Source organism: Grampus griseus, assembly GCF_964374135.1.
Source record: "Grampus griseus genome assembly, chromosome: 3".
Lineage (NCBI taxonomy): Eukaryota > Metazoa > Chordata > Mammalia > Artiodactyla > Delphinidae > Grampus > Grampus griseus.
Window position 1 is genome coordinate 14449311 of NC_139019.1, and position 144179 is coordinate 14593489.

At 41.1% G+C, this 144179-nt stretch overlaps 1 protein-coding gene across 1 annotated transcript; it reads left to right on the forward strand.

The window, feature by feature from the left end:
* Positions 1–47198: 47198 nt before the first annotated feature.
* Positions 47199–101795, forward strand: BASP1 (brain abundant membrane attached signal protein 1). Its single transcript, XM_082651391.1, has 2 exons — positions 47199–47361; positions 100236–101795. Exon 2 carries the CDS (start codon positions 100245–100247, stop codon positions 100929–100931), a length of 687 nt encoding a protein of 228 aa, XP_082507517.1. The 5' UTR covers positions 47199–47361; positions 100236–100244; the 3' UTR covers positions 100932–101795.
* The last annotated feature ends 42384 nt before the right edge of the window (positions 101796–144179 follow it).

Here is a 144179-nt window from a genome sequence, read left to right on the forward strand (position 1 = left end):
CTCAATAGATGGAGAGCTTCACTAAGCCAGACATTGAATCTTTTGATTTTAAATCACCAGTATCTTAGGTGGTGCTTGGCCCATGATGGGCCCTGCCACACCGGTCTCAGCCAGAGGAAAAAAAGAGAGAGGTTTATGGACTTTGACAATAACAATCAACACTCATATAATCTTTATTATGTGCCCTGCACTTTTCTAAGTGCTTATCTATAGTAACTCACTTTATCCTCATATGTAGGTATCATAATTCCCATTTTACAGATGAGGAAACTGATGCTAAGAGATGTTAAGTAACCTGCCCAAGGTCACACAGCTAACAAGGAATGGAGCCTCCTTGGTGCCCCACCTCTTGGGATGGCAATTTTAATCTGAAGAGAGGTTGAGGAGTTTAAACGAGACTTCTGTGCCACCTCCTGCTCTGTATCCCTACAATCTCATTGCTTTTTGTCTTATTTTCTCTTTTGTCTTTCATCCTTGGAAACCCCTAATTGCTAATAGAACCAATTATGGGCTTTCATGCACATTCTTTTTTCTCTTTATAGTCCTGGTGGCTGAGTCAGTGGGCAGAGAGGTTGAAACTCCTATTCCAGGGAGACATTCCACTCCATTCTGCTGGGCTGCCTACCTGTTCCCTTAGGCTGCCTTCCTTTAAATTGGGGAGAAATTAGGGAGATTTTCTCCCAACATTTCACCCACTCATCTTTTTGTTTTGATACTGTTTCTGGCTATAGAAGGCTAAAAGTTTCCTTCCCATCTTTGTAAACACACAGGTTTTTCTGGGTAACACTTTTCAAGGATTTAACATGGGTTTTCCCTCCTTATCTGTTTAAGGACAGTTGATAACATTTCCTTTTTCTCTAGCTTATGCTTTTCCTTATGCTTTCCTATTTTCTTCAATGGCTTTTGTGAATTGAGCAATTTTATAACTTGGTTCCACTTTGTCATCTGACCCCGGAAGTGAAATAATTATATCTCTTTTGGAAACATTTATAATTTAATTTTCTTTGTTACTTAACTGTATTTCCCTAACCTGTGGAGAGCTTGGAGACACAGTGTTATAACACGAGGTCTGTGAGTCTGAAGTTTCCTGGTGAAAGGCAAAAAACGAAAAAAACACACCTGGCTTGCATTTGCGGAGGATCTCACATGTTCCATTATTTTCTTTGGATCCCCAATGGGCTTTGAAACATGTACATGTTAGTATTTTTGTGTCACATATATTAATAAATAAGAGCTTTGATTTTTAAATTCTAGTTCTGTGGGAGAAAAGAGACACTGTGTTTAATATGCACGGTATCAACAACAATGGACAGATTCCAATTCATTCCTTGATTTGGGTCTTGAAAAATATTTAGTTGAAAATAATCCCTTTCCACCCCCGTCCCCTGGTGTTTTCTAATTATGTAGTTGGTTGGCCTAAGAGTCTGAAAATGCTGGCCTATGCCATTTCTCTCATAGGATTTGTCTTCTTGAAGCATGTAGGCTTCTTAGATTTCCTCTTGCCTAAAAATAGAACAGTATGTGCTCACAATCACTTAGCCTACACTTACATGTTAAGGACAAAAAGTCCATGGATTTCTATCCTTAATTCTCTCTAAATTACATCTGGTTTCTAAATGGTGTCAAAATGATGCATGGCAGTAAATCTTCAGTTTCAGAATTGGGATGTGGTACATTTCCAGTGGTGGTAATAGAGCTCCCTTTTGTAAAGAACTGAGTAAAAGTTATTTTTCTAGGATTAAGTCATGTCCTATTTGGAAGTGAGACTACAGATTAGGTATGGCTGGGTTTCAAATATAGCGTATTCCAGTCAATTGATTCTATAAATCACTTGTGCTTGTCAGGCCACGTGTCCTAATTTTCCACTAGGAAAATACGGTCCCTGTATTCATTTTCTAGGGACGCCATAAGCTAGGGGGTCTTAAATAACAGTAATTGCTTTTCTCACAGATCTGGAGGGTAGAAGTCCAAGATCAAGGTGTTGGCAGGGTTGGTTTCTGCTGGGGTCTCTCTCCTTAGCTTATAGATGGCCATCTTTTTGCTATGTCTTCATGTGGTCTTTGCTCTGTGTTCACATGTTGGTGTCTTAATTTCCTCTTCTTGTAAGAACACCAGTTAGATTGGATTAGGGCCCACTCGTTTTACCTATGACCTCATTTTACCTTAATTACCTCTTTAATGACCTAATCTCCAAAACTGTCTTATTCTGCAGTACTGGGAGTTAGGACTGCAACATATGAATTTGGGGAGTGGGATGTTGGGGACACAATGTACTCCATGACAGTCCCTGCAGGGCTGGTCATCTTCTGGCCCTTGGTAGGTAACCGGGACCTGAACTTCTTTAGGATGTTTATTACTATACTGAAGAATGATAGTGGTCTCAAGGGGTTGACACAGTCCTTGATACCACCAAAGAATAAGGAATGTTTTAATTCCAGAAAAAATGTTTAATAGTATAAATACAATAGATTATTATTATATAATAAATATAAGAACCTGCAGTGCCTTTAGATAATAAATCGCTTTGTCTAGCAATGGCAGAATCTTAGTCTACCAACTATGATAAATGACATCTCGGTACTTATTAATTAGTTAAAATTTGCAGAGTAATGCATTAATATTCTTTCCTCACCTATTATGAAGTAGGCACTTTGCCCTGCTAGGAGAAAACAAACACTATATCCTCTTATCCTTGAGTTCCTAGTTTAGGATCTCAAAGATTGCAGATACAATGGGGTCACATATATGTGTAAACCAGGTATCAGGCTACCCACCCTGTCCTTAGATCTGGATCAGATCTGTTCAAACTCCTTGTCTACCAAGAAGTTCAATGCAGTTGCCAAAAACTTCTATCCATTCCTGGTGTCCCACTCCCAGTCACCTCTGCTTTCAGCTTCCAGCTTCTGCTGAATTTCTGTTCTCTACTCTATGTTTTGCAGCTGTTCCTTTATCTTTTCCTTGGAATCAGCCCAAACATGGGACACAACCCTTGATTATTTGCTCCTTCCATTAAAATACAATATCTGATGTAACTGTGTGCAGTAGATTTCTGTTGGCGATTTGATGACAAGGAAAGTTACGCTGCAAGGCCATAGAGCAATTAATTTAAAATTCAGTAACTGACTTCCCTATTCTTCAAAATACTTCTTGGGCAATTCCATTAACTCGAATTCCATTCCTCCACTATTTTGCTGAGATCTCTGTCTGTTCTCTGCCTTCCTTCTCATTTCCTTCTCTCCCTCTCCGCCTGCCTTCCCTGCTCTCCCTTACCTCACTCACTCCATCCATCTAATTCTGTTTCACTAAGGAAGCAGAGCTGTTGGACTATCTTCCTGTAGTTGGCTTCCAAATTATACACTCAGGGCCTCAGCTTCTACCCCTATAGGTTTTTTCTTATACAAATACAGTTCTTTCCCAGAGTAAACCACTACAGCTAATTGGGCATAATGAGATTTCTTAACTTGATATTCAAGCAAACAGATTGACTGTTAGCATCTTGGCAGTAGAGGTTAGTACACATTCTTTGAAAATTTAGGAAAAGAGGTCATTAGTCACGCCTACAAGTGTTTGAACTTTGTAATAGGAGGAGGTGACTTTTTAACAGGGTCTTGAGGGATGAAAGGGAGGGAGGGAATTTTCCCCTCCTCCACCCCCATTCTACTTAGAGGGAGTAGCCCAGGGGATGAAGCAAAGCACTCCATGGCTGAGCAAGGGGTCCTCAAAGCAGAAGGCTGGGACATACAGGGGAGAGAGAGAGGCTGGGCCCACATTTCTGATAGCCTGTGGTAGGTTGGAAGGTCCAAGCTTCAATTAGGGCTTTTATTTGTTTCATTTTAACAGAGAGTTTTCTGCAAAGGCTACTACAGATCTGAGATCAAAAGTCAGAGCCAGTCGACTTCTTCGAAAGTTTAAGCCCCTCTAGTCCGCAACTGCAGCACCTCTATTTACTCAGAGAACAGAAAGATGATAGGAGGGAAATTTCTTTTGCTTGCTTATCAAGGCGATACACTTTCCCATGTGACAGGTCTCAGAAGCTTTCCTGGGTTCTTGGTGTTAAAGGGTAAGTTTTTTTAAAAAGGCAAAATCATGATTGTTATGAAAATGAACACATGACAGAGATATTCTTGGACTTCCCTGGTGGTGCAGTGGTTAAGAATCCGCCTACAAATGCAGGGGACATGGGTTCGAGCCCTGGTCCGGGAAGATCCCACATGCTGCAGAGCAACTAAGCCTGTGCGCCACAACTACTGAGCCTGTGCTCTAGAGCCCACGTGCCACAACTACTGAGTCCACGTGCCACAACTACTGAGCCCACGTCCCACAACTACTGAGCCCACGTGCCTCGTGCCCGTGCTCTGCAACAAGAGAAGCCACCGCAATGAGAAGCCCACGCACCACAACGAAGACCCAATGCAGCCAAAAATAAATAAATAATTTTTTTTTTAAAAAGAAAAGGCAATTTCTTTTAATTAATTAATTAATTGATTAATTTTAGGCTGTGTTGGGTCTTCGTTGCGGTGCGTGGGCCTTCTCTAGGTGCAGGTTGAGTCCTAATGAGTCCAGGCTGGTTCCATTAAACTGAAGAGAAACTGATTGAAATCATGTGAATGATGTGCAGTGGTGAAGGTCTTGGGGTCCGTGCTGGGATTACCTTTTGGATTTGTAGTTTATAGTTATAGCCAGTTGGAGCCAGTTAGGAGACGCATGGGTCCATTTCCTCCAAAAAAGGAAATCCAGGACTGACCTCACACTCCAGGATTTAAAAATGCCTTAAAAAGGACAGTACCTCTTCTTCATATATATATATATATATATATATATATATATACACACACACATATATATATATATATACACACACACACATACATATATATATATTTAAACTTTTTATTTTATATTGGAGTATAGTTGATTAACAATATTGTGTTAGTTTCAAGTGTACAGCAAAGTGATTCAGTTATACATATACATGTCTCTATTCTTTTTCAAATTCTTTTCCCATTTAGGTTGTTACATAATAGTCAGCAGAGTTCCCTGTGCTATACAGTAGGTCCTTGTTGGTTATCCATTTTAAATGTAGCACTGTGTACATGTCAATCTCAAACTCCCTAACTATCCCTCCCCTCACCCTTCCTCCCTTATCTATACATAGTTTTAATTGAGATATAATTGACATACAAGATTGTATTAGTTTAACAATGATTTAGATATACGTATATATTGCAAAATAATTACCAAGATTAGTTTAGTTAGCATACATCACCACACTTAGTTACAAAAAATTTTTTTTTCCTGTGTGGCGAACTTTTAAGATCTACTTTCTTAGCAACTTTCAAATGTACAATACCGTGTCATTAACTATAGTCACCATGTTATACGTTACATCCTCAGGACTTATTTATCTCATACTGGATGTTTGTACCTTTTGGCCACCTTCACTAAAAGGGACACATTTATTTATTTATTTTTTTGCGGTACGCGGGCCTCTCACCGCTGTGGCCTCTCCCGCTGCGGAGCACAGACTCCGGACGCGCAGGCTCAGCGGCCATGGCTCATGGGCCCAGCCGCTCCGCGGCATGTGGGATCCTCCCGGACCGGGGCACGAACCCACGTCCCCTGCATCGGCAGGCCGACTCTCAACCACTGCGCCACCAGGGAAGCCCGAAGGGACACTTTTAATCTCCTGAAAAGTTGTAGTTCAGACTTCTGGCCAGTTATACCTCAGGGGTGTTCTCAACTGGAAAGCAACTTGGCTTCTGGCTGTCAGGAATCTCTGCCTTTTTTCTGTCTTAACTCCTTCGCTGCCAAAAGTTCAGCAGGACTGGAGCAAAGGGCCGGATGGAGGGGCATGAAAATGAGGGTGAAGATGGGGACGCGGGGGGTCTGCTCATCTGAGCAGATACCTGTTTATCTTTAGAGCCGGATCTGAGGCTACAATGAGCAAAAAAGGAAATCCAGAAGGGCCTTGGGTTTACTTTAAAAGCTAAAGACCATAAATCGCATGCAGGACTTCAGAAAGGGACTTAATTATGATCTGATATCTTTTCAGAAAGTTCGCTCTGGTGGCTGTTTTGAGCAGTGGTCTCACAAGTTGCAGGGGAGACTTGTACTCTGAAAAGTATGCAAGAAAAAATGAGAAGAAAATTGGTTGCAGATGTACTCTTTTATTTGAAAAAAGAAGACACTAAACTTGACTGATATTTAAACACTACTTCAGAGTATTACATATGTATAACTTATAAATAAATGTACCCAGATTGGGAATGCCTGCTCAGAAATATTTTACTGATGGAGACGTAATTATGGTCTTTTGCTCTTACTTTAAAATAAACCCAAGGCCCTTCCGGATTTCCTTTTTTGTCCTTTATGGGATACAAAAGAGGAGGAGATGAAGCAGTTGGGATAAAGAGAAAGAAGCAGATGGGAATGGTATTTAGGATTTGGTGATTGATGGTTTGTGAGTGAATCTCTGATAAAACCCTGGCCCCTCAATGAAGAATGTATTGCCTTTCTAGCACTTCTACAGAACTACCATCAATTCTGTGATGACATTGTAATCTATCTAGTTATTTACCAGTCATTTTCCTCTCTGTCTTTCAGAGGTGTATTCCTTAGCAATTTAGTGGATGCTAAAATAATATTGCAACGTGACCATTACTTTAAATGTTTTAATAGCTCAGAAATGGAAGAGATCCATAGTTTTGAATGAGAGTATTTCATATAATGGTTGGCACTCAGCCTTTTGCTTCAAGAATGAAATAAGAAGGTATTAGGCTATGCTGTGGAATTAGGGTCGTTAAGACTGGCCTTATGATTCTGCACTACGGGTTGGAAATTGAGTCAGTCATTTGTTGGTGCCGTTATTTGAAATTTACATTTCAAATGATTCAGGACACTATTAAATATTCACGTTTTACAAACTGCAAACATCAGAGTCCACATTAATCATAAAAGTTATTTTTTTCCTTACGAAAATTTAAGAGTCAAAATTAGCCATAAAAGTTATTTTCAAAGCATTTCCTCTTGGAGACGTAAGGAATGCTGACTACTCAACAAACAGTAGTTGCATAAAGGCGATTTCTGGTCTCATGATCTGGCTGACGCTTTGCAGAAACAGCTGCTTATCTCATGAATGGAATTTCCTGTTAATATTCTTGTGGGCTAATTGTTCATCAAAAGTATAACAAATGTCAACAAATATCACAAATGTGTTACATCTTAATATTTAAGGGACAGCAGAAATACTTCAGATGTTTAACTTGGTTGCGCTTAAAAGGCAAGGGCACAATCTTTAGCTTTTGTCACAAACTACTCTTGAAAGGATTAATGCTATTCAGAGAAACCATTTGGTTTAAATGCCCTTTTCTTTTAATTTACAGCAACATATGGCTTAAGATAAGACAGGCTAAGGGAAGAAACAAAATTGTAACTTCAAACATCGGTATTATAAAACACCTTCGTTTTAAATGGATTGCATATAGTTTTCGTCCCAACTACCTATGGAAATAAATTTTCTTAGACTGAAAACACTTCAAATGGACTCAGATTCCTCGGCAGCAACCACAAAGACATCTACTTTTTAATGTGAGATGCGAGGTGCTTAGATGGAGGTCCCAACCATGGGAAGTAACATCACCCATCCCAGGGCTGAGGTCAGAAGTGGAAATTTAGTGTCAGTAGAAACTTCCCGGAACAGAAGACAACAGTTTTGTTTGTTTGTTTGTTTGTTTGTTTTGCGGTATGCGGGCCTCTCACTGTTGTGGCCTCTCCCGTTGCAGAGCACAGGCTCCGGATACACAGGCCCAGCGGCCATGGCTCATGGGCCCAGCCGCTCCGCGGCATGTGGGATCCTCCCGGACCGGGGCACGAACCCGTGTCCCCTGCATCGGCAGGCAGACTCTCAACCACCGCGCCACCAGGGAAGCCCAAGGCAACAGGTTTTTAAAAAGCATTTCCACTTTTGTTTTTTTGTTTTCCTCCTAGTAAAATTAGCATTTTCCAGTAAGGAGCTGTTTCAGGAATTTTAGCATAACACTCTGCCCTTGTTCAGACTGTTAATCCTGCCCTATTTTCTCTTCCTTCACCCTAACACACTCAGAGAGCCCAAGAGCTAGAAACAAGCTACAGGTCTTTTTCCATTCTCTTCCAGATGGAGTCAGGCTTCTGAAAACCAGAGTTGCCTCTCACCTGGTTGGCATCTTACCTGGGGAGGGAAGGTCACACCGTCACAGGCACTGGAAGCCACTTTTGGGGTTACAAGGAGGGAAGTTTAATTACTCCCACCTCTGCTTTCTTGTCTGTTCCTGTACATCCGTAGCTGTTAACTCTCTTCTGGCTACCTGTGTTTAGTCCCAAGAACCTCCACGTCAATGATGATCAAACCTACGCACGGCCACCAATCTCTCACCCTTGGAAGAAGGCTTGGCCAGTGTCTGAACACACAGGGTGGTACTGCTCTGTGTTTATACGTAGTGTTTTTCATAGTTCTGTATAGCTCAATTTTCTGTATTAATAACAAATTCTTATAAATATGCCATGTAATAATTTTATATATTCATGAGTTTCACAAACATTGAGTGAGCATCCCTTCCTACGTGCCCTGCCATAGGTGGGGCATACAGGGATGAGTGAGACTTTTCCTGCCCCCAAGGTACATGAAATAAGAAAATGACATAAGGAAGGTGTTGGCAACTACCCAAGAGCCAAAGCTCAGGGCGTCGCCTGTTTTTGTCCACCCTGCTAACTGAGAATATGAAGAATTACAGACGAGAAGGGTATGTGAAAGAGATGCATGTGACTTGCACAGCCTACAGTAGCTACTATCTGGCCCTTCACAGTCAAAGTTCGTTGACCCTGGACACAAGGACTGTAATGCAAGGTAGAGCTTTGAATGTTTTGCCTCCATTGAAGTCCTACCAGGAACGGTCCAAATGCTATAGGGTTCCAGAGGGGGCAGCTGCTACTTTTGAATTCCATCCTTCGTCCAACTGACACTTTTTGACTCTCCTGGACAAAAATGAAATAACACAAGAACAAAAACAAGCACATTCTACAGAGTTTTTTAACTTCACTGAAACCTTTGGAAATTACAAATATGGCAATAGTTAAAGCCGTTTTATTCTTTGGGGATAGAAATCTCTTTACCTCTGAGAGCTGACACAGAAACCGTCAAAAAACAGAGAATTTCCTTTTGTTCTCTTGGAGTTTCCTAAAGCATCTCACATTTAATTAGTGGCATCGTTTGGTTGAGTTATCCATTTCTTCTAGCACATGCTGGGTGATCAGTTGTCTTCCTACGCTATCCAGAGCTGTCATGGGAAGCGTCCAGAGGAATAGCACAGTATTATTAATATTTTTCTCTACAATTCTTTGAACTGAATAGTAAATCCTCATAATTTTAAGTGCAAAAGACTGAAAAATGTGGAACGCTTCATGAATTTGCAGGTCATCCTTGCGCTGGGGCCAGTTTTAATAGTTCCCATTTTAGTATATGTGCTGTTACTCTTGACTAATGGTATCAAAGGAAGGATTTAGAATGGAGGAAGTGAACCTTCAAGAAAAGGTGGAATTTCAATGAAAGCAAATGGGAGAGAAGCGGTTTCAGGAGGAGGGAAAGGGAAGAGAGAGCAAACAACGCAGTCCGTGCCTCTCAAACCGTAACTGCACCCTGGAATACCTGGGGAGCTTTTAAAACATATTGAGCCCAGACCATAAAATGGAAAACAAATGGGAACAAATACACCTAACTGTATCAAGCTGGAACATAAGCACCCAGAGAAAGAATTATTCCAAGTGACTTTTGAACTCAGTACTCTAACTAGATATCTCTAGCAGGAAATATTGTAAGGATGAAAAGAATTGCAAAGAAATCTTAAACTTCCCTCAGCAGTTTTATTAGCAGTCATATGGCACTGTGATCTTGATACTATTTTATTTGTATGTTGAGATAAGGCAGATTAGTAAATATGTTAATTTTATTAATGTTTGGTGAAAGAGATACAAATTAAAAAGTCAAAAATGTTGAGAAGGCTAAATTTTAACAGGAAATACTGATATGAATTCTAGTTTTTGATTTAAAGTGTGTGTGTGTATTTCTACTGAAAGAACCTAAACATGATGACATCCCAGTAGCCACGAGAAGGCTATGGCCACTTAGTTTCTCAATATCATTTAAAGAAATCGGTGCTTTTGGAGAACTGGCTGGTTCTAGGCCTGGGTCAAGGGAAGTTCAAGGCGAGAATAGGAACCTTATTGTGCCAGAAAGGAAAATAGTGTCAAAGGCTGATGAAATCATCAAAAGGTCAAATGCTACCAACTTGATAGCATTTCCATTAGGCAAATTTGGGACACTTTGAGAATGAAAAAGAATGACAAGTGTTATTGATTGTAAAATATGGAATAAATTCAGAAGAGCATAGTTACAGAAAAGAAAGAGAGACAGAGAGAGAAAAAAGAAAACCTTGCTCGCTACCACTGGAGGTGATTCCTATAAAAACTCTCTATTCTAAAAACGGGTAATTAAGCAGAAAGAATTAGCATTTACTCTGCCTTTATGATAAGAGATAGAGCTCATATCAAGTTAATGAGAAAATGTGTGGGGTTTTTGCCCCCTATGGGAGATTACCAGTTAAGAAATATAAAGGATGACAGAATTTTAAAAATGACCATTTAACTCTCATGCATCATGGGTGAGAATGTAAGATGGTACAGCCACTGTGGAAAATAATTTAGCATTTTCTTATAAAGTTAAACATACACTTACTAAACAATCCCGAAATACAACATATGCCACCTGGTGTGGTGTAAATACACACCTCCTATGAATTATACTTGCCTCAAAGCTTGATCTGAATCTAGTCTCTTTAGACTTAAATTTCAGTTTAGAACCAACTGGGAATAGATGTATAAGTTAAATAATGCCACAAAGAGACAATCAGACCAATACAGATTCTAGGCTATGCTATAAGACAGCCGGCCTGGTTGCTTTAAAATGTCAACATAACTTAAAAAATAAATAAATAAAAGGGAGAACAATAGACTAAAGAGTCTTAATAAGCAAGTGCAGTGCATGAAAATTGATTGGGTTCTGTTTTGAAAAAAGAGCAAAAAATGAGATTTTTGAGACAATTGGGGAGATTTGAACATGGACTGGATATTGGGGAGTTGCTCTTATTTTCTTAGACCTGATAATGTTATTGTGTTTATGTAGGACAATGCCATTATTTTTGGATAGTTCCATGCTTAAATACTTACAGGTAAAATGTTATGTCTGTAAATTTTGTTCAAGTAGTTCAGCTATATATATCTATCTGTGTATCTATGTTATCTTTCTATGTAGCTATCTGTGTTTATATATATCTATCATCTATTTCTCTATCAATCCATCTAAGACATTGCAAAATATTCACGATTGTGATGGGTTCACAGATTTCCATATGTTATTCTCTCCACTCTTTCTTTTTTAAATTAATTAATTAATTAATTTTTGGCTGCATTGGGTCTTTGTTGCTGCACGCGGGCTTTCTCTAGTTGCGGTGAGCAGGGGCTACTCTTCGTTGCGGTGCGCGGGCTTCTCATTGCGGTGGCTTCTCTTGCTGTGGAGCACCGGCTCTAAGCGCGTGGGCTTCAGTAGTTGTGGCACATGCGCTCAGTAGTTGTGGCTCGTGGGCTCTAGAGTGCAGCCTCAGTAGTTGTGGCGCACGGGCTTAGTTGCTCCGCGGCATGTGGTATCTTCCCAGACCAGGGCTCGAACCCGTGTCCCCTGCATTGGTAGACGGATTCTTAACCACTGGGCCACCAGGGAAGTCCCTCTCCACTCTTCTTGATGTTAAAAAATTTTTATAACAAAAAGTAGAGGAAAAATTAATACCAAATCCTACTCTAGACAAAATAAGTCAGGATGTCTTGGGGACAGGAGTTAAGCTACAGCATTTTTTAGAAGCTCCCCAGATGATTTTTTCAAAAAACATAAAACAACCAATTTATTAGGCTCCTGGATTCTGTTGGTCAGGAATTCAGACAGGGCAAAGAGGGGATAACTTGTCTCTGTTCCACGATGTCCAGGGCCTTGGCTGGGATATACTGGAACCTGGAGGCTGGGGGCATCTTCATGCGTGTCTGGCAGTTGAGCCTAGCTGTTGGCTGGAGTCTTAACTGGGCTGTCAGCCAGCACTCCTCTAGGTGGCCTCTCTACGTGGTGTCTCTGTATGGCCTCCAGGTGATTTTAATCTGAAGTCAGCATTTCCCCAAACTTGGACAGTCATAAGAATGATCTTAAGCATTTATTAAAATTCAGATTCTCTGGCCCTTTTCCTGGGTGTGGGATAGGGACTATTAATATTTACGGTTAAAAGCCACCCAAGTGATTCTAACAGAAAGGTGAGTTTGGAAAGCACTGACCTAGTGCATCAGCCGTATTTTTCTCTTAAGGTCCCAGATCTGTCCAGACACCAAGTACCTGACACCACAGAAGAGGGTTCGTGTCATTTTCTATTGCTTTATTTCTGAAATGTTGTCCCACATTCTCCCTCTGATTTCTAGATTATCTTGCTGCCTTTGACTCTGTCTTTCACTTGGCTGTGATTATGGTTCTTCCATGGCTATGTGGCTTTTGTTGCTTTAGTTGAAACACTTGTCTCATTTGACTAAGCCCTTGGAACTTCTTACTCAAGGCGTGATTATGTGGATATAGAAATTGGATGAGTTTAAGATAAACTGGGAGAGAGAAAAATGAGGCCAGGTCAGACCAGGTCTTGAATGCTGGGTTGAGGAGTTTGGCCTTAAGTCAAACTTAATATGCAATGGTAATTCAGAGAGAGTTTCTTGATTAGGAGGGCAAAAGGATCAAGGATGTGCATTAAGAAAGGGAATCAGGGGCAGGGAGGACCTGGGGGCATGGAGAACAGGTTAGGGCCTAGGAGAAAAGTTATGGGGGGCATTTACCAAGAAGGCAGCAATCTCAGTGTTAAGGAGAAGGTGGATCTGGGATCCATCATTTTCAAATTCCTTACAGACCTCCATCATATTCTTTGGCATCACTGTTGGTGTATAAAATGGAATAAATATTTTACCTTTGAAGTAAAAAGATGACGCTGCTGACTTATAAGCTACCCTCTGAGTTGGTTCTAGGCTAGTCATGATGTATTTGAGGTGATCAAATGAGGTCATGACTCTGGTTCCCCTCTTGACCAAGGGAACTGAAACCGAGCCAAACTTTGGATGTGTGGACCTTCACCTCAGTAGCATGATTTTCCAGCCAACTGAGCCTACTATCGTAATCTAAAACTAAGGAAGAACTTCTCTAACCAACTTAGAACCAGGGACAAGGATGGTCTTCTGAGGAGATTCCCAATGGAATCTGTTGAGTGATTACTCAGATATACTGGTGTGTTTTTTGTTTTTGTTTCTTTTGCTAAAATTCTGCCTAAATTTAATGAAGGTGTGGTTCCTGCTAGTTAGTTAGGAATAAGGAATAACTTGTAGATGAATCTAGGATAGGTCATCAAATTATAGGCCACAGCGGGATACGGTCCAATGCCCGTTCTTGTAAACAAAGTGTTACTGGGGTGCAACCGTACTCATTCTGATATGCCCTCTATGGCTGCTTCCGGCGACAGTGGCAGAGTGGAGTAGCTGCCACAGAGCCTTGGGTATTTACTGTCTTTTCCTTCATAGAAAATGTTTATTGACCCCTGATCTAGGAGAATGACTTTCTCATCAACTGATGGCGTGATTCCACATATTCAGGATATTGGAGGAAGGGCAATGAGAGGAATGCAAGCATCTTTATCTATTTTTTCCTTTAAAGCCAGGAAAGTCTACTTGGCAGAAACAAAATTTGAGTCCCCTTTTGTGTGTATGTTCTTTGAAGTTTCCCTTCTTTTTCTCCCCTGGGTCCCCCCCCCCGCCCCCCACCCTTCTTCGTAGTGATTTGTGGTACCAATGAAACCTGTGGGGTCTAGAACCAGACTGCCCATGCCCACAGCTCAGTGGCTCCACTGATTCCCTGTACACCTTGGGCAAGTCATCTGATTGCTTTGTGCTTCAGGTTCACCTATGATAATAGAAGCTGCCGTCCAGGGGTGTTGGGAGGGTTACGTGAGATAATGCAAGGCATGGCTAGGACAGTAGCTGCCTACAAGCAATACTCTGTAAACATTAGCTCTTACTAGTGTCAATTTGACTTAGGGTCATCTACAGCCAACATTCCTTGCTGAGACTTCCAAGATTCTTCACGTCAGTGATGACTTATTTCAGGATAAGAACTTGCCATCCATTTCAGGGCTGTCTGAAATGTTTTTCCAAGCAGTTCTCAGAGTGTGGTCCCTGGACCAGCAGAATCAGCTTCACCTGGGAACTTACTAGAAACGTAAATTCTCAGGCCCCATCCAAGATTTACTGAATCAGAGACTCTGGGTGATGTGGTGACAAAGGTTTAACAACTGGTTTACCAGGGGAAGATATGTCCTAGAGTTTGCTGATTCCTGTGGTTTAAATTCTCCCATTGTGACTGCTGTCAAGCTACCAAAGTGAAGTTATCGAATGCATTGTTATTGAGTTGGAAAGAGATACACACAATCATCTCTCCTGAGCTGATAGGGGAACCTGCTCTAGCATGCTACTGGCCCAGAGGGCTGTGTTTCAACAAGCTTTCTGCATGATTTGGATGCACGCTGGAATTTGACCACCATCGCCCTAAAGAGCTTAGTCTTCCAGAGATCCGGGGAGAAAGTGTGGCAGAGCTCCTGGGCTTTGACAGCAGAACATCTGCGTGCACATCCCACTCGGCCACTTCCTGACCTTAGGCAAATGCCTGGCGTATACTTAAGCATAGCTGCATATCGGTTGTTATTATTATTACTCCAACTTCATTCCTACTGCAGTCAACCAACACCTTCTCAAACACTTAGAGGAGCTCTGAGGACCTTTCCTGCTGCCCAAGACCCCTTGGGTAAGCCAAGGATGATCCCATGTCTGCGTTTTGCAGGTAGAAGGGGAGAACTTTCCTGAGGACTTTGTCATATTGTCCGTTGTGTCTCACGGTGATTATGCAAAGTGGAAAATGGTTGTTACCCCCATTTTACATGATCATAAAAATAGCCGACATCGGTGTGGTGATTTGCAGAGCATTGTTGTGACACCACTAGGTTGAGGTCCAGGCTGTAGCTGGGCTGGAGGTTCATTTTGGTCCTATAATATCTGTATCTGAAATGACTCAGAAGGAGGTCTGGCAAATCTTTCTTTTTTGGCCGTGCCCCACGCAGCTTGTGGGACCTTAGTTCCCTGACCAGGGGTTGAACTCACCCTTCCTGCATTGGAAGCGCAGAGTCTTAACCCCCGGACCACTGGGGAAGTCCAAATCCTTCTTGATAGTCCCAATTTCCACCACGGTCAAATAGCTGGGCTCCTGCGTGTAAGGGAGCCTAGAGGCCAGCGTGGTAAAGCTGAACTCTCATGAAACTTCCTTAACTTTGCTGAGTGTGCCCAGCCGCACCCCAGTGTTCACACCAGCATCTATGCTGGTCCCCCTCTGGGCTTCCTTTTTTGTTGATTGCCGGCCCAATGCCCACTTCCACTTCTTCCTTGTGAACAGAGCCCTGAATTTGTTCAGACACCAGGCAAAGACGTGCTTAGGGCAGGTGGGTCCCTCATGCATGAACTTTGACTCCAGAGCTGTCCAATAGAGCTTTCTGTGAGGATGGAAACAGTCTATATCTGCACTGTCCCTTCTGGAGACCTCTGGCTGCCTGTGACTGTTGAGCCCTTGAAATGTGGCTTGTGTGACTGAGCAACTGAATTTCTCATGCAGCATGTGGGATCTTACTTCCCCGACCAGGGACTGAACCCGCGCCCCCAAGTGGAAGCGTGGAGTCTTAACCACTGGACTGCCAGGGAAGTCCCTGAATTTCTAATTTTAACTGATTGTCATTTAACTCTCAATTGCTTAATGTGGCTGATGGCTACCGTGTCAGGTCGTACAAAGACTCCAAATCATGATAGTTTCGGTCCTCTTTGCCAGGTGTTGCCAGACAGGGTCACCTGGCCCAATCCTGACGTCCAGACTCCGGTGAAAAGGGATGTGGGTGTCTGGGAAAGACTTTTGTCCCCACTAAAGGAGAGGGATGCACTGGGAAGCACCTGCCACTCTCATGTCCTGCCCTGTCCCCCTCACACAATTTCCTCCCTGCCCTGTAGGTTGTCATGTGCAGTGTGAAGCTTGGTGTCTTGGGAACCCTCTTGTGACAATGAGAGGATGATATTAACAAATAAAGATGATACAAACTAACGTTTATGGGGACTTCCCTGGAGGTCCAGTGGTTAAGACTCAGTGTTTTCACTGCCAAGGGTCCAGGTTCAATCCCTGGTTGGGGAACTAAGTCCCACAAACCACGCGACCAGAAAAAACACAAAAAAGCAAAAACAACCCCCACCCAACATTTGTGTAGTGCTTATTACACATCAGGCCCTAGCCAAGCAGTTTACACGTACTAATGTAATGCTAGCAAGACCCCTGGGAGGGAGGTACTGTGTCACCTCCAGTTCCACAGCGGAGAGAACTGAAGCTCAGAGAAGTTAACTTGCCAGAAGTCCCACATCAAAGCTGGGATTTGAACCCAGGGACACTGACGGTAGAGGCTGTGCCCCTCACTGTGGCACCATCCTGCATTTCCAGAACCGAGAGAACGGCATAACCCTGAAACCACCAATTCCCTAGACTTCTTGGTATGTGAGACGAATACACGTCCTTATGTTTAAGCCACTTTAAGTTGGTTTCCTGTGACTTGCAGCCTCAGACATCCTAACTGATACTGTATCTTTGAGTGGGTCTCCTTCATCTGGAGTTCCCGACCACGCTGGTCCACTTTATCACACCTCCACCAGGGCTGATTCACAGCTGACACGGATTAGGAAACCATCACAGTGTCAGGGAAGAACAATCCTTCTAAGGCCTGGGAGCACCGATGTCAAAATATCTAGATAGAGATGCTCACGGGGGGATTCCATCCGTGCTTACCCTGGAGCTTATATTACAGCAAAACTCTGTCTTTCAGCTCCTGCCCTAATCTCTGATTCTGATAAATGAAGCTTGTCCAGAGGTAATGTGCAAAAGATAAACTCAGAGAGATAGGGAGACTTGAAAAACATGCATATAAGTCTGCAGCACAAATTCTTCAAGTCTGTTCATTATGTTCTCATCATGGAGTCAACGTCTGGGTTCCCCCGTCTCCCAAGTCCTCTTCTGTGACTAAGAATTCAGGCCAACTTGAAGCTGTATTTCACTGATCATAAGTAGGGTGTTTGTCTCTCCAGGCTGACGAAAATGTGGAAAGCTATGAATGTTCAATTCATTCAGTTAGAAGTAAACATGGGCTTAAGGGAATAATGCTGAGACTCTCTTCTCCAAGACAGCGTGTGACACATTGAGCAGACGCCCATTCACAGGTGGAGCAGGAAATCCCCTTCCATCCCCAGAGCCATCCTCCTTCCTTCCCTGCTGCTGGGTGGCTCCACCTTCTCCATTGCCTTTCTCCACACTGCCCCAACCCTTGTAATAAAAAAGAATTTTACTACATCCCAGGACTAAGTAGAGCTAGGGCTGCAATGGCGGGACGCACGGGATGGTCTGACAGGAGGAAAGAGCAAACCTAAGTGGCAGACAGTACTGGGTCCATTCTTCACCACTCTCTTTATTTGTCCCTTTACTTATTCAGCAAAGAATTCATGAGCACCTACTCTTAAAGCACCAGAGATAACAATGGTGGAAAAACTCTTCCTGGGAGAAAAAAGAAACCGCTGTAGGATCCCTCTGGGGTTTTATTTCTTAATCTTATTTCAGTCTTTGGTGTATCCAAAGACCCAACATTATATCAAGTCTGCAAGATAAATAGGTTAGGTTTTATTGTCTCATTTCACAGGAAGGTTGAGGTCAAGTAACTTTCTCACGGGATGTGAGTAATTGGCAGACGCAAGCTGCCCGAACCCACATCTTCCAACTCATTTCTTTTCTCCCAAGACACCTCACCCTGGGTGAGGGCCAGTCCCTGCCGGGTTCACTGCTCTGAAGCAGACCCTCAGAAGTTCTTCTTTAACCATGAGCCCCTCATTGTAGGGATGGGAGGGCCCCCGGCAGACTGTGCAATCCTGCCGGCTAGGCTTTGAAGTAAAAAAAATCTCGAGATCAAAGGAAATATTTGGTTGAACCCAGTCATTTGGACTTGATCTTCTAGAAACCTTAATTTAATTAGCAACATAAACTTTGTAAAGACTTCACTTTCTCATCTTGGTTTAACATATATCATTTTTTTAAATTTCTGAGTGACTTGGAACACATAAGGGGAAAAAATGTAAAATATCTCATGTAAGACACAAACTTTGAAATACTTCGACCTCATGAGTATTTTTCAGTAGAACTGACCCAGATTTGTATAATTTTCGTGCTACTGCGAGTAAGAAGTTAGAGTGGGAAATATTTTGGACTGAATTATCTAGTTGTGTTACAGAAAGGCAACCTTTCCAGATTCTTTGATGTTTGAAATCATAGCATTTTAGGAAGGAGGGTACTAGCAATGTGGCATATTCTATAGGTCAGGTGCTTTATATATGATGAAAGAATTCAGTCCTTATAAGAACCTGTGACATAGGTATTCCTCTCTCTAGATGACAGAAGAAATCAAGTGACGTTCCCGTGGACACACAGCTTGGATGCGTGGAGCTAAGGTTTGATGCCGGCAAACTCCGAGCCCTGGTTTGTGTTCATAGTTTACTATGTATTTAGAGCTGCCTTTAGACCTTCAGAAATCATCTGGTTCACTTCCTCCTTTTACATCAGAGCTGAAGAAATTAGGTCCTGAAACTCAAATCCCTGATGGACCGCAGACAAAACCCAGCCACTAACTCTCTAGAGGGTGGTCTTCTCTTTCGCACCTCTGCAGATGGTAAAGAATTGCGAAAAGTTGTCCTGAGTGGATGCAACCACCACTGGGGTCCTTGAGGAAATTCTTCCATTTCAGGATGTTTGACTGACAGGGTATTCATGGCCCAAGAGAACGGTCTCCTTATTTCTATTCATGTACGGTGTGTGTGTGTAAGCTATGCATCCACCCTCCTCTGTGGGAAGGCATTCATTTTAGAGACGTGTCTGCCTTAAGCATTTTTTTCCAGGGGGGAATACACGTGGAAGTGGAGATGCCTCTGGTCAAGATTTCTGCCCGGATCCATTTCATGCTAAACCTATTGTTTGCTGTTACGTAGACATGGTCAGGATTTGGAGGCCGTCATTTGAGTTCATCAAATCCCACAATTGGAGGTTTCCAGTGACTCTGGAAATAAATTACATGGCTAGATCTTGAGCAAGAATTGGTACCTACTGCTCATACTTTTTTCTTTTCAATTTCACCTGCTAACAGAAAACAGGAGAGTGATTGTGTGACTGCTAGTACTGATGATGTGAATTCTTTTTTTTCTTAATAAGGCCAGGCTCTTTAGAAAGACAGAAAGAAAGAGGGAAGGAAGGAAGGAGGAAGGAAGGAAGGAAGTGACGAGCTACATTTGAGAAACTCTCAACAGACGGACCAATCTCTGCCCCTTACTCAAGAATAGTCAGACTCCCTCTAGAATAGTCTCCATTGACTTACCCTAAAGTGACCTCCATGGACTCTTTTTCAACAGTCTGAAACATAAACTTGCATGACTTGGCTGGAGGTTACAGCAATCCAATATTATTTGTACCCCCGCCCCCCCCCCTTCTTATTCCTGCCCCGATCCTGCCACCACCAGCATTTCTTTAGCTGGGAAAAATTTAAAGCTTCTTACCGGAATTTGCTGCATGTGGTTAAAATCCCCAGGTAACATGTGAGCCTGGCATAAAGAATCAGTTTTGTTTTAGAGCCACGTTCAGAATAATAAGGGACAATGAGATAAGATTCCTTCATAAGGAGGCTCCTAATTCCTGTCACCTAATGATTTCCCTGAAATCGATTTGAAATTCAGAATCTAGGAACAGTTTGCAAAAACAGATTGTATGTCATTTGTGCTGAGAACTATTTCAAATCTGGGTTCCTGTGTAAGAGGAAATATGGAAGGAATGGGGGATCGTACTCCAAACTGTGTGCAACATTTTAATGCATTTTTAAAGGAATCCTGAAGATAGTGGCTAAAATGAGCTGATGATTGTTGGAGCTGAGTGATGGATACATAGGGCATTATTATTCTTTCCTCCATGCTGTTGTGCATGTTTGGAACTTTCCTTACAAAAAAACCCCCAAAAACAAAGTAACAAAAAAGGAAAAAAGAGAAAGAAAACAGTGGCCAAGAGAAATGATCATGGCCCTCGTATTGGACTGCTGTCAGCTTGCAAGAGTCTTCAAGGGGACCTTAACAGAAGCACGGATTCCATTTAGTTCCAACTCATCTTTTAAAGAGACTTTAAAAAGAATGTTTTCCTGGAACTTTAAAAGCACACTCAAAAACTATTTCAACACAATCCAGCCTGGGAGGGGTCAGAGATGGCAGGAGTACAAGATGGTTGAGAAAGTCTATGACATATCGTTAGCGGCTGGTTGAGATAGTTTCCAAGCAGAAACAGAAAGGGAAGATTAGAAAAATAGACTAAAAACAGTGATCCCGCGATTAGTCACGTGGCTGCTACATACTCGACTTTACCTAGGGCCGGAAGAGAGTACTTCCGTTCTAGGGTCTTAATTATCATAATTACTACAGGTCTGGCTCTTTTGTGTGACTCCGTGTCCCACCCCTTCCAGACAAGCAGAAGGTACAGTCATGCTTTAAGGCAAATTGTTCTCTGGTTCAGATTTTCCAATGGAAAAAGGAATGTATATTAGGCAGATTATTTTACCTTTGCTGTCATGCCAGGGTACGCTTCCTAGACTAGTTAATTCCCCTCCTGCAGGACTGGCAGCTCCCAGCCGTCAGCTGGCGAAGCAGGATCCCGGTATCTGCGGCCCCGAAGATTCCCCTTCCACCTGGGGTGGCGCCCAGCTGACCGAGCGCTCCGGTGCCCTGGGGGCTCAGAGGACTGGAACCGACTGGACGCTTGTGGGGCTCCCGGAGGCTGGCGAGTCCCATCGTGTCTGCTATCCTGTTGTCTCCAGGGATCACCCAAGGACTGGCCCCTCCGGTCATCTGTCTCTCGTGCTCCCCGCTGCTCTGTGGGTCTCTCCCAAGGACTTCTGACTCCGCTTGTGTTCCAGCTCTTCCCACAGCGCTGTCTGCATCCCGGTTACGAGCCGGATAATCTCTTCTGCATTCTCAGAGCCTTCAAAGGATGCTAACCCTACCTGAAATCTGGCTTTCTGTTCACTTTTCCACCTTCCACCGGCCAGGGTGGGGATTCAAGGTTATGTCAGTCTCCCCTCCTCCCCCCGCCCCTCCCCCAATCACTTGCAATCCATCACTCTTCTTTTTTGGAAAATATCCTCTGTCTGTTTGGTGCCTGACATTGTGTGATTCCTCTCCCTTTCCTCCTGACTGTCCCTATGGGGTGGCCTGGTGACTGCTCCCTCACACCTCCCCAGTTCAATTAAGATGTGAGTGTGTGTGTGTGTGTGTGTGTGTGTGTGTGTGTGTGTGTGTGTGTCTATATAGTGTCAAGACCCCGGCTGCAATATCTGATGACTTGGATTCTAATTTCCGCCTTGTGCTCGCTAGTTTGTGTGACTTTTGGCCAAGTGACTGAGTGTTTTTAGGGTTACAAACTCCTCTCTAAAATGCAGATAACAGTAATTCCTGGAGCATCTGGTTGTCGAAAGGATGGAATGAGAAGATCCAAGTAAAGTGATTGGCACGTTTCAGGCATAACTCAAGAATTATTAACTATTATATCTGGCTGCTTCTCTTCCTTCCCAAGTCCACCAGCATCTGGGGAAACTTCAGTGTTCCTTGGAACAACCTAAGCTCTTTCCCACCAGAGATTCCCTGCCTTCTGCCGCATGCCCATCCCACATCCTAATGACAACATCCTGGTCTACGTGTCCCCCCTTCACTGCCCGTGTCACTGCCTTCTTATCCATCACATCCTCGTCTTTCTGTGTCACTAGCTGGAACCTTCAGCCTTGGTCAGATGGCTTACGTTCCCTGCAACCTACACGGGCTGTGATGTGTATGTAATTCACCTTGTATGAAGGTCCTGTTTATTCTAAGGTTGTACTTTCATAGTTCTTCCATTAAAAGGATGAATACGGGGCTAAACCACTCCCTATGTGAAGAATCTTATCCTCTACCTCTTAGCTGGAGATTGGGCCTTAGGCCAGTAATGGCCTTGATCCCAGGGGGTGATCCGTCCAGGACACTGGCTTGGCAGGGAGGCAGGATGGTACCCTTCACCTGATAATCACTCAGTAACTGGGACACCAGGAGGTGGTCTTCATCATCTGAATTCATTGTCGGAGCTCCATTGAGGAATGGGACAGGACCTCTGAGCCCTGGGACAAACCCAGCTATGCTTCTCTGCTTCCTTGACTTTCTTTGATTTCCCTTAAATTTTTCTTTGGTAATTTCAGAAATTCCAGTCTGACTCAACCCTGCTGAGTCACAGCAAGCATAAGAGATTCTGTCCTAGCGTGAGCCAGACCTGGAAGGTGACACTGCTCTTTGGGAGGCAACATAGGGATGGTAGAGGGAATAGGACCAAGGGCTTCCTAAGGCATTCTGAGCGATCTTGGAGCACAGAACCAGCAAGCAAATGATCTCCCTGTGCCAGGGTTGTGGGGAGCCAGGAAAGTTGGGGAGAAGGTTTAGCTGGGCTTGATCTTTCCCATATCCTGAGAGGCGGCTGGCCCTTTTTCAGCGATGCAATGGGGAGGAAGGGAGAAGAAACTCTCATGGATACTGAGAAATTAGAACATGACAATGTACTTGTACCACATGGCTTGAGGTTTTATGAAGTCCCACAGCATCAGACACATTTCTATCCAAAATACAGAAAAGACACCCAAAAGGCAACTTCTGATTGACCCTGACTTTGGAGGATGTCTGCACTCTACTCCTTTTGGTAGATAATTAAGAATAAAATAGAACTGTACAATATTTAAAAGAGACCACAGTAGCCCCCCCCCTTATCCATGGGAATACGTTCCAAGACCCCCAGTAGATGCCTGAAATCACAGATAATAACAAATCTGATATATTATGTTTTTTCTTATACCAACGGACGGGTATGCTGGGCAAAGGGATGATTCATGTTCTTGGTGGGACAGGGTGGGACAGTGTGAGATTTCATCATGCTACTCAGAACACTGCGCAATTTAAAATTTATGAATTGTTTACTTCTGGAATTTTCCTTGTAATAATTTTGGACCGCGGTTGACCTCAGGTAATTAAATCCATGGAAAGTGAAACCTCAGATAAGGGGAAACTACTGTATACAAGGAGCTGGGAGAGCTGTCTCCCAAACCGTGTTCATCCACTGAAAGGCTATGTGATTTAGGACAAGATGCTTAACTTAGCTCTATATTTCCTGATGTTTAAAATAACTGTTCGTTAAAAAAAATCTCTTTCTTTAAGATGTCATGAAGAATAAGGGAACCTTTATGTCATACTTTGAGCAACTCAAGGGAGCAAGATGCTTTAAAAATGCCATCTGCTCTGTGAAGTTTTTAGGTAGTTGAGGAGGAGTATAAAATGGACCAGGAATGAAAAAAGGACATATCTCTAGAAAGCATTAAGAGCTGTGCATGTAAAGAGAAATAAAAATAGTGTTTTATATTTGATAAAAAGTTGGAATAGCGGGGTTGGTTAGACAGCAAAAAAGGAAGTAAAAGGGAGAAAACAGAGGAAAAATTCTTTAAAACCTTACACAGTAAGTTAAGTCTCTCTTCACTGCCATTCCCAGAATTCCATCCTACTGTTGCTGAGTTTGGTCATAAGTAATTACCTTCCTCGGGATGCAGTAGCAAAGTACCATAAACTAGGTGGCTTAACAACAGAATTATGGGCGCTGGAAGTCTGGGATCAGGGTTTGAGGGGGACTAGTTTCTTCTGTGGGCTCTGCGGGACGATGTGGGCCATCCTTCTCTCCTAGCCACTGTCCGCAATCCTTGGTGTTCCTAGCTTGTAGATCGATGACCCCAATCTCTGCCTCTTTCGTCACATGCCTCTTCTCTCCATGTGTCTCAGCGGTGAAACCTCCTCTTTTTTTTTTTTTTGAATAAATATATTTATTTATTTATTTTTGGCTGCATTGGGTCTTCGTTGCTGCACACGGGCCTTCTCTAGTTGCGGCGAGCGGAGCCTACTCTTGGTTGTGGTGCGCAGGCTTCTCATTGTGGTGGCTTCTCTTGTTGCGGAGCACGGGCTCTAGGCACGCGGGCTCAGTAGTTGTGGCTCACGGGCTCTAGAGCGCAGGCTCAGTAGTCGTGGTGCACGGGCTTAGTTGCTCTGTGGCATGTGGGATCTTCCCGGACCAGGGCTCGAACCCGTGTCCCCTGCATTGGCAGGGGGATTCTTAACCACTATGCCACCAGGGAAGCCCCCCTCCTCTTCTTTTAAGGACAACAGTCCTACTGGATTAGGGTCCACCCTAATGACCTCATCTTAATTTGATCACATCTTCAAAGAACTACTTTCCCAAAAAAGTCACATTCAAGTGTGTTGGGGAGTTAGGAATTCAACATATTATTTTGGGACAGGGGGACACAGTTTGACGTACAACGCTGACCAAGTTAAAACGAAATCTTCCCTTTGCCTGGGTGATTGAGGCACTGGTAACTTCTCTGTGTGGGTGAGGTGCCTGAGGGCGTTTTAGAGGGCAGGCAGGAAGCCCAGGGACTGAGCTGTAGGGACTTGAATTGTGCTGTAGGTACTTTGATGGTGCCTTTGCTGTAGCTTTTTCCCAGGGTTCCATCATGCCCTCCACTAGCCCCGAGCCTCAGTTGTTCTTCTGCTCTCCGTCCACTAAATTTAGTTTTAGTTTAACAAATAAATCAAATACTTAAAAAAATGGAGTTAGTTAAATGAAAAAGTCAACTGTTTTTAAGAAATGGGTCAGAATACGTGCTTCTGGCCTCTTGCACTCCACTTCATTTTCCTTGGTTCCATTTCCTGCAGCCACAAAGGAGCCCCTCTTGACCTTCTGAGGCAAAGGGACCATATCCCCCTGGAGATCAGGCCCTCACTCAGCTGGAGGCAGCTGGTGATGTCAGCTGCATTATGAAATTAAATGCCTTCTACTCTTAAATCTTATTTTAAAGCTTCTCTGAGTGCCCTAAATTTTCTTGTCTCTGTTTATCAGCAGGGGTGACGTGGGGGTGGGGAGAGGACAAAGGAGGGGGGAGGACGTTTTCAGCAGAGCCAGTGCAGTGCGACAATTACAAGACCCGCTGTTACCTCTGACCTGACCGTCTTGGTTCACATTCTCATGAAGCTTCATGTATATTAACCTTAGTACAGAGTCAATTCTGGATGCCCAGAGTGAGCGACTTTTTAGCTTCTGCTGCCAGAAAATGGATTTTTTCCCCTTCAACAAAATGTGAAAAAGGTGGCCTCTCATTTTGTGAAAACAATATGCTTTTGACAATATTAGTGAAATGACTTGGGTTTATCCAAGTTGATGAAAGGTTTAGCGTTCATTCTGGTCTGCTTTGACTGCAGTGCTCCCTAGTGGACACTTTTATAATAAGGTTCTCATGGTTGACCACTTGACAGAAATAGAAGAACGCATTTTAACAAACTCATTGTTTTCTAAAGTGGGTCCGTATTTGATGGTGCCTTTGCTGTAGCAAAAAGTTTCTTCTTTTTTTTCCAACGAAAGTTCACTTCAATACATGACCAGATTGTGTATACGTATAATCCTCTGACTGTTCACATGAAATTCTCTACGCGTCCCCTCTTCCTTGTTGCAAGAGAGAAGGGAGAAGGAAGGGAGATGCAATGAAATGGGCACAGAAGGAAATGACCATAAGGACATTTTGAACTGTGGTTGGTAACGTGATACAGGTGCCTCAAAAGCTAAAATGCTGAAAATATGGCTATAGTGAAGCTTTAAAACTGAGATTATCGTGACTAAACAATTTTAACAGAAGGATAAGGATGTGAATTCACACAGCCAGAGTCTGACCTCTATTTTCTGCCAGAGGGCTTATAACAAGTGTGTGGGGAGGAAACGGCAGGTCCCCAGATAAAGGCCACTTTCTTGCTGCTTTGCATAAAGATATTCTGCCTGTGACTGTACCCCCATTTTATTCGACTAAGACCCGGATCTCCAGCTGTCCTGCCGGCTCCCTCTCTTTCTGGTCCATAACTGGGGAGGAGGTGAAGGCCCTGGCCTCCCTTCCTGGCTCTGTAGCTTCCAGGAGACTGCATGGCTGCAAAGCCAAGGGATTCAAGCAAGGACTGTCTTGTACAGGAAACAGATCTGGGGGTGGGCTTTCTCAAGTCTTCTCTAAAGCTATTGCAGAGATTCCCAGACTTTGAGATTTTACACACAAGCCAAAAATAAAAGAAAGTTTTAAATGGGGAATTGAAAAAAAGACTGCTAATTTAAAAAGTTTTCCCCAATGAATGGCATTAAAAGTAATAATTAAACAACTACTATCCACATTAGTTAATAAAAAAGAGAACAATTATATACGAAAGGTAAGACATACTTATAGAAGGACATTTCTTCCGGTGGAAATTGTGTTTTCTATATATGTTATACATGTGTGTATGTGTATGCATAGACACACACACACACACACACACACACACACACACTTGCCCTTCCTTGCCTTTCATTTCACCATGGAACAGGGAAAAGTTTGTCCTGAACTGGCAGCTGTCTGTGAACTGGCTTTGGGGGACGGTATGGGAACTTTGCTCCTGAACTTTGACCCTCCCTGGCATGATTTGGAGAGCACCTCCACTACCTGATTTCTTTGAAATTGGACTCAGGACCCACTGCTGTGTAAGGAGAGATGAACTGTGAGAGACAGAGTTTGCAGTCTAGGGCTACAGAACTTGTTCCCTGCTGGACTCTGCTTGCTGTGAAGAGCTTGCTTTGGGGCACACGTCCCCCAAAGTCAGTTCAGACTTCTGAGAACCTTGGGGGCCACAGGACCCAAAGACACTGCCTGGTTAATCCTAAAACGTGTGAAGCATCCCAGACAGATAGGCTGTGCTCACGCTCAGGGCCAAATCATCCTCATACACGGAAATCCTACCCTCAGGAATGCTCGCTCTCAAAAAGGAAATCCACGGACCCTTAGAATCAGCAATTTAGAGCCAGAGCGGGCCTAAAATCACGTAGTTGAATTTCCCCATATTATGAAGTCACTAATTCACCTGGAAGAGGCAAAGGACAAGCATAGATTCACTAAAATGCTCTTGGAGTGGCTGGCACTCCGTATGCACCACTGCCCAACATTGGAGCCTTGAACACGGAACACCTCAAGGTGGTGGGTGCCTGGGCTGAGGTCTCCTGACACCTAGCCTCACTCCTAACCCCAACCCCCTGAGGTACAGCCTTTACCTGCTAGTACCCCCTGTAAGCCGAAGAAAAGGCAACAGCAGAGGACTTTCCTGAGAGCCTTCTCCCCCGGGCTTGTATCAGTTATTTTATAGTCTAAGCTTTCTCCTGTTGATGCCCAATCTTTTCATCCTGTCTTTAAAGCCATTATTTTACAAATATTTAATTGTTAGTTAAATTTTTTTCAAATTTTTTTTTTCAAATTTAGTTCCCTTTTCACAAGTATTTTTTCAAATTTAGTTCCCTTTTCACAAGTATTTTTTTCAAATTTAGTTCCCTTTTCACAAGTATTGTTCCAAATGGGCCACAGTGTCCTAATGTTCAATTGACATTGAACATTTACACAATTCAGGCACTTTCCTATTCTGTCCATTTTGAGTGTCTGTGCATTGCATATTCCTCATATTTTCATTGGTTGTGTATCCTTCCATTTGCCTTGTCTTATGCTGCCAACCTTTGAATGAGTTGTATATTTCAACTGTTTAACTCAGTTTGTTGATTTTGTTGGTGTCTCTGTCGTGAACCTAATGATGCCCCTTTCCCCACCCCCCAAAAAAGAGAAATGTTCACGTCCTATAGTCCCTGGAACATGTGACTGTTACCTTGTTTGGGAAAAGGAACTTTGCAGATCTAATTAAGGTAAGGATCTTCAGATGGACGACCATCTTGGATTATCTCAGTGGGTTCTATATCCAGTGACAAGTGTCCTCATCAAAGACACACGTGGGAGAGACACACGGAAAAGGTGATACGTAGATGGGAGCAGAGACTGGGATGCGGCCACGGGCCAGGGAATGCTGGCAGCTCCCAGAAGCTGGAAGAGGCAAGGAAAGGATTCTCCTCCAGAGCCTGCCGAGGGCGTGCGGCCCTGCCAGCACCTTAATTTTGGACTCTGGCCTCTAGAACTGGGAGAGAATACCTTTCTGTTGTTTTAAGCCACCAACTTTGTGGTCACTTGTTAAGGTAGCCACAGAAAACTAATATAGTCTGCTCTATTCTAAGACTATGTTCAACACGTTTCCTATATAGTGCTACTCATTCACTATTCCCATATTTAATGCTATTTTCCAACTGTCGACATTTTACTGCACCTTGTAAGTCACTGATTTCAGTCCTTTGTGTATTCTAATCATTACTTTTTATGTGTCAACTTATGAGCTGTGTCTAGGGTTGGAGGAGGCTTCAGTTTCTCTCTATCAGTCAACAGAAAATAAATTGGTTTGTTTTCTGATCCGCAAATTTTGGAGCAGAAGTCTGGGAAACTTACAGAGTTGAATGGTTTGACAACTCAAAAGGAAATACATGTCCTGTGAAGGTATTTGTGAGCAATTACACTGATTACATTCTTGTAGCAGTTTAGTGTGGTTTGGAGCTAGACTTGCTGGGCTGGGATGCAGCTTTACCAGTTGATGGTGGGCAAGTTATCTGTCTTCTCTGGGTCTCGATTTCCTCATCTGGGAAATGGGTATGATGATGGGTAAGAATTGGGTACCAATTTACAGGGATTTTGGTGAGGATTAAGTTACACATTTAATCCTGTGTAAAGTTATTAGAATACCAGCAGAGGCATGCTGAGTGTCACAGAAATCTTAACTATTCATGTCTTTATACCTCAAACATCCAATTAGTGTGAAAGCACCTTAAAAATGGGAAAGGACTGAGTGTTCATAACCTTAAATTATTCCTTTAGACTAAGAGCATCAAGAAAGATCTCTTACAGACATACAGAACAGAATTGTAGTTGCCAAGGGGGAGGGGATGGGAGAGGGATGGATTGGGAGTTTGGAATTAGCAGGATTATATTATATATAGCATGGATAAACAACAAGGTCCTATTGTAGAGCACAGGGAACTATATTCAATATCCTGTGATAAACCATAAATGGAAAAGAATGTACGTATATGTATAACTGAATCACTTTGCTGTATGGCAGAAATTAACACAACATTGTAAATCAACTATACGTCAATAAAATAAATTAAAAAAATAAAAGAGAGTGCCCCTAGGTACATAACCCTGTATACAACTGAAAATAAAGTTTTAAGCAGAATACACTTGCATAGGCACAAACAAGGCATGATAGTCATAAAGTTAGTAGTAGTATTGCGCTTTGTGCTGTTGATGGTTGTTTTTACCAGGCAGCGTCATGACAAATGCCCTCCCTTATTAAACCAGCCAGGACTCTTTTCTTGGTCCTTTGCAATATTCCTCCAATTTATTCCATCATTGCAATTCAAGGGCTAATAGATTAATCTCATTTAGCTCATTATGGTTACATGACTGTACTATTGTAAATATTCATGGAACCCATCCCCACAGGACTCAGTCTTTTCCCTCCAGCAGAATTCTGAGCACAGCCTTCTGCAGTCCCCAGACTTATGAAATTCACATCATCTACAGTAGTGGGCTCAAAGCTCTTTTGATCCTGCGTACAGTCCGTGGAGAAAAAAAATTCCCAAGTCATATAAATAATACGCAAATACAATTATACTAAGCATAGGTACGTGATAAAGCACACAACAACAGGAAGCTTTAAAAGATAAATCTGTGCAGAAATAGAAAGTATTTCTAGATGTCTCGCTCATCATGTTGCTCAATCCCGCCATTAGCTGTCACCTCCAGGCACGGTTTACTCTTAGGGCGAGGTTCCTCTTTAATAATAGTGGGTGCAGATCCTCATGACAGTGCATCTTCCCGGTGCCTTAAGGCTTTTTGTCCATAGTATTATAAGAGGTGAATTGATTACCGTTGCTTTTACCTAACGCTGAAGTAGAGATATATCTGCCCTGACATTTTCCTGTTCCTTGTCTGTGTTGGCTTTTTGTTCAGTATGCCATTTCTTTCTGGGAATCTAGTTAAGCCACTTGTCCGTTTTTTTGAGGGTTAATTAAGCTAAACCACGAACTGTCTGCACTATAAAATGTGACAATAAATAGGAAGTGAAGAAACAAAGAGGAGGCCCCTTGGTTACCCACTCCACTTTGGGATAAACTTGTGCACTCATTGGCCGTCTGACACACAGGCTGAGTGAGGACATGAGTGTCCATTGCTCTATTTAATGCTGACAAAAGAGAAGACCCCATATGCTCTTGTTGCCTCCCACTTTGTGTACTTACAGGGTGAACGTGCATCTCTTTGGGGACCACTGTCTACAGATAAAGTCCAAACTGTTTAGCCCCACTTCCAAGGCCCTCCAAAACCTGGTCTCCACTGGTTTTTCCTGCTCAGATGGTCAGACAGCTGGGGCCATACTGTATGTACACAGTTAGACTTGTCTAAGTGGATTGCTCTCTGTCCCCTTCAAGTATCCCTCATTTTTGCCTCTAAAGTCCTTGAATCACCCTCCCCCTGTTCAAGTAGACAATTCTACCTTTCTAAGAAAACTTGGGCCGGATCTCACCTCTCCACGAAGTCTTTCCTTACAACCTCAAGGCTGCAGTGAGGACTCCTCTCTCTGACTCTGGAAATAATCTTTTGGGAATTAGTCAAATTGCCTGCTGAATTATCTTCTATTATTGTCTTTAACTGTTATTGAGACTTTTATTATTATTATTCTAGTTCTACGTGCTTCTGTCTTATCTCCCCAACTGGACTGGTAATTCCTTGATGATGAGCCTGTGTTTTATCTTTTTTTTAAAAAAAAAATCATCAAGGTAATATGTGCACATAATTTACGATGTCACAAGTAGGAAAAAGTTTATAATGAAAAATACCATTTTTCTACTCACTCATCTTTCTTTTCATGTTCCTTACAGGAATTTCCTTTCAAGTCTTATTTGGTTCTCCTGGCAAATTCCTCCCTGTATCATTGCCCTTTCTCTAGGTCTCGGATTGTCACTTATAGGCTATCTATTGAATTTCTTCTAAGGAATATAAACATAGGGTATTCTTCTCCCCATCTATTCCTCCCCCTTTTCAACCTTGCATTTTCCTAATAAATCACAATTTGTTGTGAAATTATTTTCACATACATACATAGTTATGACTATATGACTGAGCCAAGTAGAGTATATGAGCTCATTTTTTCCCCAAACTTTTGTTGTCTCTGAAACTGTCATTACATTTTATTTCCAAATGCTCTCATAGAACTAAAAAGTGTCTGTCAGTATTATTTTCTAAATTCTCAAATGCATCATATAATCTTTCGGTTCAGGTTTTGCTGGGAGAACTTCCTCCTCTAGATTTTAATTCAATTGATCTAATCTAGACCAGTTGTGGACTGAATTGGCGGCACTGTTGTTCTACTGGGACTTCCCTTGGATGCTCTCCTATGTTGAACATCCTCCTTTTTTGATTCCATGTCTCACTTCTCCTTGGTGTTGGTCCTCATTCTGACGGGGTCCTTAAAAGTCTGCAAATGTCTATTCCACTCTTACTTTTGGTGCATAGATTGGCTGGGTATAAAATCCTAGACTGAGAACAATTTTCCTTTAGAATTTAAAAAGTTTTATCTCTCACTTCTGGTGTTTCCATTCTTATTCCTGATTCCATTTGTTTCTTTCCTCTCTGAAAGGCTCTGGCATCTTCTCTTTATCTTGGGGAATTTCAAGATAATCGGCTCTGTTGTGATATTTTCATACATTGTGCTTGGCACTCAGTGTGCCTTTTTTATTTGGAGACTTGTGATCCTCAGTTCTGGGGAAAATTTTTCTATAAACTCTTCGACAATTTCTTCCTTTCTGTTCTTTTTCTGCAATTTCAGAAATGTTGGACCTCTTGTTCCATACCTATCTTCCTTTTCTTTCCTAGTTTCTATTGCTTAATATTTTTGTTTTACTTTCTAGAATTTGCTCCATATTATATTTTAATCTTCTATTAAAATTTATATCTTGGGGGCTTCCCTGGTGGCGCAGTGGTTGAGAGTCCGCCTGCCGACGCAGGAGACGCGGGTTCCTGCCCCGGTCCAGGAAGATCCCACATGCCGCGGAGTGGCTGGGCCCGTGAGCCATGGCCGCTGAGCCTGCATGCCCGGAGCCTGTGCTCCGCAACGGGAGAGGCCACAACAGTGAGAGGCCCGCGTACCACAAAAGAAAATAAATATTATATCTTGGCTATAATTTTTTTTTAATTCTCAGGAAATCTTTCTTGCTCTTTGATGCTTGTTTCATATCTTCCTGTTCTTATTTTATGAACAAACTCTGTTCTCTAATAGCTCTGATGGGGGAATTCCCTGGCAGTCCAGTGATTAGGTCACTTTCACTGCAGGGTGCCTGGGTTCAATCCCTGGTCTGGGAACTAAGATCCTGCAAGTCATGCAGCGTGGCCAAGAACAAACAAACAAACAAACAAAAACAGCTCTGATGGTATACACACGCACATGCACACGCACACACACGCACATGCACACACACACACACACGTACACGTGCATGTGCACACACACACCTGTTTCGTGCATCATCTCTATTTCCCTTGGAGTCCTTCCTATCACTCTCCTCTAAGTTGTGTTACAAATTTTCTTAAATACCCGGTAATCCTTGGTTGTCCTTTTGTAATTTAGACTAAGAGACTTGAAAGCAATTTACAGCTCTCTGTGTGGGCAGAGCTGTGGGCAAGCGGCCTCACAATGGTGTCAAACTAAAATTTTGGCTAGAGAGCCAACTGGCCTTTTCATTAGGGAGCCATTTCTCCAGAGAAGACTCCTATCTCCTACTGAAGGGTATTTTATGGTTGCAGGAAAAGACAGGTAACACGTTCTGGAAAACGTTTCTGGCATCAGGTTGTGGGAAATGGGCTGGGTATTCTACTATCATTGGGCCGACTCTCAGCTAATTCCCCCACTTTCAGGTCTGTTGCCTCATCCTCCTTCTGTGCTCATCAGTAACCACTAGGCTGGTGCTTCTTGGAGTCAGTTTCCTTGAGCAAGTTTCCAGTCCAGACTCGGGGCAGGGAGCTTGGAGGTAGTTGCCTCTGTTGAATGGTTGGGAGGGAAGCTGGGGCTGCATTTGTTCTACGCAGAGACTGTCAACCACCCCCCTGCACTTCCCGTCTGCCTTTGGGTATCTCCCACCTCGAAGTTGTGGCTCTTTGAAGGTTCTATAAGGTAAGCTGGCTTTCCAATACTTCTGGAAAAGAATTACAGTGTAAACCACTTTCTTTTTCATTCAAGGAACCAGATGAAGAATTATTGGTATGAATTGTGTGACGGGGTGGAATTGGTGATGCTTGATCTGGGCTGAAAGAATCAGCAGGAGCTGCAGGTCAGAATCTACATGACTCAGCAAGCTGGCTGTTAACAGGCACGCATTAAAAGCTGTATTAAGAACACTAAGTTGTCACCAGGTGGAAAGTACCTTTGTATTCTTTGGGACATTAGAATGCATTCTTGCAGAAACATCAAGGGGATGTAAAAATAATTTTAATTTGGCACCAGACAGACATTGCTTTATTACTGTGCCCTAGGACCAGTAGGGGAGAATGTACTTTCCCTTCCTTGATGCCGAGAGCATAAGTGAAGAGCACAAAATTATTTAACGGAATGGCATTTTAAAATCAGAGTATCTCAGGTTAAGTAATTTGGTTTCATTGAAGGCACTTAGCAGTCAAAGGAATGTGCGCCTTCTGACTGACAGGCTGTAAAGGCAGAGTAGCAGCATCAAGGAGATTAACACTAGCTGTTCGAGAAATGACTCTCGAGCATTTGCATCCCATGGATGGCACTTAACCATACTTTCCATCGCTCTCCATGTAAAAGATGCCTTATTCTCTTTATTAGACTCTAAATCTCATTTTAAACCTCTCTATGACGCTAACACTTTCTAATGCAAATTAGATAAAGCCTAAGTATGTTTTTATCATGAATACAGTAGGTAAAGTGGATGAATGGGAACGATCAATGATACTAATAACTTAACATTTATTCGTTGCTTAATATACACCACACTTGAGGCTAAGCGTTTTATAGGTATTTGTTCACTTATTCTTACAACCACCGTATAAGATATTGTGTCAGTCAATTTAGATTAAGTTATGCTGCAGTAGAAAAGAGCCCTCAGATCTCAGAGGATTATGACAACACTCGCTTATTTTTTATTCACATGACATGTCCATTGTGACATGTGCATCACTAGGGACCCAGAGATTAGAGCAGCATCTGGGTGGGTGTTGGTAGTCTCAGGTGATGAGAGAGGAGAGATGGTAAACCATGAGCTGGTTCTTAAAACTTCTATTCAGAAGCGATACATGTCACTTCTCCCCTCCATTCAATGGCCAAAGCGAGTCACGTGGTCACTCCTGACCTCTGTGTCAGGGAGGTTTTATTCTATTTCATGGAGACACAACTCAAATCACGTGGCCATGCCTGCTATCAGTGGGTAGGGAAGTCCAATCCCCCATCAGGAAGAGCAGCCCATATTTTGAGGAATACACCCTACCATAGACAAAACAAAACCAGCAAAACAAAACAAGAACACAATATCGAGGGCTTAATAATGCAGAAATGTTAGAATCAAACCCTGTATGCTACTTTTTTAAAAAGAGAAAGATTAAATTTCCCCCGTATGTTATTATTCTAGGAGGTAGTTGGGAAAGAAAAAGAAAATATTAAGATATTATCTATGAGGAATAACACCAAGAGCGTTCTTTACAAAAGGGCCAATCTAATGTTATTTCTACAAATTAAATTCAGGTTCTAAAATCTCCATTTCAGACAGCTTAGGTGGTCTCAAAGAGGATCCTGTTTCACCCTGGAGATTCTGTAGTGTTTTGCATTCATCACGTGACTCTGAAACTTGCCAAATTTGAGAAATAGCTGAGGCAGTTAAGTGTTATTGTTTTAAAGGGAAATAATTTTATTTTATTTATTTATTTTTGTTTTAAAGGGAAAATGATTTTCAAAGGAAATAATTTCACATTGTCAGAAGCATATCTTAAACTCTTGGGTACCTAGCCAACCTTTGCCTTTTATTTCCTTTCTTGTGGTTACATAAAGTCTTATCTGTCACGTGAGTGCTTTACAAGACCAATAAGTTCATACACATCCCAATACTAGAAATTGTTTTCTAGTTTATTTGAATGTTCATTAAAAAGTCACCATTTCTCTGCGTTTAGCATTTATCACACCATAGCAATTAGCTAACCAGGTGACAGTGTTTTCTTGGTACGAGCCTGCCACCTTGTGGTCATTTGGAAAACCAGAGTTGGCAAAACAAGTGCTCTGCAGTACTTTTCCTTCAATAAGTATTTTTTAACCTCCTAATGTGTACCAAGTGATGTCCTAGATACTCAGCTTGTGACAGGGAATGAAATGGACAAGAATCTCCACCCTCCTGGAGATTATGTTTTGAAGCACAAAGACTTGCGTATATAAGTTAAAATTTGTAAATGTGACCCTCTTTCATAACCTGCTAACCTGATATCCTACCGGCATGTGTGCCCATCTTCTCTACGATTCTTCCTGCTGTATGTGAGCAAAATATCCCTATTGCTGTAAAGGTCAGCTCATCCCCTTTTTATTCTCTGGATCCAAATACTTCTTGCCCTCCCAAGGACTCAAGGACTTTACATCTGTAATCAACCCCTTGTTCTCCTACTTTCTCAGTTTTCCTCCTTTCTACATTTCCCTCAACATACACATGCCCCAAAAACTGCCGTTAAAAAAAAACCTTTCCCGAACTGCAAATTCTCTCTAGCTAATGCTGCATTTCTCTGCTTCCTATCTTAATAAAACTTCTCAAAATTTTGTTTCTATCTCTTGTGCCTGCAAGAACCTCACCCGCCTTGTTTATTGCTGAATTCTCAGCACTCTGGCAGAGTTCCTGGCATTTAGTAGTTGCTTGATAAGTGTTCAGTTTGCATATGAATTCATATTTCAAGAATGGCGACTCCCACCCGACCCTGGTCTCTGGGTAATCTGGTATATGGAAAATAGAAGTAGAAAAGGCATTGAATTGACGAAGATCTTGCTTAGCACTTGGGAAGATGCTTTAACCTTATGGCTTCCCAATTTGTAAAATGAGGGACTGTAATACATTGCCGATGACAATTACATATCAGCCTTGGGTATGATCTAATTGGCAGTGGAATCTTGGGTATAGTATTGCGATGGATTTTTTGTCCAGGAAAAGAATGCTGTGATTCACTGATATTGATTGATTAGCGATGCCCACCTGGACGCGGAAGGCGGTGTTGGCTGTGCATTCCTGGGGCACATGGTTTCCTTCAGCTCTAAAGGAAACCACGTGATTTTCAAAGACAGATTGTCAAAACATTGTTGTTTTAATTGCATTTTAGATCTGAACTAGACTTAAACCTTTGAGCAGTTCTCAACTTTTAATGATAGGGTAAGAATTCAATTCAGACGCAAAATGATAAACTACAATCTCCAGGAATAAATCTAAGATGAATGGAAAGGGATCTGCATCTATTTATTTAACCAGTGTTCATCTGATAGCCTATATCTCGAAAGAAAAGCACTTTATTGTATATTAAAAATGTTCCTTTCAGAAAAATGTCCCACACTGTCTGGTGTTTATTATGCCTATTATTTTATTTCCCCAGATGAGTTATCTTTTCTTCTATTTGGCTGGCTTCATTTGCTTTCTTTTCTTCCATTTTGCTTCTTTACAAGGAGATAATTCTAGATTAGACTGACAAATATTTCAAGCTATATTTCAATTATGGGAACAATAAATGTGAAATTAATGAGATTAAGATAAAATAAACCTTAGAAGGGAGTGTAACCCCCCTTTTAATGAAAATCAGGATTAAACGCAAATTTTCATCACTTTATAGGTCACTCAGGCAGTCATAAATGTTTTGAGTGGATGAAAAAAACACCTTAATGGACATGGAGACTTAAAAGAATCTGTAGAGTTTATCTCAGTGAAAAGAAAATACAGTGACTGATGATTTTAGCAGGAGGAAATTACTAATGATCTAGAGCAGGGGTGGGCAAACTGCAGCCCTTGTGTCAAAGCTGAGCTGCCAATGTGTTTTTTATTTTATTTTATTTTTTCAATAAATGGCTTACACGTCTTTTTTTTTATTTAATAAATTTACTTATTTAATTTTTTTGCTGCATTGGGTCTTTGTTGCTGTGCACGGGCTTTCTTTAGTTGCGGCGAGTGGCGGCTACTCTTCCTTGCGGTGCGCGGGCTTCTCATTGCGGTGGTTTCTCTTGTTGCGGAGCATGGGCTCTAGGCGCACAGGCTCAGTAGTTGTGGCTCGCGGGCTCTAGAGCGCAGGCTCAGTAGTTGTGCCGCAGGGGCTTAGTTGCTCCCTGGCATGTGGGGTCTTCCTGGCCCAGGGCTCGAACCCGTGTCCCCTGCATTGTCAATGTGATTTTGTAAATAAAGTTTTATTGAGACACAGCCATGTCCATTTGTCGTTATGGTCTATGTGGCTGCTTTGCTGTGAAATGGTAGAGTCCCAGTGGCAGACAGAAATCTCATGGCTTGCAAAACCTAAAGTATTTACTACCTGGCCCTTTCTAGATTATAAGCTTCTCCATTAGATTGTATATTTTTGAAGGCAGGGATTCTAGGTTTAACTTCAGTTTGTAATTTCTCTTTAAAAAAGTATCAATCCCTTTGAGATTATCAGTTAATACCAACTTTAAGAAACAGAGTATAAAATACAAATTTATGCAGTGGGTGGTATTTTGTATCAGTAATTACGCTTGTCCTTTAGGCCAATCCTGATTTTTTTCAGCCATCAGAGAAAGGCTTGTGCCCTCTGCTTCTCTGCCCTCAGCTGGGGTTTGTAGCAAGCCCCACCCGGAAGGGCGTTCTGCACAGCAGGATATCAGGGCCGTCACCCTCCAGCCTGGATCTGCTCCCAACATTCCCCAGGAGCCACTTACGGCATCTTTGAGGCCATCCAGCTGGTTGGCAGGAAACAACTGCCCTAAAAATTCTTCCCGGCCCAGGCTGTCTCTTCCATCCTCAGGCTTTCAGCCTCTGGAGCAATTTTCAGGCCCTTGAGCAGATTTTAAGCAGCTGGCAGCAAGATGTGGGGTGTCCATTGCCAGACTCCCACAGCACCCCTTCCGGCAGACATCGGGGAACTCTCTACCTGTGCCAAAATACCAGCTAGGGGCTTAAGTTGAAAAGAAGAAAAAGAAAACCTTAAAATACAGATATTTTCTTATTATTTTTCTGCCAAAACAATACTTGAGAAGTCAATTTTTGCACTGCAGTGTTTGCTTAAACTTCACATGAAAATATCTAGTAAGCATTTAGTAAGAAGAAGCTAAGGGAGAGGGGTGAAGAGTTTCCTGATGGCCACCCCTAAGTCCCTGGGGAGTCTGGAGTCCCAGGTTGAAAACTTCTGCCTGAGACTCAAGGGGAGAGGTGGCATCAGAGCCTGTGGGTGAGAGTGGACACATATCTTGAGTAGACCTTGCTCCCGCAATGGACATTCTGCCCAGTCCAACGAGAGGCTCCCTGTTTCCTCCCTGTACCCTCCATCCACATGGAGAATCTGTCTATGTGCTCCAACACAGAGTTACTGGTCTGGACCACATAATTTTTACTCTTTTCATAAAAATGCTTTAGCAGAGTTATACTGAGATAGTTTCTGCAGTTTGCAGGTGGATATAATAAATGACCTTATGAGAAAATTGCCGCATCTGCAGTAAAAGTCATTATCGAAAAGTTGTCCTTTGTGAAATTCAGCATCTTTTTTTTTTTTTTTTTTTTTTTGGTACGCGGGCCTCTCACTGCTGTGACCTCTCCCATGGCGGAGCACAGGCCCCGGACGCGCAGGCTCAGCGGCCATGGCTCACGGGCCCAGCCCCTCCGCGGCATGTGGGATCTTCCCGGACCGGGGCACGAACCCGTGTCCCCTGCATCGGCAGATGGACTCTCAACCACTGCGCCACCAGGGAAGCCCAAATTCAGCATCTTTTACAGAAAGGGATAGAGGGATACATTCTTCTTAAAGTTGTTTGCTAGGAAGAGTTGTCCCTTCTGACACACTTGAAATGTTTTCCCGTTTTAGAAAAATTAATAGCTTATAACATTTTGATTTTTTTCTCTTGGCTTCCAGGAAGCTTAGAGCTAAATTCTTTATGGAAACATAACGACATACTTCAGGTTTTCCATTATAGCTATCTGAGCCTTCCCATCTTCCCTGATTCAGTACTTAACTCTTGTTATTTTATCCCTTCCTTGATGGTCCTGTTGGTGGTGCTGTAAAATTAGCTTCTTTAGGACACATTTTGTGAGTGTGTTTTATGAGTTGGCTAAGGGCTTTAAATCCATTTTCTTATATGATTTTCAGAACAACCCAATGAAGCTGGTAATTTTCCCATTTTTCAGATGAAAAGACTAAGGCTAAAAGACAGGAAGGAATGTGTTCAAACTCATAAAGTTAGAAAGTGAAGGCAAAGTTAGGATTTGACACCATTATCATCTAAAAGCCAACCCTGTCAACCACTGAGATGGACAATCTCCCCTAGTCATACGCCAGTGGATTTCAACAGATGTCAAAGAGAATGGCTCTATAAAAATGAAATCAATTTTCCCATTGAACAATGATTAAAAGGATGAACAGTTAGAAGACTTTTATCCATAGAATTGATAGTAACATTTTCATAGGAGACTGTTACACTGAACGAAATGCAAGCAGTGTATCAACATTGGAAAAACAGAGTCTAATCTTGTCAGTAATTAAATATTGATATGTGCAGCTTAAAGCCATTTTGCACCTATGAAAAGTTGTAAAAAGTTTTGGCATTGAATCTCTGGCGGGGACGGGTTCTCTTAGGTTCTTTTGGTTGCACCAAATTTGTTTAATCTTATTGGAGAGCAAAAGTCAGAAAAATCAGCATAGCGTTGATTTATGGGTCCCATTTCCAGAAGCTGAAACTGAGGAAATATTTTATAAGATGAGGACTATGTGTTCAAAGCTGTCACAGCAGCATTATTAGGAGTAAAAAGAAAGAAAGGAGATAATTGATCTTCAATAGAAGGTAAAATGCTTAAGTGATGTTCGATTCAGCAACAATGCTGAGTACTAGAAATTCGCTGATATACCGAGGAAAACGTGAAAAGCAATGCTACGTAGAAAACAGAACTTTGTGTTGATTACGAGTCCATCAATGCAAAAATTAAGTCAATACAAGGATGGAGTAGCAGGGCTGACTGTAGACTAAAACCTTCTTGTTCCTGCAATCACCTGAGAAGCTGGGGATGGGAGGCAGTCTTCTGCATTAGAAGTGGACTGGATTAGGGTACCCCAGAGACCCAGGCCCACAGCCAAAAGGGGAGTGACAGGGCTGTGGCCACATTCTTCATCCAAACTGAGCTACTCGTTCAGAGGTGAAGAAGCAGAGAGATGCAAGAAGCAGAAGTACGGTGTTAAAAGACAGAGTGTCAGGAAAGCTGATGAGAAGGCAGTTTCCAAGTAGTGATTTCTCAGCCTAGGTCTCCTGAGCAACGTACAAAATTATATATTCTGATTCCCAAAGTAATGAGCGTTCATTGCAGAAACATTCGTTCAACATAGAACACAGTACTAGAAAGCTGAGCAACCCTCTGTCCCACCTCTGAAATGACACCAATTCCCAGCGAGAGCTACGATGAACAGTTTGGGCTAAAATCCTGCAGATGCTTCCCATATATTGATATTTATTTATAGCATAATATAGGGACAATGATACTCTCTATATTGTGCAGAAACTTCCTTTAGGCACCTAAGAAGTTGTTTTTGACATCTTTCCTTGTGTTTGATTTTGATCAGATGAATATTTTAATTACTACAATGAGATTGATTTTCTTTTTTGTCCCATGTCCTCCAGAAATGCTGATGCTTTAAGACGGGAACCATAATTTTCTTGTTGTGTCCAATACCCTGGTCCATCATTCATTTTCACAGATGGCTTTTGGGTGCCCTTAAAACTACTGACACAATAACTCTTTTCGTGGTTGGTTGGTTTGTTTCTGGATATCCTCAACTATTTATGCCAGCTCTTTCCTTACTACATTTTAAGTCTGGCTGTCTCATTTCTCACTATTTCATTTTTTTTTTGTTTGTTTGGAGAGAAATCATTCTTTCTGACATTGAGTTGAACTTAGCTGAGTAGGAGATTCCTGGGCTTGAGAAGCAAGAGGGTTAGGGCATCTGTTCAGGAGTCTTAGGGAGTGTATCCAAAGAGCAGAGTTAGGGAGATGTTGGAATTTGACAATATTTGCACTTGGAGAAGTAGGCAAAGCAGCATCGTTTTATTAATTTACAGCAAAAAGTGCATCCTCTGCATTCTGTTTGGCAATGTGCTTTTGCAATTACCAATTGATTTTGGGTACCATTTCTTGCATTGGAGTTAAAGTAAAAATATTTTCATTACCAGTAGGGGCTGATCTGAGAGAGAAGCAGGTGGTAACGAGAAATGGGGCTAGACCTAAGGTTCACACTATTTAACGCTGGAACCTCTGCAGTCTCATTTACTCAAAAAGGAAGCCATGTGAAAAAGTGTTCTACAACATTCTATATGCCATTGGAAAGTCACTTGTTACTTGAAGGGTTTAACGGGTGATTATGGGGGAAGGGAAGCCAAAGAATTAAGGACTACTCTCCCAAGATGAAGGTCTCCCTGTTCTAACCCCCTGCCCTGTGTCTGTAGAAACAGGTAAGCACTGCCTGAAAAAAAAGCCCTCCCTGCTTAGTGAGGCAAACACCCTTTGATCACTGGTTTTTTGTATTTTCTTTTCTTTATTTGTTTATTTATACTGAAGTATAGTTGATATACAATACTGTGTTAGTTTCAAGTATACAGCACAGTGATTCAGTCACACACACACACACATGCACACACATATGTATATATACATATATATATATATTCTTTTTCAGTCTTTTCCTGTATAGGTTATTACAAAATATTGAGTATAGTTCCCTGTGCTCTACAGTAGGTCCTTGCTGTTTATCTGTTGTTTATAGTAGTGTGTATCTGTTAACCCCAACCTCCTAATTTATCCCTTCCCCCTTTTCCCCTTTGGTAACCATAAGTTTGTTTTCCATGTCTAGTTGTATGTATTTCCTTAACAGAAAATGCTGGTGAGTAGAAACAGTGCTTTGGGATTGAAAGGATAGGTGGGGAAATTCTGGTCTATGAAAGGGAGGAGTTGGGAATGAGAACTATTCAGGTGGAGGATAAGATTATTTTTTATCCACCTTTTATCTTGGGCAAAAATGTTCCCAATGTGGTACCAAGGCCAGGTTGCTCCTGGCATTTCAAGTCCAATGCTTCGTGGTAAGCACACGTTGGCTCCGGTTTCCAACTATCCTCTTACAGGACATAAAGAGGAGTGTGAAAAAGGGGACCAGGTAAGCTGTTTTCTTCCAGTTACTCAGCATATAGTAACAGAGTGGAATTCATAATCCCGGATGGTAACCTTTGTCATTGTTCTGGAAGCCACCTCCTAGATCTACGTTCTACCCAAAGAAGGGGGCAATGAAGGGCTCGGGGCACAATGCAGCCCCTGCTAAAAGGAAAATCTGTTACATCTTTGCATCTCCAGACCTGCTGCCTGCTACTGATACCCTGAAACCACAGCAAGAGGCGGTTCCCCAGGCAGCATGTGCTCTTCAGAAAAATCAAGTTTTAAACCAAGGTTTCTCAACTCACCGTTATTGACATTTTGGGATGGATAATTGCCTGTTATGGGGCTGCTCTGTGTGCATTGTAGGATGTTTAGCAGCAACACTGATCTTTATTCATTAGATGCCAGTAGCATGTCTCCCCTTACAGTCTTTTCCCCCAAAGCCTGGAGATATTGTCACATGTCCTCTGGGATGCAGAAGAGCCTCTGCTTGAGAACCACTGATGGAAACAAAGTCCTTTCACTTGGCTATGGGAAGGGTGAGGTTGTAACACCAGGGGGAGGGTAGAAAAGGAGAAAGATGAGGTAAATATACAGATTTAAACATTTTCCTTTGATTAAAAATTATTAACATATTTAAGAAAGAAAACCTATCTGCTTCCATATGTAATATTGGCTGTCTGGCCTTTAGCTTGCAATCTGCAGAAGAGATCTTGTGAACGAATGATAGCAGTTCAGTCCTTCACCCAATACTTAGCTGTCGAGCTGAATTGATCAAATTCTCTACATGGGTCTCTGCGGGTCTGCGTTAATGCAGTGGCCTTGAAAGGTGCTAGTCAAAAAGATGTCAAGCAAAGGTAGCTAGGGCAATACTGGGGTGACACTACTGTCACCATGCCTTTGCTTCACCCATGTTGGTCTACATGTTTTATGTGGGATCGTAATTCTCTTTTTACTGTTTAGGAGGAAAGGATGGGGAACTGGGAAGATGCTTAGCCTTGGTGGGTGATATGAGAGGTACCGAGAGCAGAGATGTGGGTGAGGTTTGGAGGTGAGATGAGGTCTATATAATTGTTATATATGTCTCAACTGACAATAGATACAATTTTAAAAGCTGAACACATATTGATGTTTTTGTAAACCTACTAATTTAGGTGGCAATGAGTCCATTACATTGCAAGCAATTCTACAGCAAATCATTTAGCAAAAATCAGTAGTCACTGAATCATTTATCTTTTTTATTTATCTTTTTGATTAATATTTCCATAAGGCAGATTATGCCTCACTGAAGCAAAATATGTAGGCAATTGAAAATGACAGTGGAATTCATTTTACAACCCAGGAGGTCTAGCTTTATTTATTAAAAAATTATTCATTCCTTTAGGAGTATAAAGCAATCTTTATTTTCAGGAGTATAATGTTGAAAGGTAATTACATTTGTCATAAATTGCACCTTTAACATCTACTCCCAAGTTCATTCGTCTATAATCTAAACAGCTAGTGACAGCCACAATAGTTAATGTTAAAATTTTTCTCAACTCCAGAGCTTTAAATGCTTATTCATTAATTTCCTAAGTGTGTGTTAAAAAAAAAAAAAAAACTTTCAAAAGAATGCACCTTAAAAATGTAAGATGTTAGATGAACAACTAAAAAGGAGACTAAAAACATAATCAAATTGGATTTTATGTAGTAATGTATTTGGATATAACATTTTGGGTACCATTTGATGTATGTCTATAAATTCTGGAAAAGCTTCCATTCTTAAGGTTAATAGCACTATCAGCCAGTTACATTATTTTATTAAAGAAGAATTCCTTTAAAAATCTTTTAAGTAAACAAATAAATCTGATGGAAGACAAAATTGATGAGACCCACAGTCTCACTGGTGTAAGCTTTTGCCTCCTGTTTCTATGATAACCTATGATCTATATTCTAATCACACCTTTAAAAGGCTTGTTTTCTCCATCATGAAAATTTAGCCAGTAGCACCGAAGACATTAAATTTTATGTCTCTTTTTGAAAAACTGAAAAAAGAGAAGATAGAAAGAAGATAACATCCAGAGGCTTATCATGCAAACACAATAGGAACATATATTTACTAATTTTGAGGTGAGTTTACATGTCTGGAAGATCACAGGGATAAAAACTGAATGCTAAATGAAATAACTACACAGATACACTAACAAGTACACTCAGTACAGGTTTTGAGCATAAAATTGTAAGTGCTCATTTAATTTAATAGGGGAAAAACTTAGAGACTTACTCACGACAGTTAAAAAAAATTATAGCCCAGTAGTTTTCAACCTGGAGTGATTTTTACCTCCCAGGGGACATTTGACAATGTCTGGAGACATTTTTGTCGTCACAACTGGTGTTGTTGTTGTTGGTGGTGATATGTGTGTGTGTTACTGGTAACTAGTGGATGGATAGAGGCCAACAGTGATGCTGAACAGCCTATAGTACACTGGACAGGTTCACCCCCATCCCCATTGGAAAATTATCTGCCCAAAACAGGAGGTTGAGAAACCCTACATCTAGCTTCATAGATAATGTGATGGAAAGAGGGACGTATATGTAACATATTAAATTATTGAACATTTACGTTCAAATAAATAAAATGCTTTGGAGGAAACCCTAGTTGTAATTTGCTTCCCTGTTTTTGTACCATATTTACTTCTTTGTTATTTCATTTAAATGGCAAACAGAAAAAAGAAAAAATGAAAAAGACAGCAAAATTCCCCTGCCACTTTGGCTTTAATGTGTGAACTTCCAGCTTGCATGTCTTTGTCTAATTTGGTGTGGCCTGTATAAACTGTAAATACCTGCACAGCCGGGGAGCCTTGTTCCACTGCAAAACTTCTAGCCTAGTATGAGATTGACACTGCCACCCTGCTGAATTTAAATATAGTAATTAGATTCCAGTAAGTTTTCTCCCTGTTCATCGAAAATGGACTTACCCCAGTTGAAAGCGGATGCACTTGCCTTTGGCGTCTGCCTCCCTAAATACGGTTACATTTTGTCACCCCGATTTTGGAAAACATTTCTATCCTCGAATCCAGGCCCAGGTCTAGAGGGCAGAACCATCCTGGAGAGGAAACAGCAGCTCAATCATTTTTTTCTTTTCTTAGATGCGACGTAGGCGAGCATGAAAGCAATTCAGACACGGCCAGAGGGCGCCCAAATGCCGCAAATGAAAGTTCCAACGTTCAGATGGGTTTTGCAGGAAGGAAAAATTGGCTTTTGTCTAGTGAAAGAGCTACCATTCTAAACGATGTCGTATTTGCTTCTTGCCAACAGATAAGCAAGGTGAGCATATCTCCCCACCCTGGTGGTTACTCTGTATTCCTGTGTTAAACAAAGTGGCAGCCCCCCGGGCCACGCCGACACACGGCAGTTGGCTACGGTTTTGACCTGTGCGTTTCTGAGCGGCACTGTGCAGGTTGCCTCGGCTATAACTCAGTCTTCCTGAGAACCGGTGCCTCCATTAAAGCACAGGCATCAAAAAAAAACCCGACGGCTCCTTGCCTAGGGCTCTTGTCTTCCCTCCTTCCTCTCCCAAGTCCTGAGAGCATCCTCGCAGGGGCTACGCCGCCCGCCCGGCCAGCTGAACCTTAGCGCCGCGCTTGCCCAAAGCCGCAGCCTTCCCGGCTCAGCCCAGCGTGTACGCCCGCCGCCCGCCGAGCGCACTCAGTCGGCCGGGGCGCCGCCCAGACGCGCCTGCAGTTGGAGGTCACTGTCAACCGCGCGGGCATCTGTCCCGATGGGCTGAGGGCAGCCACTAGGTCACCCCCGACCTCACTGCCTGCCCGGGGATCAGAATCTCAGCCGGACGTCGCGAGCGGCCGGGTTGGGATGCTGAGAAGGGTAGCAGGTGGCAGGGGGCGTCATTCACCACCTCGAGGCAGCCCCTGGAGTCTGAACGAGAGCCCGAGCACTTCTTATCCAACCGTTCCAAATAGAGGGAGAGAAAGAAAGTGAGAGAGAGAGAGAGAGATTGAGAAAAACAGAGAGTAGTGCCCACGGACATCTCCGGCGCCGCGGGGAAGGGGAGGCGGCAGAGGTGGGGAGCAGGGGGACGGGAGAAGAGGGGAGGGGAGGTGAGGAGGGAGTGGGAAACCGGCGTTCAGATATGATGTAGAGAGGCAGGAGGGGCACAGGGATGGAGGGAAGGGGAGGAAAGGAGGGGATCAGCCGTTTAGAGGAGAAGGGAGGTGGGGGCAACCGGGATGGAGGGGATTTGAAGGGAGACGGGCGGGGCCCCAGAGCGGCGGGGAACTCAGGGGAGGCGGGAGGGGCACCGGGATGGAGGCAAAGGGAGGGAGCGAGGTGGGCGGGGTGAGCGGGAGGAGGGAGGCTGGGCGGGCGGACGCGCCGGGGGAGGGCGCTGGGCAGGAAGGGGAGGGGGAGCGCGAGCGCGAGAAATGCAGAGGCTGCAGCGGCAGCGGCGGCAGCAGTAGCGGCAGCGGCGACGGCGGCGGCGGCAGCGCTCCAACTCGCTCCTCGCTCCGGGCTCCGCCGTCGAGCCGGGGAGAGAGCCACCGCCAGCGGCCAGGCACCCGGCCGGACGACGCCAGCGACCCGGGCCCCTCCGCGGCACCGCGCTCACCCAGGGGCGGCACAGGCACCCAGATCCGGTAAGGAGGCGCGCCCCGGTGGCCCAGCTGCCGCCGCGGACCCGGGTTGCAGGCCACCGGGGGCCTCCGTTCCCGACTCTGCCCCCGCCCCACCCCCGAGGCCCTTTGTTCTCTCTCGGCGCCGCAGCCCGGGGCGGGGAGGGAGTGGTGCGGTCCCCACTAGACGGCGCGGGTCGTGCGGTCCCCCTCCGTGAGGCCTCCGTCGCGCTTCGGGCATCTGGGGTGATGGGGGGCCCCGAGGTGGGTGGTTTCGACCGCTCGCAGGGCGGGGAGGATGGGGGGTTGGTGAGCCTGATAAACGGAGTTGGGGGTGGGCGGTGGGAGGGAAGCTGCTAGTTAAGGAGGAAATTGCCAAATGTGAAACCCTTTAAATGAATTGCGTCCCGAAGAGACGGTTTTGGGAGGCCGAGGGGAGAGTATCTGCCACTGGCCCTGTCCAGAGCCGGGAAGAAAGCGCTTGGTGCGAGGGGCGCAGCAGCAGAAGATGGAGGGTGGGGTGCGGTGGGGCGGGGGGGAGGGAGGGGAGAAGGAATACGGGGAATCTGGTGTGATCCGAAGGGAGGAGGCGGCTTTTTGGTTCAGCAGATGGGTTTCCTTGACCTGTGGGACTCCTGAATCTTTGGCTTCGGGTGGCCAAGGAAACGCGAGGTTCACACGACAACGTGCCTCCAGAAGCACAGCTGAGCAGATCAGAGCCCCAGCCTCGGTCGTGGCTGAACTGCCTTCCCATGAACCCGTGGGCTACATCTGAGTATTTTATGTTTTCGAGTATTCGGTTCGGAGAATGCGCTGAGTGCCTCCTGTCGCGGGCCCGGCCGGGAGGGTGTGAGCTTGAACCTGACAGCGCGCGGCCCCTGACCGCCCAGCCCGGCTGTGAGCGAAGGTTTGGGGTTTAGCAGGTTTTGCTGAAAGCGCTAACACTGAAAGCCGACTCTCGGCCCTTGTTCGCCCTCCTCGCCCAATCGCCCCCGCCTACCCGCCCCCCACCCCAAGAATAAAAATTGCAGAATCCCTGGGTCCGCGCGCACACACACAAAGCGTGGCTACAAACCGCATTCTTTCATGAATATTCATCGAACGCTTGGCTGGCCTCCTGATCTGCTTCCTCGGAGACATGTCCGCCTTGAAACGGACTCAGTGAACAGTCTTTGCCTGTGTAATTTTCACTCTGCTTAAATTAGCACAGCGCACACGGGTGCATTTTTAGTACCTTGACCAGGATTGACACCACACCTCGGTCTGCCGCGAGGCCACTAGCACATCTGTGGCGGGTTAAAAATCAAACACTAGTCTAGAGGTGGTCTTCCTGCAATAGAGGTGTGGATCAACCTCCCAGGGATTACAGCCGGGGCCAGCAGATCCTCAGTACTGCGGGCAAAATGAATGAATCGGGACTGTAATTACCTATTCCTTTGTCTTGGCCTGGCGCATGCGCCGGAGAACAGGGAGTGGAGGGCCCAGGCAGCCCTATCTGATCTTTCCATCACCCACCCCCCCACTCCCTTCCCAAGCCCAGGAACAAAGGCGTTTGCCCTAAACGTTGCGTGAAACCGCTGGATACAGATGACAGTTTTTTCTTTCCCCCCTTGTGTGTGTATTTCTTCTTTTCCAGGCTATCTCATCTCTTGCTTTCTTAGCGATTTCAATTGATGAAAAATAAGATTAGCCTTGACGATGAGGGCAAACTGGGGATTAAATATTTTTGTAACCGAACACTGCTGTTTTCCTTTCTCGTGCTGTTCATTATTCTCTTTCCTGTAACGTATTGCGCTGCAGTGATGGTGGCTGTCTTCATGTGCATCAATTAACCGTTTGTCTGACAGATTTTTGCTGCTGGCCATTTGATTAAGGGACCTTGGTCTCAGAAATGACAGTGGGCATTGCCCCTAGTGTCACTCCTTGGGAAAAATTAAGACATTTTGGCGTTTATACGAACAAGATGGCCTACAAAACCCAGAGCTGAGAAAAAGGGTTACCTTGTCAGGATCCTAACGCTGTCTGTTTTCTCTTGATTCCTAGTACCTCATTGTTTCATTAGGAATCCCAAAGAGGAACCCCATGGAGATGGAAATCCACTGATAGGAGAGGAAGAAGCAGCTGGGGCTGCTGGGGTGAAGATGGTTGATTAAATTCTTCATTTTTGTGTGTCTAACAGAAGCCATGAGCCATTCTTTCTCCCTCTCTCTCTCTCTCTCTCTCTCTCTCTCTCTCTCTCTCTCTCTCTCTCTCTCTCTCTCTCTCTCACACACACACACACACACACACACACACACACACTTGATGGTTGATGACTGATTTTTTTTCCAGTGATGCAGTAACCAGATTATGGCCTCTTTTTGGGCTAGTTTGTTCTACCAACTAAAAGGAGACTTACTGTGTGTATAAAAAGGAGCTAAATATTAATAATATTTTCACAATGGTATGTCATGCTTGAGAGAATTTTATACCTAAGTATTCTCGGTACACCCTGGCAAGACAACACGTGGCAGGAAAATGTAAATCGTCTCTTTTGTTCCTTTTTAATAAAACTTGATATTGATCAAGTTTACTGTATCAGGACCTTTATTTGGTAGGGTGACTGCCTGCTACCCTCTCTACTCCTTAGTATTGAGTGTTTTTTTTTTTTTTTTATGGTTTAGAGGGCTAGATGTAGGGTTTTTTTGTTGTTTTTTTTCTTTTCCTTTAGGTTATGTTTTTGAGATGAGTCAATATAGACCACATGCAATAGCATATATATGCCAATATGTCCTCAATTCAATGAATCTTAGGTTTTTGAGGAAGATAATTCTTAAAGTGAATTATAAATGATCAGTTACCTTTTTCTTTTATCCAGCTAGCTTTCTGGCAAGCTTTAACAGGTAGAGAAAGGGAGTTGGGCCTTTTGACAAAATGCGCCAACAATGACTACACAGTATTATCAGTGGCGCCAGTGGCGCATCTCTCCTTAACTGGTGCTCACGCTGTGATTATGTGGGCACAGGAGGACCTTTCCTCCCCCACAGACCACCCTAATTTGAACATCTAATTTGAACCGAAGAGCCCTATGGGCTTTGGCTCCCTCTCTTTGGAGGCATCGTTACATCTTCCTGGATTTACTAGACCAAACCATATTATAATCTAAGATGTGACATATTCTGTCTCTTTAATTTTTGTCTTTTTTAAAAAAAATTCACATTAACAACAATTTTAAACCATTTTCATTCCGTGGTCAAGATAAGTGGAGTATGAAAAACTTAGGTTTGGAGGAGATTCGGTCACTGAACAATGGATGTCTGCAATAGTCACTGTAGTTTTGTAAAAAAATGGCAAAATCCGAAACCATTTTTAAAGCAAGTAAGGTGCCGTGTATATACTCATACACAATTTATACGTATTTACTCATGTTACGAAATAAAATTTTATTAATGATATGAAACTAGTCGGTGTAGGATATCATTTTACAGTGCTTCATAATGGTCTTCGGAAAGTAATCAATTTTCTGTTTTTCTCAGTATGTATATAGACGGGAGAACCTAGCTAGTCTACTGAGATGCTCATTTCCAATTTTTCCCCATGTACCCCTGAAACAAATGGGTTGCATTGAGCATCTGAAATTAACATGTTCATTTATGGGCTTAAACATTCACATAAAGCCCTTTAAAAGCTGTAATAAACAATGCTTCCTAAATAAAAGATTTATAATAAAGTTGCTTTGCCTTATTTTTGTTATCATTTGTAAAATTTTGTTCTGAAAAATATTCAGAAAAGGCGTGCTAACTATTTGTCCAAAGCAATTGCCTTTGGTGTCTGCTTCTGTTGCGAGCGATGCTCTGGTTTGCTTAGGTCTTTATCTTTCTAATAGGTAGTTTTTACCTACTCATTTTACACCCTGTTTATCAAAAGATTAACATCTTCTTAATGATTGTTTTAGCTGGTAAACTGGAAACCAGGTAACTGCTAAGGGAAAACCGAGCATGTGTATGGGTTGAAGTTCTGGGGATGGGGGGAATGGGTGCGGAATCTGTCGTTTTATCAAGTTTTCTCAGCTCACTGAATCCTTTGCATTTATTCTGCCTCTTAAGACTTTGGATAATACAATGCAGTGTGAACTTTACAGCTTAATTCTGGTGGATTAGTATCAGGAAATAACTGAGCTTGTGCACAGCCAGAATGTTTATTAAAGAGCAAATACTGTTGATGGAGAGGTTTCCTAGGATGTAGTTAGTGGAAAAGAGAGTCAGTTTGAAAAATCTCTAGGCACTGGCTCGGCCACTTTGGCCAAATTACTTCAAACCTCTTTGAATTTCACTTTATTCAATTGTATAATTGGAGTAATAATTCCTAATTTTAGGCTATAATGAGGACCACACATAATGTCTGAAAAGTGCATAAGTACAGTGGCTGGCTCTTAGGGGCCGGCCTAACCTCTCAGTCTGCATTTTCAGCACAGTCATCAGTGTGATTGACATCGGTAACTAATTTCTGTATATTGAGCTGTATTTTTGTTTCCACGCTGATTAAGACCTGAGGGTTTCGGTGTATTCAGTCAGAAATAGGATATTTCAAACCTCATGTAGATATTTGAAATTCTGTGAGATGCTGCATGGGAATTTGCCTCAAAGTGGATTGAATGAAGCTAGGATGGCCACCCTCACTGAATTTACCATGGCTGCTTATGTAACTCAAGAGATGGCATTTAAGTTCTTTTGAGAAAATACAGGGGTAGTCTTAAAACCAGTGGAGAGGTTCCCAGCCTGCCAAAGGAAGGTTTTTGTTAAATGCCATTCCCTCCGCTGCTATTAAGACAGACATCTAGGTAAGTGCCGTGTGAGAAGAAATGTCCAGGAAACCTTATCAAAAGTAAAAGGTAATCATTTAGGGAATCAAATTCTTACCAGGATATAGTGAAATTGTAATTTTGAAAAGACACAAGCCTAAGAAGCAATGAGGTTAGACCACAGCCTTTTTTTCTCTCTGGAACTCAGAAATGGGATGAGATGGATGCAGAGTCTCAGAGTGTGTTTTCCCTCTTCTGCACCCTGAGGGTTTAAGTAACTTTAAAAATCAGGCTTTCCAAAGGCAGTAGAAGTTTTGAACAAAAACAGGGAAAGCAGAGATTTTTTTGACTAGCGAAGGCAGTCAGTGAGGGAAGGTTGTGCTCGAGCATGCTTCGAAGTCTAGGAATAAATTCCTGAAAGCTTTAGAGACTTAGAAATGGAAGTCATCTGCAAGCACAACAGGGAACCAGGTCATAAGGAAACGTTTCAAGATAATATAAGAAAATGGTGTTCAGTGAGGAAGGCAAAATATTTACACAACATTTCCTTCTTATCTCTTAAACACTTTCTGAACCGGTTTTTGACTTGATTTTTTATTTTCTTGTTCATTTTGGATGAGGGAGGAAGGACTGGACTTCGTGGGTTTGTTCCTTGAACTTCACCTTGAAATATAGGGCTCAGCCACTGTACATTGTGTAGGAAGTATGATATTTAGAAAGCGTGACTTGGCGGGCTGGGTGTGGAGCCAGATTCACTGGGTTAAGAATCTCGTCTCAACCATTTACTAGCTGTGTGACCTTTGGCAAATTGCTTAGCTTCTCTGTGCTTCAATTCTCATCTATAAAATGGGGGTTATAATATAGAGTTATTGTAAGGATTAAGTGAAATAGTCAGAGACCTAGGACAATGCCTCACACTTTATAATGCACATACACTGTAAAGTTGTGAGAGGACCAGCTTTCTGTACTTCATCCTCTACATTTATAGCTGTTTATATGCTTATTTCAAAGATTATTATTGCAAGACAAGCTGGTGGTGGTACCCTGGACAGTTGGTAGAACATAGAAGTCTGTGGTTTGGAAAAATCCTCCAAGTATAGCTATGATACCTTGAATATGTTGCCAGGACACTTGTACTAGTTTTGAAAGTCCAAAATGGGTAGTCATAGAACCCCAGCCTCTGTATTGATTGGTATTACAGTATAAAACAATAATATGAAAGTCCTTGGAAATTGAGAGACCTTCAGAGAAAGGCTCACTGGTTTGTTCTGTTGAGATGGATAACCTTGGATGTAGACATAATTCATTCATATTCCTGAAGAGACTTGGCTTTGTTGTGCCCTGAATCTAGTGCATCATCAGCATATGAAAGGAGTGTTTTAGTCATTAGTGCAAAGATTGATATAAACCAGTTTAGATAAGTTTTCACTTTGCCACATCCCTACCACCCACACCAGGAGTAAAAACTAAAGCTTGTCTTACTCAGGAATGTTGAAGGTGTTGTCACCTGTTGACAAAATCTTTAGAAATAATTATCTCTCTGGCAGCCTTAGTCATCGTGGCCTCTTTGAAAAGAAAAAAAAAAAAAGGGAAGTTCTTGGGAATTTCAGATATTTGAGGTGGTTCATCCTGGAATCCGTTTGACCTTTCAGGCATTTAATTCAGGGACCTGCCTGAGTGATTTGTGTTCGTCCTTCAGGACACTGGGCTTGGCTGCTGAGTGAAGATAAAATCATTCTCATTTTGGCTAAATTTTTTTTTTAATAGTTTCTTTAAACAGGAGTTTGAATCTTAAGGACTCAGGAAGGAAATTATATTTTACTTTATCTGTCAGGTATTCAGTATAGGAAGGAGGTTTTGGATATAGTGATTTTATCATTTAAGACATTTCCTCCATCAAAGGTTTTTTTTTTTTTTTCTTTTAAATCTGGAGAAGTTAAGGGACGAAATTGGACACTTGTTGACTATTGATTGTATGTCATATGCTCTAATTGCAATTTATGCCCTCGAATAAATTGTAAGATGCATTTTACCTGTGAATAAAGGAAAAAATAGAGGGTTAAATAATGTACATAAGATCCTAGAGCTAATAGAAATTGATAGAATTTGAATCCATGTCTGATAGCCCTATTCCGCTGGCCAATGCTGCTGTCTTTCCCATAAGCCATGGCCATTTTATTTCACGTAATTACGGACACTTGATAAAATGGATAACATATTGTAACACATTAACTTCTTCAATATTCATTTAGAGAGAGTTGTACTAAGTTCTTCAATGAAAAATTATTTGTCTTAGAAGAGATACAGTGTCTAATAAATATTTAATCTGTAAATACATTAAGTGATCTCTAGATTAGAAATGCTTCCCGTCATAGTGAACGTGGGCTGACATCCTTAAATTATTTCTGGGATGATGACGGTGAGAATGAGGGCTGCTTTTCAGGGCTGTAGAGAAATGTGGGTTTGGTTGCCGCCTTCACTTTCCTCGTGACACTTCCCAAGTGGAAGGAATCCTTCAAATGCCTTACCTATGATTCTACCTTTGAAATACTAATCAGGGATACTGGTCAGCCCTCTTCCAGCTATGCAGTTAGGGTTGCCTGATTAGAAATAAACCAAGTCCTAAATCTGTGACCCCATTTTCCTTCTGCCCCCACACAAGATTCATTTACAGAAGGTTGGTGGCTGCTTGTAATACCATCCTAACTCAACCGCAGTCCTTTGTAAGTACTTGCCTCATTCTAACAGAAGGTTTGAAAGCTCATGACTAAAGCACTTCTTTTGGAACTCAAAAGGACCTTAGAAAAGTTAGCGGCTTATTGAAGGTCCCCTGAGCTGGTTAGTGGCTGAGTGGAAACCCAGGTTATTTCTCAATAAAGCCTCACTCCTATGGGCCCTCCCTTCTGTCTGATTGAGTCAAGCTCTTACTCACTGTCTATAACTTAAAAAAAAAAAAAAAAAAAAACTTACCATTTTTTGATTCTGATTCCAGTTTTTGAAAACCCAATGCTGACCCTGTTTCTCTCCCTGATGCCCTGTCTCCCCTCTCCAGCAGAGAAGCCATTCTGCCTTTTGATAACACCACTCGTGCTTACTGCCCGCTACTGCTTTATCTACGCGCCATCTTTCCCCCTCAACTTCTCTCTTTTTTTTTTCTTACATTATAGGCATGTGGTTTCCTTTAGATGCCGAAGAATTTATGGCATGCATTAAAACAACTTCGCCCAGAAAACTCAATTTTCATGTCATATCTTTGTTTTCCTCCTAGAATAAACAGCGTGGCAGTGTTTGGAGCCTGCACGTGGAGGGTAGGAGTTTGAAAAGAAAGCCAGTTGGTTTTAGACTAATTTGGGGCTGTAGAGTGAGCGGAGCAGTCGAGCATGGTACTCTCGAAATGCTCCGGAATCTCCTGGAAAAGCCAGCCTGCACAGTGCTGTGGAGAGGTGATGGACACAAGCTTTTACGCCGATTACTGGTGTCATCTGGCTTATTGGTTTGAGAGCTGCGTGAAACATGAGGTTTAATCTTTTTTCTTTAACGTTACCATTTATAGTATTTGGGCTGATTTAGAGGATTTAAAAGGGCTGTACGTTTCTGAAGTAGTCATTAAGATACGGAACTTAAGTACTTAAGGTGTTAAAACACTTCATAAAGCTTCATATTCAGACGTTTGAAACGGATTTTAGCAGTGTAAACTGTTTATGTGCATCTGTATTTGGAGAAGCTGTGATAAGTTTAGTTTTGGATAAGAGAGTTCTAATTTCATATTTAAAATAATCTCTTTAGTCGTTTCAGTAAGTGGAGAATAAGTTTTGGATAAATTTATATTGTTTCCCAGGGAAACCTGCAATAAGCAAGGGCGTCACAGTTTTTGTAATGCTTTTAATTATTATAGTTTTGCAGGTTCAGAAATGGATATATTCCTAAAATAAACCCAGATTAAAAGTTTTTTGTAAGTTTATGAAGAAAAAGATGTCAGAGAACAGCTTTTCCTGGTGAAGCTTTCTAAATTACAAGTTTCCTGGATTGCTTGGCCAAGTGATTTTGAAAAGACCCACATCATTTACCCGCTGCCAGGCATTCAAAACGCAATTGCCACACAGACTAATACGATAGCCAAGTTAAATAGTAACAAGATCTAATTGGGAAAATAGTATATCAAAAGAGAACATAATAGGAACCATCTAATAACTGAGGACATCCCAGTTTCTTAAGGTTATAGAGAAGAGTGTCTCCTTGGAATCGTTGCGTAGTCACAGAGTACTGTTTTAAGCTTCTCTGAGCTTGTCTTGTAAACTGTAGGAGCTATAGGAATATTTGCTGTCTCTGACCTTTACAAATGTTCTCAGCTGTTTCAATACAAGATAACATCATCTGTATTTGCTTTCGGCATATTTAAGACTATTGGGTAAAAGGAAAATTGAGAGAACTCAGTGACTTACAGGTGGAGAGATTTTGAGATGACTTTCTCTCCTCCTTTATCCTGCATTCCATCAAGAAGGTAGGGTGAGGTTATATGACCACTTGGGTATTCACTAAAGACTTAAATGATTAAATGAAGTGTTCTGGAATCTTTTCTGAATGACTCATTTTCCTAAGGAAGAAAGGAAGAGTCTCAGTTAACAGTTGGTGACAATAGCTCTTGGGGGGTCTCGTGATCACCCAGCCTCAGTGAATACTACCCTTATTGACCAGAGGTTATTGTGGCACTAGGGTTTCCTCAGTAGCCCTGGTGATCTTTTGTTGAGACCTCAAGCTTTGAATTCCTAGGGCTTACCCAACTGGACTTTTCCAGCACTTTCAGTGTGTGGTTTTCAGACAAATAGTAACAAGTGTTTGTAGCAATGTTCTCAAGAAGGTTGTTAATACAAGATTGAGTTTCCCAGGTATGTGTTTCTTCATGTGACTCACATGATTATCAGTCTTCTTCCTCACCTAATCTGGTGGTTGACTAAGGAAAAGTCTCACTGAAAGTTTCTCTGGTGTAAGAGACAGAGCTAGTAGCTCACTCCATTTACCTCCACCCTTTCTATTCTTACTGGTTTTGTTTCCACTATCCAGAGAGCTTAGCTTCGATTTCATCCATAATAAAGTCTCCTGGGTGGGTGGCTGGGTGGGTAGTTGGGTATGAGGGTTGTCCTAGGAGAACTCAACTGGCTACAATGCAGAGAGAAGCAACCACATGATGGGATTATAACACAAAAGGTAAGAGTTGTAGTTTTAAATGGGAAAGGAGTTCCATTAATATTTCTAAGCTATGATGTTTGATTTACTCCTAACTCTGAGTGCTGAGAATATAACCAAAAAATGAACTCCTGAAAAACTGAATTTGAATGTCAACAGGCTTCACATCCCTCTGCCTCATCAGCCATGTTAATTAGTCCTTCCTGCTTAAAAAAATATCACATTGTTGTACTTTAAACTTTAATGTTGTCGATAGTAACACATTCTTTGACTGTATCCTTATTTCCCTGCAACAAATATTACCATGTTAAATGGAGAAGTGGTGGTTAAAGGAAGCAGGTGGCAAATTAGGATTTGTCCCCAGTTAAATTAGGATTTGTACCCATGCTACCCCCTTTAACTTGCCTTCTGTAAGACCAAGAGCTACTGCTTGCATATCTCTTTCCTGTTATTGATCCACTTTGCTAGGCATACTACCTAAGGAGTATCCTTTGTCATACCTGTAGTGAGATAGCCAAGAATCCCAGATAAAGAAGTCCAGAATGATGTAATACTGCAAAAAATGTTACTGCTGTTTCTAAGGGGAGTGAAAAAAACCCTCAAGCCAGTTTTGAGTTGAGCATGATTTCTGTTGGAAGAGGGTGTGACCTGAGGGAGATATATCTAAAAATCGACCCCCAAACCTCCCAAACCCTTAGGGTATTTAGACAGCATAATATAATACAATTAATGTTAGCAGCACACAGCATGGCAAACCAGCAGGCCCTGACATGCTAGCAATTGTTTGCATAGTTTACCTAGTAGAGAAAATATCTAACTACTAGAATAAATGTTTTAGATCACTAACGTGCACCACGGTTAGTGTGAGATGTGAGTTGGCTGGGGATGAATTTCCATTGAAATCTGATTCTGATAACACATTTAACTACCACCCTAGCTAATTAAACCATCTTATCTTGAGAGAGGGAGAGACATTTGGATACAGTAGCATTTCTGGTGAAATAGTGAGCTTTGTAAAATCCTTCTGAGAGGGAGCAGATGGCTACACTTGAGGGAAGTTTCAACGAGGTACTTTTGCAGCCATATTTCTGGGTGGAGAGAGGGGAATGCCATTCCTTTCTGTTAAGAGTGTCTGGATTCCCCTTGCGTGGGCAGGATTTCTGGTAAGTACGCTACAGGAAGCAAAACGGCATCGTTCTAGATCAGCGGTCAATGACCTCGTTTCCAAGCCCTGCACTGCCCCCTCCTTCTAGAGTTTTCTGGGGAGAAAAGGAGACTAGAGCACGTGAGGAGGAAGGCAAGGAACAGGAGGGTGGAGATGCTCTTGCAGGGATAGGAATGGCAGAGGCAGGGATGCTTTGTTCCTGTATTCATCTGCTAGGGCTGCCATAACACAATACCCCAGACTGGAGGCTAGAATTTCAAAGTCAAGGTGTGGATAGTCAGGGCGTTCGTTTTCCTCTGAGGTCTCCCTCCCTGGCTTACAGATGGCCTCCTTCTTGCTGTGTCCTTACGGGGTCTTGCATCTGCGTGCGTGCACCCCTGGTGTCTCTTTCTGTATGTCCCAATCTCTTTTTATAAGGACACATCAGTCCTATTGGACTTCAAGGCCCTCTCTCCAAATACCATCACATTTTGAGGCCCTGGAAGTTAGAGCTTCAACATATGAATCTGTGGGAGGAGGGGACACAGCTCATAACAATTCATGTTTCATATTAGGAAAGGTTGTTTACAGTGAGGAACATTCGAAGCCCCTGTGCAAAATGCCATTTTCCCTGCCCTCAAGATGAGCTACCCTGGAGCCTGTGGTTTAATCCTCACAAATCCATGTGAGGCAAACCTAAGTAGTGTTCTCTTTGGACAACATGAGATGCAGAGAAGTTAATTTCCCTGAGATTCACGTTGCTGGAAAAGGTAGATCCTGTGTGTGATTCAAAGCCTGTTTTTGTGGCTCCCTTGGACTGGGGTTGGCAAAGTATGTATGCAGGTACCGTTCCCTCTGTTTTACTCAGGATGGACTTGGGTCTATGGATGAGGCCTCAGAATCCTTCTCAACACAGTGCTCTAGGCAGTCGCCACCAATCAATAGGCATTAATACGTGGTGAAGCCTAGTTTTCATTCTAGCACTGTATGATCATGTTTTTCCTCTGCTTGAAGCATTTCCCATTGGTTATCCATATACCTAAAAATGACAAGAGTGAATAAAGGAAGAGAGAAGGATTTACCTAGTCCATGTCGTGTAAAGAACTAGCCAGTCTTGGGTAAATTAAAATAGAGGTATTCTGGGCGAAAAAACCAACAACAAAAAACAAACAGACAAAAAACTCTTACCAATAGTGGCATTGGTAAAGAGCCCTTCCTACTCTAGATGGAAGAGTTGACCAGATGTGTAAGCCAGTTTAAAATCCCATTCTAGCATCCATGCTTGTTGGTAGGGATTCACCATACAGAGTATTACTACAGGGCAAGTTTTATTACATAGAGACTTGAAGACATTAGAAGATACAAGCTTTAACAGAAAGCAAATGTGGGAAGAATGGTTGGAGTTTTGATAGGTTTCTGCACAGAGGGACAGTAAACAGTGGGAAGTTAGTGTCAGGAGTCATGTGAAGTCTTTGATGATAACAGAAATCAAGGCTCATGAATGTTGGGGCCTTTCCAAGTACTAAAACAAGTAGTGATACTGAAGGGATTTTTTTTTTTTTTTTTTTTTTTTGCGGTACGTGGGCCTCTCACTGCTGTGGCCTCTCCCGTTGCGGAACACAAGCTCCGGACGCGCAGGCCCAGCGGCCATGACTCACGGGCCCAGCCGCTCTGCAGCATGTGGGATCCTCCCGGACCGGGGCACTAACCCGTGTCCCCTGCATTGGCAGGCGGACTCTCAACCACTGCGCTACCAGGGAAGCCCCTGAAGGGATTTTTTGAGGGGCATTCTCAACAAATGTGGATGTGGGTATGTCTTCACTGAACAGTTTGGAGATGCTCTTTTTCAAAAAGCAATTTACAGCTTTTGAAAGTGCCCTCTCAAGTGATTCAGCCGTTGCCTTTCTGTTTCAAGCTGCAGGTCACGTCATGTTGTGTTAACTACGGCAGTAAAAATATTACCTCACTAAGCCACAGTCTAATTGAATACAGTAATTCACTGTGATGATTCTAGATGAACCAGCAGCCCTAAACTAATTGAAAGTTGGTACTGTTTAATATCTTTTATAAAAAATTTCACTGGTAAATTATTTTCTGCATAAAACCTGCAATGTGAGTTACTGTTGAATTTTTTTTTTTTAAGGCTCTTTTTTTTTTAAGATGTTGGGGGTAGGAGTTTATTAATTTATTTATTTTTGCTGTGTTGGGTCTTCGTTTCTGTGCGAGGGCTTTCTCTAGTTGTGGCAAGCGGGAGCCACTCTTCATCGCGGTGCGTGGGCCTCTCCCTATCACGGCCTCTTTTGTCGCGGAGCACAGGCTCCAGACGCACAGGCTCAGTAGTTGTGGCTCACGGGCCTAGTTGCTCTGCGGCATGGGGAATCTTCCCAGACCAGGGCTCGAACCCGTGTCCCCTGCATTAGCAGGCAGATTCTCAACCACTGCGCCACCAGGGAAGCCCTGAATTTTTTATTTTAACTGGTTTATGCCACATCTGTTTTCGAGCCAATGTCTGTGGTCTTCTTTCAGTGCTCGACTTCTGGTTAATAGCACCTTCTTCCATTCACTCCAGAAAACTGGGCTCTTCCTGTTAACAAAGCTCTATGGCGTCTACCTTATATTAGCCCTCACATCCGTCCATTCCTCTCTACACTAAGCTAGGGACCTAGTCGAAGTTGGATCCCTCTCCTCGATTACTGCTGTCTTCCTCTGCTAAGTCTAATCATGGCATTCCTGTGCTGAAGACTTTTCTATCATGACTTTCTGTTACACTTAGAATAAAATGTAAAAATCCTTTGCTGATCCGTCAGTTCCCACGTGTTCACCTTCTGTTTTCCTCTTCAGCCTCCTCTGGTCCTCGCCGTCACCCACCCTCTGTTCACGGCCTGCCTCTCAGTTCTCCCAAGGCTCCAAGCTCTTTCCCACCGTTCTTCTGCCGGGAGTGTTCTTTTTTCCCATTGTCCGAGTACTCCTCGGCTTAAAAATGCCACCTTCTCAGAGACGGCTTTCTTGATTATCCCCACACCTCTCAGAACACTTGGCAGTTTTATCCCCACGGTCATCAAAACTGATGGGATTATTTAACGTCTCCATTCCTCTAGGTGGAAAGACCTGGGAGGCAGGGGTGTGTCAGTTTGGTTGATCCGTTACAGTGCTGTGCAACAGTTCTGGGACTTAGCAAGCGCTCCGTATTTGTTCAGTGTCAGAGGTTGCCTACAGGACATTATATTCATGGAGCGCACATGTCCTCTGAAAGGCTGAGGTCCTTTTGCAGCTGAGGTAACTTCCATTTATGGACGGGAAATTTCAGCTCATCAGTTGTGCTTACTATGAAGATGAATATCTGATGAACTCCAATTAGTGTAAGGATTCTGTTTCCAAGCGGTAACCTTAGTGGTAATTGTACTAAAGCCCTGGGACATTATGGAGTGATTAGTACTAATGGCTCCTGCCTCCGAGCTTCCTCCTAAGGTAGAGTGTCAAAGGAGGAATGAAATCGTATTGTTATTTGGGAAACAAATAGTATTACACTGTGAGGTCTTCTCAGGCATAAACCGCAGTGAGTGAAAGCTGGGGCTGGCTGTGGTTATATTTCTCATCCATCCTTGCAAGTCACTGAATGGATCAATAGTATTGAGCACCTTAACCAATGAATGTTTGTAACAGTCTTTGTGAGGTCAGGAGTGAGGCCTCCAGATGAGCGTATGATTTTAAATCTTAACACATTAATGGATTATAAACCTAATGAAGTAGATACGAATTTGGCCCTGGTTCTGTGCTGTGACCACTTACTCTAAATGGTGAGTTCATCCGTGCCAGGACTTTGCTTCCTTCAACTTTGGATGTCAGTTTCTAGCACAAAACCTGTGGTCCAGTAAGGGCTAAAGGCACAGAAGGGCGTCTTTTGTGGCCATGTGACATCATGCTATACAGATAAGGCATATTTCAGAGTGTTGGCCTTAGCTGTACTTTCACATCCGAGAACCAGCTTGTAATGAATCTTTAGCAAATATCACAGTGTTTTCTTTGGGGGTAGGGGGTTGAATACAGTTAAGACAACATTTGTGATTTAATCCTCACCCCCTCATTTACATGTCATCCTTGGCGGTCAGTATTCAACTTTTATTGTCTCATTCCTGAGTGTCTCTGGCCTTAGTGGGAACTAAGATTCTTAGAGATAAGCGTTTTCATGTCAACCCTGGGGTCTCTCACAGGACAGTGCCTAGTGCTCTAAAGCTGATTCTTAATGATCAAGTTCTTATTAAATAAAATAAGTTTGTAGGTTTTTACAGTGATAGGGAAATGATTTCTGAAATAACCTGTAGTTAAATAATAATGCAGGGTTCCAGTAGGCAAGTCTAATCTGGCAATACAACTTACTCATTCTAAAACATTTCTAGATATTGATACTTTATTTGCAAAATTTTTATTGTAATGAGCTTCCTTTTTACATATTCAAAGTGTAGTTATAGTTGAGGTGATGGCTGGGTATTTATTGTCTATATCTGTGAGCTGCTTTGGGCTCTAGGACATTCTCATACCCTCTCCAAGATTTATACCATAAACATGTGCTACTTTTACTATTAAATCAATACTTTGTCTAAAAATGGTCTCATTTTAGACAAGATGGGACACATTCCGGTTGTATGTGGCTGATTACTCAGGTGGGCTCATTTTATATGAATTCAGTTTATGAATTAGCCAATGGCGTTCTCTGCAGCTGCGGCTCCTTTATCTCCCCCTCTTCCCCTGGCGCCCTTCCCCACTAACATATTAGGGTGGCAATTCCATATGGATCGAAAGGAGCCCTCAGGAGGGAGAGCATAGCTAGGGATCATCTACTCCATAGGGTCAAGTCAGTTGGGTTTAAATTGGGTAGTAGAATAAAAAGGGCAGTGATAGCTCTTTTTATTTTTTTTTTCTTTTAACATCTTTATTGGAATATAATTGCTTTACAACGGTGTGTTATAGTTTCTGCTGTATAGCAAAGTGAATCAGCTATATGTATACATATATCCCCATATCTCTTCCTTCTTGCATCTCCCTCCCTTTCTCCCCTCTAGTTGGACACAAAGCACCGAGCTGATCTCCCTACGCTATGCGGCTGCTTCCCACTAGCTATCTATTTTACATTTGGTAGTGTATGTATGTCCATGCCACTCTCTCACTTCGTCCCAGCTTACCCTTCCCCCTCCCCATATCCTCAAGTCCATTCTCTACGTCTGCGTCTTTATTCCTGTCCTGCCCCTAGGTTCTTCAGAACCATTTTTTTTTAGATTCCATGTGTATGTGTTAGCATACGGAATTCGTTTTTCTCTTTCTGACTTCACTCTGTATGACAGTCTCTACGTCCATCCACCTCACTACAAATAACTCAGTTTCGTTTTTTTTTTATGGCTGAGTGATATTCTATTGTACGTATGTGCCACATCTTCTTTATCCATTCGTGATAGCTCTTTGCAGCTAACTTTTTATGTTATGCACCGTCGAGTATCCCTAACTCACCATATGGCTGGCTGATTACCAAACTTCATGTTTTGTTATGAAGCCCTGAGGTTGTAGATTATGTACTTGGAATATGTAATCAGCTGGCATGACATGGTATTGATGGTTGAGCAGCAAGTTATGACAAATGAGTAACTGGACGACTGGTATACCTTTGGATGTGTATTTCCAAGCAGTTCACTAGATAATATTTTCCTTACTTTATTTTTTTAAAGAGTCCTCTCATGTGACTTGCTAGGGTAAAGGTGTCGTCTTGGTTTTGCGATTGAGGAATATAAACAGGAAAGTTGCTGTGGCTGCAGTAAGGAAGCCCAGGGCATGATTGGCTTAGATGTTTAAATTCCACCATCCCCCAACTCCAGGAAACATTGTCTGTGGGCCTCCATCTTCTGCTATTGTGAGTACCTACATAGCTCCCCTTCAGTTGTGTGAAGACAATTCTACTTCTGCTCTATAAATGCATTATTGGGTTGGATGCACAAGATGTAAGTTTAAAATTTTCTTTTATATAGTTAAAAGGTGCAAGTATTGCTTTGGTGATGACTTCATTCTTTATTTAGAGATCAGTGGTTTTCTAAAAAAATTTAAAAAAAGATCGGTTGTTTTGGTAAGCATGTTTTTAAGACTAAGCTTTTTAAAAGCAGTTCAAATGAGCAATGGACGTAGGAGTTTTCTACTCTGCTAAATGCAATGTAGGAAAATACAAACCACATTAAAATCTTGTAGAATTAATGTTTGTTTACTGAATGAGCTGAGAGATGCAAAGACCTGTTACCTTGTTTTTAAGAAGCTCACAGTTGGTGAAGACAAACAAGTACACCAGTAATTACAGTGAGACAAGCGTTGGTCTGTATAAACAGGGTCGAGATATTAGCAGATAATCATTGCATTAACAGCATGGATCAATGATTACCTCTGTCCTTTCTCTATTCTGCTGTCAGTAGATCCATCTCTTCCACTTGACTAAGCCATGTGGGATATTCCAAGTTCAATTGGCTATTACTTAAAAAGAGTTTTATGTAACCCTCTCTTTTGAGAATATGGAATTCAGCATTGATTTCACTTAATTCAAAGGTTGTAACCACTCGGTAGAAAAGTCATTTACATATCTTACATTTTCATCAGAAACAAAGTACTTTAGGATTATGAATTGAAGGAAAAGCCTTCAAGAATAGTTCTTAAAACACAGTAAGGATATGCTTTAGATTTCGAGCGAGCAGCATCCTTACAGTACCTGAGGACCTTTTTGGGGAAACGTCCCCAGCTGCTGTTCCCTCCTGCTGGCCTGACTGCCTTAAGACAGGCTACTCAGCTGGAGAAACAGTGAAGAATTTCTGTTGTTCTTTTTTCAAGAGTCTCAGAAAAGCACACAATAGTTTGCAGGATCCTTCAAGTCTTTATTCTCTGGAAGTTACTCCCTGAATCCAGGAATGAATGCTGCTGGTCCTTTGTTCCAGAGAGAGATGGAATCTCTAGGAACACAATGGGAGGTGCGTGGAAATGACTGACATGCGACTAAGGAGTGTCTCTATACAAAGAAAACATTTTATTTTGATAAAATGTGCTTTGAAAAATGTAAATTCGAGTTTCTTCTAGGATTGGGTAAGTTAGCAGTGCTAAGGTTGATAGCAGATCATCTTTCCATTAATGTTTTGTCACAGGAATTATATTTCCTTATGCGTCTAGTCCTTTTTGCTCTAAAGTGCTGGTTTCTCTTGACTCCTGAAATTTGCAGTTCAGGAGCTTACAGAGACTCTTGAACATGACTTTAAAAAAAAAAATCTCTCAATGAATTTATGGCAAGGTTGGTAACCAATTTCTTATTGTTCCTCTGGCCTTCACCTTCTAGTCTGATTTGTACTACCTGCCATCTATATCAGCTGACTGACAAACGATTATTTCTCAACCTCATGGGGAAACTCCTTGGACATAGGAGCCCTGTCTGCTTGACTGTTGTTCTCCTAGAATTAAAGGCAATAGTTGGCCCAGAATAATTGCTCAGCATAAATCAATGTATTAATTTTGGAGATTATTCTACCTTGAGGGAGAAAAGCAAAAATGATTACTTTTTACATTTTAAAAATGTATTACTACATGAGTTTAAACCAGTGATACATTTGTGGGTCTCTTGGGCAAATCACTCAGAGAGCTAGTTTCCTGGCTGATAAATGGGAATTAAAGTATTCATGCTCTGTTGATGTTCTCTCCTAAATAGTTAAATGGCTACTGAATATATCCTGAGACCATATCCTAAGAGTTTAGTTTTCATGTCATTGTTTAAAAAAACCCAAATATTTTAATAATACGAATGAAAGATTTATATCATCTTTGTGGCTCCTAATATCAAAAAGTTGAGTAGGTCAAATGTGGCAAGTAACGCACACTTCTAATTAGATCCATCTTAAGAAGAAATTCTTAAGAGGCGGTCTTGGTGTAAATAAATGATGTCTTCATATCAACAAGCTACTGTGTAATTCCTCTGAAATTTTCAAGAGCTGGAATTTTTGTGTATACCTTTGAAAGCTTGTTAATGGAATGTTCCAGCCCACCCTGCAGTAAACAACCAAGAATTCTTCCTGGAGGTGTTGTAAGGAAGACCGATAAGGCTCTCTGGTAGGGAAGCAAAGAACCCTCCTTGAGCTCATCTGGAATTCTCTTCTGAATTAAAACACAGACTATAGGTCTGTTTTTAACGTTAGTGACTTGGATAATTTTCATTTTGAAGAAGGAAAACTGCCTGAACCTGGGGTTGAACTTGCAGGCATTACCGTGTAGACCTTGGAGAATGAGGTGTTTAAATGAGGCTTCTGTAACCTGGCCTTTCCTGGGTGTTCCCTGATGTGACTTTCTGAAGTCAGAGTGCTTGTGGTGTCGCCAAGCCAGCACAAAGTGGAATGTGTGTGAAGAGGCCATTTAATTATATAAATGCTTGTCTGGGGGCATCTTGTCTTTGCCAGTTCTCAGTCATATTCTCTTGGATGGATCTGAGCAGTTTGACACTTCGACTAACACTTTATTTGGTTTGCAACTTGGAATATGTTTGTGAATTGTACCTATTCTATCGTCTAGGTGCCTTTCTGTTTTTTTCTCTATATCAAGCGCTTTCTCTTTTCAGAACAGCATTGCACTTCCCTTCTCCTTAAACCCAGTCCAGATTCCTTTGGTTCTCCTCAACATCTTACTCTTTTTTTTTTTTTTTTTTTGCGGTACGTGGGCCTCTCACTGTTGTGGCCTCTCCCGCTGCGGAGCGCAGGCTCCGGACGCGCAGGCTCAGCGGCCATGGCTCACGGGCCCAGCCGCTCCGCGACATGTGGGATCTTCCCAGACCGGGGCACGAACCTGCGTCCCCTGCATCGGCAGGCGGACTCTCAACCACTGCGCCACCAGGGAAGCCCTATCTGAATTTTTATTGAAAGCAAAATAAAACTTCAAAGAAACTGAAGGAGCTTGAGCGTCCCCCTCTCTCCCTTTCAACTAACACCTACTGAGGTTCATCTTCGGAGTAGTTCGACGTTTATTTGATGAAACATGTAGTTAAGTGTTAAAGGAGACTAATGTCAAGCTTCAGAATGGTGTGCAGAACTTGGCTATTTTCTGTCGAGCGTTGGACATCTTTGGCCATCGGTTTCTATGGACTCCGTGAAAGCTAGGAGTGTAGATGCTTGCCTGACTCCCCAATAACCTCAACCACATGTGCTGAAGTGTAGCCACAGCCATTTCACATCTGAACTCGATCCACCTTTTCTTCATCTCCTACTGTCTCTTCTTGCTGCCTTGGGCCATCTCCAGTTTGCCATACCATTATCCAGCAGCACGAGCTGCTCCTAATTTCTGATAAATATCTGAAGTGTGGCATAAAGGATATGACTCTTTAAATGTGACTCATTATGAATTGTATTTAAATATTGATATGGTGATGATTTTCCGAAGAATACATGGAGACTTCTTTTTGAGTGTAAACCATTAATCACCTACTTTCCTGTTGAACTTTGGTTATCTTTGGTAAATTTTAAGGACCTTTCCACTCAGATGAAGACTGCCCAGCTCTCTGATAAATGCCTGGAAAACGAGGATTGGTTTAGTGCTTCCTCATTTCAGTTGGGTAAGAAACCAATTTAGCTGGCTTGAGCCGAAGGAATGTGTAAAGAAGTGGGGGGAATAAAGCCACACAACTCCTTCTTCTTACCTGAATAGTCAGTCAGCACTTGGTTGAATATTACACACTACTCTAGCTCCTTCTGAAGGAGGTATGGTTGGTGTAGACGAAAAGTCCCCTCACTCTGTTTTTTCTTGGTAAATCATTTTCTTTCTTTCTTTCTTTCATCCTCCCTCCCTCTCTGCTTCCTTCCTTTCTTTCCTTCTTTCTCTCTTTTCCTTCCCTCCTCCCTCCCTCCCTCCCTCCCTCCCTTCCTTCCTTATTGAAGTATAGTTGATTTACCATTTTTGAAGTTGCCAAACCCGGTCCAAATAAGGTCAATGTCGGTCCATATACAGAGGGCCGTATATTTGGCGATAACTGTTGGCCCCGTACTCACTCTGGGACCTAGGCCTCACCTGAAGGATGTTTAGACAGCCTAGACCATCACCTTAATTACAGCTTTGGTTACCTTCCTTCCAGGACCTTGCAGTGTAAGGCTGATCCTAGTCTGAACTCAGTTAGGGATTTAGATGTGTGTGGCATATTTGCATCTGCTAAATGTCCTCTAAGGGTTGAAGACAGAAGCTTCACTTAGTGAAGCAAAACCTCCCCAGTTTAGATTTCCCCTCCTCCACCACCCCCAATCTGTACAGTCCTTATTCCAAGTCCTCTTTACTGGTAACCACCACGGTGGTGGTGGAGTCTTTGGAAAAGTAGTATGGTGGTATTTGCGTTTCCTTTTCCAACCTGTAGTCCTGTATTTGGCACTGTTCATAGAGATGCAGTTTCAAAGATTCTACTAAATAAAAGGCCCGGATTGTTATGATTTTGATTCTAAGTTGATAACATGAAACCATCATTACAGGGAAGGCAAAGCTATACAAATATCTAATTTTTAAATGGCATTTCACAGCATTTTGTAATCTTTTAAAGTTATATTATTATAAAATAAAACCTTTTAGTCTACTGAATACAAGATTATCATGGGCCAGGCAGGCAGTGCACCAAGCTTTACAGAGACTGACATTTACAGAGACTGACAAGATACAGCAACCTGACGGGACTGTTGTCATCCCACTGTACAAATGAGGAGACTGAGACACAGAGAAATAAGTAACAGGTCACACAGCCTGTGTGACCAGCCGTTCTTGGGCCACATTCCATGCTCTTAACTTGCCAAAAGCATTGCGGTCAATAGAAAAACTTAATTTGTTGCTTCCAATTTGGGTCACTTCTCTTTGACCTCTTTAAATAAGTGCCACACATTAGCTGTATTTGTTGGAAATGAACAAGATTCTGAAGCTTTCCTATGTCCTGGGACTGGAGCGGAACCACTGTGCACAGCGGTCACTGTGCCTGCCTGTGAATCCCTGAGGGCCACCAGTGTCACAGACGCCCCTCCTCCAGTCTCTTTGGCTGCAGTGGGCGGGAATCGGTCCTGTGGGTCAATTTACCAAAACAAAACAGAGGTTTCAACCCCACCCCCACCCCCCCCACGACTGAACAGAAGCTGGGGATTTGGGGACCGGGCTGCAAAACTAGTACATGGAGTCCGGATGCAAACTTGGGGTTTTCTGAGCCTCAAACTTAAGCTTACAACATTAAATCAGAGGACTCTTAACTGAAGTATTGAACCATACTGTGGTCTCCCCACAAAATAGGAGATGCGCTGAGTTTTAAGGGAACGTATTTCTCTCCGAGAAGACACCTCATTCCCTCGCATTCTGTGCGCTTTCTTGAGTGGCAGAGAAAGGAGTACAATTATAGTAAGGCACTATTTTCTCATGCTGCTCTGTAGCGTGGAAGGCATTCTTGATGCACCCTTCATACTTCTGGCAATCACTATCAACCACACTGAATCACTGAATTTGTAGTTCCTTTTTTTTTTTATAATTTTATCGATGACAGTTAATAAAAAAGCAAGGAGAGAGAAGTTTAGGATACATCCATATCAGCAGTGAATGGGGTTGAGAATGATCCTGTGGCTTTGTGTTTCTCTGTCTCTCTTTTAATACTTTTTAGAGCAGTTTTAGGTGCACAGCAAAATGCAGCAGAAGGCACAGAGATTTCCCCTGTGCCCCCTGTCCCCAGACATGCATAGCCTCCCTCATTATCAACACCTCACCGCGAGAGTGGCATGTTTGTTACAATCCATGAACCTACTTTGACCCATCATAATCACCCAAAGTCTGTAGTTTGGTGTCATACATTCTGTGGGTTTGGACTAATTTATGACATGTATCTACCACTACTGTGTCATAACTTTGTCTCTTAATAAATGTTCAAGTCAGGCCTCCTCATTTAATTTAAGGGGGATTAAGTGATTGCCAGTGCATTTATTATGTCATTGTGACTATTAATATGTTTTAAAATCTTTAAACAACAGAAAAATTAATGTTATTTATAATATTACATATTTGCTCAACTTACTAATATTCCAATGGAGTGGAAGTTTAGGGAAAAAAATCAACTTGGTTTAAAAAAAAATGGTAAGCATCTTTTCCCTCCTAAAAGGAATTTTTTTGGGGGGAGGAGGGCATATCTTTAAGTGAACATGTGCTAGTAAAATTACTTTTAAAAAAAAATAAATTTATTTTATTTAATTTATTTTTGGCTGCATTGGGTCTTTGTTGCTGTGTGCGGGCTTTCTCTAGTTGTGGTGAGCAGGGGCTACTCTTCCTTGCAGTGTGTGGGTTTCTCATTGCGGTGGCTTCTCGTTGCAGAGCATGGGCTCTAGGCACGCGGGCTTCAGTAGTTGTGGCACGCGGGCTCAGTAGTTGTGGCTCGTGGGCTCTAGAGCGCAGGCTCAGTAGTTGTGGTGCACGGGCTTAGTTGCTCTGTGGCATGCGGGATCTTCCCAGACCAGGGCTCGAACCTGTGTCCCCTGCATTGGCAGGCGGATTCTTAACCACTGTGCCACCAAGGAAGCCCTAAAATGACATTTTTATAAGCCCTTCCATCCCCAGAAATTTGCACTTTTCCTTAAAATCTGAGTATAAGAGTGGGTCATGTGTGTAAAGGGGAAAGGAACATTCTGGAACACCTGTACCCTACTGTCTCCACCAGGTTCATGCAATAGATGGTGAAAGGGAATCATGACAGACCCATCCGCACTTAAAATCTTTGTTCTATGCCTTATTTATATCCAACTCCTCCATCCTTCTTAGCTTCAGATACTTTGTGTCTAATTTGACATGAATGGTATCTACCTCATGTCATTATAAGGATTTGCCAGGCACTGGAGTAACCCCTCAAGAAGGAGTGGTAGTTACTGTTATTCACCTCCCTGCTCTAATCCAGATCTTTGTTTCCTTATAGCACTTATAACACATAGTAGTTATTTTGTTTGGGAATTTGTCTTGTTTGTGGACTATGTCTGATCATATGATCTTATTGTTGGTGGTCTTGTCTCGTATGTGCATGATGCTATCTCCCTGCTAGCCGGTAATGTAAGCTCTCTGCTATCAGCCCAGGTCTATCTCCAGTGCTCTTCACCTTGCATTTCTCAGTGCGTAATTATTCACTGCCAGCAGAAAACAAAGCACTGGAGCTCTTGCCAAAGTGTTTATCAGGCACAGTTTCTCCAGTGCAGTACATGCTGGGTACTACGTGAAATCAGGTAAAGTCAGTTCCTTGAAAATATATCCTTACACAGAACTGTAACACAGAGTTGAAGATTTCTGTTTTGATATTTTAGATTCTCAAATATTGGTAGATAACTTTCTATTCGGTGAGAATCTCTATATTAAATATTTCCAATACATGCCTTCTTGATAAGAATATACACATTATACATTTGCAAGATTAGGTGAAAGACTGGTCCAACATCATGCTTTTTTTCCAAACAAGTAATTTAACTCATGCCAGTATAATTGGATTTATGTTTATAAGTGATCTGCTTTAACTTCAGACTGAGTATTATATAGTGTCAGTTTTTGTTTGATTTGCTCTGTGTGTACAGGCAAAAATTATGTTGAATCAAACATGAATAAAACATGTGTTGCCTGTTATCAGGAAAATACATAATGGCTTAGAAATTTGTTATCCATGGATATCTGGGGACCTACATTCTAGCCAGTAACTCCTGCTGAGTTGGGGTCTGACATTGAATCCTAGAAGCTATCTCTTCCAACTCTCCGTTTTAGGGGTGAGGGAACCGATGACGAAAGGGTCTATGAGTTACCCACAAGCACGCTGCTATTGTATACACTGTCAGATCCTAAAGTTATGTTTTAATGTAAAGGGGGCTTGATTGGTGTATAGGCATTGAATATGTATTTACGTTTATGTGCAAAATACTCTAATTACAGTTTCTAAAAAGGTAGTTAAGACATGTTTTTCTAATAGTGGATATCAAATAAACTATATAAAATTATCTTAAATTTTAATATTAAATTATTTAAAATTTTTAAAAATTATTTTTTACTCTCATTTTGAAGATGGGGTTTATTTTATCATTATTTATACTATTTTGTCTCAGGTGTTTGATTAACACTTTTGTTTCAGTATTTCAGTTGTTAACTAGACATTTATAAACACTAAATCTAAATGCCAGATATATTTGTATATAAATCATATAAATCTATAAATACCACTTTGCCTCCTTTATTAATTTCATTTTTTATAAGCATTCTCACCTCAGCAATTTAATATATGAGATTCTGAGATTAAGGATAAATAAATTTATGATTTTATAGGCCTTTAAAATTTACTAGGTTTCTCATAGAAAGTTACATAATTTTTTTTTTTTTCCTCTAATCAGAGAATCTCTTCGGTCTTTTCTGTTTGTTTCACTTAAAAAAAATACAGAGAAAGCTTGCTGGGTGGGAAAAGGTGAAAATAGAAAAAGGGTAAAGGGAGGAAGACAAGAAAAGGAGAGACTGAGATCAGAGTGAATAAATACATTGCTTAGGATAACTCAGGTGTTAAATAGAGGCACCAGGATTCAGAAGTGTGTGTGTGTGTGTGTGTGTGTGTGTGTGTGTTGCTTAAGCTTGTGTGTTTGCTTTCATGGAGTCTAAACAAAACGGGGGGGCAGTAGTGGGTAACTGATAATGTTGAATAATATCAATGGACTGTATGGATAGAGAAAAAAATGTGAAGAGGACGCTAGAAAAGGAAAGGAAATAGATGTTTTTCTAGAATTTTTCTGGAATTTTCTAGAATTATTGGAGAAGCTTTCATGGTAGAGCCACATCACATTCCAAGGTATTTGAAGAAGGTTTTTCAGCAAGACTTGTCTCAGCTTTGAGGACGGGCTTAGCCTCTTCAGAGGACAGTCTCAACTGTACTGACAAGAACAAAAGACTCCCTGTAAAAGACCTTTGGAGGGGAGAGATTCTAGACCAGAGGGACGAGAAGACAACCCTGAAAACTAGGTTGGAACTTGGGCTCACAAGATGGCAGTGGGGAGTTAGACTGGTCACTAATGGAGCAGCAGCAAGGTTCCAAATCCACAGCTCTCCAGTGCACAGCGTTGTCACATGGGAGGGTGAGGAAGAAACTCGTGTGCCAGGAGCTAACCTACAGGCAAACTAGTAAACTTGAGAGAGGATTTTTGGGTTTAGAATCGAGCCCTGGTTATTATTTCAGTTATTGCTGTTTAGTTCAAACTTTGTTAAATACAACTCATTATGAGAGAAACGCTGCTGTGCTTTGGGTCGACTCACATCTCTGTGTCTAGGTATAAGCTTGTACAGATATTTGTAACTTGGCAAAATCTAAAGGAGGGGTCTTTTTCAAAATTGCATGTTTCTACCTCTGAGCCTCTGGGGATTTGAACTCTGGCTGTCACCACAGAGGTGAATTGCCCTGCCTTCTATCCGTCCTTTTATATCACCTTGTAAACGTCATCTGGATTTCTGAATGTTGGATTCTTACTTGGATTAGAGTCCTGAGCATAGAAAGTACTGGTCGCTGGATCTGAGAGGCCCTTGATCCAGGGGCCCTCGGCATGGAAAAGGGCTCCACGGGCTCTAAAGGATGTGGATCCTGACTTCATACCTACAACTATGTTATTGCGATGTTTCCATGTGGTTCAGAAGATGGGAAAACATAAATGTTACCATGTCCTCATTCAACTATGGAAGAAATCATTTGAATACCAGACTGCCCAGTGGGTGTGTGTTCCCATTTATTGTCCGGCTTTTGAGACTGATCCAAAGCTATAACTGTATCATGGATACTGCTTCTTCAAAAGGTACCCATGGTTGGGAATCAGCTTTGATGTGGTTTATAAAGTTCATGGACCGGCACTTAAGCCTGCCTTTGATGGAATCACGCCTCAGTCACATTTAAGCAATATGACTGAAATTGTATCTCTTTCAGCATATAAGACAGTGGCAGGAATGAAGTACACGAGTGTGTCTGAATAAATCTTCTAGCCCTTCACATGTCCCAGATTTAGCTTAAAAGAATCAGTAGGGTTTGTGTTATGAGAATCAGGGGATAAATGTATTGCAGAGGATTTGGAAAATAGTTAGCATTTTTGTGGTCTCTTCAGCAGTGCCCCACTGTTTCCTGGAAAAGCAACATTAGTGATCAGAGAAATCGTGAATTTCTTTGCATCTGGGCCACCACGAAGCTGTCTTAGGCATAGGCTGGCCAGTAGCCCCACAGTCATGAGGTTTTCTCTGTCTTGGTCTCAGTTGCTTATGATTATTTCAGTTCAAACATTTAAATATTCCACATCTGGGATAGTGAACAGATGGTTTCATGCTGGTCAGTATTCTAGTAAATACATTTTAGATGGTTGCCTATCAGAAATTCTCACTTCAGCTATAAATGCAACAGTTTCTCTGGCACACACTTAAATGTAGCCATTGTTTATAAACTATTGCAATGAAAGGACCAAGTTCACATCCAGCATCTATTACCTGGAGAAAGTGACCAACAAGTGTGCATTTCAGAGCAGCCTCTGTTGTGACCTTAACCTATTGATTTGGTGTGAAAACAGTTGCATCATACTTTAAAATAAGAGGTGTTTTCATCATATGCTGTTGCTGTGTGTGCCGGGTAAGGATTTTGTAACTAAAATTTACTTCTGAACGGCAGTGCATATTGATGCTGTAGTTGACTAGGTGAATTTAAATGGGAGGTCACTTCAGCAGGCTGTTGAAAAGATCTGCCTCAGCTTGAGTTGGACATTACTCTGTCCAATGTCTATTCTATGATGGAACATTCTCATTGCATAAACTAGAGGATTAATAAAACCAAGTTCAGTCACGGAAGTGTTCTTTTGAACTCAGAAGAAGGGAGCGATGTGTTGCCCTATAGGATGTGAGTAGCTTGCGGCCTGTGGTAGAGCATGATGTCCTAAAACAAGCATGTCTGGGGCCCCCCATCAAACAGGAGGGCACTGGATGACTCTGACACCATAATATCTTGCTATAAATACACTTCAAACATTACAATTGTGCTTTTTCATAGCCTTTAAGCACTTTTACCTGTTGTTGCACTTTTTAGGCTCCTTGATTACCTTTCTCTACTCGCATACCATCATTCCACAAGTTCTAGCATCTCTTAATTATGGAAGACTTACTCCACATCATATTAAACATGAGAACACTCTCATCCCAAATTGAACGTAATTTGCATAACTATAAATCTCTCTGTGTTGAGTTGTAGGAGCTCACTGGCATAAGTGTTACTGTAGACGCATTTGTCTGGGTCTATTTGGGCTGCTCGAACAAATAATGTAGAATGGCTTAAACAATAAATGTTAATTTCACTTAGCTTTGGAGGCTGGGAAGTCCAGGATCAAGACCCTAGCAGATGCAGTGTCTGGAAGGGGCAAGGGACTCTCTGGGACCTGTTTTATAAGAGCACTAATGCCATTCATAGGGCTCTGCCTACATGACTTTGCACCTCGAAAAGACCCGACCTCCAGACACCATCACATCGGGGATTAGGTTTCAACATGTGGATTTTGGTGGGAGCGGGGAGGAAACAAACATTCAGTCTATAGCAACACTTAAACACTTACTAGTGAAAATCTGGAGGTCTTCTTTTTGCACTTTGGAGGCACTATTTTATTTCTTCGAGATCTCAAACTTTTAGACTTTCCAGAGCTCTTGTCAGCCCAGCCAGCCTTGCCCTGCACCTTCAGGGCCTGACGCACGAACCGTTCCTGCTGCTGGCCTGCACTACTTCACCTCTTGATGGGTGGGTCAGACCTGTATGGGGTCCAGTTTTTGCCAGTGTCCCTGAAGCCTTTTGTTTCTCACTCTGAAGAAAATTTGGTCATAGGTGAGAAGCTGTCTGCACCTGTCTTATGCAAGCCTGTAGCAACAAGTCAGAGCTGTCATCCTGAGTTGCAGCATTCAGGCCCTTCTTTATGGTAGCTCCCTCCTGAGCTGAGGGGCTGGCAGAAGTCTAAATGGGTGTGATTAACTGATGCAAAATTTGCAAAGCCAAATTCAGTGACTAGTTCCATAATACCTTCTTGGTCCTATTCAATCAATGCCAAGGGAGTTTCCCATCATATATTTTTTTAAACGCTACTTAAAACCACTTGCTAAACATAGCCTCTTTACCTTTTTAAAACTTCGATTTAGATCCTATCCTGTTTTCTATAAATCACTTTTTTCATACTAACACGTCTCTATCTTTCCTTGCTTTGCTCCTTCCTACTTAATGTTTTTCAACCCACAACTTTTTTTCTTGACCATCCTTAAGCCTTTTCATGCGAGTGTGTTTTTAGAGCTCCTTTTTGCTTTGAATTATTGCTAAGACTCACTGTTGCTCGTGCTGTTTGGTCCATCTTTACTAAAGGTACCCCTTCTGTTTCAATTTGATATATGGTCTGCTTGACTATAAAAAGTCACTTTGTTCTTTTTTATAAAATCTTTGCACTTTACAGAAAGTGTGTTCTTTGATTAGCTTGTCTATTCTTTTGTGAGATGAGCTGCACTGACTTTGTAGTAAGTATGACAAATCAACCTAATTTTCTGTTACTGTTTTATTTTTTTACAGCATCAGTAATATTTTCTGTGGCGAACTCATTGAGCAGACTTGGTATTTCCAGGTGATACCTAACTCTGAACACTGACTATGTAGAAATGTATGTATGCATTATTTGAGAGATGGTCCTGGGGAGGAGGGAGTCATCGGAATGATTTATTGCCAAATATGTTGAGATACTTCAACCTGAACTTTTGGTGCTTGAGGAGTGATTCTGAGAAATCTACTCTCTGTTAGGATTAGATTTTGCTGCACAGACAGAACAGAAAATCCAGAATTATAATGGCTTGAGTGAAAGAGAAATTGAATCCTCTCTTACGTAAAATTCCAGAGATGGGCCCCAGGGCTGATGTGGCAGTTCAGCAGTGCCCTCAAGATGCCAGGCGGTCTTTCTGTCCTCATGGCTCAAAATGGCTGCTGGAGCTCCAAGCTATCTTTCTTCAGAAGTACGTACAACACTTTAGATCATATTTTGTTTTCCAGCACTTAGCTGTGGAATGATGGACTGTTTTAAGCAATTGGATACAAAAGTGCTGGTCGTGGTGGTTCAAGTTGGTCCACAAAGACCCCTGTATTTCTGCCCAGGCGGTGGGATGGATGGTGGTTGTAGTTTCTTGGATGGGAACACAGGAAAAGGAGTAGGTTCAGGAAGGTGGGCAAGGTAGCAGTGAGCTCACCTGGGGAGATATTGAGTTTGAAATACCCAAGGGACGTCCATGTTGGGTCAGTGGTATATACTGTGTGTGAGTCTGAAGCTCAGGAAATAACAGTCAGCGAGCTGTAGACACTCGGGCAGAGGGAGCCTTAGCATCCCAGAAGGCTCTTGAAAGTGTGCAAGTGGTTGGATCTCCCAGGAAAAGCAAGACAGGTCCAGGGAGAATGAAAGGAGAGCAGCAGCTGTGCTTCCTTCAGCTTCACTTTCACCATTGTTTGATATTATGGAAGCATCACAAAGCTGAGCGTTTTCACTTCAGAGAAGGCCAGGCGGGATAGAATCTGGAGTGTCACAGACCACGCCCTCTGCTCAAGAGGAGCCTTGAAGTCTTTGTTGTCCCATTTGTTATAAATCCTCTCACGTGTAAAGGTATTATCCCCATTTTATGCTTTTGAAAAAATAGGCTCACAGAGGATAGGAAACTCAGTCTATGCCATGCGGCAGGAAGGAATGGAGCCCTAGCTTGGAAACTAAGCAAGTGTTTTGGTTCTCGTCTGGATTTTGTGCTGGGGCACCGTGCCTCCTGAGAGGTTCAGTGGCTTGTCCAGTTTTTGACCTGGAAGTGCTGTGTTGATACCAAACCTAAGTCTCCCTGCTCTCTGGCAGTCAGAATGCAGAGAGTAAGTGATAAGAGGTTAAAAAAACCCAAAAAAACACTATCTTGTTTCCCAATCTTAAAACATTCCCATGTGACATTCTTCTTTACTGATAATATTGTTGCAAACCCCAAAGAGCCTGATTAATCTTTGCAGCATCTTTTAGGCTTGAATCACACTTTCATCTGATAGTAGGAACTGAGTCACTGGTGAAGTATGTTCATCCAAGACTAGACAGGGGTCAGCAAACTTTTTCTTAAAGGACCAGATAGTAAATATTTGAGGCTTTGCCAGCCCCACAATTTCTATCGCAACTACTCAACTCTGCTTTTTCGGCATGAAAGCAGCTGCAATATGTAAATGAATGGGCATGGCTGTGTTCAAATTAAGCTTTATTTTCGAAAATGAGCAGGTGGCCCAGTTTACTGACTCCTGCCCTAGAAGAAAGCTAAGTTCTAGAATTTCCACGTTTAGTCCTGAATGTAAAGTCATCTGACAAAATTGTGAAAAAGGCAATTGTTCTTTTTCATTTCCAAAACTCAAAATATTTGACTAATTTTGTTTTTTAAAATTAACTTATCTCCGTAATGATCCTTTATAAGTGTAAGGACAGTTCTGGGAGAGCAGCTGCAAAGTATGAAACTGGATTTCCTTATTTTGTTCTCTATTTTGTTTTCTCCTGGGTAGTCTTGATGGAATTCTGAGTTGTCAGGGTGCCTCCACATCTCTCAAAATAATCCATATTTTTCAAGTCAACCCCTAAATCGTGGAGATCCTCGATTACCAAGCTGAGACGTTGAGCTGCTTTGATCCTCATCCATGTGTGTGTGGACCCCAGCATCTGTGGATTCGCAGACTGGAATCTTGTGAATGTGAGCAAGTTCCTATACGTGCATTATTAGCAAAGTTTCATGCATTTTACTCACCAATGATAAGACCACTAGCACATTCTGGGGGCTTTATAGAATAGAAAAGTCCTTCAACATCAGTTACTTTATCTCCTGTGTTTTATTTGTATTATGCAGATGTACATAGCTATCTTAGAAAAGCATTCTACGTGGAATTCGCATGTTGATAGTTTTCTGATAGGTTCAAATTGCAAAGCTGCATTTGTTTTGTAGTTGAATGTTTTGGAAACATGAAGTAGATGGAATTTTTAAGGGAAATAATTTCTTTTCGCATGAAAGAACCAACTAGGAGGACTTAACATCTTGGGTGCAAATAAGGGCTGATTATGACAGATGAGCATAATTAATTTGTAAAAGAATCATAAGCAGATTCTTGATTCTCTTTGCACTTCTCATTTATTTGTAATTGAAAAGGCAAATTTTTGCTAACATAATTGTCAGTCATCCTTTCTGTTCATTTCAAAGTGCCCTTCCCCTCCCAGGCAAGGCCGGCTGCATGCATTGTAGTAGTAATACAGGATGCACCTTTGGTGAATGTCCCCCTCACTGCTGCTGAGTTCTGCTTCTGTGTTTGGCCTTTGCCTCTCTTCGTGACTTACAGGAAATAAAATATTTCTCCTCCTCGTGCAGAAAGTCTTTGAAATTCGAGTGCCTGGGGGAACTGAGACATTGTGACTGTGTTTGGGGAATCCCATGAGTCTGTTATAATCACCTGTGACAGTCAAGTTTCACTAATTCCAAGTAAAGAGAGACCTAAGAGGATGGTTTGGATTTTAGCGTCGTCTGCTTTCAAAGCTACGTTATAAACAGAATAAATCTGTGTGAAGAAGTAAAGTGAGGTAGGTTGATAGAAATGTTTAATTTGCAATGGATCTTCTGTATTTAATGAAGCATTCAATAAATTTTGAATAACTATATTCATTTCTCAGATGAGCATTCGGTAAGAATCGCAAAGCCCATGTTTGAGTCATCACAAAGTGTGAATCGTGATTTAGAGCAAGGACTTTTTACTGTACAGCATGCTTGGTAATGATCCCTAAGATATTTCAGGCTTAAATTTGTAAGAGGTCCAATACTAAAATGGAGGAAATAAATCTTAAAGCACTGTCTATGTTGAATGTCCTTAGTTCAGGAGATGGCACCTTGGACAGCCTATTTCAGTTGACACCAAAAGAAATAACAACGTTCTGACACTGACCTTTACCTTATTAGATGCTCCCGCTTTTATGGGTGGTCTTAGGTAATTTTAATTCACCTTCTGCTTCTTTTTAGCCTTCCAGCTGACTAAAGGTATAGCTTTGATTTTTCTTCATGTTACATGATAATTTATTCTAACCAGCAACGTTTATTTATGTACTTATTTGCACCCATTTTTGCAAACAAGTAAACAGATTGGGACATGCAAGTTTTTCTATATTGGTATTTATTGTAATAGTGTTTTACACACATGACATTTTAGAGATGAAATAGCTCAAGCCCTTTATTTTTTTAATTAATTAATTAATTTTTTTTTTTGCGGTACGTGGGCCTGTCACTGTTGTGGCCTCTCCCGTTGCGGAGCACAGGCTCCGGATGCACAGGCTCAGCGGCCATGGCTCACGGGCCCAGCCGCTCCGCGGCATGTGGGATCTTCCCGGACCGGGGCACGAACCCGTGTCCCCTGCATCGGCAGGCGGACTCTCAACCACTGCGCCACCAGGGAAGCCCCAAGCCCTTTCTTTCAAGGAAAACCTTGTAGGCCCAGAAATGGCAGGGACATTGGACAGTCTCAAGGGCTAGAGGATGCCGTTCTGACAAAGATTTTCCTTCCCTTTTGTTCAAGTTAATCTATTTTAGGTCTCCTGGTAATGATATAGTAGAATAATTTACCCACTTAATACTATAATAGGTTCACTAGGATTTTCCCATTAAAAGACTCATGAGTCATAGCCTAGTGTTACCTTCCAAGCTTTGATTCTATACTCTCTGTACACCTGAAGAGTTGTAGGGCATCTGTGGTACCTGTGCCAGTCTAAGGCTGGTGTGTGTTTTGAAATCTCTTGCCCCACACCGATGCCTAGCGTCAATCAGGAAATGCTGTAATTTGTTACCCACTACCCTGAAGGTATTACAGGGTAGGAAGTTGTGGGAGCGCAAGGTTGGTGGTGGGAATGAGTAGTAGAACTCGGGATCTTTACTGAGGCTTAGATTTTCCTGCCTGTATAAGTCAGATAAACTTTGTCACGTTAAATACATCTTCTCTATCACCTCCACCTTCTGTTTTCAGTGGACGCTACGTTTGCCTCTGACTTTTTTATTAAGACAGTACACCCCTCATCAAATGTATGTGTCACAACTCCAGGATTGCTTAAGACTCACGCTGTCACTGGTACATTCCATTTAGCAATGTCCTCAGATCAGAGTACATTTACAGACAGTGAACTGCAGACACTCACACACAGGAGACATGGGTTGAGTGCACAGGTAGGACCCTTGGTCTACTGGTCAGAAGAAATTTATGACTGAGTCACTCCTGAGGTGTTCCTTACCTCTCGTTTGTCTGGTAGCAGCATGCCTTTCCACCCCTTTCAGCACTCCTCTTTCAGCAGCTCCAACCTTGGTCCGCATCTCGGTGCAGAACAAAATTTGAAGGACATCCCAAAGAAAGCCTAATGAGATATGGGCCCCTGCCTGTGTATTTTCTGCTCTAACTTTTGCAAAATAAATTGACTTTCTGTTGTAGTGTACTTGTTAAAATAGTTTAAGCCATACCGTCAGAATCCAGCCCACGAGCTAGCATTTGCTGTTACCTTAGATCTTTTTAAGAGGCATAATTTTCCTATGACCTAGACTTGAAAGATCTATGGGCTGTCTGAGTTGACCTTGTTTTCCCCTTGGGCATCCAGCACAGAGCTTGGACGTTAGTGACATTTCTGAAATAAATGCATTAGTGGATTTGAGTGCTCAGCATAATCTAATTAAATATGTGCATTATTACAGCACATTTACGTAAAGATAAAAAATTATAGACTTAAGGTATATAGTTCTAGTCATTTATATGACAACTGAAATAACCAAGCCCTGGGGAATTAAAAGTGGCTTGTTTAACATAAGCAGCCAGTAGTGGCTGTGGTGAGACTCAAGCTCGTTTAACAGATATTTGTAAAGATTCAGGTTCACAAAACATGTACGAGGAATGGTGTTAGCTCCTTTTCAAAGGAGAGTGCCTTAGATGAGTTACTGTGTGGCTTGAGCAGCTCGAGGGACTCCACTGAGGCATGAAATGGGTGCCCTGTTTTAAGGTCCACATGTTGGGATGGTATTTAGCACTTGGTCAGCAGGCTGAGTACCAGCGTGATGTTGGTGTGGCTCAGAATGCAATGCCACATTCCCTAGTGCCCCCTGAATTCCAAGAAAAATGCTCGTGGATTCGGGCAATTGGCTTTTCTTAACTTGCTTTTCTAAGCCTATAGGAAAAAATAGAGAAGTGGCTGGCTTCTTGCCTGAATTCTTTTTTTTGCTAAAATTGAGGAAGGATATCTGGTCATTCTTTTCTTACTTTAAAATGTTTAAATGTAATATTTTATAGCTGTAGATGAAGAATAAAATATTCCTAGGGAGAAGGTTTATTGATATTTCCATCTTAAAACTATTATGAACTCCAAACGGGTGAAATTGGTAAAACAGAATATTGAGCATGGCTCTTCCCCACAGCCTCTCAATCGAAAGCAAATAGGATGGAAATAGATTTGGAAAAAAACCCTCCCTTTCAGAAGGTTGCTTTAAAGCACATTTTAAGGCCCATTGTCCCTTTTTGATTTTCCCTGGGGCATTTTCTTGTGTATGCTGGGCTCACTCAGTCCTTTGGGCGTTCCTGGTTGGCATTCATCTTTTCCCAGTGTTACCAAACTCAGATTCAGCTGCCCACTGCTTGAAAGCCAACAGTGGAGAGTGTTGGTTTGAAAGGAAAGATTGCTTTATTTAGGAGGCCGGCAACCTGGGGAGAAGACGGACTCGTGTCCCAAACCAACCTCTGTTCTCATCGTTGTAAGATTTTGCCCCTTAGGTAACACTGCTTTTAAAATCTACAGATTATATAATGGATATTGCAGACTTTAATCTAGAATTTAAATGTTAAGGAAAGTGATTATTATTATTATTATTTTGCGGTACGCGGACCTCACTGCTGTGGCCTCTCCCGTTGCGGAGCACAGGCTCCGGACGCGCAGGCTCAGCGGCCATGGCTCACGGGCCCAGCCGCTCCGCGGCATGTGGAATCCTCCTGGACCGAGGCGCAAACCCGTGTCCCCTGCATCGGCAGGCGGACTCTCAACCACTGCGCCACCAGGGAAGCCCGTGATTATTATTTTGATTATAATTGTATCAATTTCCATTTGTTTGCCTGTTTTGAACACAGTAATTTTTTCCACCTCTGTTTTACTTAATCTTGAAATTCAAGATTACTCCCTATTCCATATTAACAGAACTGAGAAATGGTCTTAGGTAAAGGAGTAAACAAAAATTTACTGAATACCTACTGTGTGTCTTTAGCTGAACTATGTTCTTTCCTGCAAATACTCCATTTAAATGCTATTGATAACCTCCTCTCCCTCTTTTTTCTTTTTTTTTAAGGGTGAGGTTGAGGGTGCTGAGGTTCACGTTCCTGCCTAAGTTCACATAGCTGAACTTGGCCTGCTGACCCCATTGCCCATAGGCTTTCTCCTGTACTGGATCAGGGCTCAAAACTCATGGCAAGCCATCAAAGTTCCATTTGAAATGAAAGGAGGAAAACCTGTTTTCTGAAACGTAAACTCTAATTACATTAAATGGACGCTTCTGAAAACAGTAGTGTCTCAACAGGGTGGACTGTAAACATTGAACAACAATTGAAGCCTCACATTATGTAAGAAAGGAGTTTACAGAGCTGCACATCCACCCTGCTGTGTTTCCCCCACCGGCGACAGAAGTTGCTGGGGTAACAAAGGACTGCACACAGCCTGGTGTAGGCACAAGGGCTCCTCTGCAGCTGATAAAACTGCTCTTCGGTCAGGAACCTTGCTCTTCTAGGTGGGCTGCTTGTGCGGTGCCCCTTCTGCGGCTGAACAATGGCATTAAGGAGGGGCTTAGGTGGGAGAGTGCTGGAGAGGAGGGTAGACGGGTGGTGGGGCAATTGGATGCTGGGGAGCTTGGGGGAAGGAGAATAAGCCCTGGTAATTCTAACTTATTTGTGATTCTGGTAGCAAAGAGCACCCAGAGACAAAATGGCTCAGTAGTTGATGAGATTTCATTGGGGCTGACACCACCTCATTCTGTCCACCCCTATCTGCAGGTTAGACCCAGCTAGGTGTTCTGCCATGCTTGTTTTTAGCTTTGTAACCACCAGTAATCACACTGGTTTGGGGGATTTTCATGTTTCAGTTTTTACAGATGATGAAAAATCATTAACTGACTCAATGTCACTTCAAACTCCATGTATCTGTATTTCTCAACCAGTGGCTCTGAGCCACCAGCTCTGGCTATACCTGGTCAGCTTGCTGAAAAATAGATTCTTAGGATGCACTCTGGACCCTCTAATTAACCTCTGTAACGAGACCGCAGATCTAGATTTTTAACAGGCTCCTCGGGTGATTCCTATATACACACGTCTCACTACTTCTATTTGACACATTACATTGAAACATCAACAAAAGAGAAAATTTGAGTGACTTTGCTCCAAATGACATAATGAATAAGGAACAAATTGGTATTGAATTCCGGTTGCTTCAGTTAGAATTCATTCCCATTCAGTCATTACTTGAAAAGCTATGTATTGCGTTTTTGCCACATGCCAGGTCTGGGGATGAAAGGCAGTCTTTTTTCTTCAGGAGTTCCACGGCTGGGAAGAAATACCCCTCAGTTATGTTTTTAAATCCCACAGCTCTCTGGGACTCAAACCTTCCATGTCTCTTCATTGCTCAATGCTTCATTAAGTAGCTAAGATGCTCAAATTTGAAGAAGGCAAAAGTGTGGCAGGGAGTGTGAACATGGACAGCTCGGGACAGAGTGTTTGGTTGAGAAGTTTTGAGAGATAAACTTGATTTGTAAGGAGAGGCTGGATGACAAAGGACATTAAATGTTACACTGTGTTGCTTAAACTCAGCATTGTAGGAGCCTCTTGAAGATAGGCGTAGCACATACTTTCTGCCTGTGGATTTAACGCATTGTTTCTTAATTCAGCTACGTTTACTGAATCCTTATTTGTGCTAAGCACAGCACCAAGAAAAAAAGAAAATTCTTTGTTTAAAAATCAAGGACACCTATGAAGAATTTTGGAAAGGTTGTCATCAAAAATGATTAAAATATGCAATAGTTTTAGGACTGGAAATGCTACATTTGCTTTTGGTGCCAGGGAGGGGTGGGGGGCAGGAAAGACACATTAAAATGTCAATATATCACGATTTTAGACAGTCATAGAAAGTGTGAACCTCCCTTGATGATTGGATATAGAAATTACTAGAAGTAAAATTGCAACTCCTCTTGGTGTAGGTGGGCCGCCTCCCCATCTCCTTGGCCACCAGCCTGTCTTTGTCGAGTGAGCTACACTGAGCAAGCCTGTTGTGGCTCCAAAGCCCATGATGGTCTGTCTAGTCCATTAATAAGCAGCAAAAATATCTCATCTCCTGTAAGTTTTTTTCCCTGTGGTTTATTTTAACTCTGTTTCGAGAATTCAAAATTAGTTGTGGTGATAAGACATGATAGTTTCCTGACTCTGTGGAAGAGAGAAAAGGTTCAGAAGTGATATCAGGGGCTTGAATTTCCTGGGCTGGTTTTGGTTCACTTAGTAGCTTTATTGAATAAAAGACCAAGTGATTCATATAAAGTCATATGTTAGGATGCTGTAACCAGGGCTTTGGAAAGGGCCACCTTACCCGTTAAGTGCAAATAAATAACGATGTGAATGTACAGCAGACTCTAAAAGCATAGTAGACTATTGATGAGAATGAATAATACATGTTTTCTGATAGTGTTTGCTGCATGTGGCAGGATATTTTAAAAGCGGGGGAAAAAACCCTCTGTGTGAGGTCTGCATTTAGTTAACCTTTATATTCCAAGACAGGCTTAACTGTCATCTGTCATATTTATAACAGCAGCGTCAATTCAGAGTTTTACGCTCAAAACTTGTAGACTCAATTAGGAGATACACTTTGAAGAATTGGTCCCTACGATATGCACATAGTAACCTAAAAGAAAAATGTCTTGTCGATATTATTGTAGTGATTTCTGTGTATTCTTGTTTTAATTATGTGATGGGTTCTCGTGCTTTAGAGTTTGCCATCATGGATGATCCCTGGAACTTGGCCATGTCTCATTGACTGGAATGGACATTTCAGTTCTAATTTAGCATACTTATTTCTACTGCTAAGTGAAAGCAGAGTTTACATAACTCAATTTATATGGTTGTATAGACTTTCATCTTCTGAGTTTTATAACTCTTTCAAGTTATAAAGCTTGAAAATTGCATGTTTCAGTGAGTCCGTAGTACTTACCAAGTACCCATTGTGCTTTACCAATATTAAAAACAAAATCTTTGTTCTGAGGTCATTATATTTACGTTGAATAAATCTGAAGTTAGACTTCAGGTCGATGTTGAAGTGGGGTCAGATCTATTTTACTGCTAAAACTTCCAGCACAATCACAGTATAAAAGGGTTAAGCAAGGATGATACGGGTAAATAACCAAAGATGGAGGCTTATCTAAAACCAAGACTAGATTGCATAATAAGGAAAGGATAAGGGTAGTAATGAAGTTCTTAAGAATTAATGTCCCTTGTATACACTGTTCTATTTAAAATAGATAACCAACAAGGTCTTACTGTATAGCACAGGGAATTCTGCTGAATACACTGTAATAACCTAAATGGGAAAAGAATTTGAAAAATTCATACATGAATACTGTATGAATACAGGTCTAGATATCAGCTATGCATTTCTTATCTAAGAAACTCTTAAACCCCTTCATAATGCACTAAGCCTATTTGCTTTACTTTGCACATTAAATTCTTTCACAATAAGACCTCTCCTGGTTTAGTGGTCACTATGTTAATTCTGTAGCATTTTAAAGCATTTTGGTTGATGAAATGTCTGTCCTTTTCCTCCCAGTACTTGAGAAATCCTCACTGTTATATGAAAGAACTGAGAAGATAAAGTACCAAAAGGTAAATGACTGTTTCAAAGACACATGATCAAACATTTACTCTAGAGAGACCTTATTCAGTCTTTGGTCTGGAATCATTCAGATTTCACTGCATGCACTTGAAAGACAGAGATGCCAGTGGCCAGGCTGGGAAAACCACTGGATTTGGAATTCATTTCACTCCTCTCTTGCCCCCTGTATAGTTAAGGGTCCTTCCTTACCAAGCTTAATCTTGACTGACCTTTCTGAGTTTTCCGGAACCTTGCCTTATCAATTATTTCTCCTTTGTCTTTCCACTTTCATTTCTCTCTTTATTCTTAGTCTCATCCCATCTTCCCGTATATATTTTCAGTCTTCCAACTGCTTATAAACAAATAGACAAAACTCAGTCTTGGCAAAGTTGCAAATTCTTGCCTTGACATTGCTTTTACTTCACTCACGCTCTTCAGTGTGGGCCTTTGTGGCTATCTTTTCTGGCTCCTCATGCGTTCTTTGAGCCTTTCCAAGGAGGCATGTGTCTTCACTCCTCAACCTGAGTCACTCCAGGGTCAGTAGTTAACAACTCATCACAAGATCAAGTCGCACAATTCCTGTTCTTGTTTCTTTTTTCATCTTTTTGTAGCAGAATATAACTCCTCCAAGCTGCTTCCTAAAATTCTCTGTTGATTTCTGAAACATATTTATTTTTTTCCCTTTCTGGAAGAAAGCTGGTTTTCTGCTTTCTGCCACCTAAATTCAAATATTCGATTAGGCAACCTTGATAGATTATATTCCATCATACCTCCCTCCAGGTAGATGAGTTCTTCCTCACTGAGCTCCTAAATATAAATAAGGTTTTTCTCATACTCGACTGGATTCTTCCTGTTGGTTCGCTCTAACATAAATACTTCCTACTTCCCTATCTTGATCTAAAGGTAGCTTAGTCATCTTTCAAGACAGTTTATCACGATGGTTAAGAGACCTCACTCCAGAGCCAGAGTGCGTGGGTTCACACCACATCTCCAGACTACTAGTATATGATCTTGGGTAAGTTATTTGGCTCCAACATGCCTTAGTTTCCTCATGGTAAAGTGGAAGTAGTAATAATTTCTTCTTTCCTAGGATTGATGAGACAGTTAATGGGTTAATATATGTAAAGATTAAATAGTAAGACAGTTCTAGACAGAGTAAGTTCTATGTGTATAAGTACTTTTGATATCTCTACTCTCTCAAACTCCACCTTGTCTATAAAACTTTTCTCATCTCCTGAGTCCAACTAAAGGTCATCTCTTCTGGGAAAACTTATTTTTTGCTCTCTTATGAGGCTTAACTTACTCTAATTTTAATTGTCTCTGTCCTAACCTAGATTAGAGTAGGCTTTTTGCTCTCATATGTTCTCATATCTTACTTAACTTCAAAAAAATTTTCTTTTCCTACTAAAGATCAAGTCGATTTTTTTCCTAAAATAATTTCTGAAGATTTGAAGGTCTTGAGACTATTCTGTGTTTTGAATTTTTGATGAGAGATCCCCAAAGATACTTTGAGGTTGCTCTTAGGGCTGGCCTGAACTTCATGAAGGAGAATAATGGAAGTGTCACTTGTGATTAATTTCCTTTTCTATAGGAGGGCTTTCTGACTGTGTAGCTCTAACTCATCCTAACCACCTCTTTGGGAAAATTGGGTTGTAGCAGTGTATGTGTATCTGTGTGTTTTTCTAATATTTCTTGCACATTTTACAGTACATTTTTACAAAGTTGAACATATTTATTGTGACAAGGAAATAAATTCTCTTGAAAATGTTTTCTTTAAAATTTTACTCTTGTATTTAATAGGTTGGCGTTAGAAATTTCAACATGGGTTAACAGCTCTTACTATAGTACCCTCTCCCCAGAGGACATTCCGATACCCTAAATGTTGGTGATGTTACAATTGCTGAATGGAAGCTTTCGCTGAATCAGATACTGACAACAGTAATTCCAACAATAGAAATTATCACCAGGCATTGATAAAAGCTGAGAGCAAATCATTATGACAAAGTACATCCTGATGGGAATACCAAAAATACACATAGGCTACATTATCTTTATTTCATTTTCCTCTTTTAGAATAAAAGTTTTGGTATTTGAAAGAAAAGGGACAGTTGTTTGTTGAAAATGAAATTGTTGGACATAACCAACCATATGTTTTAGATTTTTTCCCCCTGTATTCTTACTGAAAATGTATTTTGAATTTGTTGTGTTTCTCCATACTTTGTAAATTCTTTCCTTAAGGTAAAAAAAAATTTTTTTTCCTTTCTCTTTTCCCAACATTTGCTTCAGCTAGGTTTGACCAACAAGTTGGATTCTTTCAGCCTGTGTCATTGTAAAGCCAACATGTCTGGTGATGTTTGTCTGCAGATGCAACTTATGAGTCAGTTCTAACTTTGTATGTTACTTTAAAAAAATCAGTAATGGATTATCTTGTATTTAAACGTGTGGAACCTTTGCAGCCTTGAATTTGCAGAGTGACACAGTTAATGTGCTATGGTCACATGTTTAACTTTGTCAGGAAACATTGATCCGTTTTCATATGTTATCAAGACAAGAAACAGTCTCTTTTTGATTCTGCATCCATCTTATAATCAGAAGAAGATATATCTGCCTCACAGATGGAAACAGAATCAGAAGGAGACTGTTTCTTGTCTTGATCACACCGTGAAGCAGCAATCAAACCAGAAATAACACTTCAGTCTCTGACACATACTGTTGCATATTCATGTTGGGTTTTGCAATAGACTTGGAGTCTATAGACTTGTAATCTGTTTGACATCATCCCTAAGAACTTTAGTCTCCTGGTTCTAGATGACATGGTTAATTAATCCAAATTTGTATTTTCAAAATAGAAACTTGGCAATGGATGGGACCTTTGTATGATTCAAACTGTCCTATATAGAAAATGCCTAGATATTAGTGTAGCGAGAGAAGATATAAATAGGAATAGCATTGGAAGTCATAATATAGTAACTTTCAGACCATATGGAGAAATACTATTATCAGTCATTTTCTTGTTTTGTTTTATACACCAGTTAACGTATGCCAATGATTTTCATTGTCACAGAATTGCATTATTGTTCATTGACAGAGTAACAGAAATGTAGAAGTATGCAAATGAGAAATGGAATTGGGAGATGTCATGGAATACGTACTAATTGTAGGAAGAATACAGCACATGTAATCCCCGTGGTTTTGGGGTAGTTAATGCCTGGAAACTGTGTCATTATGCAAGGTTGCATTTTCTGAAGAGGGTCAGTGCTATAACTGGGGCTTGCATTTTTTTATCTGAAGATGTGGGAAGCTTTAACTGGTGGATATAACCAACAAAGTGCTACCTAAATGAAAATTCAGCAGTCACAAATGGTGGTCATCTGCACATCAAAACATCTAAAATTCAGTACATGGGCTGAGATAAACACTAACATTTAATTACCAGTAATTTTGCTTGCTAGCAGAATGCAGAATGGTTCTTGAAAGCTCTTTGGATAATGCAGCTCTCTAGAGGGACTCTTCTAGGATGCCTGATGGTGTGCTATTACTTAGACCTCCCTCAAAGGACTGAAATTTTAAAGTTGGTGATGACAGTTCTCTTGTTGTTTCTCCTACTCAAAACTCCTTTTGATCCAACACTTCCCCCTTCTCCCTCACTTGCACTCAACCAGACTACTTAGCACGTATTTTATTTCAAAGACTAAAGAAAGGAAACAGTAAATGATAGCTCCCAGAAACCTCACATTTTATTGGAAAGCTATAAGAACAACTTCCAGAACGGCTAAAATTTGATTAGATTCTATCCTGGTAGGTAGGGTTGTGCCTATGTCTTAAAACACTGGCAGCTGTCTTAACCGAAACCAAAGGAATACATGGGGAGAGGGACTGAGCTGTCTGTTTTCACTTGGTAGCCGGAGAGCCTCAGTCACTGAAAGGGGCAGAACTGTCTTCTATAGAGACTACCGAGGACCAGATCAGCTCCATGGGTCCACTCACCACAGTCTGCTAATTGGCTCCTTTCTTAACACTGGGGAACAGGAAAGCTGTTCCAATGAGCTTCTATTCCTAATACCATTGCTTTACCTTTAGTGCAGAATGGAGTCAAGGTTTAAATCCTTTACTGCTGGATACTTTTGTCTTGCCTCTGAAGGTGTCCTGCTAGAGAAGCTTATGGGATCGAATATTTGGCTTCAGTTTCTATAAGTTAAAATGCAGAAAAAGATTGGTTCCAGTGGAGGAGTAGATATTCAGAAGCAGAATAGGGAAGGTGAAGAGAGACTATTGAAAACGAGAAACTTTCTTTCTCCAGACTCTCTCCCTCTCTCTTGTATGTGTGGGTAATGCATCTTTGCCCTTACTGTGTTAAACGTCACCGTGACCTCATGCTGATATTCCCAGAGCAAAGCTGTTGGTATTAAAAACCTATAGCTGGCCTGGAACTCTTTCCCAACGTATGATAAACTCCAAACAAAATCTTCCATGTTGCATTCTAACAGCTCTGTAAAAATGGTTCTATGTCCTAGTTTTGTTTGGTGTAGCTTTCCAATACAATCGATGTAGAAATGAATTACCCCTTGACTTTGGAAATAAGCAATTCATGAGCGATTTCTTAGATAAAACTATTTAATCAGGTTCTGAACATACAAGAGAATCCATGAAAAGATACAAGCCTTTATGAACAAGTGAACATTTTTTTCTCAAGAAATATTCCATTTTCTGGGCTCAATTCAAAACAAAACAAAAATGGCTCCTTCCAAAGTAAATGGTATAAATGATTGGTGATAATAGTGTTTGCTTATGTGTTCACCTCTTCAGATTTGTTGAAGGAAGGAAAAGGGAATGGCTCCACAGCTAAAACCTTCAACTTTGGCAAAATTGAGACCATTTTTGTGGTATCGGACAATCTTAACACTTATTCTTGCTCAGGAATTTAATCCACTTTCTTCGTAAAATTCAAGATACTTTATCATATTTTTTTTCCATGAGAAGATTAACCTAGGTGTAAATAAAATTACCCTTCATACTTTAAAGATCCTTTGTGAACTTTGGAGGACAAAGGAGTCTCTAGTTAGGAACTTGAGAATTTTAGCATTGATTGAGGAGCAAGTGAATCCAGCCTCTACTTAGATAATTTTTCTCACCAGTAGCAAGGGGCTGAAAGCTGGTTTCTGGCAGACAGAATACACCCTGTTGGGAGGTCACACATGACTAAGTGCTCCGTGTTAGTGTCCTATGAAACAGCAAATCTTGCTTTAGAAAAAAGTCAAGCCTTGCATTTGCATTGAACGTGTGTTCCCGAAAGATTTGCAAACACTGTTCACAATATCAACTAATTCTGGATGAGGTAGTGGAGATGGTGAGGGCAAGAAAATAATATCTACATTGCACCAGTTTATGTTTCATAACTGGTTTTTATATATAGGAAACAGAAAATTTGGGCATAGAGCAAATCTTGCCAAGCAGAACCACCAGTGGTTGGTAGGTTACCCATCAAAAGGAAGTAAAGTGGAAACAACTGAGCATCTTCTATAAACACAATTACTTAGTCTTAGATTACTGAATTTATTTTTTTTTTTTTAAATGGTTCTCACATGATACAGGGTGGGAAAAGGAAATTGTTTAATTTGGCTTTCCAGGCTTGGTAATCATCTTATGTTACTGTTTTCTATTTAAGTTAGAAGTCCCTGACTTTTTTTTTTTTTTTTTAAGAGGGTTAGGTGGATATATTGTAGAAATTTAGACCTAAAAACTCTTCCTACTTGATTTTTCTCAACATTTCCATACACTAAACGCCATGTTAGTTTGTGAAAATTGTGATGGGCCCTCCATAGATTGACTTCAACTGCATTTGAAATAATAGTTGAAAAATACTTTAAGCATTGCATAAAAAGGAAAATGGTTAGCATTTGATTGTTTTGAGGAAGCACTCAAAAAATTTGGGCATAGAGCAAATCTTGCCAAGCAGAACCACCAGTGGTTGGTAGGTTACCCATCAAAAGGAAGTGAAGTGGAAACAACTGAGCATCTTCTATAAACACAATGCTATGAAGTAGTTCTGCATAAGCAAAGCTAATGAAACAGAATTTTTCTAGCACTGATATCTTCATCTAAGACGTCTTCAGTGTTCAGTTCCATTCCCATTCATTACTTACCGAACTGACACATCATCCTGAAAACGTTCAATTACGTTTTCCTAAACGTAATTGAAAACATTAAAAAGTCTGGTATTTGATAAACATTTGGATGTTGTTTTACAAATTTTTATTTCTGATTTTTAACAAGCTTCACACATGTTAAAATTATGTATAAAGAAATCCAATCATACCAATAAACCAACTGGTTGTCAATTTGATTTTCAGGGTGAAAGATGGTGTAAGTGTTTATGGTAATAATTAACAGGAGTATAGAACTTTATTGATTGTCTTCATCCATTTGGGCTGCTCTAAAAAAGTATTATACCCTGGTGGCTTATAAACAATAGAAATTTATTTCTCATAATTCTGGAGGCTGTAGAATTTCAAGATCAGGGTGCCAGTGTGGTTGGGTTCTGGTGAAGGCCCTTTTCTGTGTTGTAGACTGCCATCTTCTTGCTGTATCCTCATATACTGTAAGGGACCAGAAAGCTCTATGGGGGTCCCTTTTATAAGGGCACTAATCCCATTCATGAGGCGTCCACCTCATGACCTAATCACCTTCCAAAGGTCCCAGTTCCTAATACCATAACCTTGGAGGTTAGGTTTCAGGATATGAATTCTGGGGAGACACAAACATTCAGACCATAGCATTGATCACAGCACATTTTCTCACACATACCTTATTGTCTAGTGCTATAAGCATCCATAATATATACTTTTTTTTTTTGTCAGAAAAGGAATAAACTAAATATCTTCATTTTATGGAATGGGAAATTTGAGACCCAGAGGGGGAAGTGACTTGCTCAGAGTTTTATAGCAAATTATTGACAGCTGGGACCAGCACTCAACGTGCATGCTGTGTTCAGCAAACTTCATACTGAGCGAGTGTTAGGTGGCTTGTTTTTGACATGAGTCGTAAAGAAAATATTTATAATTTATTTTTTTCTAAATGACGTTTTGTCCTCTGCCTGTCTACCTTTATTTTCTCAAAATGAAAGACTAAGTTTTAATTCCGTAGGCTGTGCTGATAGATAGGTTTATTTCAAGGGGAGAAAAACAATCAGGTGCATATTAGAAAAGTTCTGGCTGAGTTGATCATATTAGAATTTGCAAGAATGGTGGTTTAGTGAAACCCCATGATAATTCAGCTTCGACAGAGGTGATTTTGCCCAGTGTGTCCTGGGATTGTGTGTACAAAATAAACACAACTTAGCTGATTTGAATGGACCATCTTCCGTGTTCCCTGACAGGCTTCCTGGAGTGAAAGGAACAAAGAATTTGAAGAGCTCCGTAGAGGTGATTATCTTGTCTATTAAAGTATCTTTATTACAGCATAGCATTTCAAATTATTTCTTGCCCAGAACCCCCCAAAGAAAATTCTTTTTAATTTTAGTTTTGCTAGGGTGGCAATATGTAGGATCATATATATTTTTTCTTATAGATCTATAATTGTATTCAACTTGGTAGTTGAACATTAGCTTGTAAACAGGATTTCCTTTTACAAGAAAAGAAATACTTGTTAGCTCTAAGACCCAACAAAATCCTCCAAGTATTTGCTTTGGAGAAAAAATTAAAATCTAATATTTAGGGCACTTATTATTTACTTCATTTACTTAGCCTGTCTAACTAGGAATTTATCACACGGATGCCATCTCTTTCTGGGACCCTGACGAGAGGTGTAGGCAAAGGAGAACTGGGCTTGGGGGCCCCATAACTGCCACTGATCTTCTCTCTAACTTTCACACTTTCACTTTCACTTTCTCCTGTTTTCCCGCCTACCATTCCAGGTTGCTTTGATCACATAACAGTGCTAGAATGTCACTTTCTCTCTTCACCAAAAAGCAGAATTTTAATTCTTCTGGACTGTTTGTTTATAGCCAAGTGGGATTAATTAACTAGATAGAGGCTCACTTTTATAAGATGGGGGGAATAAGTCACAAGACAGCTGTGGGAGATTTAGAACACTGTTAGTGCCTAAAAAATATTAAATGATTTGGGACTTTATACAAGAAAAATGTCATCTGTGGAAAATTAAAAAAAAAAAAAAGGTGGTGACATTTGACTGTTACTTTCCCTCATAGACATTCTATGTTTAGCTTATTAGCCAAGATAAAATGTAGATCAATTTTTTTTTGTCTTTCACGTATGTATATAATATGAGTCAGTAAATGAGTCTTAATTGAAGAATTTGGGCTCTCTTTTCATCCTGATGACTGAAAGGGAATTTTTCTCTTGTTTCCTTGGACCAGGTGATGGAGAGGTAGTGGGAAGATGAAATGATATTTCTTCTATGATCACTCCAGTATCAGATCAAATTGGGAGGAGTTAGATTTGATGACTGATCTATAATTTTTACTTCTGTCTGGAAAATGATTTCTTGGTATAAGAGACTTTTTATATTTTTTAAAGACTTGTGTAACCTCGAGAATCTTAAGTACATAAAAGATTCAAATCTAAGAAGTAGACTGATTTTAATATTAGCAGTATGGGGGTAGTATGGTGACAACAGATAACTGTACAAACTTCTTTTCCACATATATCCAGTCAGCAGGAGCATGCTTGGAACACAATTACCAAAAATCTTCTTGATGCCATTTAAAAATATTTTTTAAATGTTTTAATTACAGTGCTTCTAATTCCTGATTCCAGAACTTGTGTGTGTTTGTAGGTGTGGAACCTGTGTTCTACTTTTCTCTGGGGGTTTAGAAGCACAGAATTATCTAAGAATTGCAAAACTCAATGATGGGGAAAGGAACTAACATTTATTGCAAGCCCATGAAATGTCAAACGTTGTACTGATGGCTCACATAAAATTTTCCTAAGATTGACCTTTCTTATCGTACAGGAAATGGAAGGACAATGAGGTTAAGTAACTTGCCCAAGGATTCAGGGCCAGTGTGCTGTGGAGATGGGATTCATAACAACATCTACCATGATGCAATGTGCAAAGTCTCCGTGAAATAATTCCTGTCCAACATTTCCCAGATTAAACACAGTGAAGTTCCTCTCTCTTGCTGTTGGTTGTTAGTTGTTTTCTGTGCCGATTTGAAGCCATCAGTCTTCAAATACTTTTGGCCCTTGTAAATTAGAATTCTTCTGTAATTTCAAAGGACAGCTCCGGAGTTTGCTTTCCTTTGAGATGCTGTAACTAATAAATCAACTTTACTGTTTGGTTATTGTATCAACATGGAGAGCTTAGTTCCAGTGCATCAGCTTGGATGTGAGTTTTCCTGCTGTGTCACTCTATGGCTAGTGAATGTCCCAAATGTGGAGAAATGCAAAGGTAGTCCCAGCCCTTTCATTGTAGCTTAGATTTGGGTTTAAGTGCCTTCCAGCATGGACTACTAGTTGCCGTGTTGTTTTTGTTTTGTTTGTTTAACTGCCCTTTTTTTAAACTTAGAAGTTCCAGCTTCTGAATTTCTATACCAACTCATTTCTTTCAAAATTAGAAGTAATAGGAATGAGAAATAATGAAAATAATATGCCCACCACTCTCCTTATTTTTTAAGGATTTGATACAAATCTCCATTGGCAAATGGGGTGATAAAAAGTTTAGGGGCAAAGTGTACCTGAAATTCTGAATTTCATCCTTATCTTGTCAACATCTTGAGTTTTGAATCACCGTAGATCTGCACCAACCTTGTGACCCAAGGTGGGTACCATTCCTGAGACAAGAGCTCTGCCCGTTTGCCAGCTTCTTGGTGGGGTTCCCTGTAACCTCCTAGACAGTGCCCTCCTGCCTTACCTAATTTTGTTGGCTTGGCCTTTTGCTTATGACACTGCTGCATGAACTCAGCTAGTTAGAATTTCCATATGGGTAAAAGGAGGACACTAATGGTATACTTACGACCTCATGGTCCTGTTGAGAAGATTAAATAAAATAGTTTAGTAATGTGTTTGGAATTAGGATTGTGCTGGACCCCTGGAAACAGTTAATAGATTTTAAGTTATAATTTTAATTTATCCCTGGCTGTTGGCAAGGTTTTCACCCACACTGTCTAGGGAAATAACCAGACTGCCCTGCTTTTCCAGGGTTCTAGTGGATTCTATAAACCTCCCTCTGATACCTCACTATAACTAACATGAGAAAATTTGCAAAAGTAGGAGTGTTTATTAACGTTGAAAGACAAACAGGAATGGAGACACTCTTACTTAGAATTTGATTATGTACATTCATTTCCTACCCAGAAATAAAGAATAGAAAGTGGCCCTAACTGTGTTTCAGAACACCAATTTTAGTAAAGTAGATTTTAGGTTTGTAAACCAACATGACTTTAAGCCTCTGGGAATAGCTGTATAGAATTTCATGCCTTGTGGGTGAGAAAGGGGCACTCGTGTTATGTTCATACACACACTGCATTTATCCTTTGTTTTCTATTCTATAATTTCTAAGTTGGTGTATGGGTTTCTATTATAGAATTGGGAGAAGATCCTAAAGGCAGGCCTGTCAGGTTTTCTCTTTCTTAGCTCTAAACTAACGTACCAAAATATCTTGAAATATCAGAGCTGACATTTTGATGTGCACCATTCATGCATACTGGGTAATTAAGAATTCAATGGAAGAGTTATAAACTATAATTTAAAATACTGCTTCAGTTTATTTCTTCAGATTTTCATCTATTGTTTTGTGATTGCTTACAGGATAAAGGTGCATTTAAAGTATTTTTACCATATATGTTTGCTCCCACTTCTGGGGGAGAAATAACCAAAAATTAAGTCAAATAGAGCCTGTTGGGTGTCTGAAGTAGGTTATGACCAAAAGCCACTCTCTTTTTAGAAAGAAATGTGTAAGAGGAATTCTTACTTTGATAACGTAATAAAGGCCTTCCTTGAGAATTGGAGCAGTATTTTCATCATCCTTCGGTTTGTTCCTTTTTTTTTTCTTCCCCAGTTTTGGACAGGAGATTCACGTATAGAGTGGTGAGACAAATGTTGACCGAAGAATAGCACTCTTCTACCTAACACCTGGTTTCTAAATAAGATAAATGTCGGTTATCACTGTCCTGAGTCATGATTCCAAGGAATGGAATGTATAAGCAGCAAATTTTCTGTTCTAAATGGAAAATACTTTAAAAAAAACCCAAAAAGATTGGTCCAAGAGTACAGTATAATTCTGCCAGGAGACAGCCCTGAACTAGAACAGAACCAGAGGTCTCACCTGTACACCAGCACATGGGGCACAGGGCAAGGCGTGTGTCCTCTCTCTTTTTCTCTCTCTTTCTCTCCTGGACTTACTTGTGTGGACTAAAGAGGATATTGCCATAGAATTTCTGCCATGATTCATCAAGGAAAAGCAACAGATTTTCCTCTAAAGAGCAACATTTCGGTGGATTCCCACTGATATATATGATGCCGTTAAAATACACTTGAAGAAAAAGCAATGGAGTGCCTGTTTAGCTCCGACAACGGTTCTGGATTGAATTTATTATTTTTAAATTTATAATTGATTACTGATTTGGATTAATGCTTTAGTACCAGAGGAGAAAAATTCAGGATCCAAATATATTCATAGAATAAAAGTGTCAACCTCCAGGAAGTTGGAGACTTAACTTTGAGTGAAATAGGCTGTTAATGACCATTGAAGTTGCATATCTAGTTTGACTTCTCATCAAGAAATTGATAATGAAGGACACTTTTATATTATTATGGAACTGTTTTCTTTTAAGCCAAAAATACCTTGAAAAGCAATGAATACAAGTATGACACAACTAACAAACTAAATGTAACTGGCAACACCATGCTTTTCATTTTCTGAGTGATAGTTTTCCTTTAATGGGTCCTTCTTAATAATGAGATAGACTAAATCCTCCTTGCATTTGGTCTTTGAAGATGTGTGTGCATATATGTACATATATATGAATAATGGAGTTTGAAAGGAGTTTGTAGTTCGAGATTATTTTCTTGAAATTTGTGATTTTCCAGCTGTGCCATTTCTTTGCAAAGTGTTTTCAAGTTATGACACCTTTTACTAGCTTTACTATAGACCTAAAATGGCTGTCACTGCCATTTTGTTCAAGACTTGGTGTTTAGCCGGACATGGGAAAGCGGATGAAACAAATACTGCACCACTTCTCTTTACAATTGACAAGCTTAGTCTTTTAATCACTGATTCTTTGATCTCAGGTTGGTATGTCCTTGGCTTACTATGATGAGACACTTTACCTTTTTTTATGACTCTTTTTTTGATTGTGGCAAAATACATGTAGCATAAGATTTACCGTGTTTTCCATTCTAAAGTGTACAGTTCAGTAGTGTTCTGAACTGTTTACTCTGTAAACAGAGCAAGCATCTTCCTCCACTGGGGCTGCTATAACAAAGTACCATAGACCGAGTGGCTGGTAAACAACAGAAATTTATTTCTCACACTTCTGCAGGCTGGGAAGCCCCAGACCAAGGTGCAGGCAGATTTGGTGTCTGGTAGGGCCTGCTTTGTGATTGTAGACGGCTGCTTTCTGGTTGCGTGGGCACGTGGGGAAAGGGGCCAGAGAGCTCTGTGGTGGGGTATCTTCTGTGAGGCCAATGATCCCATCCATGAGGTCTCCACCCACAACTCCCAAAGGCCCCTCCTGCTAATACGGTCACACTGGGGGTTAGGATTTCAGCCTATGAATTTGGGAGGACACAGACATTTGGTCTAGAGCCACGAGTAACTGTTTCTCGTTTTGTGTTATGTTTCGTTACAGAACTCCAAGATGGGAGGCAAGCTGAGCAAGAAGAAGAAGGGGTACAATGTGAATGATGAGAAGGCCAAGGACAAAGACAAGAAGGCAGAAGGAGCCGGGACGGAAGAGGAGGGAACCCCGAAGGAGAATGAGACCCAGGCGGCTGCGGAGACCGCAGAGGTGAAGGACGGCAAGGAGGAGAAGCCAGAGAAGGATGCCCAGGACGCTGCCAACAAGCCCGAAGACAAGGAAGGCGAGAAAGACACAGAGGCGGCCAAGGAAGACGCCCCGAAGGCAGAGCCCGAGCAGATGGAGGGAGCCGAGGGGAAGCCCGAGCCCCCGAAGGATGTTGCGCAGGAGCCGGCGGCCGCCGCGGCCCCCGCTGCAGGCGGCGACGCCCCCAGAGCTTCGGAGCCCGAGGCGGCGGAGCCCGCGGCCCCCAGCAAGGATGACAAGAGCAAGGAGGGTGGGGAACCCACAAAGACTGAGGCTTCCGCAGCGCCTGCCGCGCAGGAGACGAAAAGTGACGGGGCCCCAGCTTCAGACTCAAAACCCAGCAGCACTGAGGCTGCCCCATCCTCCAAGGAGACCCCGGCAGCCACGGAAGCACCCAGTTCCACGCCCAAGGCCCAGGCCCCCGCAGCCCCCGCAGACGAGGTCAAACCCGCTGAGACCCCGGCAGCTAATTCTGATCAAACCGTAGCAGTGAAAGAGTAACAAGGACAGCCTATGGAAAAAAAAGAATACCGCTTAACGACGACCTGTCTCTCTGTCTCTCTCTGTCTCTCTCTCTCTCTCTCTCTGTCTCTCTCTTTCCTATACTAACTTGTTTCAGATTGGAAGTAATGATACGTATTGCCCAAGAATAAGGATGTGTTCCCATCAAGGGAGGGGGGGGGGAGAATCCAAATAGTATTTTTGTGGGGAAATATCTAATATACCTTCGGTCAACTCTACCAATCAGTCCTGGATTTGAAAGATCAATGTCTGAAAGTACAGTACATCTTTTGTACCTGAACTGCTGTTACATGCACTCCGCCACTAAGATCTGAGCATCTTGTTTTCTGCAAGGGGAGTTGGGAGTGATGCGTTCGATTCTGCCCGCAGGGCCTGTGCCGAGGCAATCAGATCTTTATGAAAGCAGTATTTTCTGTGTGTTCTTTTTCATTTACAGCCTTTCTTATTTTGATTTTTTTTTAATGTTGTGGATGAATGCCAACTTTCAGACAGCCCACGTAGCCTGTCCACATGTATCTCAATGCCAATTCTCCATTCTTCCTTCCCAGGTCTTTTTGGGAGTAACAAACATTCTCTCATCCTACTTAGCCTCCCTAGATTTCTCATGACGAGTTAATGCATGTCCGTGGTTGGGTGCACCTGTAGTTCTGTTTATTGGTCAGTGGAAATGAAAAAAAAAAAAAAAAAAAAGTCTGCGTTCATTGCAGTTCCAGTTTTCTCTTCCATTCTGTGTCACAGACACCAACACACCACTCATTGGAAAATGGAAAAAAATAAAAATAAAAAAAACAAAAAAAATGTACAATGGATGCATTGAAATTATATGTAATTGTATAAATGGTGCAACAGTAATAAAGTTAAACAATTAAACTGAAGTCACAAGGATTACTGGTTTCTTTTCCCACCAGCACGCTGTCCCCTCCTCTGTAATTGCCTCAGTAGAGAACAGAACAATGTATTGGGCATTTTCATGGGTATATTTGGATAGAAGTATAAAGCAGGATCCTCAGTGTTATCTTTTTAAAAAATTAGCAGGATGGGCTTCCCTGGTGGCGCAGTGGTTGAGAGTCCGCCTGCCGATGCAGGGGATACGGGTTCGTGCCCCGGTCTGGGAGGATCGCACATGCCGCGGAGCGGCTGGACCCGTGAGCCATGGTCGCTGGGCCTGCGCGTCCAGAGCCTGTGCTCCGCGACGGGAGAGGCCAAAAGAGTGAGAGGCCCAAGTACCGCAAAAAACAAACAAACAAACAAAAATTAGCTGGATCTGTGTCAGTAAGTCTTGGAAGAAGGTAAACTGAAGACTTACTATGTCTATGGAGGTACACCCTATTAAAAAATGTGGGTGTTTTAATTTAATTTAAAATTTACTTAAAAGTCACAAATATTTTGAATAAAATACATTAAAGACAATAAATAGATTTGAACTTGAAGGCTGGGTAGAAGAGAATTAATAAGGTCTTATAAAAACATCACATGTATGTAAGTTGTGAAGCCACTGAAGATTGTTTTGTTTTATCTGTTAATGGACCGTAGTCATGATAGAGCCCAGAAAGGGGACCTGAGTGTTGTGAGCAGGCCATGAGATAGCAGTGGAGTGAAAGCAAGCATGGAACCGGCCTTTACAGTGACCGGATTCCTGTTCAGATTTTGCCTTGACTAATGACTCATGGCTTTTAAGTCACATCCAACCTGCAGGCTCTACCTACAGGAGGGTTAAGGCAAAGCCCCTCTTACTTCTGAAATATTTAATAGTTTGTATATATGTCTGATGACAGTTTTACAGGATGGACAGGTATATACCAACAGATGTGATGTCACCTCTGTCCCTTGGTTTCTCCCCCAGAGCTGGAATAGTGACCCTCAGTTTGCTCATATTCTCTGTAGATGGGGAAGGGGTTGGAGAGCTGGTGTCAGCAGTGGCTTTTACAGAGCAGCCAGGCACGCGTATCAATTCTATAATGTAAGAAAAGAAGGAATTGTCTCTAATCTCTTGGTAGTGATTTTGGTCTTTCCGATTGGATATTAGAAACCAAATCGCAACTATAAAACACTTAAAAATGAATTTAATAGTAGCCACTACAAAGATTTCTTATGATTGAATCAGTTAAATGGCAGGTTTTGGGGAAAGTGGGATTGGGTGGTAATTACCTAGAGTAATAAATACAGTTTCACCCTGTAACCTAGAAAATTTTCTTTAGAATTTGTGAAGGGCCAATATACTGGAATTAATTCTCAGATGGACACTAGTGATATAGTGGATGCGGATGAACCTTATTCGGTTCTTAACGGGTTACATTACACATGGTTAAATAAAAAAGGAGAAAAAAGTCCCCTCCAATTATCGTCTCAGTAGTCTAGTATGTACCACACCTGAGATGTTGCCAGTGGGTAATACTGGAGAAGAAGAAATGGTAAAACTGGATACTAGGCTATACCTGTTGGGTTTAATTCATATCTATGGTCAACTTTTGGCACTTTTGGTTCTTGTTTCTTGAAATAAATTTGAACTCTTAATGCTTGAAAGCACAACAAACAAGAAATATGTAAACACATGAACCACCAAGCAACTGTTTTAGGTAAGAAAATTAGCAGAGGAATGTCCAGATTATTACTGGTGTGTCCTAGCAGGTGTAAAATAGCTCAGGGGTGGGTTGGTCGTGGTGGTGGGGAGATAACAGATTCTATGAACCATGGAAGACATTTAAATAGTTACTCATATTAAATACCACACATTTTTTGCAGACAGATGTGCTTGATGGAGGTCATATAAATTCACTCTTCATCTTTTAATAAAAAATTCACTAGGATTTTGGGTAATTAGAACAATCAAATCAGCCTCCTGGATTAGCGTTTATCCCTATAAATTGCCGTTTAGGGATAAACGAAACTAAGGAGGCATTTTTCCTAGTTTATTTACACGTAACAGTTGTTTTGTGGGAGAATTAAAATCTGAGCTGTTTTTCTTTTTTCTAACTCTAGTAGGTGTTCCAGCAATGAAAAAGTATCAGAAATATGATCCCCCAAATATTGAAATCAGAATTTTAACCTAACTGCGGCTCATGACATTTAATTTTACCACAGTTAAGAAAAACTTAGCTTGACATTGTATATTCAGCAGAACGTGTTTTGCGTGTGGGAGTGATGGGCTCAGGAAGGAACAATGTTGAGCATCCATTTTAACTTTGGAGGAACCTCGATCGCTCCCTTTTCATGAATGATCTTAAATAAAGTGAAGGTAATGCACAGAATTTGCTTAACTGGCAACTTATTTGGAGACTCCCCACGTGTCTGGCTTAACTCCCTCATGCGTGTTTAACGTCTGCTTTACGAAGAAGAAAGGGTTCCAGGGTCTAACACTTGTTGAGTGCCTATGGACATACTGCAGGTAGGAAACTTAATAGGAATTGAAATGAATTTGTCCACATTGACCTTGGGTGTCCTGTCCAGCAGCTGACACTACCTCTGCATGATAGGGGTGGACCCAAGTCCTCAAGAGCTGGGGTGTGCCATGGTGATCCTACCTGGACTCAACCCTAAAAGCAGGCCATCTTCAGCCTGTCCCTGGCCACTGAGGCAGAGGCCACACGTGGCCACCATCCAGGAATGCCATTTGCCATTCTTAGAGGGCGTCCTTCCTTTCAGTGGGGTCAGACCCAGGTCCAGTGTATACTGTCAACCGCCAGGTACTGACGGGATCTAGACATTCTTTAGCTGCCTAAGTTGGGAAACATATTAGGTGTCAACAGCTACACACTTTGTTCTCATAAAGCATCCTGAAATCTTAATTTTCATTAAATGACATACCATGGTATATTGAAACACAGCATCTTCATTGAAACATTCAGCATATCAACTGATGTCCAGTGTCAGAGCTGGCTTTGGGACACCCGTCTTATGTTGTTCCTTTACATATAGAAAGCTTTGACATACAGCAATTTCAGTCAAGTTTCATTTATGGGAAAATAATCTACTATTTAGAGAATTTACTATTTTGTTTTTATCCAATTCTTGTCTCAAGATTAATGAGCTTAATCTCCATTCTTTTGATTTCTATTTTCCAGAGTAACAGCAGTTATTTTGATCTTTATTTTTAACTAATTTACACAAGAATGGAAATCAGATGCTTAGAAGATAATTTTAAGAATATACCACATAACAGTGCCAGTAATATTTGTGGGATTAATCGGACGAGCTTTTCTATGCATCCTTATAAAAGGAGGCAAAATTTGCTTCATTTATAACTGACACTTTTTGGTCAGCCAAGTAGTTCATATTTTAAACGTTTAGCTCAGGGACTACTATTTGGCTAGGCTGTCACATTTTTTTACCCTTTCTGCTCATGAAAAAGTTAAAAGAGAGTAACGTAGAGAGTTTTTCATAAAGGTATATGTCCTTGATTTTAAAAAAAATGCTATTTCCTTTAAGAGCCTATATGCTGCATGCCTTTTTAAGGACAGAAATTTTATGAGCATATGAAATCTCAAAATCCAGGAACCATTGGTTCAGTACATTTCTACAAGTTTTTCTCAGTCTTCATTTTATTAAAAGCAATTTTCCTTCTGAAGCTGTATACTTCCACTCATTTACATATTTGAATTCCTAGAGGGAATATCTATTTAAAGAAGAACGATGCTCTTGAAAATGAATACTTAGTACAACTGTACACATTGAAATAGAAAAATCAAATAGCAATATCATATATCTCTATCTCATGTATACTTACCTTCATATTTTCCTAAGGTCCAAATATCACATTTGTTCCTCATTTTGTTCCCTTTGAAGGTAGTTTTATGTTTCCCCCAAGTTTCCCTCTGAGTCCAGGAAAATTCACATTTAATATCATTCATTTATAAATTAATTAGCCTTCTATAATGTATCCACCTCTTTTGTTTTAACTCCCTCAGGTTCATGTCTTTAATGGTCGAATGAAAAAATGATACAGCAATAAGCACCAATTTAGAATCATCTAGAAAGCTTTCATATTTGCTTTCTTCACATATGTTTTTGCTTATATAGTCCAGGATTTAAAAGAGTAAGAGTAAAAGTGTCTCAAAAATGATGTATTGGGGAATTCTCATCTTGAATGTGGCTTTATATGTACTTCCCTAATTCTGAGGCAGAGTTTCAGATAACGAAAACAAAGCCAGACAAGCTGCGGGCTTCCCTGACGTCATGGGTGTAGGAACATCTACTAAAACTTAAAGAGAAATCTATTTTTTAAACTTACATAAATATTCTGATACATTAAAAACATATATCTTAAAGACTGAGTTTCAATCATTAGAAAGCCTACTGGCAACCTCACTATCTTTTGGCTTTTTAAGCTATGAATTTATTCAAGTAGAAAATATGTTGGAGTAGGTACCAAAGACTCTAGCTTTATAATTGACTAAATTAATCCTTAATGCCTACTGGACTGTACTTAAGAGCCACATATCCAGAAAGTCAGGCCCATAACATTGTTACTCAAGGAAAAAGGCACTTTTTATAACCTGGAGGAAAACACATTCACTTGTAATACACTTTTGTGAACAAAAAGGACAGCGAAGAAAACAAAAAAAGAAAAAGAATCTCTGAGCCCTCAAAAAGAAAGCAATCCTCTTAATGGAAGAGAAAGACTACATTTTAGTACTTTACTGATAGAAAGGACCCTGTTTGGACATTTGCCATGAGCAGAAGGAAATGACACGTCTGATTACAATTGCCTTTCGCGCAGGTTTGGGAAATTTGATCTGACAGGTGAACCCCATTAAAATCTCCGATTAGAAGAAGGTCCTAGAGCAGCAGTGAACAGTTTCCATGCTACCCTCTGCCTCAGCCCAGACGTCTAAGAATAGAGCTGCCTGTCAGCCAGAGCCACCCACCGCAGCCACCAGAGTCTGACTAGTATGCAAATTCCCCAGAGGGTTCTTGGTTCTTTTACTTCTTTTTTTTTGCTGAGGATAATAGAGACTATATTTTGCTACCTATTCAACTGCCTTCTCTTGCAGGAGCTGGAAATGCCTTGACATTCAGAGCAAATTCTACCTTTTCAAAATAAAAATAAAACACACACACACACAATACTAAAAACAAACAAAAAAACCCCAAAAAATAACATAATTAGAAGACAAAGAAGAGTTGCTTACATTTCTGATGCTTGTCAGAACTTCATTATAACTTATTTTGTCTTTTATTTCCTCTCTTCCTTATTCTGTTTCCTCTGCATTTTATCTATCCCATCAAGTCTCCTACTTCTACATTTTTTGGTCAACTAATTAAATTCTAAAGTGATATGGTCACTGCCTTCCCTCCCTTTCTCCCTTCCTTCCTTCCTACCTTCCTTCCACTGAATTCACACTGAGGCAAATATATACACTGGGCCAGAACTATAAAAATTATATACATCTTAAATGTGTACTTCTTAAATGCACTTTAAGTGTACTTTTTTGTTTTTTACTTTGCACAACACTTATTATTCATTTGTTCTTTGTTCAGGAAGAACAATATACTTTACTTGGAACTTACCTGTACTTTACTTACATCTCCTCTCCCCCCCCGCCATCCCCATTTATCTAAAAGAATAACAGGGAGATTAAGGGAAGATATATTCAGAATCTAACATAATTTGAAACAGTCTTTGATGTAGAGTGCTTATTAAAAGGGAATCCTAAAGGTTTCACCTCAAGAAACTCTGTTGCAGAATGCAGGGCTGCGGTTCCGAAATGCCATACAACCCGACTACATAAAATTTTCTAAGGTATTGAAATAAAAACATTCCAGCCACCAAGCCATGATGCTGAATCAGTAGTTCTTATGGAAGGTAGAGGGAGGGGAAGAGTTTCATAAAGCCCTTCTTTGGGAATTCACTGAGATAGTGAAACTTTCACAAGATTTGCAAAGGGACTTGGGTTAGAATCTGTTTTTGTGCATCTCTGAGGCTCCCTTACCTCATTAGGGGAAAAAGGAATAATAATAAGTTGCTGTGAATATTTTTAATAAGAGCTGGAAGTAACCAGCTCTTGATAGATACTCAATGAACCACAGCAGAGCCTTCAGTTCCTAAAAAAAGCTGGGATTGTAAGCTCTGGCTTGTCTATCCTACTTAAATTGTAAAGGAAAATGTAATGGGAAGACATTTCTTAATGTTTCCTTGGAAATACAAAAACAATGACTGTGGAATTGAGACCCACATTATCCTAGACAAGACAGTCTAGTTTGTAGGAAAAAAATAAAACACACATGCAAGGCATGGAAACCATTTGGGAGGGAGGGAGGGGAATGTCAAAATCCAAGATGGTTTCCCTGAGAATATTCTAATTACTTTACTGAGATAACTAAGATATGACTCAAGGAGGGAAAATGAATTGCCTTGTGTATAGCAGGTGAAGACCTGGAATCCTACCTCTATTATTTAGTTAACTCTATGAACTGGGACAGCTTTAACTTCTCAAAGCCTCAATATATACTAATCTGAAAGTTAGAGAATATGCCTATCTTGGGGGCTTGTGGAGAGAATCAAAGGGAATATTCAGCACAGTACATAGTACATAAGTGTTACCAAGGCTGTTGCCCCAGCATCATACCTCTGCCTCTCCCTCAAATGGAAACCAACTACTCTTATCTAAGTTTCAGGAGGAAGCTGCAAAGGGAACAAAACAAGAACTGGTTAGAACCAGCTAGGCCCAAGATGGTGAAAGATTCGACTTCCAGTAGACCCTGAGCCTCATTATATGCTCATTGTAATACATTAGCATGCTAAAGACACACCCACCAGTGCCATGAGAGTTGACAGTTGCCATGACGACAGCCAGAAAAGGCCGTACAACTACCGAAAAGGAATGTTGCATCAGGTCTGTGTCCAAATTACACCCCTGCTCTCGAAAAAGTCATGACTATTCCTCTGAGGCAAGAGTATTTACTGTGATTGAGGGGGGCCAGCTGGGGTGCTGGGCAGATAGCTTAGTAGGAGATTTGAAGATGCAGAAGAAGGAAGATCTGCAAGATGACCCTCAAAGTTTAGTAAGGTGGTAAGACACACTTGAGGGCCCATTGGAGACGGCTGATCTTGAATGATGGGTAATGATGCTCCGTTGCTAGCTCTTCCCCACAATTCCTTGGCTACTTGGGTGCAGACACATAAAAAGAGCACCGCTGGGGGCCTCCAGGGTTGGATTTTTCTAGGTGCGTGTGACAGAAACCCAGCCCTCAAAACCCAATCAGGGAACTGGCAAGATTGTTGTTGATACGGTGGCCATCCCACAGAAATAAGACCAAGAGAGCGAAGAACCAGGAGATCGGTGGGTAGATGGGGAGAAGGAAACCAGTCCGTGCGATAAACACCGCGGGGAAGTCGAACCACAGTCTTGGTAAGAGTGGCTGGAAAAGCTTGTTTGAGAAATGGAGCAGGACACTTGAATTGGAAATTTTGGAAGTGGAGAAGTTTTGCACAGTGACAGTTTTCCTGGTGACTGAGGAAGAAGGTGACTGAAGGGGTGAGTGGGTTATTGAATGAGAGAAAGTGAAAACACTAAGAGGCCAGGACTTGAGCTAAGTTGTTCACTTGGAAGCCTCAAAGCAGACTTTGTGCTGTGTTGCACAGGACCATTGCAGACCAGGCTTCTGGAAGTTGCTGTAGAAAGCAAGGAGGGAGCTCATCCTCGGTGGCTCCAGTTAAGGCAAGGAGGGAGGAGGGATGTTCCAGAAAGACGATGGAGGGCAAAAGACCTCTGCTTGCTATGACGCTGCGCTCCTGGAGCAGAGTCTGAGAGGTGGGGAGGAGAGCGCAGCTGAGTCCAGGCAGGGAAACAGAGTGCATTATGGGGAGGATGATGTTGCAGCAAATTGGGCCCCCCGGTAGCTTACACTGCATGTTGACTGATGGTAATCGGAGATGAGAGACGTGGAGATTAAGCTTTAACATCCCCTTTGAGGACAGTGAGCTCTGGCCCTAATGGCCAAAGAGGTATTCTCCACTTTGCCTCAGTAGACCTTGCAGGCTGGACCTCAAACAAAGCACACGTGGGTGAACCTGCTTTCCATGTGGGCTCAGCACACACCTCACATCTCTCCGAAGACCTCCCATCCCTTTGTGCTCCTTGACCCTTCCTCTTTCACAACCTGCACTGAGAAGCTCTTAGCAGACTCCTGGTTTGAAGCTTGTCTCTGAGACTTTCTGAGCTCAGTGACCTCGGGCAAGTGACTTAACCTCTTGGTGCCTCATCCTCCTTATCTGTAAAATGGGAATAATAATATCACCCGACTCATAGGGTTGTCACCAAGATCAATGATATGATGGATCTGAAGCACAGTACCTGGAACCCAGTGATGGACTAAAGAAAATGTGCAGCCTTGTCTCTATTTCTCCAACTGTTTCCTAAAATCCAGACTCACCGGACCTTTTCAAATCCTCTCTGTCATATAGCTCCCTCACTAGGCTGTGAGTGACTTGAGGGCAGAAACATAATTTCTCATTCTCTTATCTCCAGTACTTTGAATGTTGCCTCTCACTTAGTATTTTGAAAATATTTGTTGAGATGTAAGTGGCTTATATAATATGGCCTCTTATGTTCTCTCCCAGACCTATTTGCCTTTTGAGATAAGACAAAAAGTTTACGTAAAAATGACTCTCAGGGCTTCCCTGGTGGCGCAGTGGTTGAGAGTCCTCCTGCCGATGCAGGGGATGCGGGTTCGTGCCACAGTCCGGGAAGATTCCACATGGTGCGGAGCGGCTGGGCCCGTGAGCCACGGCCGCTGAACCTGCGCGTCCGGAGCCTGTGCTCCACAACGGGAGAGGCCACAACAGTGAGAGGCCCGCGTACCGCGAAAAAAAAAAAAAAAAAAAAAAAGACTCAATTGCCCAGTTTCAGGTAAATGGTCAGGCAGAGGAGAGGTAGTTGTTTGGGGAAGAGTGGGGTGACTTTGTGTGGGCAGGACAGCGTTATTGATGAGGAACTTCCTAGAACCACTGAAATTGCATCGTATGTGGCTGGTTCGGACTTTCTCAGCTAATAAGGCCAATTCTGTATTTGGTATTTGTTACAAATACATGATATTATAACAACATAACTTGTTTTCTTATTAATAATTTAATATATAGCAATCTCTAGCATTTGGAAAAGAAGAGAGGGAAGTTCTTGTTCTAAATCAAGTATTATAAATGAAAAACATGCATCTGTGAATCATAGATTGAAGCCAAGCATTATTAGTTTATGAAGATGTTGAACCGAACTGCCTCCCTGAGCTTCCTATCGCTGCATAGAGTCCAAAAGATCTCCAACAGCCCTCCTGTGGAATTGGACAGTAATTAGCAGATGGCCTTATAGTGATCTTGCTGAAAATACTATTATTCAATTTAAATTTGGATAAAATAAAAGAAATTAGAAAGCAACTAGAATATCAAGCTGATTTGCTTGATATTCTTTGGAGAAAGTAACATTTATTGTTGAGTTCTTTGTGGATTCCTGGAAATTTGCTGTCTGTTTTGTATTCTGAGTTTCAGACTTTTCCTGAAGGTCCCATAGGAAGTTCAACTAGAAGACCTGGCATTTCCTTACTTAATTCTCTAAGTCTCTCTAAAGACAACTAATAATTATTGGATAACTTTATCTTTTTTAAGACAAGGAACTAGGAGTTTACACACTAAGTGTATAATCAATCCATCAGGGTTATTAAGTAACTAGAGAGTGAGTTTATTCTGTCAAAGCCCCTACTGTAAACTAACGTACATGTTACCTTCTCTCTATATGTAACGCATGATGATTCGGTAACTTCTAGTGGAAACATACATGATTCACTTATGGATTTTCTTTTTATGAAATGTAGTATTTTTCTTGACAGAAAAAAATATACAGTGTGCATAATTTCCATCAATTATATCACGTATTATGCATATGCCTGTATCTTCATTATATTTCAGTAATTAAAAATAACGTATTCTTCATTGACACAAAGCATACAAAAAGATGCTTCAACTTTTAAAAAGAAAAAATCCTGTTATTATCCTTAAATTTGTTCACTTATCAAGTTTATAATACAATGGAAATAATCTGTATAAGGTTATAAAGCGTGTGGATTATTATATTAAAAAAAACATTCACATTGCTAGTTTCTTCATTTATCCTGGGCATCTGATTTTAGAGAGAAATTCTGGCTAGTCGTGCTACCTAGTTTGATTGATACTTTCTTATAATCTTAGTCCTCGAGGAAACATTGGGATCTATCAACTGAGAAGTTGATAGTTTAAATCTTGATTACTTTTTTTTGAAGGTCACCATTTTGTTGGCTGCCCAACCATCTATACTTCATAGCTCAGAGTCACTCACATGAGGTCCTTTTGATGTGTTAATCAGAATTCTTCCAACTTTCCCCATCTTCCGATTCTCTGAAGCAAGCACAAGTTCATACTTATGAGAGATTTCATACCAGCTACAAGCCACCCACTCCCAAAGGCAAGAGGAGGCCAAAGTATTGCTGATGATTCAGATTATTTTGTTGGGTTGAGCCTAAAGATACTTTGTATTTGAAGTCTGGCTCCTTTTTTATATCTTAGACTATGGTTCTGCATTGTTCCTTGAGACAGTTTGGTTTATGGAAGAGTTGGAAGAGAGTCTTGTGTGACTTTTGAGGAAGATCACTTAGGAAGATAAAGGTGCAGGGGTAATAGTTGTAGACAGGATAGATGCCTGAAAACCAACAGGGCCCAGGAATGAGCACACCAGCTGGGGACTAGCAAATCAGATGAAGAAGAAGCTGGTTATCCACTTGAGCACCCAGTCAACTGGCGAAGTCAGAAATCAGAGATCTTTGTGATTTATGAAGCCAAACACCCAACCATATGTGCACTTACCATAGATGCTCCATGCTTTCAGCTTCTCCCCAGGCTACCTTTCCTGCCTTGTGATTTCTCCCCAGTCCTCCCAGGGCTTTTCCTGAATGTGTGGGCTTCCCCTCTGCTGTTCACACCAGTCCTCATTCCACTGTGTTTCTGATAATGGGTTTGCTAAGTATAAGGGAATTTTCACCTTTTTGAAATGGTCGAGGTGGAGGGGTGGAGATAGGAAGTAGTTCCTTAGTATATTTACCTTCACCAATTAAGAACTATACGTAAGAGGTAACTAATGGCAACCAGGATGGAGAGTTTTCTGGATAAGAAATAAATGTAATTTTCTAAATTTTCCTTTTTGAGCACACTGAAAAGGGAAAGGTACTAGTATATATGTCAGAGTATTTCTCAAACATAACCTGCATGTGAGTCACCTGGAACCCTCATTCAGTTGCAGATTCTGATTCAGTAAGTCTGGACTGGGGCCAAGGCTCATCATTTCTGAAAAGCTCCCAAGGAAAGCCCGTGCTGCTGGTCCTTGCTCCACACTTCAATAGCTAGGTCTTAAGGGATTTCAAATAATTAATATTATTTATTTTATACAATTGATAATTGTCGATTTCTGGAAACGTATGTCATAGGTGTGTATCTAATTTTTTCCAGTCTGGTACTTAAAAAAATATTTCTAGGCTTTCTGCTTTGCTGTCTGTATCTGAATGATTGCTAGGCTTAAGTCGTGAGATGTTGAACGGTCATTGCTTGGCCTCCAACACGAGACAGCTAAATGACAGCTCCTGTATCTTTTACTACGTAGAGAGTTTTTTGTTTTCTTTTCTCAAAGGATTGCTGACCATTCCCAACATACCCTCCACCCCCCACATACGACTAAAATAGAAATAAGGTTAAATTGGGAAGTCCCTGGTGATCCAGTGGTTAGGACTTAGCGCTTTCACTGCCAAAGGCGTGGGTTCGATCCCTGGTTGGGGAACTAAGATCCTGGCGAGCTGCGCTACGCGGCCAAAGAAAACAACAACAACAAAGTTAAATTAAGGCTGCATAACTTTGGTTTGTACATAGCAGAGATTTATAGAATGCTGGGGCATGTAAAAATCCTCATCACTGGGTGATCTTCTCAGAGAATAGACTCTCATGTGATCCCTGCCCCTGGACGAGAACCACTGATTCAGAGCATAACCTACCAGATTTAGAAGGCTGGACCACTGACCCTCACAGGTCACGATTGTTCCGTGTAATAATGGAAAGATCACACTGTCACCTTCCATTTTGTGTACAGCCCCTGCCACGTTCTCATCCTCTGAATCCCTCCTCTACCTGCCTCTGGGAAGACCTCATTCCCACATGAAGATTCATCTTTGCCTCCAGGATAGGGGACAATTTCTTTCTTTTTTTTTTTTTTTGGCAATACGCCGGCCTCTCACCTTTGTGCCTCTCCCGTTGCGGAGCACAGGCTCCAGACGCGCAGGCTCAGCGGCCATGGCTCACGGGCCCACCCGCTCCGCGCGCGGCATGTGGGATCTTCCCGGACCGGGGCACGAACCTGCGTCCCCTGCATCGGCAGGAGGACTCTCAACCACTGCGCCACCAGGGAAGCCCAGGGGACAATTTCTTGACCTCAGTCCTGTCAGGGGACTTAGGAAGACGTAGCCCAACATTGTGGTTAATGATGGCACTGTGGCCTCGGTTTTGAAGCCCAGTCTACCCTTGGACTTACTTAGGATAAGAGAATCAGCGGCCTATCCCAGAACCTGTGCCTTCCTAAACTGTGCCCCTCCAGAACTGAGGTCCTTCCTAGACCTTGCCAGTCCTTGTCTTGACTGGGGGGCCAGGTGTTAGCCCACTGCTACTAGCGAGATCCCAGCCGGCAGCCAACAGAGGCTTTTCACAGACTCTACAGAGGTTGCCTCTAGAATCTCTGAATTTTGCCTTTTACCTGGATCCCCTGCCCCTCTTACCTGTACAGAGAATGCTGTTATTGTTATTCCACCCTATACATCCTAACACTATTTGCCTGGACTGGTCAAAATTTACCAAATTCTCTGAATTCTGAGTTTTGCTCAGTTTTGTCCCTGAACTGGCGGGTGTCAGAGCATTTCCCACATTAAGGGGCAGGCCTATTTCTGGGTCCCCCTCCTCTGGTCTAATCTTTACACCACAGTGAATCTGACTTTGCCTGACAATGTCCTGAGATGAAACATGGGTGCCAGGGAGGTGGACGTTCTTGACATTTCTGAGCGTTTGGTGATGGTGTCACCCAACAGAAGAACTATGTGCTGAAATTTTGAAACAAGGGTGTTATAGAAAGTTTTGGGGAAGAGTTCTTCGCCTAATCTCTGGATAAGAACTCAGACTCTATGAACTACATATATTCCATTACCGTGAGGAATAAAGCTTACTGTCTTCCTTTACCATTGCACCTCTAGAGTACTTATTGATCATCTATTATGTTAACTCTCAGTGAGTTATTAAAAAGCATTCTTTTGTGAAATAGATGTTTAATCTTGGCACTATCATTGGGAATTGACTGCTTGTTTTACAAAATAAAACAGGCATTTTAGATACTTTTTAGTTCCTTTTTAGTTTTTTTTAACACTATTCTTTGTCAGACTTGAGATTTGAAATCGATCAAGATATATTTGTATCTAATAAATATACATGTATGCATACACACATATATATTAAAAATGTCTAACGAACTTAATGTTTTCTTTTTCAGTCACTCACATACAAAGTTGATAGTTTCGCTGCATTCATGTAACACCTGGATTTGTTTACTTAAATGTTTTCTTCAAATTAGTTCACTGGTTTATTTATTTCTACTGAGTCATATTTATTTAAAGAGGAACATTTATTTCACCTTCAAAATGGAAAGCCATTATAATTTGCCATAAATAGGAGATACCTGAAGACTTGAATTCTAGCCAGATGGCGTGGACTGACACAGCCTCTGGATGGGAGGTATACTGGCTCAAGTGAGGAGATTAGTCAGTGCAGGAGTGGAGAGGAAGAGCTAGTAGATCAAATTGAGACTTTAACCTGGCTTTCATTTGGATTGAAGAATGCTGAAAAGGGAACCACTGTGTGTTTTATTTCATGCTGGTTCCAGGAGCCACCTAACATCATCTTGTTAGTCCCCAGGGTGGACATCACACTGCATGGAAAGTAATGACCAAACTGTGTCTGTGCTCAACAGAAACTGTCTGTGTTCCTGCTACTCTGAACATAATTCCTTTTGTACCTAAGCTGCGGACACTATCAGCTGAAAAGAGAAAGATGAATCCAATCACATACTGTCCTCTTTCAAATAATATAAAAGAGCTCCTTTAGCTGGCTATGTCACTAGCTTATTGCTACTTCACACAGCAATAATAATTAAGAAGAAACGAATCATTTGCTACCTCTCTGTGCAGACTCTGCCCTTGAGAGCTTCCCCAAAGAGTTTGCTAGGAGCTGCCTCCAGGCCCCCTTCAAACAATTTTTTCATTCAGTTTCAAGCCTTTTGTCATTCAGTTTCCAGGCACTAAGCTCTCCACTTTTTCTCATCTCTCTTCTTCCATTTCTCTCCATACTCGTCCACTTGTGGTGTAAAGCTTAAAATTAAGGCCCAATATTATGTGTTGCCTTGACATCTAGGGGAAACTGGGAGGGGCTTGAATGGCCTAAAGCATGTTTCCCTCTGCTCTCTGCTCCCGTGGGCAAGGTGCCCTAGCCAAACAGCCCCCCTTCTCATGGGGACCAGGCCCTGGTCCTGCTTATTCCTGAGTGGCAGGCTTCAGTTCCCTGCCAGCCCTTAGATTTGTTCAGATGACCCCATCGCACCCTCCCGTGGGAGCCATCCCACCCTCTTGTTACTACAAAGCCTGCCTCTCCAGCCTCTGCTCCTTCACTCTGTTCCCAAGTGCACCTCCCATGTGGCCCCACAGAGCAGCGTCCCCCTCCTGAGGCTGTGAGTACACGTGACTGATAAACTGCTGTTGTTCTCCTCTGTCCAGAGTTGGGGTCACGTTGTGGACCATTCCTATAACTCTCGAGTGCCACTGCTGTAACAACATTCCATCATCCAGTGCCCTTTGCCATGGAAGAATGGGAAAAATCAATTTGAAGACACATTTCTGTTGAACTGTGAAGATATGACCATCTCACAAGTGTTCAGGGGGTGCAATTTTAGGCAGTGTATGCTCGGTGGATAGGAGAGATATGTGGCGGAAGTGGACATATCAAATCCCGTTGCAGGGATGACTGTCTTCCTTGTCTGATAGTAAGGCCTGTCCTAAATATTCAGCTCATGTGCTTATATACCAGAGGAGAGAAACTTACCTAAATATAAAACATAAAGTCTTGGAAATACAGCCAGAGTGTTTATCAGAAAAGTACCACACTCCATATTTTAGCATTTCAAAGTCCTTACAAAGAGCCACATCAACAGGTAAAAAGAAAAGATTTATTTCTCTTGCTCATTGGTACCATGGTAACAGTTTGTTAATAACAAATGCAGGGGTTTCACCTCAATGGGCTTGACGTCTAGTTCGGACTCTAACCATTGATAATCCTGGCTCAGTTACTTACGCTCAGTCACATAGGTAAAATGGGTCCCTATCCCTTGGGGTTCTTGTGGGGGTGAATGGTGTTAATCGTGTCAGGCCCTCGGAAAGCGCTGCTCACATGTTTTGCTATATTTCTACTATATAGAAATCTCAGTCTCAGATGGCTGTTTGACAGCATCCATATGCTCTTCCATTGCTATTTTCTAATGTCCTGACTTTCTGTGGATTTATGGCTAGTGTCTTAGCTTAAATCTGCCCTAAAGCCTTACTTGTTCTTGATTGAATTGCCATTTTATTTGAAAGTAATTTTTCTCTGATCTGAATTATTGCAAGGGGGAAGCAACAAATACTGGGCGTAAACATGCTCGGTGAGTGCTCAGCAAGCAGCAGGCTAAATAAATACAATGTTAGGCATACTTTCTGATTTCATGATCTGGATTGTTTTCTACACTAATGCCTAACTCATTTCTGCATTCATATCTGTATTCAAGATGGTTAGATTTTCCAAAAGTTTGACTTCCAGAATAAGGGAGTTGTTCAGTTATTGCCTTGAGGAATTATGCTTTGGTCACCATAAGTTAAATTCACTGTTTTCATCTGAGAAAAATCATAATTTAAAACAAAAGGCTATTTTTCATGTTGGAAATAAGGCTGGAACTCCACGCCCTGTTTGTCTAATTAATCAGACCTCTAGAAGGGCAACATCCTAGAGAAGTACTAATATGGTTTGGGAGGGGCTATTATTTATAGATAGTGGGCTCAGATAAAGGTGTGTTTGATATGCCATATTTATTAGAGATAAAAAGAGGAAAAAAGAATTAGACTGAGACGTTGCAGATTCAGACACGAACTTTAGGGTATTTTAAGTTTATATGTGGACAAGTGACAATCGGTAGAAAGCGTTTCTGTGTATGTATGTTTGTATGTGCATGTAAGTGCATCTAAGTAGGGACAAAATGAACACACTGAAGGAATGGAAAATAATCACAAAACATCAGTGATCATTTCAAAGTGTTGATTGACAGTGATGCATTATAGGAAGAGCGACATTGCTGCCACAACTCTCTGCTCTCCTGAGATGGCAGTCTAAGAATATTGCTGTGTTAATGGCAATTTCCAGAAGAACTAGTTTACATATTTTTTTCTATCAAACTACAGTAGAACTAAGAATGGAAATAAGATTGGATCTTCCAAAGTTGTTTTTATTATACATTTTCTAGCCTTTGAAAAAAGTATATTTGTTATTTTGGGTCACTCATAAATTGGGGGGAATATCCTTTGTGAGTAGATATATGGAGTTAAAATCATAAACAGTTAAGAACTGAAGCATTTTGGTAGGCACACCCACGCATATTTTGAACAATAAAATGAGTTTTTGTTTTAAAGAAATAATTTTTTTCAACCAATGAAACATTTAAAGTACATTTTATGAAGACCCAACAGTTCAATTCGTGGACATGTTAGCGCTGTGACATTCCTCTTAACTTGGGGGGGTCAGGCTTATGGAAGCTCATGAGATGTGAACCCAGAAATAAACCAAAGAAAACCATGAGCAGAAATCAAAGAAAATTCCTGTTACACAGCCTGCAAGGCACTGCTCTCCAGAAGGTCTCAGTTCCTTGCTTAGATAGTAGTCTGCAAATAAGGGAGTGGAATAGAAAGATGGAGAATTACACAGTAATGGTTGTGCGTAGAGAGAGGAGACAGAAAAACTGTAAAGGATGGGCAGAAGTATCATAGTCTGAGTCCATCAAGCATGGAGCAAGTGGTGTCACAGGTCTCAGGAGCTCTTTTTTCTGTTGCAGTTGCTGTTCTATTTTCTCATATCTTTTTGAAAAAATTGAAATATATTCTCAAACTCTCCCAAAAAATTGCAGAGGAAGGAACACTCCCAAACTCATTCTATGAGGCCACCATCACCCTGATACCAAAACTAGACAAAGATACTACAAAAAAAGAAAATTACAGACCAATATAACTCATGAATATAGACGCAAAAATCCTCAGCAAAATACTAGCAAACAGAATCCAACAACACATTAAAAGGATCCTACACCATGATCAAGTGGGATTTATCCCAGGGATGCAAGGATTCTTCAATATACGCAAATCAATCAATGTGATACACCATATTAACAAATTGAAGAAGAAAAACCATATGATCATCTCAATAGATGCAGAAAAAGCTTTTGACAAAATTCAACACCCATTTATGACAAAAACTCTCCAGAAAGTGGACACAGAGGGAACCTACCTCAACATAATAAAGGCCATATATGACAAACCCACAGCAAACATCATTCTCAATGGTGAAAAACTGAAAGCATTTCCTCTAAGATCAGGAAAAGACAAGGATGTCCACTCTCACCACTATTATTCAACATAGCTTTGGAAGTCCTAGCCATGGCAATCAGAGAAGAAAAAGAAATACAAATTGGAAAAGAAGAAGTAAAACTGTCACTGTTTGCAGGTGACATGATACTATACATAGAGAATCCTAAAGATGTCACCAGAAAACTACTAGAGCTAACCAATGAATTTGGAGAAGTAGCAGGATACAAAATAAATGCACAGAAATCTTTTGCATTCCTATACACTAATGATGAAAAATCTGAAAGAGAAATTAAGAAAACACTCCCATTTACCATTGCAACAAAAAGAATAAAATACCTAGGAATAAACCTACTTAGGGAGACAAAAGACTTGTATGCAGAAAACTATAAGATACTGATGAAAGAAATTAAAGATGATTCCAACCGATGGAGAGATATACCATGTTCTTGGGTTGGAAGAATCAATACTGTGAAAATGACTCTACTACCCAAAACAATCTACAGATTCAATGCAATCCCTATCAAATTACCAATGGCATTTTTTACAGAACTAGAACAAAAAATCCTAAAATTTGTATGGAGACACAAAAGACCCCGAATAGCCAAAGTGGTCTTGAGGGAAAACAACAAAGCTGGAGAAATCAGGCTCCTGGACTTCAGACTATACTACAAAGCTACAGTAATCAAGACAATATGGTACTGGCACAAAAGCAGAAATATAGATCAATGGAACAGGATACAAAGCCCAGAGGTAAACCCACACACCTATGGTCAACTAATCTATGACAAAGGAGGCAAGGATATACAATGGAGAAAAGACAGCCTCTTCAATAACTGGTGCTGGGAGAACTGGACAGCTACACCTTAAAGTATGAAATTGGAACACTCCCTAACACCATACACAAAAATAAACTCAAAATGGATTAGAGACCTAAATGTAAGACCGGACACTATAAAACTCTTAGAGGAAAACATAGGAAGAACACTCTTTGTCACAAATCACAGCAAGATCTTTTTTGGTCCACCTCCTAGAGTAATGGAAATAAAAACAAAAATAAACAAATGAGACCTAATGAAACTTACAAGTTTTTGCACAGCAAAGGAAACTACAAACAAGATGAAAAGGAAACCCTCAGAATGGGAGAAAATATTTGCAAATGAATCAATGGACAAAGGATTAATCTCTGAAATATATAAACAGCTCATGCAGCTCAATATTAAAAAAACAAACAATCCAATCCAAAAATGGGCAGAAGACGTAAGTAGACATTTCTCCAAAGAAGACATACAGATGGCCAAGAGGCACATGAAAAGCTGCTCAACATCACTAATTATTAGAGAAATTCAAATCAAAACTACGATGAGGTATCACCTCACACCAGTTAGAATGGGCATCATCAGAAAATCTACAAACAACAAATGCGTGGAGAGAAGGGAACCCTCTTGCACTGCTGGTGGGAATGTAAACTAATACAGCCACTATGGAGAACAGTATGGAGGTTCCTTAAAAAACTAAAAACAGAACTACCATACGACCCAGTAATCCCACCACTTGGCATATACCCAGAGAAAACCGTAACTCAAAGAGACACATGCACCCCAATGTTCATTGCAGCACAATTTATAATAGCCAGGTCATGGAAGCAACCTAAATGCCCATCGACAGAAGAATGGATAAAGAAGATGTGGTACATATATACAATGGAATATTACTCAGCCATAAAAAGGAACGATATTGGGTCATTTGTTGAGACATGGATGGATCTAGAGACTGTCATACAGAGTAAAGTAAGTCAGAAAGAGAAAAACAAATACCGTATATTAACATATATATGTGGAACCTAGAAAAATGGTACAGATGAAATGGTTTGCAGGGCAGAAATTGAGACACAGATGCAGAGAAGAAATGTATGGACACCAAGGGGGGAAAGCGGCAGGGGGGTGGTGGTGGGATGAATTGGGAGATTGGGATTGACATATATACACTAATATGTATAAAATGGACAACTAATAAGAACCTGTTGTAAAAATAAATAAATAAAATAAAATTTAAAAAAAATTGAATTATAGTTTATTTACAATATTTCAGGTATACAGCAAAGTGATTCAGTTACACATATATACATATATGTATATTCTTTTTCAGATTCTTTTCCATTATAGGTTATTACAAGATATTGAATATAGTTCCCTGTGCTATACAGTAGGTCCTTGTTTTTTATGTATTGTTTGTTTATCTGTTTTATATACAGTAGTGTGTGTCTGTTAATCCCATACTTCTAATTTATCCCTCCCCGTATTTCCCCTTTAATAACCATAAGTTTGTTTTCTATGTCTGTGAGTCTATTTCTGTTTTATAATTAAGTTCATTTGTATAATTTTTTTTTTTTTAGATTCCACACATAAGTGATATCATATGATATTTGTCTTTCTCTGTATGACTTACTTCATTTAGTATGATAATCTTTAGGTCCATCCATGTTGCTGCAAATGGCATTCTTTCATTCTTTTTTGTGGCTGTGTAATATTCCATTGTGTATACATACCACATCTTCTTTATCCATTCATCTTTCAGTGGACATTTAGATTGCTTCCATGTCTTGGTTATTGTCAATAGTGCTGTTATGAACATTGAAGTGCATGTATCTTTTTTTTTTTTTTTTTTTTTTGCAGTATATGGGCTTCCCACTGCTGTGGCTTCTCCTGCCGTGGAGCACAGGTTCCAGACATGCAGGCTCAGCAGCCATGGCTCACGGGTCCAGCCACTCCACGGCATGTGGGATCCTCCCGGACCAGGGCACGAATCCACGTCCCCTGCATCGGCAGGTGGACTCTCAACCACTGCGCCACCAGAGAAGCATGACATGTATCTTTTTGAATTTGAGGAACTCCTTTTTTTTTTTTTCCTATTTAAAATATAAGTTTAGTTCTCATCACACACACAGAAATTCTGTATCTATGTGTGGTGATGGAGGTTAACTATACGTTGCAGTGATCATTTCACAATATGTACAAATACCTAATCATTATGTTGTACACCTGGATCTAATATAATGTTGTATGTCAATTATACCTCAATAAAAATAAAATGTAAGGATTTATTAGAATTGTATTATAGTGAAATGATAAAGGCAGAAGAATTGAGAGGGAATTTAAGGAATCTCTGCCAACATTTCTCAAGAGCTCTTGAAGGCAAGCTTGCATTATGGTGCACAATAAAATACTTGATGTGTGTAGAGATGACCAAATCACAAAGGAAACTTAAATTATTCTCAGTGTCATTCCCAGCTCAGTTTCTTTTCATTTCCTCCACCAGATGCTCATTCCCATTGGTGACACGGTGAGAAGGAGCCTAAACTTTGTTTCTTGTTCACATCTCTAGGCACCAGGGCAGAGCCCCGACCAGTCTTTGACATTAAGCAGAACATTCTGGTGTCACAACAAATTGTAAAATCATGTGCCTTATGTGCTGTATACATATAGTCTACAAAACCTGTGACTCTCATCCTTCCCCTCCTCCCACCACAGCTCTTACTTTGTCCTCACCTCTCCTCACACCCTAACAACACTGCTTCATTCTGTAGCTCAGAGGTTGCAAACCCAGAAGTTGTGAACCCAGGGGTTGCAGACTCAGGGGCCTACAGGAGCCACGTAGAGCCCAATGGAGACTGAGACAAAGAGCTCTGGGGTTGGCTGATGCTCAGTTCCCACAGATGGTTGTTATAAGTGAAGGCAGGCCCAGAGTTGCCAGGCCTGTTTCTCAATTTTGTTTTTTATGTGGGATTTCTGAAATTTTATGTTAGTTAATGTAATATTTTTAAATGCGTGGGATAAAAGTAACAGTTTGCAGGACCAGTCTGGCCCATAGATTCAAGTCTGTCACCTCGGCTTCATCTATGTTTGAAATTCATTCCAGGGGACTTCCCTGGCGGTCCAGCCGTTAAGACTCTGTGCTTCCACTTCAGGGGGCACGGGGTCGGTTCCTGGTCGGGGAACCAAGATCCCACATGCCGTGTGGCATGACCAAAAAAAAAAAGAAAAAAAAAAAAAAGAAATTCAGTCCATGCCTGACTCTCCCCACACACCTGACCTGTGTCTAATAAGATATATATTAAGGACAAAGATGTGTATCAAGACACCACTTCAAGCTAGATTATGATAGCAATCTTGTGCAATAAAATATATACTATAAAATAAAATATACTACAAAATAATAAAATATATACTATACTATAATAATAATAGTAGTGTGTTATAATAATATAACCCTGGACAGCAATGTATTTCCCAAAAGAACTGTATATATTCTTTAGTTATAAATGGCACATTGGGGAAAAGAAAGCTTATGCATAATTTATTCTTAAAAACTTGAATTCATAATGGATCAAAAGAAAGCTCTAGTTAATATTCTTCAGTGGTTGTAAACCTCCCTAAACTATTAATATGTGGCCTGGGGCATATTTAGGATGTTAGGAATAGAATTCAGATTAAATAAAATATACTTATGGTCATGCCTACTGTACAACAAACACACACTTTAATCAAATCATGGAAATAGGAAAGTTAGAATGCATTATACCAGTCATGAGAAACATTTTATTGGAATTTTCATTTGGTCTGACAACGGTTTCCGTTGGCAAATATGAATCTGTCAGCCTCTCATATGAACCCCTTTACAAAGTTCCTGCCTTCAGTAAACCCTGGAATGCTCACATAGCCACTCTGCTGCTAATAACTTCCTTTCATCCCCTCTGATGTTGGCCTTGTACCCCCGGATTTAGCCTTGGGTAATAAAATTCTCAGGCTATTATTCGGGGATCTTTTATCAGCTTTGAGTTGGCTTTGTGGCACTAAGCTTTGTGCCAAATTAGTTTAATTATACAGGTTGAGGGGAGGGGAGGGAAGCAAAACATTTCATTGCCTTGATGGGAACCCTCAGGTGATCTTGAAGATGCTCATCACTTCCATGATATGGTCATTGCAGAGTCCCACTGCCTGGTGCCTGGCCAGTGTCACCCCCAGGGAGGCCCTTGCTCACCATGGATATTCTTTCATGACTTCCCCTTGGACCCCTCTCAGCTTTGAATCTTCGCAACTACACCAGCCTTGCAATTCTGGGGATTGCTACTGAGCAATCAGTTGGTAGCTTGAGCCACTGCCTTGAGGTCCCCATTGGCGTTGCCACTTCTTCGCTGCTCAGACCCGGCAGTTTGTCTGGTTTTGCTGAGACCCCTACTTCTGCTGCTGTTCCAGGGTTTCTGCTGAAATGTGCCGCACGCTTACTTTTCTCTGCTCAGTCTTACAGCTCTGAGTTGTTTGTTTGCCGCCAGCTTTTCTTGCTGAGGAATCCTCTTTTCTTGTTGTTACTCTATGACATCTACCCGGAGTAAACTGCTCCCTGGAGGAATATACTCTTTCTGGGCTCCTCCCAGGTGTCCTATCTAGAGGATTTCTCACTCTGGAGACACAGCCCAGACTTCCGCAGAGAGCTGCTCCAGGAGCCCTATGGAGTGGTTTTCACAGCCCTGTACCCTGAATGGGCTGGAGGGGGAGGCAAAAGAGTGAGGATTCCAGCAGGGCACAGCGGAGACCATAGAACTGTCCTCCTTTGGTTGAGATGCCCTCACCCCTGGGGACCTTGGGTTGATACCGTGCAGGTTGATACATATCACATTTGCTTTACACTTGACAGTATACCTTGGGATCACGCTGTATCAGGATCATGCTGTATCGAGTTGTCTTGTGCTCTTAGGGAACCCCTGGGTTAATTGATTTCATCATTCTCCTCCTGATGAGCTGCCAAACTTCTTGATCACAGACACTCTGGGGACAGAGTGAATGTCCCTGTACCCACACCATTTCATCCAGGTGCCAATCAATCTTCCACAGAAATTTTAAGTAGGCACAAATAAGGAGAATGAAGAAAGAAAGATGCTGTAGTATCTGCAGCAGAAAGACCACAGGACCAGGAATCAGAAGACTTGGGTTCAAGTCTCAGCTCCACTATTTGTGAGATATTGACTGAACAACCTTCCTAAGGCTCAATTTCCTCATTAGTAAAATGGAAATAAACCCCCTGCCTTGGCTTACTCATAAGGTTTCTGTGAGCACCAGATCTGTGGGCGTGCCTCCCTCCTTTCCTGCCCTTCCTTCCTTCCTCCCTCCCTCCCTCCCTTCCACTTTCTTCCTTTCTTTCTCTCCCAGTGTTCTTTCTACTATACCACAACTTTCAGAAAATTCATTCACCTCCAAAGGAGCTCTTCCTGCTTCTCGGGGTCCCTGGTGTAGGATGGGCCTATCCTCTTTCTCTGTAGCCCTTACCATTCTCAGGAGGCCCAGAGGGACAAGGTAGGATGTCTTGAGATTAGTCCGATATGCTAAGCTGAGAATGGCTGAAGGGGTGGGTTGGTACCTGGAAACATTTCTGTAGGCAACGTCCTCTGTCTCAGAAACCCTAACCTTATAGTGAAAGATTCCTAGCAGATCCTCTTGCACTTAAGAAAATATGTTTATTTTTATTTCAGGGGAAAGCAGTGGAATTTCATCAAGAAACCTCAATTCCATTGAGAAACCAATACACGACATATTGTCTCTGAGTTTGCACACCATGGAGACAGGACTTGGAAAAGACTTCTGGCCTTTCTAAATGCAAGTGGCCCAGATCTCCCGGGCCCTCTCCTTTGCTCTTGTGCTGGGTGGGAGAGAGTGCCTTCAACAAAGGATTCAGCGGGACTGTGGCTGCCTCTGTGCAAAACCCTCAGTCAAGCAGTAATTGCTTCTAGGTGTGGGGTTGCCATCCCACCCTACTGACTTATTTCCTGATCAACCTCTTAAAGATTCAGTTTAGCAATAACAGAAATTCTTACGGAACTAGAAATGCTAGAAATTATCCTGGAACTAATAATAAGCACTATGCTAGCTGGTGCAGTTAAACAAATGAGTAAGATATAATTTCTTCCGTGAAACAATTTTTTGTCCGGGGGAGGAGAAAGATAGTGGAACAAGTTTGAAATAAATGAAAACAGTTCTTTCTACAAAGTTATTTTTTTCCAGAACAATCTATTCAATATTTGCAAATAAAGGATTAAAATACTTCTAATAGTCTTGGCAATACTGACAACTGTCTGTTCCTTGAGTTTTCAAGTTCTAGGAAGAGGAATTTTTTTTTTTTTTTTACTGAAAATTACTATATTTTGTTTCATTTTTAAATTTTAAAAATTTTTATTGGCGTATTGTTGACTTACAATGTTGTGTTAGTTTCAGGTGTACAGCAAAGTGAATCAGTTATACAGATACATATAGGAAGAGGAATTTACTGAACCTATTTGCTCAGCAACTAACGTGCGTTGGGAACCTCCTCATTTCCAGATTTATTCAGCATCCCTATATTAATCGCCAGGTACCAGAGATACAAAGCCTTGTTCTTAAAGACATTCTAGTGGGAAGGTGGAGATTGTAGCACCACAGAGTCAATTTGTACCTCTGCATGGTATAGTTTACTGAGTCAATGGCAACAAGGTTTCAAAGTTGCAAAATATTTTCCTTGTAGAGAAATTTTGCTTATAACTGTATTTGTTTTGTTTGGAGTTTGGTCTAAGCTCTGATGATAATTCAGCTGGGTCACTCAGCCCTGAGATAGTGAAGGCCTCTTGTTGCTGTGTTTTTCTTTTAATGCCTGGGGAGCATGTTCTGAAAGCTTCCTTCTGTCTGCAATATGATACATGGAGAAGGTAGACAGCTATACAGGGAAGAGCCAGAATTCGTTTCTGCAAGCAGAGGAGCTCTAAGTGCAAATGTAGGAACAGGGATCTTGATTATTGTAAAGAGAACTGTTTTATTTTCTTAAGAAAAACATGGCTTTCTTAAAATTGCCACTTCTGTGAGGATATTAAATTGGCATTGGCCAGTAACTACAAATTACAGTTAGTCCAATTGTCACCATTTTCTCTCACCAACATTGTTAATATTGTAATGCATGAAAGAAACTTCAGTTGAAATTAAAAAAAGAAGGCATAATTGATGTTAAAAAGTAAAATATGGTCTTAATTAAGTAGTGACTTGTACAACTCATAGCCGTGTTGACCGAATTGACCAGATTAGGTAAACAAATATAGGATAAGTCTTGCAACCTTTGATGAGGTAATAGGGTCATATAAAGTAACCTTAATACAATGGGGGAAGTAGCACAATACCAGGATTATGCTTTTGGAGGTCAAAACAAGTCACAGAATGACTAGGAACACCTCAAGTTCTCCTGACTCCAGTGCATCTCCAAAATCCTAGCCCTTCAAATGATCAAGTGATTATTTGAGCAGATATTTAGCTCTAGATACAAATGGAATTTTTATTGTCACAATGCATTTAAATGGTGTTGACTCTGGGTGGCAAATAGGCTGGGATCAGACCTGCTTGATATTGCTTCAGGCAATGATGTCAGCAGCAGCGTGTTAAATAAATAAATTAGAGATTCACTTAATGCCAAGTTACACAATCAGAAACACAACAATCTCTTTCCATTTGCTTTTCACGACAAGGTTTGTGTAACTTCAGGGCAAAACCCAGAGCGTGTTCACTGGCAAATCTGGGGACTAGCGAATATCTTAGAGTATGGCAGATAAATGACCTGAATGCTGAGAAAAAATTCCAGCCAATTTCTCCAGCTACTGGGAAGTAGATGAGGTGGATGAAGGGTGTAGGGACAGGCTGTGAAAAGCTTGATTCTCCACAAGGATCTGGGTCCCCACTCACTTCTACCCTCCAGACCGGAAGAATTCTCTATGAAGTCTGCATTCCCTGTGTGCTATTTAGCATAGTGTTCTTTTCATTATTTTCATTGATAATAACAACTGCCATTTATTGAGGGCTTCTTATGTGCCAGGCATTCGTTTAGAGGCTTCAAATATACTTGTTCCTTCATCCCTGTGGGGTCATTTAGAATATTTTTTTAGTTTCAAAGGTGACTTGTGAACAGACTCAGAAATGGATTAAGGAGGAGTAAAAAAATAATAAATTGGAAAACAGGTGCTCAAATATTTGCACAAAAAATTTCCTAGGAGCATTATTCACAAGAGTCAAAAGGTAGAAACAGGCCAATACGGATTTATGGATGAATCTATAAACTGTGGTTTATACAATCAGTGGAATATTAGTCAGCCGTAAATAAAAGGAATGAAGTACAGACATGTGCCACAATGTGGATGAACTTTGAAAACGTGATGCTAACAGAAAAAAGCCCAAGACAAAATGTTTCACAGATTGTATGATCCCCTTTACATGAAGTATCCAGAAGGGATAAATCTAGAGAAACAGAAAGCAGATTGGGGGCTACTAGGGGCTGCTGAGAATGGAGTTTTCTTTTAGGGTGATGACAACCTTTTAGAAATAGAGGTGATGGTGGCAGAACATTGTGAACATACTAAATACCACCCAGTCGTATGTGTTGAAATAGTTAATTCTATGTTAGGTGAATTTCATCTGAATAAATAATTTAAAAAGACTAAATCTATAATAAAACCAAAGGAATCTCATTTTCTATACCCGCTATGCTCACACCTTTTCATTCCCAATCATAGCAGAGGCCTGATAGAAACCAGCCAAACAGTTGGGTTGGTCTCACTTACTTGAGGTCTTGGTTCAAAGGTCACCTTACCAGAAAGGCCTTTCTGGCCCATTTATAATAGGACCCCCATCATTTTTGTCCCCCTCACCCTTTGTTTGTCTTTACAGCACTTTTCACCAACAGACATATCTCCTGCCTCTCCTCCCAGTTGAATATAAAATCTACAAGAGCAGGAATTTTATTATTTTTATTCACCGTTGTACCTAAAACAATACCTGTCATAGTACAGGTGCTCAGTACATATTTGGTCAAGGAGTGAATGAATGAACATCAGGACTGAGTCCTGATTTTCTTCAACATTCATCATCACAGGTACTGTAAAGGCAAACATTCTTGAGTGAAAGGAAGGTGTCATTTATCTTTTACTTCCAACATCTAGGATGACACCAAGAACAGAGATGATGCTCATTGACTAGTTTTGGAGCTAAGCTAAGGATAATCTAGTTGGCAAGATGAGACACAGGTAGTAAACAAAAAGATAAATGACAATGCAAAAGCAGAGGAAAGAATCATCTGGGAGTCATTAGATTTCATTTTGAATTCTGGCTCTTTTCTTCCTCTGAGGAGAGGATTTTAATCTCTCTGGGCCTCAATTTTCTCATCAGTCAATTTGGGACCAGATGGCCTCTCTGACCCATTCTAAACTTTAATTATTATGCACATGTGTGTGGCGAAGGAAAAGAGTCCCTGCGTTGAAATAAATGGAAAATCACCCAAGATGGGAAAGTTATTGTCAGCTACTCTCCCCCCACCCTGATCATGGGACAAGTTTAAAGAAGAAGAAAGCTGAAGAAAGTCTCCTTCAAATGTGAAATTTTGTTGCTTAATATAATTTTGTGAAATATGAGTGGGAATGAGTTCTAAGACATAGTCTAAGCCTTTTGAGACAACAGTCCTTGTTTGGAAAAATGACGAATACATGAAGTTTGACTTCTTGATGTAAACTTTTCAAGGAAATTTAACACTGTATTAAAAAAAATTCTTAAAGGTTGATGGGATCTTCAATGGATCTTTAAGCCTACCCACGAGCGAAAGCTCTGATTGCAATGATTTCTCCAACTGGAGTTCTAAAGTTCCCCAAAGATTTTCCTTGTTTATAATAATGTGCAAGACATTTGCAAACTCTAAATAAATACAAACATGGAATTGAAGGCCAAGCAAAAATTTTATTCTATGCCTGGGGTGGTTGAAATAGAACAAGGGCAGAAATAGCATACAAACAAAAATCAGGGTTCAGCTGGCTCCTTGAAGAAATTAGTTGGCTTCAAGACACTTAACCTGTTTGCAGAAATCTTTGAAATTTGACAGTGGGGACCTGGCAAGTGAGAGTCTCTCTTACTTGCAGTTTTAGTACAAAACACGGAATGGAGGTACAAGAGACTAGAAGTAAAACATAATAATCTTACAAAGGAAAATCCTCAACTGGGCCAGCAGTATAGAATCATTTATAAAAGGTAGGATAAAAATCCATTTAATGATTTTTTCCCTCCGAGCACTATGAAGAAGGAATCATCTTGCCAAACTGAGTAATTTAAATTCAATTCAACAAACATTTATTGAGTACCTACGCTGGGAGGCATACTGTTTTTGTAGGGAAAACAAAAATGAGGTTGATTTTTTTAAACAATCTAAAGGTTATTGTATAAATGTGACGAATATATGCTCAATTTCTTGCTCTTACTTCTTTTTCCCTTTTGGGAACACTTCTGCCTTAGTCTCATATAGAAGGTAATTTTCTTTCTTTGTCCTGTATTCCTTGAAATATGCATGATTATTTTTTACCATACTTTAACTTTTTCTTATATTTTGTTTCAAACTATTTATAATTACATATGTATATATATATGTATATATATATAATTTTTTCCCTTTTTCCCCAGGATTAGAATTTACTTCCTTCTCCTCCCCCAGCCCCACACCCCTCTCCACAGCTCCTACCTACAGGGACTCTGGCTGAATCTATTTGATATGGTTCTTTAACCAGATAAACAGAATGAGAGTGAGAACTGGGTTATAATGCTTGTAAGTATTGTTCCACTGTGCAAATTAGTTAAATTCTCTAGGCCTCAATTTTCTTTTCTATAAAAGGTATAGGCAGTAAAATATGGAAAAGTAACCTCTTGAATTCATCGCTGGAAACCTTGGTTGAGTTGTAACCCATAGATGTCAGGAAGAATGTTGGCAATATGGCCCAGATGGCTGATACGTGTGTGGCAGGCTATTAAGTTGACCCTAGATTAGCATAAGCTAAATGTTTATTTAAGTTGCACAGACATACAAGATGCAGCTGAAGAATTGTAATGGAGGTCTTAGATTGATGATCAATCTGAGATGGCCTAAAATAAAATATTTAACTAGGAAGTATTTTGCATATTACCAAGTAATGAAGATAATACAGATATCAGCTTGCTAGGTTGAATACACCCTAACAACAGCCTGCCAAATTGGGCTAATCCAGAAGATTTCACTACATCTATTGGGAGATTGACAGAGAGGATGTCTGCTACCAGAATTGGAGGCAAAACTACACACATAAGGACAGGGTGTTTCGGTATGCTCCTGGGGAAGAGGCATGGGAAAGCTCAGAATCACAGTTCTCTGAGAATTTTGTGATATTTTAACAATCTGAGGATATTCTTTGGCAATATTTTTCAACTGGAAGAGGGGTCAAATTAAAGGGGTAGAATATTTGGCAAAATCCGGTGTAGCTTTGCGCTCATGATTATACTAGAATAGATTAGAGCATGCATGATCCGAAATAACAGTAGTTCCATTCCCGATTGTTTTATTGAACTAGGTGATGTCCCATACTCTCTGCCACTCCTGACTTCCTTTCTTTTCTGCAAATGTTTATGAGACATCTACAAGGTGTAAAATACTACGTGCTGGAAAGTATGTCAAGTTTATCGTTTGCAAGGGTCGTCTTTAGTAGCTGATGTTTCTTAAATACCTTGGATTTTAATCTGAATTTGTTTAAAGACATTTTTAAGTTGTTAAATTGTATTTTTAAATATTTACCGTACGAAAATAATGGAATGAATGAATATTTCGGCTGAATTCACAAAGTTACCTGGTGTTTTTGGTGCTTCTTCCAAATATGGTTGGCATATCCACAGCACCGCCACCACCTGGGAGTATGTTAGAAATGCAGATTCATGGGCCCATCCCCGACCTACTGAATCAGAATCTCCGGGGGTGGGCACAGCAGTCTGTGTTTTTACAAGCTTTCCAGGTATCCTGAGAAGCCCTGATCCAAGTGAAACTATGAGATCACGTACTATTGATTTGCTCTAATTAGTAGAATTAAATTTCAATAATGAGAAAAAGTATGGTGTATGTGGCAGAATAGGCAAAGAGAGGTCAAACTGTTGTTTTTCATGAAATTGAAAATATTGCCATTTGATCATCATTCACATAGTTAGGTGAAAAGACTTATAACAGAGGGGATATAGAGAGTTGGGGAAAAACATTGGGAAAGATATTTAATAATTTTTCGGTTCAAAACGCTTTGGATTGAGTTTCCATGTTGAAGTTATCTGTATCATTTAATTTGAATAGGTTGGCTCATAGATGCAATAATTGCATAGGACAGATTTTCTCTTTTAATAAAATTGGAATCTAGAACATACTGGGCTAAATTAACTTGCATTTTTAGTTGTTCAAACTAGAGCTTTAAAAATTATCTCTGAAAAAGTGTTTTGTTTCTGTTTGTTTGTTTTTTAATTTCAAATTCATCCTGGGCTGTTACTTCTATAAAATACAATTAAATGAACTACCAGAGAAATGAGATTTAAAAAAAAAAGATGCACAAAATGCAAGCATCAGCTTTTCTGAAACGACCCGGTGGTGGACTGGTAACAATGTTCCCAGTGGGCACTAGTCTGCAGGCCACGGTAGGAGTTGCACTGGTTAAACCATCTCTCTAGTGTATTCACTAGTAAACCAACTGTGCTAAATGACCAGGTGAATAAACTTTAATAAGACGAGAAGCAGCGGAGGCTGTGAAGTCTGGGCTTGAATGTTGGCTGGACGCTTCTCCTTGGGCCTTGATTTTCTTACCTTAAAATGGGGATGGAGAGGATGACAACATTCACCTCACAGGATAGTGGATGGAGATTCTGGTGGTTGAGAATGTATTTAAGGGGATGCTTTAAATGAGAGACTGTAGGATTTAAGCTAGGTAGGGAAATGAGAACCCCAGGAAGAAGGAGGGCATTGAAAAGTGGTAGGATCGATGGATCGTAGAGTTAACTAGTGTTGAGTAATTATTTGAGTTGGTACTACAAGGAGAAGGGTGGAAACACAAAAGATAGGGGTTATGGACTGAGGGTTTGTGCCATGCCCCCCCACCCCACCCCCAGAGTGACTGTATTTGGAGATTCGGACTTTAGGAGATAATTAGCTTTAGGTGAGGCCATGCGTGTGGGGACTTCACGATGGAATTAAAGCCCTTATAAGAAGAGACGACAGAGCTGCCCACACCCCCAGCTTTCTCGCTCTCTCCCTCCCACGTAAGGACACAGCAAGAAGGCAGCTGTCTGCAAGCCAGGAAGAGGGGCCTCCTCAGAACCCATGCTGACACCCTGATCGTGATTTCCAGCCTCCAACACTGTGAGAAATATATTTCTGTTGTTTGATCCACCCAGTTTATGGTATTCTGTTATGGCAGCCTGAGTAGACCAAGACAGCGGAGTTCATGAGTGAGACCCTTGAAATGAGGGGTTTTGGATGGATTGGAGTTAAGAACAATGACAAAGTCCTTTATCTTCTGTGACAGGAAGTGGTTAGATGAAAGGGTTGCCCAGGCTTTTTAAAATCCTAAATCGTGATGCTCGAGACTAAACTTGCAGCTGCAAGATCATAAAGTTTACAGAATCATGCATACTCAATTTCTTTTTATGATCTCCATATGAACTATAAGCAAGTAAAAGGTTGTGACAAAGCCCTTGAAAGTGTCAGACTGTCTTCACATATTTTCCTGTTTTAAACCCAAATAGATTGGTATCCCTTATACATTCATTCATTCAAGGAGATTTAAGTGCTTGCAAATTGCCAGGTGTGGTTCTCCATACTCAGAGCACAGACATACAGTCTTAGTCTGTTCAGGTTGGCAAATTATCAAGGCTAGAATAGAAATGGTTTTTACATTTTAAAATAATTTCTAAAGAGTGAACACTCTTTCGTGACATGTAAAAATTATCTAAAATTCATGTTTCAATGTTCGTAAATAGTTTTATTGGAACATGGCCAAGCCCGTTCATTACAGATTGTGTGTGGCTGCTTTCACACTCCAAGAGGCGGAGTTAGGGAGTTGCCACAGAGGGAGCCTAAAAATATACTATCTGACCCTTTACAGAAAGAGGTTGCTCACCCCTGCTGTAAACCCTTTGTTTCTTTACCTTCTTCTCGCATCTCCACCACGCTCTTCCCGCCCCATATCTGAGGCCAGCTTGTGTCATTCAGTGTCGCCAACAGCCTCCTAGCTCCTGGTCAAGGTCAAAGAAGTTGTTTATCTTTGTTTCAACATAATGTGCAGGGAAGCAAAGCAACCTTGATTTCCATATGCAAACTAGATTTACAAGTATCTTCTCCCAGAGAACATTACTTTCATATAGTTTGCATTTGTATTTTTGACTTAGGGTTGAGGGCATATATTTTCTTAGCATTTGATTATGGATCTGGTTTTAACGGAAAAGCCTGTGGGGCTGGAGACCAGCCTGCTGCTGCTGGTTCTGTCTAGAATGCTCTGGTATGCACAGGGTAGATTATTGCAAATTGTGGAAATGAATACTTGTGGTTTAGGAACCAGGCAGTTGTCATTCTAGATGAGATTATGTGTCTGTCATGTTCAGACTCTCACTTCCTGAAAAGGGTCCTCTCCTAATATTTCACGAGTTGAAGACACATATGCAAGCTGCAAACTGAAACATGGAATATGAAAACTATAGTATTGCCTGTGGCAGAAAAAGGTGATTCTATTCTTTCCCTCTGCCAAGCAGCCATCAGCTTCTTTTGGAGGCAGGATGCTTATTTGCTTAATGCTAGCCTAATAACCACTGAACTGTGATTTCTGCTAAAATTAATCTTTTCAATCACTTAATAATGTGTAGCAGAAGCAGCCGACGGTACATGGACTGCTTAAGTGAACTACTTTTAACATGAAGAGGAAGGTTTCATTTTGGTTTTAATTTTACGTGAATTTAATTACGTGAGTATTTGAGGATGACACAATTTTACTTTACTTTTCCCTGGGGAGATGTCAAGGAATTCTCATCCCTTCCAGGGATCCAGTCTCAAATATACTGTGTAGTCTGCTTCATCACCTCACTCTGTTCGATTCTCATAGGGCCAGCTGGGCTTTGATTTGAAGTAGCAGAAAATGTGTGTGAGTGTGAGTGTGTGTGTGTGTGTGTGTGTGTGTGTGTGTGTGTGTACATAAAATAAAATAAAGAATGAAGGAGAAGGATCATGGAAATTTCAAGTGGCAGCAAATACAATTGGTGAGAGATGAAGGCGAACTTTATGGTTGTGATCTTTAGAACAGACTCTATACAAAGCCAAATGTCTACATTTCAATAATTATTAGTAAAAGTTTTAACTTAGACAACTTAGTTTTATTTCCCCATAAAGAACAGCTTTCCAGAAGTGCCCACTGAGAAGTTAGGAAACTACATTTTTCTTCTCTGCTGTCTGGGAAGAAAAGAATAGGGCAGCATCAGGTGAAGAGAAAACGGGAAAGGCATGGGGAATTTTGGAAGGAGAAAAGACTCCAGGACTGAGAAGGAGGTCTTTGTTCTCTTCATACAGATTATTTCTTCTTGCAACTTTTGTTTTGAAAAATTTCAAGATGAGGAAGAGCAGAAGGAATAGTTCAGTGAACCCCTGTATATCCACCCAGCTAGATTAAACAAATTGTTAACATTTCCCTATATTTGCTCTATCCACCCATCAATGTATCGATCCGTTCAACTATCCCTTGGCCCTCTATCTCTCCATCCCTTCCCATTCTGTGCATCCATCCATCCACCCATTGATCTATCTTCCCATTTGTCTCTCTTTCTAGAGCCTTTGAAAAATAAGTAGCAGATATCATCAACTTTGACTCATGAATACTTCAGCATGCATTGCTTCAAAATAAGGACTTTCCCCAGCATATTACTATTACACTTACAATCATTAACGATAATTCCTTCATATTATCAAATATTCACGTTTATTAAGTTTTTATTTTAATTATTACACTTTTCACTTTGAGAAGTTGTTTTCTAAATTTTCCTCTTTCCTGCTTATATATTAAAGCTTCTTTTTAAAGATGTCCCTTATAAACTATTAAATATAATTATTTATATTGTGTCTAATAACTTCAATATCTAAAATTTTATATGTCTGTTTCAGATACTTCCTCTTTTTTGCTGATTTTCATTAAGGTGCCTGTTCCTTGTGTGTACCCTGAAGTTTGAATGAGCGCTGCCCATTTCCCTTGGGAGTTTATTAGCGGCAATTGTTTGAGGTTTAGTTTGAACTTGAGATCTTTTAGCGAGGATATATCTTGACTCTGTTTGCAATAAAACTGAGACTACTTTAATCCAATTCTCTGTTGAGATGTTTTAGATCACATGAACAGTGTACATTTAGACTGAAACTCATATAAGGGCCAGACTACCATTATAAAATCCTAAAGGAGATTTCTTTTCCATTTATCCAACACCAACTTTGAGATGGGTGTGTAGTTTTTGTTTTGTTTCATTTTGGCTTTGGTCTCCTTTTGTGCATGATGTTTTTCTTGTTTTCTTTTGGGGTCTCAGCTTTAAGCAAAGGTTTTCCTGTTAGATTCCAGCTTGGATGACCCTGGAGTTCATCATATCCCCAGGGTTCAGCACAAAACCCCCAGAACACAGCCAGTTTGGGATTGGTTGCTCTTCAAGTTTCCAGGTTCCCCTTTTGGGGGACACTCTGTAGTGTGGTGATCATACTTCCAGAAGGAGGTGTCCTATAAATTCTTCATTAAGGTCAGAAGGGAGAATATTCTAGAAAAGTGATGGCTGACTTTCCTGTAGGGAAAGATAATTTCAAGGCTGGAATTTAACTTCCTATCTTGAAATAGTCTAGAATAATTATGTTATACAGACTTGCACTCCAAGATTTTCTATTTTATTGTAATAAAAAACATTAAGCAAGCAATGACTTCATCTGACCATGTACCAAATTCTCATTTTTTTTTTTTTGTAACAATGGAGGTTATACATTGTCCAAAAAGGGATGCTTTGCCCATTTCAAACCAAGGAAACTAAATAATGATCTGATTAATAACCAGAAGATGTGGTTTCTCTTCTTGATCTTTAGAGCAGGAAAATGTTTCTTTAGACTCACCAAGAGGTGATTGGGTGAGGGAGGTGAGAGGTGGAGGGTGACCTTTATGGTTGTGATCTTTAGAACAGACGCTATAAGAAGCCAAATGTCTGGCAACTATGACTACTCAGATGAAGGAAGCCAAGCTCTACAATTTGACTGAGTGACCTTCACCATTAACCAACCTGAAAATACAAAGATGTCTGAAGGTGGAAAAATAAATCTGGTAGATAAATTGACCTTAAAAATTGGAATTTTATTACCAGGTAATATAGAAAACATTATCTTTCTTATGTTTGTTTCTTTCAGTTTGGTTCACTAATAAAATCCAAACCTTTGAGTTTTTATGTATGCAAGTAAGAAAATGGAATATTAGGACAGACTTCCAAGTACACTTCCTCCAGAGTGATTCCATAGTGACAATAGAAACACATGGATGGACAATTAGGTTTCTTTTTTTTTTAAGTTGTAGGAATTATTGTATCTATTTTGGTCACTGGATTACAGCCTCCATGCACTCAGAGAACATGTAGATATCAGGTTCCTGAAAATAACAGCCCTTGTTTCTCCCAGGGTGTCTGGAGACAGTTGTCAACCACAACACAATCAAGTCAACTAGATAGGGACTTTATGGATCTTTTCATTCTTACTTGAGTCCCCTTTACAAAATTCCTCAAATATGGATGGAGAGGAAGTGCCCCTTTCCAAAGTAAGACGGTTTTATTTGGTGCTTTAAAAAAATTGATGACATGTCCTTCAATACTTTCCTCTGTCTCTTTAAGAGTCCACTGAGAAGCAATGAAGCAGGACTGGATAAGCAGATACTTTTTGAACTAAACAGGATAGAGCACCTCCTGCTCTTGGGCCGGCTTCAAAGTGGTCTGGGCCACATATCCAGCCCAGAGAAACCCAGTGGAGCTTGAGCTTGTGGAGTAGCTTTGTACACTTCATTTGAACTTGCCCTCTGGCCTGGTGCTGCAGAGTTTTTGGCACCAAGATTTATAAACTCCTACAGCACCATGAGCCATCTAGAAATTCTTCACTTTCTGCTGTTCTCTTCCTGCTGTTCTCAGTGCCCCATCTTGATCTAGGCCCTTCATTCCAGCCCGCACTGAGCTTTTTGTTGTTAGAATTCTAACCAGTTAGAATACTACCTCTCATCTCTCCCCACACTTGTCCACACTGTGTATGGCACTCTGTTAATTCCTTCAAAAGCCACACAAATTAGATTGCCGTGTGCTCAAAGGCATTCAATGGCCCCCGTGATGGCTACAGAGAAAAAGTCCAAACTCCATAATTTTAAGGCCCTTCAGGATCTGGCCCTAAATTCCTCATCTAACTTTATCTCTCTTACAACTTACTAATAAGAACCCTCTGTCTTGGTTATATTCATTTACTGTTTGTAACTCACTGCTGGTACCACATTATAAACATCAAAGCCAACAAAAATCATTATTTTTGTAATGCGAAACCTCAAGGGAAAAGGTTAAGGATAAAGACCAATAGATTGAGCAAACTTGTTTAAAGATTTAACAGCTGTTATAACTCCAAAGATATTTGGCCCATTCTTTCTTATACTGAACTCTTTGGTCACAATAGGTGGTTTAGACAGAGTGATGTGACTAAATCCATCCCACCTGGAAGCAAAAGTTCACACTGCATAGGAAGCTTCCTCTTCATATGAATCCTTCCTCCAACTTCCTTTCTCTGTTCTTTTCTTTTGAACTCTCCTCTTTGACATTTGTTATTAACAACGCCTGCCGTTCCATGTTCCTGAATATTTGCCATCCTCAGAACAGCTGGGTTTATTTTGATGGATGTTCCATTGTTCACTATGCAAACACAGCATCACTTTGGACATGATTTTCAATTGCTGAATATTCTGAGGGTTTATCATGCATGGGTGGTCTTGTCCATAACAGAAACCCCAGTCAATTTTGGAAGCTTTCCACACTTACATGTTTATTACTCTAGAATTCACTTTGCTGACTAATTCTGACCCTTAGATTCCTTTCTTCTTAAGAATCTTGTGATCAAATCAGTAATTTTGTACTAAAATATCACCTGGTTATGTATCCTAAATCTCCTCTTCTTTTGGTTTGAATTTTGGGGTATATTCTATGCTCCATATAATATACTGACACAGTACTTCATTTCATTATTTATAAAGAAATAAATGCATATACATCGATGATGAACACTCTTTTAATGAGTGGGGTGCATGATCAGATGATATTAAAAGTTTGGAGACCATTTTTTTAAACGAATGATTGGACATTTACTATGTTTCACAATATATGATTATCTCTATTTATTGATTGATTGATTAATTATATTTGGCTACGTCGGGTCTTCGTTGCGGCATGCAGGATCTTCCTTGCGGCGTGAGGGCTTCTCTCTAGTTGTGGCATGTGGGTTTTCTCTCTCTAGTTGTGGCGCGTGGGCTTAGTTGCCCTGCGGCACGTGCGATCTTAGTTCCCCGACCAGGGACCGAACACACGTCCCCTGCATTGGAAGGCGGATTCTTTACCACTGGACCACAGGGAAGTCCCCCATGATTATCCTATTAAACAGCTTTACCTATAAATTTCGCTCATTTTAGGCATACAATTAAATAACTTTTGGCAAATTTGCAGTCATGAGACCGTCAGCACCATCCCATTTTAGCACATTTCTATGATCTCAGAAAGCTCCTGGGTGTCTCTCTGCAGGCATTTCCTGTCCCCATCTCCAGCCCCAGGCAGCTAATGATCTTTCTCTCTCTATAGATCAGTCTTTTCTAGACTTTGCACATAAATGGAATCATATGATATGTGGTCTTTTGTGACTGGCTTTTCCACTAAGCATGTGTTTTTGTGGTTCATCATTGTAGCTTGCATTAATACTTCATGCACTGTTTCAGAACGATACATACAGCTATCCTGTAGGAATAGCCTACATTTTGCTTATCCATTCACCAGTTCATGGTCATTTGGATTGTTTCTACTGTTTTGGCTATTATGAAGTAGAAGTACTGCTATGAACATTCGTGTAGACATATGTTTTTATTTCTCTTGGATAATTCCCTAAGAGGGAATTGCTGGGTCATGTGGTAACTTCATGTCTAACTTTTTAACAAACAACCACACTATCTTCCAAAGCGGCTGTACTATGTTACATCTCATCAACAGTGTGTGAGGGTTCCAGCTTTTCCACATCTTCCTCATCAATGCTTGTTATTGTTTGTGTAATAAGTGGTTGTGAAGTGATATCTCATTGTGGTTTTCATTTGCTTTTCTCTAATGACTGATGACGTCGAGCCTCTTTTCAATGTATACCTTCATTGGGGAAATGCTTATTCAAATCTTTCGCTGATTGTCTTTTTGCACTTTTTCCAAAAAAACAGTAAAACTTCTGTGGGGATAGGAGTAATATTTTATACTTTTTTGAACCCCAAATGCCTGCCTGGTACATTATAGGGTCACTCACATAATGGTGGCCCAAATGTCCAAAAGGATGATGGTGATTTCATAGATAAAATGGAAAAAACGTTTCATGTTTTATCTCAGAAATTCACAAACTCGAGTGCCAACAGGCGCCATACTGGAAGCCTCCCCGGCTTCCACCTTCAGCTGATAACTGTCACTTATCCTTCTCAGCTTGTACCTGATGCAGCTCCTCCTATAAACTCCCATAGGACCCCATATTACTCCTGTCAGAGCACATTTTACATTTTATTGTAATTTCCTCTTTTCTTGCTCAATTTCTCTGCTATTTGAGGGCAAGGACGATGTGGCACTTATTCACCAGTATATTTTCAGTGACCAGACCTTTTGGCTGCATAGAAGATTCCAAAAAGACTTAGAGAATGAACTTATGTTTGTGAGGGGAGAAGGGTTGGGGGAGGGATAGATTGGGAGTTCGGGATTGACATGCGCATACTGCTATATTTAAAATAGCCAACAAGGACCTACTGAAAAAAAAATTGCATGTTAAGTCAAATGAATTGATGTATAAGGGGCTCTCCAGCATCATCTTGGGGAGTGACATGATGTGACTGTGAAGTCTGTAAGCCTGAGCAGAAAGGATGTAATAAAATCCTCATACCCCTGCACGCCAAGTTGATATCTGATTTTTCACTCACATTCTCCTCTGAGTTTGAAGCTTGAGAAACAGCACTTTTTTCTAGCACTGGGTTTACTGTAGCTGCTCAGTGAGATAAGGTCTGGAGCCTGGAGATGAGAAACTAGATGGTGCGGTTCTGAGATGTGGAGTTATCCACGTTGTTGTCTGACGGGTCTTTTCACTCTGGTTTATTGCTGTGCCCTTTCACTACCCACTTCCTTCCTCCAGCAAAGTCCTGGGGGAATATTAAGCACTTGCCTAACGTACCATTTTCTACAATATGCAAAGTGATGGTTACCAAATCATAGGCTTAATCCTTGCATGAGGAAACTCGGGGCTGGGGGTGGTGGAGATCTGTCTTTGCCAAAAATATGACTTTATTTTCTCTCTTTGAAGGATTTAGGTCATCTGCAAACCTGTCGGACCACGTACATTGGCTTAACTTTCATTTGGAAAAGGAAGTTACACTTAGGGCTGAAATTTTCAAAGTGACTTTTTAAAAACTTGACTGTAAACGACATCTCTGCATCCTGTTGATGATTCGATCTTGGGCTTCAAGTCTTGAGAATCTCAGGAAATGTGAACTGATGATGGGAGTGTTTTTTTTTTTCCCCTCACAGTTATGATTTATGACAGTGAAAGAATACAAAGAAAAATCAGATGAGGGAAAAAGTGCATGGAATGAAGTTTGGAGGAAAGCAGGCATGTACTTCTAGGGCTTCTCTTCCGGTGGTGTCAGACAGAATGCACTTATTTCTCCTAGCAGTGAGTTGTGACAACACTGTGAAATGTTGCCAACCAGGGAAGCTCATTAAAGATTCAGATCTCAGATTTTTACTGGGGGCTAGTCATGTAGACACCCTCTACCTAGCATGTATCAAAATTCCAGACTGCCAGAAGGAAATCAAATGGTCCACAGACATCACTGTTTTCACAAACAGTTTAAGCATGGTGAGTTGCTCCTGTCAGAGTGATGGTGCTTCCTCGGAAATCCAAGGTCTCAGACACCAGCCAAGGGCTGTACTTGTAAGTACCTCAAATAATATATCTCTCGGTGTGAAAATCTCCAGTTCTTCAGTCTGCTTTTCAGTAGCCGATTAAACTTTCCAGGATTTCAGCACTATTCATTGCTTTCTGCTTTCAGCTGTGGTTGCGACTTGAAGCTATCCTGAAGTGCTTTTTGCGACACCTTGCGACACCTTTCCCACCCCTTCCGTGGGCAGGATCAGGCCTCTTTTATAGAGCTTGCCAGGTAAATTCTCCAAATTCTAGGCTGAGTAAAATCCTGCCTGTGATGCCGTGCTTTCAAATCATCTCCTGTGGGGCTGGTGGCAATACCACAAAGGAGCTGATGGATGGAGGAAGGGCTTGCTTTTGGTGTCAGGATTTCCTCAATCTTTAAAACTACTGAGAGTCAGAAAAAAAAGGGGGGGGGGGGGAGAGTAAGAGGACTTCTGATTTCTCAGTATTACTAATTAGCATAGAATAAATTTTAAATATTTTAACACTTTATTTGGCATAGTTGGGGAATGAGAGACTTCTTTTTAAGTGAATTATTGAGGGGTCTTAACTGTTAAGCATGAAGACATATAATTAAAGTGAATTATTAAGGGATCTTACTCTGTTAAGCATTAAGTCATATAATTAATTATATTTATAATTACCCTGTTAAGCATTGTATAAATGCCGCGGTGTAATGCCATACCGATAACTTAGGCCCATCATAAGAAACCCCAGATGTCGCACTGTGATTTAACACATTCCTGTGTCCCGAACCCTAGCTGAGCTGTGTAGGTCTAGCTGGTCCTTCACTAAATGGCTCCAGGACTGCCTTTTTCTTTCTTCCTAAATTCTGGGGTCTGTTTTCTTAGGAAGAGTTTTTATGTCTCTTTCGTGTTATCAGGGTGTGATCTCTTCCTTCTTTTTGCAAATACTTCATCTCTTGTAGCAATCCACTCCCCATTCCTTATTTTGAACCTGTGGCTTCAGATTCTACAATGGGCTAGACGATTAGATCACTAAGCTTGTTCAATCTTATGTAAGACTGATTAGGCCCAGAGATATCCTCCTAGGGATAAGATAGAGGAAACTTAGTAAGTGGAATGTCTTATACCCGATTTAGCTAGTTTTTAAAATTCTGGGCTGCTTTTCTGTTATAGGTAGTTGAAGATAGGAAAACTCTATGGAAGTGATGTGTTCTTTCATTACACCTGAATATCTGACTGCTCAAAGTAAAGAATAGAATTCTAGAATGAATCGCTACATTCTAATTTTTTCAGGCTGTGAGGATGATCATAGTGAGAGAGAGAGAGAGAGGAGAGAGAAAGTGAAAAAGAGAGGAGAGAGAATGTGAAGAGAGAACATCACAGGCTCAGGGTCCAGTTTTCATCTTTCAGAAAACCAGTTTTTTAGCTCTCCCAGAAGTTTTCAGATTGTGAAATAAATCACACTAACTGT

Bases quoted from the DNA above. Each gene is read 5' to 3' on its own strand.
- BASP1 (XM_082651391.1), top strand. From the start codon at position 100,245: ATGGGAGGCAAGCTGAGCAAGAAGAAGAAGGGGTACAATGTGAATGAT.